The 110033-nt window shown below is 36.4% G+C and overlaps 17 protein-coding genes and 2 non-coding genes across 30 annotated transcripts; 8 read left to right on the forward strand and 11 right to left on the reverse strand.

Moving 5' to 3' along the window:
• Positions 1-1290: 1290 nt before the first annotated feature.
• LOC114720969 (putative glucuronosyltransferase PGSIP8) lies at positions 1291-6151 on the reverse strand. Its single transcript, XM_028906718.1, is given in 6 exon segments — positions 1291-1679; positions 1682-2139; positions 2248-2395; positions 2490-2691; positions 2927-3185; positions 5580-6151. Coding segments are annotated over 6 exon segments (1431 nt in total). The 5' UTR covers positions 5864-6151; the 3' UTR covers positions 1291-1599.
• Positions 6152-11323: 5172 nt separating this feature from the next.
• Positions 11324-15607, reverse strand: LOC114721047 (uncharacterized). Its single transcript, XM_028906838.1, has 10 exons — positions 15436-15607; positions 14529-14672; positions 14297-14420; positions 14156-14246; positions 12869-12971; positions 12719-12760; positions 12502-12589; positions 12253-12349; positions 12038-12138; positions 11324-11944 (listed from the first exon to the last, which is right to left on the reverse strand). Exons 1-10 carry the CDS (start codon positions 15605-15607, stop codon positions 11821-11823), a joined length of 1086 nt encoding a protein of 361 aa, XP_028762671.1. The 3' UTR covers positions 11324-11820.
• Positions 15273-16299, reverse strand: LOC114720971 (uncharacterized). The gene has a single exon (XM_028906720.1). The coding sequence runs from the start codon at positions 16075-16077 to the stop codon at positions 15736-15738; it is 342 nt and encodes a 113-aa protein (XP_028762553.1). The 5' UTR covers positions 16078-16299; the 3' UTR covers positions 15273-15735.
• A 1121-nt stretch (positions 16300-17420) lies between these two features.
• LOC114720968 (protein arginine N-methyltransferase 1.6) lies at positions 17421-22857 on the reverse strand. Its single transcript, XM_028906717.1, has 14 exons — positions 22443-22857; positions 22062-22302; positions 21639-21764; positions 21298-21462; positions 21048-21166; positions 20886-20965; positions 20124-20395; positions 19741-19977; positions 19515-19588; positions 18823-18916; positions 18487-18636; positions 18290-18364; positions 17840-17936; positions 17421-17648 (listed from the first exon to the last, which is right to left on the reverse strand). Exons 1-14 carry the CDS (start codon positions 22775-22777, stop codon positions 17491-17493), a joined length of 2223 nt encoding a protein of 740 aa, XP_028762550.1. The 5' UTR covers positions 22778-22857; the 3' UTR covers positions 17421-17490.
• Positions 22858-24016: 1159 nt separating this feature from the next.
• On the forward strand, positions 24017-26965 carry LOC114720970 (bifunctional adenosine 5'-phosphosulfate phosphorylase/adenylylsulfatase HINT4). Its single transcript, XM_028906719.1, has 6 exons — positions 24017-24182; positions 24353-24399; positions 25302-25378; positions 25474-25540; positions 26199-26276; positions 26403-26965. Exons 1-6 carry the CDS (start codon positions 24018-24020, stop codon positions 26497-26499), a joined length of 531 nt encoding a protein of 176 aa, XP_028762552.1. The 5' UTR covers position 24017; the 3' UTR covers positions 26500-26965.
• A 2914-nt stretch (positions 26966-29879) lies between these two features.
• On the forward strand, positions 29880-32020 carry LOC114721082 (probable aspartyl protease At4g16563). Its single transcript, XM_028906899.1, has one exon. It carries the CDS (start codon positions 30233-30235, stop codon positions 31691-31693), a length of 1461 nt encoding a protein of 486 aa, XP_028762732.1. The 5' UTR covers positions 29880-30232; the 3' UTR covers positions 31694-32020.
• Positions 32021-38432: 6412 nt separating this feature from the next.
• LOC114721073 (phosphatidylinositol/phosphatidylcholine transfer protein SFH11) lies at positions 38433-41478 on the forward strand. 2 transcript variants are annotated; one of them, XM_028906887.1, is made up of 12 exons: positions 38626-38642; positions 38734-39142; positions 39232-39331; positions 39532-39798; positions 39944-40021; positions 40189-40290; positions 40393-40442; positions 40533-40641; positions 40747-40812; positions 40929-41051; positions 41141-41182; positions 41253-41478. In XM_028906887.1, the coding sequence occupies exons 1-12, from the start codon at positions 38627-38629 to the stop codon at positions 41295-41297; spliced, it is 1407 nt and encodes a 468-aa protein (XP_028762720.1). In that variant the 5' UTR covers position 38626; the 3' UTR covers positions 41298-41478. The 2 variants fall into 2 exon arrangements, with proteins under 2 accessions (XP_028762719.1, XP_028762720.1); XM_028906886.1 differs by having other exon boundaries at positions 38433-39142.
• A 1248-nt stretch (positions 41479-42726) lies between these two features.
• LOC114721005 (small heat shock protein, chloroplastic-like) lies at positions 42727-66665 on the reverse strand. Of its 2 annotated transcripts, XM_028906776.1 has the most exons (4): positions 66659-66665; positions 51320-51325; positions 43514-43719; positions 42727-43356 (listed from the first exon to the last, which is right to left on the reverse strand). In XM_028906776.1, coding segments are annotated over exons 1-4 (636 nt in total). In that variant the 5' UTR covers positions 66661-66665; the 3' UTR covers positions 42727-42934. The 2 variants fall into 2 exon arrangements, with proteins under 2 accessions (XP_028762609.1, XP_028762608.1); XM_028906775.1 differs by lacking the exons at positions 51320-51325; positions 66659-66665 and having other exon boundaries at positions 43514-43928.
• On the reverse strand, positions 45414-49043 carry LOC114721003 (vesicle-associated protein 1-2). Of its 2 annotated transcripts, none has more exons than XM_028906774.1 (8): positions 48761-49043; positions 48602-48672; positions 48214-48295; positions 48011-48126; positions 47729-47893; positions 47599-47628; positions 46331-46408; positions 45414-45782 (listed from the first exon to the last, which is right to left on the reverse strand). In XM_028906774.1, the coding sequence occupies exons 1-8, from the start codon at positions 48810-48812 to the stop codon at positions 45672-45674; spliced, it is 705 nt and encodes a 234-aa protein (XP_028762607.1). In that variant the 5' UTR covers positions 48813-49043; the 3' UTR covers positions 45414-45671. The 2 variants fall into 2 exon arrangements, with proteins under 2 accessions (XP_028762607.1, XP_028762606.1); XM_028906773.1 differs by having other exon boundaries at positions 47578-47628; positions 48761-49040.
• On the reverse strand, positions 50352-53254 carry LOC114721006 (autophagy-related protein 8f). 2 transcript variants are annotated; one of them, XM_028906779.1, is made up of 6 exons: positions 53123-53254; positions 52501-52542; positions 52353-52408; positions 51515-51567; positions 50726-50844; positions 50352-50629 (listed from the first exon to the last, which is right to left on the reverse strand). In XM_028906779.1, exons 2-6 carry the CDS (start codon positions 52535-52537, stop codon positions 50529-50531), a joined length of 366 nt encoding a protein of 121 aa, XP_028762612.1. In that variant the 5' UTR covers positions 52538-52542; positions 53123-53254; the 3' UTR covers positions 50352-50528. The 2 variants fall into 2 exon arrangements, with proteins under 2 accessions (XP_028762612.1, XP_028762610.1); XM_028906777.1 differs by having other exon boundaries at positions 53085-53254.
• TRNAC-GCA (transfer RNA cysteine (anticodon GCA)) lies at positions 54413-54484 on the forward strand. The gene has a single exon. It is a non-coding gene; the product is annotated as a tRNA-Cys (tRNA).
• LOC114721002 (serine/threonine-protein kinase BSK7) lies at positions 55832-63637 on the reverse strand. 4 transcript variants are annotated; one of them, XM_028906771.1, is made up of 13 exons: positions 63333-63615; positions 63180-63259; positions 62976-63112; positions 62649-62737; positions 62348-62568; positions 60363-60498; positions 59922-60055; positions 58847-58952; positions 58405-58490; positions 57924-58112; positions 57588-57740; positions 56994-57107; positions 55832-56645 (listed from the first exon to the last, which is right to left on the reverse strand). In XM_028906771.1, the coding sequence occupies exons 4-13, from the start codon at positions 62728-62730 to the stop codon at positions 56403-56405; spliced, it is 1464 nt and encodes a 487-aa protein (XP_028762604.1). In that variant the 5' UTR covers positions 62731-62737; positions 62976-63112; positions 63180-63259; positions 63333-63615; the 3' UTR covers positions 55832-56402. The 4 variants fall into 4 exon arrangements, with proteins under 4 accessions (XP_028762604.1, XP_028762603.1, XP_028762602.1 ...); XM_028906770.1 differs by lacking the exon at positions 62976-63112 and having other exon boundaries at positions 63465-63637; XM_028906769.1 differs by lacking the exon at positions 62976-63112 and having other exon boundaries at positions 63333-63614.
• Positions 66599-77099, reverse strand: LOC114721001 (kinesin-like protein KIN-14J). 5 transcript variants are annotated; one of them, XM_028906765.1, is made up of 22 exons: positions 76768-77099; positions 76045-76187; positions 75791-75966; positions 75508-75606; positions 73604-73808; positions 73060-73175; positions 72847-72930; positions 72631-72714; positions 72447-72539; positions 72271-72300; positions 71449-71802; positions 71292-71373; positions 71107-71202; positions 70783-70962; positions 70558-70664; positions 70289-70466; positions 69545-69707; positions 69201-69454; positions 68902-69065; positions 67590-68140; positions 67064-67170; positions 66599-66963 (listed from the first exon to the last, which is right to left on the reverse strand). In XM_028906765.1, exons 2-22 carry the CDS (start codon positions 76133-76135, stop codon positions 66899-66901), a joined length of 3279 nt encoding a protein of 1092 aa, XP_028762598.1. In that variant the 5' UTR covers positions 76136-76187; positions 76768-77099; the 3' UTR covers positions 66599-66898. The 5 variants fall into 5 exon arrangements, with proteins under 5 accessions (XP_028762598.1, XP_028762600.1, XP_028762599.1 ...); XM_028906767.1 differs by having other exon boundaries at positions 75791-75948; positions 76045-76190; XM_028906766.1 differs by having other exon boundaries at positions 75794-75966; positions 76045-76190.
• A 2257-nt stretch (positions 77100-79356) lies between these two features.
• LOC114721075 (UDP-N-acetylmuramoyl-L-alanyl-D-glutamate--2,6-diaminopimelate ligase MurE homolog, chloroplastic) lies at positions 79357-83315 on the forward strand. The gene is made up of 5 exons (XM_028906890.1): positions 79357-81280; positions 81850-81966; positions 82376-82551; positions 82662-82807; positions 82988-83315. The coding sequence occupies exons 1-5, from the start codon at positions 79411-79413 to the stop codon at positions 83004-83006; spliced, it is 2328 nt and encodes a 775-aa protein (XP_028762723.1). The 5' UTR covers positions 79357-79410; the 3' UTR covers positions 83007-83315.
• Positions 83316-84540: 1225 nt separating this feature from the next.
• On the reverse strand, positions 84541-87359 carry LOC114720996 (uncharacterized). Its single transcript, XM_028906759.1, has one exon. The coding sequence runs from the start codon at positions 87072-87074 to the stop codon at positions 84789-84791; it is 2286 nt and encodes a 761-aa protein (XP_028762592.1). The 5' UTR covers positions 87075-87359; the 3' UTR covers positions 84541-84788.
• A 3514-nt stretch (positions 87360-90873) lies between these two features.
• On the reverse strand, positions 90874-94761 carry LOC114720999 (uncharacterized). Its single transcript, XM_028906761.1, has 5 exons — positions 94391-94761; positions 93401-93478; positions 93222-93306; positions 92362-92450; positions 90874-91494 (listed from the first exon to the last, which is right to left on the reverse strand). The coding sequence occupies exons 1-5, from the start codon at positions 94688-94690 to the stop codon at positions 91351-91353; spliced, it is 696 nt and encodes a 231-aa protein (XP_028762594.1). The 5' UTR covers positions 94691-94761; the 3' UTR covers positions 90874-91350.
• LOC114721000 (NADH dehydrogenase [ubiquinone] 1 beta subcomplex subunit 8, mitochondrial) lies at positions 92155-106439 on the forward strand. Its single transcript, XM_028906762.1, has 5 exons — positions 92155-92159; positions 103757-103914; positions 104027-104113; positions 104260-104355; positions 106083-106439. The coding sequence occupies exons 2-5, from the start codon at positions 103777-103779 to the stop codon at positions 106137-106139; spliced, it is 378 nt and encodes a 125-aa protein (XP_028762595.1). The 5' UTR covers positions 92155-92159; positions 103757-103776; the 3' UTR covers positions 106140-106439.
• On the forward strand, positions 94881-94952 carry TRNAE-UUC (transfer RNA glutamic acid (anticodon UUC)). The gene has a single exon. It is a non-coding gene; the product is annotated as a tRNA-Glu (tRNA).
• Positions 97812-100756, forward strand: LOC114720997 (L-lactate dehydrogenase B-like). Its single transcript, XM_028906760.1, has 2 exons — positions 97812-98587; positions 99925-100756. Exons 1-2 carry the CDS (start codon positions 97979-97981, stop codon positions 100366-100368), a joined length of 1053 nt encoding a protein of 350 aa, XP_028762593.1. The 5' UTR covers positions 97812-97978; the 3' UTR covers positions 100369-100756.
• Positions 106440-110033: the final 3594 nt, after the last annotated feature.

Genomic DNA, 110033 nt, shown 5'->3' on the forward strand with positions numbered 1-110033 from the left:
ATCTACAAAAGATGTGGGTGTGGGTCATATAATCATATTGCTTGTTATGCTCAGTTGGATTTGCATTCTCGAGGTGAGACACACCCACCTGGAACTCAGACGACGTCCCTGAACTTCAAACACCAAGCCCGTGACCATCCCCATGGCGCTTTCCTATCTCTTGTAGGCCTACGTCCACAACGTCACTGTTGCATATTCGTTTTCCCGTACCTGCATTTAATTATGGACACAAAAGGAGAAGTTGACATTTTGGTCTCTACTCAATTGTGTTTTTCTCTTTCAGGGAATCAAAGTCAGATCACCGCCAAAAAGGCCTGCTTAATGACTCGAAAGCTTTGCTTATGAGTTCAATCCTCCTGGAATCTCATGCTGTGGAAATGAGGTTGGTTAAAGATTAAAACATACTGAAGTTGGTATTATCATGCACTGTGTTAAGCAAATCATTCCTCATTGCCTAAAATTCGATGCAAGTGGCTGGCACGAAGAAAGCAGAAAAGTGGGGCCTAGTCTGACTCTTGGGGACCTAATATTGCGCCGAGTTAAATTCATTGAATTACTTGTGGCTGCATTTTGAGGCCGGATGATTTGGTCGCATTATGATTGCATGGCATCTTTGTTTTGGCTCAAACGGTCATATGGTGGAAATGGGGTGCATGACAAATTATGGCCCCAGCATGGGTGAATAGTATTTTGTATTGTGCTTCAATTACCCTTTTTTTATCTTTCTGGTCCCCATATATGTGGGGCCCTTACTGATATATTCATAGAAAGCGCACGCAATTTTTCGAACGTTGGGACCTGAACTCCTTTGTCCTGTGAACTTTGCCCCAGACAAAAAAAGCCAACCTCCCCCAAAAAAACTGATTGGCCGATAATGAAATTTAATAGTACCCATTAACCTGGTTAAAAATAAAAACGACGGAAAATTAATGATTGAGGCAATCATGCATTGGGCTGGAGCAATCCAGTCCCAATGCAATAAAAAGCATCGGTCCATTGCCCTCAGCAACAACACTGTGCAATCACTGGCCCAAGCTCCCCACGGGGGGCCCCTTTAGTTATTAGCCTTAACCTTGTTTTTTTATTCTGGGTTACAAGCCTTAAAGATGAAATATTAGTTACAAGAAAAACTGATATTTAGGAGGGGGAAAAAAAATCTGATGCATAAAGTCCACTTTGAGCTTTCATGTTCCAGTTAGTAGAAAGCCATAAACCCATATATTGGGCTCACATACTATATGATCTTCCGAAACTGATCAGCCCGGATAACATCCAAAGGAGATGAGGCGATTGAGGCGAAGGTTTCTTCCATGACGGGAAGAATTTATATACTAATATAGATACCAATCTAGAGTTTATACAAGGACTCATGAGTAATAATACCCAAATCTGGCCACTGCTCAATAATTTTACAACTACACAAGACTGGAGCCAATCAAGCACACCATGTAGCAAAAAGGTAAAATAGCAATCAGTTCCGAAAGAATGCGAATGATCTCATGCCCCAAAGCCCCCATGTCCCGACGGTGTGTTGTCTGCAGGAAAAAATCATTGATTGTGGCGGTCACTGTATTATGCACAAATGGGTACTGCTCAATTTCAGTAAAGCTTGTTAAACCCAGAAGGAGGAGTGGATTCTCCCAGTCTGGGCAAGAAAGCTTCCCTCTCAAGAGTTAATGAAGAGCTGCATTTATCCTCGATACGGCTACGCTCAGAAATGGTGCAGAGCAGAAGGCATAAGCGAAGACGGCCAGAGCTCTGACTACACCATCTGGATACCATGGAAATGACATAACTAAGAGCACTCCAATAATACCTAACCATGGGACCAAAACTGGTAAAATTGGAAGAAGAAACGCATTCATGGCGATCGAACACAGAGCGAAAGAACCGAGCAAATACAGAGACCATCCCAGAAGAGGGTGAACCGTGTGAGGAATGGTGAAGAATGGAGTTATGTAGGCTGCAAGTATGCACCAAAATGCTACCAACTTGAGGCTGTTCTGCACTAAGTTAATGCTCTTATCGGATCGCCGATAGCACAGCTTTGAGAGACTCGGCCTCGCCAAACGGGTCATTGCTATTATTCCTATGTATATCGCACACTGGATCAGTACCACCGCCATCTCTGCACTATACCTGTACGCATCATAATTACGCACATCTTAATGAACATATTGCTTATTAAATTAAATATTCTGGAATGCCATGTTTTAGAATTGAAATGGAATTCACTGTTGAACTTACCCCAAAGTTTGACGACGTTGTTCATGCCACTGGAGGCCTAATGGCAGAACAGGCCACGACCACCAATACCATGGTTTTAACCAGGGTGCCCCAGGGAATGTGATCACACTATTTGGTCCGCAAGGGATGCTCCATCGTAGCTTCAGATCTGAAAAAAAACACAACATCACTCCATTTAAAATTCTGCAACTCAGTTCAGCTATTTCGTTCTACTTTAACTAATTAGTTTTACATTTACTCACAGTAGTACGAAGCATCCATCTGATATCCTAAAGGAAGCCTATATGTTCCCTCAAGCTTGGTGCCGTTTGGAGGCGGATGAAACAGTGGCCGATCAAGCAATTCCGGGAAGTAACTAGATATAAAACCTTGGTCCGCACCATCCGGATTTTCTCTTCCAATCTCCAATTCATTAACCATATCCTTGAACACCGTCATTGATGGCTGCAAATATTACATCATCAGATCGCATATTACTGTGATCAGTACAATTATTATACTATTATCTGTAGTGGTATGTAAAGTCGATTGCTTCGAACATCCGTCAGCAGATATGGGAACATCGTGTAAAGAAAGGATTTAAGATTATTAAAAGGTTTGGCTGAGACAGATGATGGTGATTAATAAATTTAAATTTAAATGATAATAATAGAGGGAGGAAGATGAATAAAGGAGTGACCTGCAAGACAAAGAGGCCGGTGTGGAAGATGCAGGGGTTGATAAAGACGGCGCAGAATTGTCCACATTGAAACAACTCATCGGTGTTATGAAGGAAGAGGTTGTCAGCATCCAACATGACCACCCTGTCGTAATCAACTAGGCTCCACGCGTACAGTTTATTTAACGTCAACTTGAATCTCTTGTCGAAATTATCTTGGTGCTTGTAGGGGTTATCCATGTTTTCCACTCTCACCACTTTCGCTCCATCTTCTTTTTCCCTGCATAATAATATCCCACAAAAACAAGCCATTATTAATCTCTCTCACTGGATGCCTTGTTCTGTTTTGTGCCCCACACGTAATTAATACATCTCACTTTCTTTTTTTTCCCCACTTTGTCCATCGGTACCATACCCGACTCAGTAGTTTCTCATCCTATCGCAATCATTTCAAATCCAAATACTACTAGTACTTTCGAAATGATTATTTAATATTCCACCATTCGAGTACCCTTAAGCCCAGTCTGACCCATTAAAGTATATCTTTCTTTCGTTTTTCCATTCCCCCCACCCCCACCCAATTTAACAGAGCTTGCTAGTGAAGCCTCTTTTCAAAAGAAAGAGAAAAAGGGAGGCTTTTAAGAAAGTAAAAGCTATAGATGACAGTGTATCTGCTCGTGAAGTCTCGGGATGGGGAGGGATGAGTATTAGTGTATTACTCAATTACTCAATTGGAAGAATACAAAGTCACTTTCAGTGAAAATTTGATAAGTCGACATGTGTAAGGATTTTAGGAAGTTGGGTTTCCACGTGTATGCGGCACGTGACATGAGCTAAAGGTCAAAAATTTATTGGTGAGCCGATAGCCCAACCACATTTTCTAAAAGGTTGGGGAAGTTAACAGAAAAGCTGACCAGTTAGATTTCCTAAAGTTCTCATACTCTTTTTTTTTTGGTTTAACATACTCGTATGCTTCGTTCTTGTTGATTACTCTGATCCAACTGTTTAAACCCCGATGTACTAAACGAAGCTTCAAGTGGGATTTCACTACTCTTGTGTTACGACAAGCAAGCACGTATTGTTCCTTTTTTTTTTTTGACAATATAGAATGTAAAAAACAGAGTACTAAAGGAAATAACTACAAAGCATAGAAACAAAATACAAAGAGAAAAACAGAACAGCCAAGTGACGCCATTCTCGTTCAGCAGTAAGTTGGTAGACTAATAAAATATTGTTTATAACTTACTCCTAATTAACAGAAACAGACTGAGTTGAAGATATCTGTGGGAAGGACTATGTTAAGAATATAACTTTAAGAAAGATCAAATTAAAAAAAAAAACAAAAGGAAGATTATTCTACAAAAAATTAAATTAAATTGAAGAATACTAGGAGATGACTAAAATCAAAATGTACCGTCACGTATTGATATGCCAGCAAGATGCCCCGGTTTAACGTGTTATAGGGAGGAAGATTCCTTGTTTTAGCAATAGTGGTCAGCAAATTCAAACTTAGTTGCGGGAAATATTAAAGAAATGATTATTTAGAAGGAAGTGGGGAAACAGAGGAAATGATGCACGGCCAAGGATAGTTGAAGGGGTCGGTGTGTTTGGATAAATCCAAACCATGGTTTGGAGAATAGCTTTTGAAAAACAGATTCTGGAGAGAATAGATTTTGGAGAGAATAGATTTTATGAAAAAGTGATTCTAAGAAGTAAGAGTGTTTGGATAGTTGTTACCAGAAGCACTTTTTATATGTGCAAAGTACTAAAAAGGGCATAAATTAATATTATACTTATATAAGGGATAGATTTTATAATATATTTTGATTTGAAGAAATAAAATTGTTAATAAAATAATTTTTACTAACATAATTAATAATATATAAGATAATATAACTAATAAATAATTAATATGTGTATATATATTTATAAATTATAAGATTAAATATTGAAGAACCGAGTGTGGAATGAAGAGTGAGGCATCAATTATGGGGCTGCTTTGTCATATGCTGTTAGGCCCACACCAATGTCTGGAAAATTTGAGCCAGAAGCAACTTCAAATCATTTCTGCCGAAACCATGGTTTTGGGGTTCAAAACCATGGTTTGACCCCAAACCATGGTTTCACATTTTCTGTCCCTGTTTGGCTGGTTTCTTTTCCAAACCATGGTTTGGAGGGACATCCAAACAGGGCCTTAAGACTCACTGTAATTCACGCGTAAAGCTAAGTCCTCAAGAGTTAAGTCACAAGTTAATGACAGACCCAGTCAAATTAGCAGCACGATTAGTGGGCTGATTAATGTGTCTGATCACTGTGGCCCCACGATTTTTTTTTTTTTGGCTCCTGAAGGATTTTACTTTACTATCCTAACATGGTGCGCCGTGACTGTGTAAGCAAACAAATTAAGGTCCCTATGATCTTATCTCAATAATCCCCCATCTGATTTTCTCTCCATTAACCAGAACGTTCTCTTCCTTTTGCTTTCTTACCTAAATCAAAAGCTTCCCTTCTAACAAGAACAAGAACCCCGACGAAATCAGCAGGGAACTAGAAAATTACCAGTCGCTTATGAGGTTGAAAGCAACAATCCACCACATCCGTGATAACAAAAACTAGAATATAATTTAAAATTGAAGAACAATACAAAAAGCAGGCAGGGAGGGAGTAAACGTACAGAGCTCGGACCCATCGGAGAGGGACGTCGACGGAGGCAATGACGACGAGATCGGCTTGGACGTTGAGGGCGACGAGTGATTTGAGGAGGACGCGTATGGCGACGTAGAACTCGTAGTCTCTGGGAGTGCCCATATACATCATGGTGGCGTAAGCATTCTTGTGCTGGGGTCTGGCTGAGCAGAGGGGCGTGGAGAAGACGAAGCATAAGGCTAAAGCCATGAGAAAGTATCTCCAAAACGACGCCGCATTGTGATGATGCTGCTTTTGCCTCGCCCGCCCCATTCCTCCGTCTTCGCTGAGTCTCGCAGGAAAGGAAAAACCAGAAGTGCTGGGTTTCTAATTTCTGTCACAGAGGAGGTGGTGGGGACTACTACGGGGTAATATTAATAGTGATTCCTCTTCCTTCCTTCCATGGAACTCTTCACGTTTAGCGCGTTGAAGGAGAGGAGGTTTTCAACAAACAAAGTCTCTTTTGGGGTTAGTGAGAGGAAAAAATCAATGGAAGGAAGCAGGGAAGAAGACAGAGAGAGAAAAAGAAGGAAGGCTTTTTCTTTGTCAAGTAGTGACCAAGCGAGGGCTGAGTAGAGAAGGGGCCGACGCAAAAGCTTTTAAATGGCAGATGGGCCGATTCACGCTTATTACCAAAGAAGGAATCTTCGCATTTTTATCATTAATATGCATAAGCACTATTAGGATTACAAATTAATGGATCAAAATTTTTTTTGAACTAGATGCCTGTTTTAGACTTTTAGTTGTTTAATACTCTTAAGATTTGTTTGGGACAGCAGTAAAAATTCTTTATAAACACGTTTTACGTAAGTCGAGATAAAATTTCTCTCACATTCTTGTTTCATATTCTGTAAACTGTTCCAAATAGTATTCTTAAGTTTTTCATCAATCCAAGCCCAAAGATAATTATTTCTCATTAACTATAAAGAAGTAGGGATTTTTATAAGGTTCTCAGATGTGATCTTCCCTGCCTATTGTGGCTGTCAAATACGACCAGGACAGCTACATACTTGCTGTGTTCTAAGTTTTTGGCCAACCTGCCTGGTCTCGCCCCTGTTTAATATTATTTATTACTATTCTATAGTAATCTGTTTCCATGATAACCAGTTGTTATTGTCTATTAGTATTTCTCTGGAGGCTATTTCCCTTGATTCATATCATATTTTCCCTAATAGTATTCACGGTGTCACGAGCCATAATCTTTGAAGGTCGAATAACCTTTTGTAGCAATATCCGCTCCTCTTCCGAGGAATTGTATCTTCGGTGACAAAGGAAATATTTGTGTTTGATTTTAGTAAGGAGTATTGGTTTTTGAAAAAACAAAAATCATACAGAACTTCCGTTACTAGTTTTTGTTTCTTTTCTTTTTTTTTTAATATTTTAGTATTCAATTAGGTTTGGTTAGTCCACATGAGGCTGACTTGTTGACATGAAAATGTTTGAAACGCGGTGTAAACTTTTTTTCTCTCCCCTTTTTCCTGTGATGATGAACAGGCAGGGGTGCGTTGGTCAATACGGGACTACAGGATTGGTGAGGAGATATTTATGGAGGAAAGAGGAATGGCCATTAATTATAAGCGCTCCAATTGAATTTTGTTAGTTTTTTTTAAAATATTCGGAGTTGGTTTGCAAGGGAGGCAACAACACCCTGACCAATATGACTCAGATTGTGGTTTTTGTCAACCACTCATTGCCTCCCACGCCCCTTCATAGCTCAGACAGGTGGACTCCCCCTTTTATATTTCTTTCAGGTTTTTTTTTTTGGTTTGAAGATGTGTTTGTTTTATTTTTATATACTCTTTTGATCTTTTTTATATAGTAAAGAGAAGATTTTTTTATTTTATTTATAGGACACAGATTTTTTACATGAACATACAATTTTATTCTTTATAAATTATTATGTTAGTTTTGTTTATATAAAGTATAATTTATATTAAACAGAGTTAAAATTGAAATATTATTGAATTTTAAATGAGTTAGTAAAATTTAATATTTTTTTTATGAAACATATTAAAAGTGACTTTCAAATAGGATCGGATTATATTAAAAAAAGATATGTTTGTTTTATGTTGTTGCTGCCTAAAACATTTTGCAGGTAGTTTTATTTTTTAAAAAAGAAGATAATTTAGTATTTGTGTTTTTTTGCCCTCGTGGTTAAATGTTTCAGTTTTCTTCTGTTAGCGCCTGAACTAATGATGCTTACAAAATAAAATGATGGGATTAACAGTGGTAACAAAGAAAAAAAAATTAAAGTATTTAATTAAAAGAACATATATACAGATACTAAATTTAAAATTAAAAGAAAAAAATATATATATACACGTACAGAATTATTTTTCCCTTATCAAGTTCAATCCTACTCCTCTCCATCTTTCCAGTCTTATTTTATAGATGACCTGTAATTAGCTGGCAAAAAAATTATGACATATAATTAGTCCATCCTTATTTAATGCTAACATAAGTATGATCATATCATCATTTTTTTTTATATCGGTTCAAGTATGATTCTAAATAATTAAATTTTGTGTCCAGAATTATTCTCTCATATCAATCCATTAACAGTTTAACAAATATACCAGAGTAGGGGTGAGTATTCGGTTTTTCGGTTCGGTTATCGTAATACCGAACTAACCGAATAACCGAATATAGTAAAATTTAAAAATCGAACCGAAACCGAATAACCGAACTAACCGAAACCGAATTAACCGAAAATTCGGTTCGGTTAACCGATTAACCGAAATATATAAATATGAAAAATGATTTTAAATTAAAATAATAATAAAATACAATTACAACTATTAATTAATAAATATTTCATGATTCATATGATTTATTATAATATATTTATTATAACCATATTTATTGAATATAATATATTTAAAAAGTTCATATATACCCACATATATATTTTTATGATAATATTTATTAAATATAACTATATGGTATATTTATTTCGGTTATTCGGTTATAACCGAAATTTTTTTCTACTAACCGAACCGAACACCGAAACCGAATTGTTTAAAAATAAAAAACCGAATATAAACCGAAACCGAATAACCGAACCGAAAAACCGAAATTGAATTCGGTTCGGTTCGGTGCGGTTTTCGGTTACGGTTCGGTTTTGGCTCACCTCTATATACCAGAGAACAAAGAAGCAGATGAGTCATTGCTGTTATCAATTTCTAGGGAGACTACGTAGGATCTCAATAATCTTGCCTTTGCTTGATTGGCGAATGAGATTAGTACGGCAAAATGATAACGAAAGATGCCTAAACCGCATTATTATATATTATTTTCTATTTTAAAGCATCATTACATCCCGTAAATTAAAAACTTCTTCTGTATCAGGACTTGTTTGTTGCATGGAATCTGGGAAAAAAGCAAAAAAATAGCCATGCTATTGGTGATCTATAACTTAAAAATTGTTTAATTTTCCGAAAATTTTTCTGCTGATATTTGTTATGTTAAAATCGCAGAATTAAATTAAGGCATTTAGGATGGAAGTCAGGAAAACAAAGTCAATATAAGAATATAATTTAAATAGAGAAGTTCATTTGCTTGAGATGACCCCGGGGGGGATCTCACACGGTGCATGGGCATATTCTCAGCATCTCGCAAGTCTCATCATCTTGTGGATTATGATAAACTTTGTTAGATGGAAAAAGAAAACAAAACGTGAATGATGCACCATATTTATGGTTATATATATATATTGTAAAGCAAGCTTCTCATGGAGGTTCACGCTCGAAAAAGGTTAAGGGTGCGTTTATGGTGGGGGGCAGGGGAATTTTAATAAGCTCATTTAAAAAAATTGAAGTAGAAGGGTTAACATTTTTTAATTAATTTTTTTTTCTTATATTTTTCTGCAGTAAAATTTTATAACTCCATTTTTCTAGTTTTTTAAAATAAGTTCATCAAAAAATTTTCTCTTTTTATTTCCTTCGCATTAAACAGACCCTTGAAAAGTGTATACGTATTATTTTATTAAATTAAAGCGAGCATTGTGCATGCACAGAAACGCAACACCCCGAGGAAAAAAATATATTACAAAATAAAATAAAATAAAAAGGAGGAGTTGGAGTGAGTCGAGGAAAGAATAGTGCAACCCCCACTTGCCAAAAAAGAGAAAAGAAAGAAAGAATAATGCAACCCCAAGCGGAAAAGCAAAGAGAAGATATGTTGCTCGTCATACTTCTCTTTGACTTCTTTTATTACGTGCGAGACAAATGAAATTGACGGGGCTGTGCCTTATTTTCGGGGAAAAGTTCCATCATTGTTGCAAAGAATAATCTTATTTAAATGCAAGCCGATTGTTTGTATGGTCAAGCCGGCTTCGGCGTTTGCGCCGCATAAAGCCGAAGGGATGATGCCCGCGCCATACCGCCCCACGTCCCTACCCTAACGCATCCTACCTTCGTATGGTTAGTGCTTAGCACTTTAGCTAATTCCCACGTGTCAAGAATTGATAATTAAATTATTAAGTATGTTTTAAAAATTCTCTCTTTCTTTAGGTACATACATTGGTTTACAAATCATTATCATATTTCACCTTCTTTCTTGAAAAGTAAATAAGAATAAAATTAAAAATAATCATTAATATAACTTTCTAAATAGAATTATATTTATGACCAAAAATTTGTTCTGCCAAAAACTGATAATAAGAATCGGAGCACATATAATTGCCTAAGCAGCGAAAATGTGCAACGCTAACAGTTGGCTATTGTATTCGGTCAAAAAAAAAAAAAAACAGTTAGCTGTTGTATGGCCCTCATCTACCGCTCCCCAAACCACTGTTCCAGCTGCCCCGAGAATTCCCAAAATGCTTTCAACTCAGCACAAGAACTACTATTAAATGCTCCTCCGGTCCTAATACACCAAATCCCATTACAGCAACAAATAATGTCCAGATTCGAATAAAAGAAAAAGAAGAGCTTTCTCTCTCTTAAATCTGAGGCCTTGATTTTATATCAGGGTCAATCAATTAAAGTTTGACTTACATTATTTTTTTCATCACTTATGGCATGCTTGAAGTGATTGGGAAATTTTAATAGCTCCGTCTCAATCGGACACAAACTTTAATCAGCCGTGGAAATAATTGAATCTGATGTGCGGGTGTCAATTAATCTCGCTAAAAGTCAACATTCACATATGCTAATAATATTTCCTCCTGCACTCATTTTGATTCGCTACAATTTTTTGAATCAGTCTCATCATTTTTATAAGCTACAATTTAAAGAGATCTAAACATTTCATGTATTTTCACTTATTCTCTCTCACCCACCCTCTCCATCAATAAAGATGTTTTTTTAAAAAAATAAGTTGTATTTTTTTTTACATATTTATTGTCATTAATCAATTTTAATAAATTTTTATTTGCACAATTCAGTTGTTTCTATCTTATAAAAAGAATTCAAATATATACCAATCAACTAACCACAAGACATTGCTCATTGTAAATGGCAATCCGAAAATTTCTGAAAACGAAACATGAATGAATATAAAGAATACAAAACGTGCATAGCGCAAGAGGAACTAAGCATGGCCCCCAGGAGTTTATTAATGTCCATTTCAGGTGAGACCGTCCATTTCTATTTTATGTATATAATATTCAATAGAAACCCATCCATTCCATTCCATCACTGGGCGGCGTTTTTATATTTATTATAATATAATTATTATCCCTTTACGGAACCATACAAGGTTAATTATTGCACAAATAAGAGCCTACTGGACTAACACACTTAGCAAGGCACAAGTCTTTAATTTAAGGCGTAGGAATTAGGGAACAACGTGAAGCACAAGGATTAGGCAACAGCGAGGTTCCGCGTTAAGGGCCTATCCGAAGACAACGTTAGGGGCTACGACCGAGCGCGGACCCACCAAGACAGATAAATGTGGCCTGCAGGATTGGGCAGGTCCTCATCTTCCTCACTTTACATATTTTACATTCTATTACTCTCATACATAAAAAAATAATGACCACAAAACCCAGTAGGATTGGGACTGATCCCATTATTGAAGCGCAGCGACCTGGATAAGTACGGATCTCTTGTATTCTTTGATTTGGCACCGACTGAAACGGACCACCATCGCCAGTTCACATCATTATATGACTTGCATGTCAGATCGCAGTACATCAGAAAGTATCAACATCCATTAACAGTGAATCATACATTGATATGCGATGGATCGCTGGAAATTGCCAAGTTTCTTTGATTCCACGCAAACGCTTACTTCATGTATTTTTGCAGAAATTTCCTATGGAAGTCATTCCTGATGGTGTCATTGATGAATCGCTTGGGCATCTTGCTTTCACCGCGGGCTTGGTTCTTAAACACCACATCATCATCCCACCTACGCCAACCCAAGTATTAAAAACAGGTCATCACACCAAATACACGCCCGATTTCATTTAACGCACAGCTATTTCAATTTAAAGATTCAAACCTCCTTTTCACATTGAAGGATGTTGGATTATTTAGCAATGGGTTTCCTCGTAGAAGCTCAGCCTCCTTTACTTTAAGCTCTTCCTCCCGCTGTTGCCGATCCTGTATAAGGACAATATATATTTTCCGGTAACAGGAAGCAAACATATCTCCAGAGCTTCACTAGTGAGTTACAACCACCTAGGGAAATGATCAGAAAAAATAAGCTTCACTCACCTTACGGAGCTTCTCCTCTGCTCTTTCCTTCTTTATTTGTTCAAGCTCAGCCAACAAAGCTTCAGTGTCATCCTCGTCATCATCTTCTTCATCATCATTGACACAGTAGAGGCACCTTATTACATACTATTTTAGATGAAAGAAGCAATTGTGACAACCATATATTGATGTGAAACGATTGAATACTACTTTTCTGGCGGACAAGAAGATAAAACAATTATGTTGAAGAGTGCCTGCAACATTATTCACCTCTCGTCATCACTTTTGACTTCAACATCAGAATCATCTGCATCTACACTACGTGGAACAATACGATCTTCTGTTTCCCTCTTTGTCCCTGTGTAAGTATAGATGAATCAAAATTAGAACACCAAAAAAGAAATTAATCATTATGCATTCGTTTTATATTTGGGTTACGGTATCAACAATATTAAATTCAAACATAACAGAAGATCAAATAAAATACCTTCCAACAAAAGATGGCTCCCCTTTCCACGATCCCTGTCATCTGCCAATATATGTTGCAGTTGAAATAGTGAAAGCTTGCCTAACAGAATATGCTCAGATCTTAGAGGAATGATTAAATGTACAAAGCCACTTATGACTGATGTTTTACCATTATACGATTTATTTTTTGAGGAGAAATGCCTTCGTTCACGCTCTTCAAGCTCATCACGTAGGTTCCTTCTCTGCAATTCCTCCTGAGTGTCCTGCCCTTCCTTCCTAGCAAGGTAGATTTACATTCATTAGGAAAGAAATAACTCATTCAAATACGTAAATGTTGGAAAAGGAGCAAATGCAGCATCAATCACACAGGTGATAAACTTCACATGGAAATGCAATCTCTCCTCTGGGGAAAGAAAGAAACCATTTTGGATCCAACACTATCTTTAGGTTTTTTATTATAAAAAACCAAAACAATAACTTCATAGCTAAATTTGAGATGAGTACCCCTTATCACTGTGCATCGCCCATCAATAGAATCAGTTCCGCAGATAACTTCTCTCGTCAGAATAACATCGAGATTTTATCATTGTTAATACTAGTATTTGGAGCGTAAAGACTAACCTAAAGACTAAACGTAAAACTGGGTTTACAGTAACTTAAATCATATACCCATGAATTTAACAAAATCAAGACTGGTCAAGGATCTGAAAGTATCAGCAAAACAGCCGCATAGGTGGAACCTAAACTAGCATGTTCAAGCGATCACTGCCAATGTGTACTGATAAATACAAGTTGACCAATAAGTTTAATCTCTGAAGTTCATATCTTTCTAGATTTTCATGACCAACCATGCCTACAAGTAATTTTCAATGATAAAATTAGATGAAAAGATGTTAAATCAAGAAATTTCAGTTAAAGGCAAAATCCCACTTTAATTATTTCAGAGCTCTCACCACATTTGGTAATATCATGTCTGGAAATGCAAGGAAAGCAACAAGATCAGCAACCACATTATGCAATATCATATCTTGACAAGTTCATTCACAGTGCTTGACGAAAATGAGTACCAAAGCAATAAATTACAAAGAAATGACAAAAATGTCCAAAAACCTTGACATACCAGTATCACATTCAGGCAAGGAAAAAAACTCAGTATAACATATTTGGAACTTCCATATAACTACATCAGTATAAACTCCAATCTGTAATGCCAATATACAACAGACAGAGGTTAAAAAAAAAGAAAGAAAGAAAGAAAGAAAAAAAACTCGCGCAACTAACAAGGAACAACAATTTTACATAAAGAAGCACAATAATAAAGGCACATGTACTGGTGAGGGAGAAAACTGAGAACTTGGTTTTGGAGGGCACTTTGAAGGAAATGCAACCATCATCACCACAATTAAGATAAAAATGATCCAAAACCTTACTGAACAAAACCAACAAAAGCCCCTACCTTGGCTTGAGAGTGGTATGCGCGGCAAGGTCCCTTGATGAGTATTTTTGTTATGGACCAAAAATTCGAGTACCACCTTGTTCGTTGCCACCTTTAGCAGGTGCCCAAGTGGGGCGAGCTGCTGTCGTCATTGCTTCTAACCAGTCCTCCTGGATACGAAGCACAGAAGAAGACAATCGCACAGATAATAATCGACACACGATTAAGTTCTTCCCACATCCATCACGCGAAGCAAAATGAAGATTGAAAACCCCATCCCTATTCCCTATGGAAATCTCCCAAAAAACATTGTGGGAAATTTTTCAAGATAAGAAGAAGAAGAAGAAAACATGCCCCGCACCAATTAGTAGACTCAGGACTCCATGTATCTTACCTTTAGGAATCGAAATGCGTCGGCGGAGTTTAAGGTTCGACCTTCGGGTTTTCTGCCGAGTTTGCTTAATCGAACTCACCCGGTAGACACAATCAGGACAAGGACGGTGTGGAGATGGTAAAGATGAGACGTGGAATGCCAGAACTGCAGCAGAGGAGGGAAAAGCCGAACAGAGTTTTTTTTTTTTTTTCCTTCTTTTTTTTAACTACCCTCGTTTTTCCTTGGCTCAAGAAGCGGAGAGTGAACTTTCTGACGAAGGAACATTGAGTTATGAGCCGCGCCGGGGGATCCAGCTCTTGAAGTTAATGGGCCTTTTGATCCAGTAGTGTCCCTTCGAAACCTGAACACCTTTTTATATATTCTGGCCCAAAAATAAAAACTGAAGGGCCTTGTCCAACTCAAAAGATATTTTGCAGGGAGTCATATTCCCGTCCGGGATTTGGGTTTGGGCTTCCTCTGATGATTACAAATCCATGAGGTAGATATGTAATTTGATGGAGACAAAAACAATTAAACATAGTTGACACATATAGGGGCATCAATAATTTATACAGATGTAGACATTTTTTTGGTAAGAATGTTTTTTCTTTATTTAACTTGATTTTCTTTAGTTGGATTTAAATAAGATTTTGAAATCTGGAATACTTGTTCAGAAAATTGCTAAAATGTGGAATGTGGGGCATTCCTGACAACAACCTTATTGGAAAAGTTTGGCACCCACGTCGTCAGTATCAAACGGACAAATTAAAGTAATAATACCAATCTATTCTTATATGCATATATAGTTTAAAAAGGCCATCAAATATAATTTACATATAAATTACAAATTAGAAGCAACAAGGAGAAATATGAAAAAGGGGGAAAAAATAAGAAAAAAGGAAAATACAGAAGCAGCACTCAAATAGACCTGCCTCGGTTGAAACCTTCGCCAACACGGGGGCCCCAGAGACAGCGACGTAGGTGCCACTTGCCACAGTGACGCAGGATCTCCGCATAACTGAAAGAGCACCGACTCGCATCCGAATTCGTTGACGAAGTTCCTCGTCGGAGAAAAAGAATGATCCACTGTACCCACACATGATATGATCAATCTCTGCCTCCCGAAAATTTGGAAATGTTTTTTAATTTCACAAGATCAAAGACACAAACAGTTACATATAACCAAACCAAACTAAGCAAGACATATAACAGAAGAGAAAGAAGGGGATTAAAGAGAGAGAAGAGAGAGTGTGTGAAGGCTCTCCGGCAAGGGGTCAAGCTCCGAGGTCTGTGCGGGTCTGGAAGCGAAGGCTCTTCCACCAATTAAGCGAAGAGCTCGCCGGAATCTGGTGGCGTAGGGAAGCGATTCACTGTGGAAAGCAATCTGAGCCAACTGAAACAGGGAGAGCCTCAATGAGTAAGCGGTGTCGGAGAAAGCTTCGCGCACGATTCTCAGACTATACAAGAGCTTAAGCGAGAGAGGCCATGCCATCCAAGCCAATGCTGGGCGGAGACCGTGGGAGCTCAGTTTCAGGTGGAGCTTCACTAGAGCCACTACGTGGAACCCCATCAGGTTGATTCGGACGATTTGGTGCCCGGCGAATTGCCTCAACGAAAATACAATTCCTTCGTTCCCCGAAGGCGAGGCCGAAAATGAAAACTAATAAAATATCCAGATATAAGCACAACACGACACGACAGAACTAGTGTAACTCGTGAATAATTATGACTATGAGGCTCTTTTCTTTTTTTTTTTGGCCTGAGTTTCTTCTTTTCTTCGTCTTTTTGCCAACGACGAAAGTTCCTTGGATGCTGCCGAATAGTAACAATCATTTGTCACATGGATATGCCTGGGTTCTTGAAAATTACTCGTTAGGATGGTCAATAATTGGGAAAAAGTCGCCTCCTGTTTGGGGACCCCACGGCTTGCACTAGTGTCATAGTGCTGCATACCTTATTGAAATTGTCCCTTTAATTATTGTATTGAAAGTATTTCTTAATAAAAACTTATTTAATATATGCTAATAATAAGGATAATTTAGAAAAAAATTATGAATTTACGATATAAAATGAATTGAGGAGTTATATTTAAGATTAAAAGATGCATTTGAGATTTGAAGAGACTAATTATTAATATAAATGATTTAGCCCAGCAACCATCCGGTATGGCATGTTTTATTTATCTGTTAAGAATTATTATATCGTCACATTTCCAACATGTAGGTTAGATGAAGCTGGGGCAAGGCTTGTCTCGCGTTCTTATCTGTAATGATAATTTTTTATCCATTAACGGCAACAAATTCCTATTTATAAATAACCATGCACGAAATGCTAATAACAGTAACCTAAGGAAGTACCTAGACAACCTAAACAGTGGAGTTTTCACCTTTTTAACTTGTTTTCATCTCTCAAGTTAGTAACCGAAATTACATTAACAAAAATCACGTCTACTTCATGAGTAATTGACAATATATATATATAATGCACTGAATGTAAGCTTTTTCCCCAATATTTGATTGTCGCCATTCACCCGTCATAAATTACAATTCTATGCTTTCCATGAATTGAGAACTTTTTTTGTATGGCAATCAAAACATTCCAGAGTGCGGACAGATAGTAGTGGTGCTCAGCTTGGATCCTGCATATGAAATTGTGAAAACAGAAAGATTAGGAAAGGGGAAAAATTTAACGGAATAACCTGAATAAATTGAACAAAAAACCCTCAAGGCACCGCAAATTCTCATGCAAAGACAACCGATGGGAGGATGGCATTCGGTTTCGCCTACCTTATCAGTCGTGGTATACTGGTTCAGGATCTGTTGAAGTTACTCCATCAGATCTTTACAGAAGCAGCAGAGGTGAATCAGCTTTAGAAAAGTGACAAGGAAAGCATAAACAGAGAACTTCACAATGTCAGCTGACCATCTTGTCCGCCACTGATTGTCACACTCTTTCCCGCCGTAATATTGTAAAACGGCCATCATCATGAGAAATCAAGCACTAATTTGAGCCCCCCATTTGATGGATCAAAGGATGCTTCAAGAACTGCAGAACAGCATTCCCCCATATTTCTCGAATCTTGGGGTCCTACTGCTCTAGGTGTTGCCAGAAGCTTCACTCCCTGCTTCCAATATCTCTTGTCTGAAATCACACAACATAGTGTGAGCAAAGTGCACACAAGTAAAAGCTCCTTTTAGTTTTATATGCCTTACAAAATATGTTGATGTTGAAGTTAACATGTTTCATCCTTTGATTAGTTTCATATCTGTCATTGTACTTGAAGAGTGCACCATCCGGTCTGCTTTTTTAAGGGGAAGGAAATTGATCCATACCTGGACCAGTAGACACAACAATAGTATTCTGCAAATCCATCACCCAGTCAATCCACAGTACAAATCCATGGCACAACCCTGCCTTAGTAAACTTCACCTGCAGCGTACCAGTTTTTCATGTTAAGAACGTGTTAGATTGACTTCTAGGCAATTGTAGATATATGTTAAACTAGCTCTTCTAAAGCAGGATATGAGAGCAGAACAGATATAAAGAAAGACGCCTAGCTTATGAAATCTTCCCATTCACAAACATTTATTGGCAGAGGAAATTTTAACCCACGTGATGCTGCTCTGTGAGATACAATAAAGCAATTTAACTGTTAGGAGATAAAGGTCACTAAATTCTTTTGCTAAGTAATTATTTGTCTGACAAATTCTCGGATATACCAGCTGATCATGCACCATACAAGTGCATCTGAAACTTGGAAGGCATTATCATATTCATATTACCAGGGATTTTCCTTGACATAGATCTATTTGTTTTGAGCAATCAAACTCCATGACTGCAAACGTCTCACTAAGTTCCTGAAAAATTGTTACAAGGCCGCATTAATACTAGTGACAAGATTGTTATTCCACAGTGGAAACTTCTTTTCTTCTTCATCTTCAACTATCTCATGCGAAAGAGGCTTTTTAGCAAATTTTACCTCATATTCCCCGCATTGCCAGACAAAAAAGGGAAGACAAGGAGTCTCTTCTGATTCAGGTAGATAACCACAAGCCCCTAATGTGGTATTTACTACTGAATGCTCAAAACCTTCTATCTTACTCAAGCAGCAGCGACTTTTCCAAAGATCCTGGAAAAAAAATTCATCTCATTAATCATGCAGCCATGCCACCAATCAACATAGGCCCTGTGACTCCTGTCCCCTTAACAAGTTAACTTCGCAAAAACAGTTGATTTTTAAGCAACAAAAATCACCATGCGTTTATGTGAGTTTTTGTATATCAAAGTTTAAGAGGGTGAAAAAGAGTTAACTCACAGGAAGGGACATGGCACAAGCCTTCAGTATTCCCTTACCAGGAATAATCACAGCATCTTCAGCGAGGATAGAACCAAGAGTAGTCCGGTCTTTCCTTTAACACAATATTATAAAAGAAGTAGCTCAGTTAGTCAAATACAGGCTCCCCAAGATCAGCAATAATATATTTAATGATCGGGCCAACAATTTTTCAAATGCCAAATAAGCAGGCAGAAGTACCAGAATACAGATGTCATATAAGTAGATCACACCTCAAAATTCAAGTAGAGACTTTTTCTCAAAATTTAGTCTTATGACCATGTCACACATGCAATAAACACATCATTTACTAATCTACAGCACTTTCAGCGTCTACAGTACCAATGGTCTCATATAGGTATTTCACTCCACTTGGTATTTGAATTCAAATCCTTTTTAGCCTTGGAGTAGATTCTATTACTATCAAGCCAAGACTGTTTAGTTGGTCTCACCAAATTTTTCATGTTCTTGTGTTAAATCCCCCAGGAGACATCAGAAAAGATTATTCGGTACTCTGAACTTCAGCACAATCTACCCCTCACAGGTACTCATTAATAAACATCAGGTCATGCCACAATGAACACTTACACATGCAGAGATAATTCATAAACCACAACAGAATGAATGCTGCAAAACAAAGTGGTCATCAAAAGAATATTTGTTAAGAAACATACCAAAACCGCAGGTTCTCCCAAGGAAGCATGCCATCATGTCCATAATAAAATGGTTCTGCCATCAACAGGTCGGCCTACAAATGAACAGACACAGATGAATTTTTAAATTAATTAGTTCTCATGTTTAATATATAAGTGGTCTATGGGTTTCTAAACTACCTTGAAGTACACATGCATTCAAATTATCCACACGACAAAGTAAGCAAGTGGAATAAGGAGATCCTACCTTTTTCTGATGTGTATCATGCATGGTCAAGTGTTTCGCCCTTTTTTCAAGAACTTCTATACGATCCCTTGATAAACCATTCGCATCAGAAACAGCTTGCAAATATTGGAGGCCCTTCCTCCCTAGCCCCGGAAATAAAGAAATTACATGTGATGGCTTTGAAAGATGTGCCACAAGAAGAGGTAAAAAAACACTATCATCTGCAACCAAGCATAACGAGCAAACTTTTCCCTGCAACTGTATACATCATACTTCAAATAAACAAACAGCACAAGGTCAATGAAGCAAGTTAGAACAAGGAGTTTATGCAAGTTTATCTGCTCCTTGTATAGTGAAAAGGCATAGGCCATACATAAAAGTAAGAGTAGGGATGAACAACTTACCACACTTTCCACTGTTTTCAACATTGAAAGCCTCCACTCTCTGTCTCCATAAATTGCAATCCTTTCTGGAGACAGTACAATTGGCAAATCTGCATCACTCAATCTGTGCTGTAAAACTTCAGTCCTTGGTGTTTGGTTCTTTAGATTGTACGAGATCCTAGTATCAGTATGCATAGCATGCAAACAAATCCCATCCCCCTTGAATGTGGAAATACCATCACCAGGAACAAACCAAACACATTGTTTCCAATGGTCACACCAATCAGTGGAACCTGGTGTAGCATCATAAACGTTAATGAAGACTCCAGGACATTAATGGCCATAATAGTTCATATAATGTGATAGTTTACTTTCGTACTCCCCAATATAAGACCCTTCCAACTGCTTCACAAGGATTAAGGAAAGTAGTTTGTATCTTCATGTCATTAAAATGGTAAAAAAATTATCACTACTTTCCAAGTTAGCCTCTATTTAAAGTCAATCTATCTTAATTATCTTTAATTTCTTTCTTACATAACCTCTCTCTAAAATGCGATTAATGAGGGCATTTGTAGGAAAGAAGAATTTAATGTTGTTGACTTCTTGCCTGGCCAAAATTATAAAAAAAAAAAAAAAAAAAAAAAAAAGACTTCCTGCAAAATGTCTTATATTTAAGACCACAGAAACCTTCTAGAAAATATCTTATAAGGACCGGAAGGAGTATACACCCTAGCTCTGTAATATAATTTCCAAAGGCAACACATGAATATAAGAAACTCTCACTAGTCATTGCTGGCAAGTCTATCCATCTTGGAGCTGTGGAATAATAGATTGTCCCTTCTTGATCAAGTTGAAGTACCCACCTGATAACAGGAACTGCTATTAACCAACTGTAAATGCTGAAATAGGATTAGCAACACAATATTACATCAGACAGATCAATACCACGAGATCACAGCATGAACTCTACCATCATTAGTTGCCTTTATCCACAATTCAGTTTCTCCGTGACTTTCTGGCCGTTTCCAAAATTCAAATTCAAAAACTTTGAAGGGCTCTGAAAGCTGGATGGATCTTAATTTGAGTAGAAGCAATTTTTTCATGAAGCCAGTCAAAGAATTATAAAAACTGGATGGATCTTTGAGTAGAAGCAATTTTTTTATGAAGCCAGTCAAAAAATTATAAATTAAGTTACCAGTTTTATTTCTTCTCTTATTGGATTGCAATACATGGCATATTGCTGGTGTTTGATGCTCAAAACACCATCTAGTCCAGGAGGGATAAGATGAATGCCATCAGATACACTTGCTTCATTGTTACGCAAATCATGCAGCTGTGACAAGAATCTGCTTTCAACCAGCTGAAAGAGGGATAAGGGGGAAGATGCACAAACCTTGTGAGACTTGGAAACAAAAGAAAGAGAGAGAATTTAACGAAGAACAAATTTATAGGATCATATGAAATATCCTTTAATAATTTACTTGAAACCAAAAGAATTCATGAGAAGGCAGAATATTTGAAGGTTCCCTGAAGCACCTGTCCATAAGTAGTTGCTCGATATGGCACAGTTAAAGGATTTTCCACCAATAACATGTCATATGCATTTTGCAACGTTGGTATAAGCCCCTCACCTAGTAGTTCTGAGTCTAGTATCTCGCTTACCTGCAATAAATATTACCGTGGTTTATTTTTATAAAGAAGAGAACGTGCCAGGCTTTGCTTGATTATGCAACAACTTATGAGAAACCAGCAGTCAGTTCTACTATATATAAATATTCGATAATTAGTTATAACGAAGCAACTAACAGATGGGTTGACACAAGACTCAGTCTTTTGAACCCTAAGCCGTAACGTTCTCAATATCATCTTACGTGCAGAAAGCTAACTGCGATTGTTAAATATGAAGAAAAAGAACATAAAATTCTATCTTGACTTCAATGTATTGCTACTGCAACTTACAAGTACATCTGCACGCGACGGAATATCGACGCCAACTTTGAGTTCATCAGAGCGCTTGTTAATGGTTTTGATATTGCCTTCCATTTTATTCAAGCGGATAACTTTTTTCATCAACTTTAACATTGGAAGGTACGACTCGCATGCAGTTATCATCCCCTTGTTGCTACTAGGCGTGATTGAGTCACGGTCACCCGAGCCCATAGCTCGTGCAGCCATCATCGATAGAAGTCCAGTGCCAGCACTGCACAGATTTTATCATCGCATAATTCTTCTAAATGGCAATTTTCATCAACATTGGTTGAATCATGCCGTATCTAAAGTCCAATAGCGAATGAGATGGAGATAACATTATGCAACATTTTATGTTAACAGTGATAATACCCGATGTCAAGGACGTGGCAAGGTGTGGTGATGGTCTTTTCAATGGCTTCCCGGAAAGCTCTATTCCTCCTAGAATCATTGAGCATGTCTAAATAGGAGGTCATGGCCAGAAGAGGTTGCTGAAACTTCTGTGCAAAGTTTTCTTCCTCGTCTTCTTCAATCACAACCCATTCTGAGTTACCGGTCAGGGGATCTAACTTAAGCTGGAAGACGCGCTGAGTAGACCCGGAACTCATGGTTCGTAAAGCAGATAGTGAATAATGGACTCGAGCTAGTAGGGGCAGGAGCAAAAGGGACCGACTAGCAAGTAGGGTTTTGGGGAACAGAGTAGCCATTGAAGAGGAAGACAAGACATGGTCAGGGTCCGGCTGACGGCGTCCCCTCCTAACACTTCCCCGGTTGCTCAACCTGAATCGTATTCTTTACTTCAAGAAGAAAATTATTGCTTCGGTCGATTTTCTTATGGCTGTATATGATTTTATTCTGTTTTTTTTTAATGCTCTTTTGACCAAAAAAAAAAAAGCGACGGAAGGCTCATAGATGCTTTCAGCACCCAAATCGGCGGAAATTAGCGCCATAAAATGACCAATATTATTTTCCACAATAATTATTTATGGATGGCGGGGAAAAAAACCATATGGTATCAATTACTAAATTCAGTTACGGCCAAAAAGAAAAGAAAAAGGAAACGCTAAACTCAAACCCAGTCAATTACTTCAAGGAACATTTAAATGCATGGCAAGGATGAAATGCAATGACCACAGCATATTAAAACAGTTATTATTATTGGAATTTTTGCAAATTATTTTTCAAAATCCTCAAAAGTAATGGTCAGGTTCTTAATTCTAACGCGTTAAATAAATATTTTAAAAAAATTTTGCTCGCTGTTATCAATTAATTTAATGTTAACTTAGAAAATAAATAAAAATTCGTCATGTATATTAATATCTTAAAAACATTTATTGGCCAACAAAATCTTGAAAACATTTATAAGCCGCCCATCTACATACATACATATGAAGAATTATAGTTTGGTTTTTTTGGCCTTGAATTATAATTTGGTTGAAACATTAATGTTTTCCATTGAGTCAATGCACATTCCAGGGGTAACTGTTTTTTCACCAAAAACAAATGAACAAAAATTCAACTTAAATGAAACATAGTTATTAAATAGATAACAAAAATCTACAAAACAACATACTCCTCCAATCCTTAATATAAGACCCATTTAACTAATTTGATTAGATTAAGGAAGTTAGATAAGTTAGTTAACTATAAGAAATGTGACACGTTTTTTCCTAAAATACCATAATTATCTTTCTTAATATCACATCTTTCTCTCCTACTTAATTATGGTTGAAGGAGTATTTATAAAGATAATTTAGAAAAAATTGATAAATATAAAAAATGGGTCTTAGAATCAAAACTAAATTAATAATTGAATCCTATATTAAAAACCGGATGAGTACTTCAGAGAAGTTACTTTCTGTTATTGAATGAAGTTTTTCTTAAAAGAAAAGTCAACAAGCATCTCAATGAATGAGTTGGGAACAAGAGTATCAAAATTCAGTTTGGATGGTTATAATCACAACTTACAACGCCAGAAGCAGCCCGCCAGCCGTAAAGGAGGGAAAGCGTAATGAAGCAGCATTAGGGCAAATAATGGCGGGAGCAGGAGCAGCATCCTGCATTTTTTGTGACATTGCGCGCAAATCAACATCCACTACTATTCTCCACGCCGTCTGTCTCTCTCTCATCATTTTCGCAATTTTCTCTTATTCTTCTCTGATTGTTTGATGGCGTGAAATGCCCCGCATAAAAACTGACTTTTTTTTCGTCTTCTTGTCCTTTTTATCATCCCAGTTGGGATTCCGACTTTTCCCCCTTCTGATTGAATTTTGTAATTGCAGGATGACAAGGTTGTGGCATTTCAGGACATCAATCCATCAGCTTTCAGGTACTGAGATTTACCTTCTCTTTTGTTTAACTTATTCATAATGACTTCCGTGGCTGTAATTGTTCCGTCTTCATCTATTTTTTATCTTTTCCCCTTTATAAATTCACGAACCAATGTAATCATTTCAAATTGAGCGCTTGTAAAGTATTCTTTTTCATCGGCTGATCAGTTAGCTATAGCAAAGCTAGTTTAACTGAGTAATCAGAGTATCTAATTATTTAAATAATTGAATAAGCTGTACTGAAGATCTCAAATAGGTTTTAAGTAAGGGGATTAGAGTATTAAACGATAGATGAACACTGTCTGTCAAAATGTTTTTTCTTCATATGTGAAACCGGTTAATTGTCCCAGAGAGCCAGAGACCTTGCCACCAATTCTTGTCTGATTACCAGCAGTAAGAGACTAAGGCCGTATGTTGTAGCTATGGTTGTGTGAATTCTGTGTCTCACACAATGCTGGAATAATTAGGAAAAAAAACTCTTTTTCAATTTGTGCTCTGTCTCCACATGTATGAGTTAGTAAGTTGCCGGATCTATTACTAATCTTGATGATGCCATACTATTGCCTGATAATATTTATCCTTAAATGCCTCAACACGCATTCTAATTAACCTTGATTGATAAGAGAATATTTCCTTGATCATCAATTACAAAAGGATGACTTTAACTCAGTATTTAAATATCTATACCAAATAAAGATGTTTATATCCTTAGACAAACTAGTGAAATGGAAAATTTGGGGATGTTCAGCATTTGTGCTTACTATCGTTGTGTGCTGGTTCTATCTTGACAGATTTTATAAATAATTCAATCCTTGTTTGGTTTTTTACTTGTTAATAGTTGTTATGCTTTTGCATAGTTTATCCTTTATTGAGGTGACTAACTTGATGGCCAACCTTTTAGGCATTACTTAGTTATTCCTGTGGAGCACATTCCTACTGTTAAAGATCTCCATAGAAAAGTTGAAGATTATTCTTTAGGTAAAGGAACTGATGGCTGCGGCAACTATTAGTGTTTAAATAGCATATTCATGGACGCTTCCAAGTCTAATGTTAGGATTACTTCCTCCATCCAGTGAGTCATATGTCAGACGTGGGGAAAATGTTATTGCTTAGAGATGCACCTCTGGCCAAGCAGCACAGGTACTGTCTCCTTTTGCACAAAGTATGCTTCTTATTGTTTCTTCTCATGTTTGCACTATCAGGCTGATCGAAGATGTTAGTCTCTACGTTTCCTCCCACCTGTTCATTGGAAATATTGACAATGTATTCCAAAGCAATCTTTTATAATTTTATCCTTTACATTAACTTTGTTTAATGGCATTTGATGGTGTCTAATTTTCTGCCAAATCTACTCAGTAACAGTATAGTGGGTAGTTTGTACTCTCTATTATGTTACAATCGTAGGGTTGCTTGTAGTTGCTTGTGTATAAAACATGGAATAGAAATTTGGCTATATCTTGTCAATAATTAGTTAAAGAAAATACGGCTATTTCACAAAAGTTTTAGGGGTAATCTCTTTTTATTTATTGAATATGCTCTTTATGCGCTATATCTTCTATCAACATTTTGGGTTACCCATGAAAAGTTTACTTGGAGAGAAAGAGAAAGTGGGTTCTAGAGATATTTAGAAGGTTGAAAGGTCATTTGTTCATAATTCGGTTGCCTTTATGAACACACTAAAGGCACTTGGACAAGAATTTGCAGCACATCACAGCATTGGTCTGAACTACTAGGTTGATTGGACCTATATTTGATTGCGGTACTTAGACTAAACATTACAATGATGTTCTTCTGACAGATTTGGCTTTCACCAGCCTCCACTGAATTCTGTTAACCACCTCCACCTCCATTGCTTGGCACTACCCTATACACCCAGGTATACTATCTTTATCCTTCTGGTTTTTTTTTTTTTTTGATAGTAATCTTTATCCTTCTGGTTACTTTATGCTTAAACTTGTCCGATTTGTTGCATGGATACTTACCGCTCCCTTAATGAAAACAGATGGAAATGCATGAAATACTTGTCTTTGGGATCACTTGGTTTTCTTGAAGCAGACAAGCTCCTGGAGAAGATAAAGCCTGTGGCCGCTGTTCCCTGAAATTTACAACCGTCTTGCAATTACTGATTAAATCCTGGCTTTCCATAGTTTTAAGATGCCTGATACTCTTGATCCCTTTTAAACGTAACTCTCTTCAATCAGCTGATGAATAATGTTTGTGGTTGAAGTTACACTGAAAAACCTGTAGATGATGGTACATTGTAATATTCATCCTACATGCAGAGCAGAATCAATTGTAAGATACTTATTGTTTATGTAGCGTACACGGAATACCCTGGCCTACAGAAACAGAGAAGTTACTGGTGTACTAGAGTATTCATTCAGCATGAAATTGGAACTCTAAGGATGCTTTAACGGTGGTAGTTACCTTATAAGCCAGTCTATAATTACCTCTCTCTTGACTCGTCATTTGTATAATTCTATGCAACAAGGTTGCCTGAATTAGAGATATGTAATCATGTCTTGAGTACCATCACCGTGTTATGCTGGCGACCTGCCAGTGGTTATCTTGAAGGAATTGAAAGAATAGGATAAAAGGCCTGCTATTTACTCTAGCCACTCAATATTTTGCCGCTTTTCTTTCCATGTTTCTCCTTGCTTGTTATAATTCAGAGTTACGGAAATGGAGAATCTGGAATTTCCAGTGGTGTCAGAGATATGGCGTGCGTGAATAATATGCAAGTTATTGGGGTCCATTATTATGCAGATTACTCGCACGAAGACAATGATTGAGCTCTAAATTATTCAGCGGCATAGGTGTCGCTGGTTGAAAAACATTAGACATAGACGTGGCAAGAGAAAGTTGATCAAAATGTAGCCGCCGACACGATTGAAAGACGCAAGGAAGAAAAGAAGAGAATGGGTTATATGAAGCAATTGACGTTGACATGGGGCGTCAATATGGCTTCATTACAGCCGTGCGTTGCAGATTACTACGTTATAACACATTCGTGGGCATGATTGTAGTGCCTTCGTCCTCCATCACTCTTTTGCTATTAATGCGAGTTTATTTCGTCAGCCTACAGAATCACTGATTCTTATGATGTTAATATTTATGGATAGTTTACAGCATATGGTCCAGACTCGAGATTGTGAAAGGTAAATTATTCGGTCTTGGCCAAAAGAAAAATAATTGGTCAGAACCAGGAAAGTCCATTATACGGGCAAGTAACAATGTATTTTGCGCCTTCTTCATCTGCCAGCTTCTCAAATATGTTAGTGCTTTTGATTAAAAAAAATAAAGGGGCAGACACTAATGGCTTAAGGTTGCATGATACTAAACCTTGTAACTTCTCATTTACACGCTTTCATATTACTAAGTATGGCTCAAATATGTTGTTGCTTGCGGTTAAATTGTAGTTTCCATTTGAATGTCCTGCCACGCAGATATTTTTACAATAAGCATAAGCATCCATACAAAAAGGTTATAAAAGAGAGAGAGTTCTATTCTATCACTTTCAAATTCACGACAGCGTCAACGTCAATAGCCGTTTGATGACCCGTGTTTCCAACGGGGCATGGATATTTTTACAGAAGGAAGAAGAAAGATATGGTGTTCCTTTCCAATCCGTGGTTGAATTGAGAGCCCGGAACAAAGGGTATTCATCATTTGAGATTACTTAATACTCTACGACATCTTATACTCTGGCCAAAACAGACCCGTACTATTGTTGATAGATTATTTCTCAGCTTCTCTGCAAAGCATAAATTTTTATACCCGGTTTTCTCTTACAATAGAAGAATAAAAAGCGGTAGGATTTGGTCCACAATTTAAATGTGGGTATGAATAAAAGAAGTTGCAATGGGGGAGATGAACTGTATGTTCCAGAAATGGGACAAGTAATAATTGAATGATTGGAGCCTTCTGGACGAATATATCTTTTCATCTTCTTTCTGGGGATGGCCTACAACACATTTGGAAGCATTATACTAATACCAATATTTGTTGCATAAGATCCTCATATCCTTCCTAACTATTCGCATTAATGCTGGCAGACAGAAGCAGGCTCTTCATACTAATTTAATTCGTAGGATTGGTGTACCGTCCATTAGGTAAGGACTCATTAGATGATGCCTTTATCTTTCCTTTGCAAAAGACACCAATCCCCTGCTTTTTAATATATATTTGTTGACCATTTCATTACAATAAATAGGAATTGGAATAATTATGAGCGCTTCTACGCCAGTTTTGTGTACCAAACCCAGCACTAAAGAAGCACAGCAAAGCGTACTATACTAAGCTAAACATTAGTGGAGCCAGCAGGCATATATAAGGATAAGGAATTTCAGAAAGAAAGGGGAAAAAACCCATATTTTTCTTTTGTATGTTAAGAGGCAATAATTGGGGTGACCTTTTTTATGAGCCACTGAATTGGCTATCCCCTACCATTACCAACCAGCCCGGAATCCACGGCTTATTCTAACGTATGGCCCTCTCGTCGATTTATATATATAGTTGTATTCTATTCTCTTACACTTTTTCAAGCATATTTATGTTGCTAGCTTCTTAAACAAAACTAGCAATGAGCAAGCTCGTTCTAAATTATGTTTGATTCTAATTGGTTATAAAATGAAGCAGTTTGATTAGTTTGGCTATTAACCCACCACAGCTGCAACATGAATTTAATTAGTTCAGTGGATTTTGTTCGATTTGGATGCTTAACAATTTATTACAGTCTTTAATATGAAATAATCAAAAAGCTTGGCCTCTTCCCCCTGTAGACTGTTCTACGTACAGATTGCAGTAACAGTTCAGTGTCCTTGCCAGAATGGTACCCATCAAGTCAATTTAACTTAGACTCCACAAAGTAGTCATCTCGGAAAAACAATCCTTTTGACTAGTAAGGGTCCTTTGTTAGTCTGACACGCCAAAATAATTGATCATAATCCGGCTGGCTAAATATACATTGGCTTGACTTGCCCTTTGATGCAGATGGCTTTTCATTTTTCTCCCTGGCCTGAACATTGATGTAGATATATTTTAATATTTAATCCATTGCAACTCGTGTTTAAAATATCTATAGAGATTGATAAGGGGGCCGCCAAACCCAAAACCACTGAACTTACCCACATTTTTACAAGTGGTTTCGCCATACAGAGTATTCAAGAAATGGCTTTAGGTTAAAAAAAAAAATTCACCACTCCTCCAGGGTAATCCTAAAGGCCATTCCTTTACTAGTCAATTCCAACATGAGTGTTTTCTCAATACTCAAGCTAACTCTGTGCCTGACTTCTTTTGTTTTTTGTTGTTTTGTTTCTTTTGGTAGGATATATGCCTGCACTTCTGTTTTCAACAGCTAGCAGCCTTAAATGTTGTTTGGAAGTATATATTAACAGTGCTGGAACTTAATAATAAAAATTAATAAAGATTCCTTACTCAAGCATCAAGCATCAGAAGTTCAAAAGGGAAATTAATGAAGGAGAAAAACGGGCCGAAGATGCAGCGATGAGTCATCAGGGTGTTGTGAATGAAGGTGTTCTTTGCTTAGCAGGCAAATCAAAATTTAGTGCTACCCACCTTCCTTACACTTTCCTCAGACTTCATTCATTAACAGGCCAATTTGAATTAAATTCGTAATGATGATCACCTTTCTTACTTTTACTTTCACGACGAAAACGTTGTCCTCAAATGCGCCCACCATCGCCCCCCTCACTTCTCCTTATAAGCCTCATTTGCTTTCCTCTCATAGCCATCTCTGAAATTTGAAAACTTGTCATCTCTCTCTTTATCCTATTCTCTGATTCCAACCCATTCCTCTGTTTTTTTTTACTTATGGATTCCTCTGCTCTGTTTCTCTTATTCATGTTCTGTATTTCATGCTCATCATTTTATGCATCAGGAATGCTTCTTTTGCCTCTAAGACACTCCATCTCCCCCACTCAATTTAACAGTACTCACCACCTCCTCAAGTCCACCTCCGCTCGCTCCGCCGCTCGCTTTCACCACCAACGCCGTCTCCACCACCGCCATTTCTCTCTTCCGCTATCTCCCGGAAGTGATTATACTCTTTCCTTTAACCTGGGATCTCAGCCTCCCCAACCCATCACTCTCTATATGGACACCGGAAGTGACCTTGTTTGGTTCCCTTGTGCTCCTTTCGAGTGTATACTCTGTGAAGGCAAACCCAACCCTTCGCTCCACACCAGACCACCAAACATCTCCCGAAGCGTCGCCGTTTCATGCAAATCACCTGCATGTTCGGCTGCTCATACCTCTGCCTCCTCCTCTGATCTCTGCGCGATGGCTCGATGCCCATTGGAGAACATCGAGACCTCCGATTGTTCTTCTTATTCATGCCCGCCATTTTACTACGCTTACGCCGATGGAAGCTTAATCGCTCGCCTCTATCGCGATAGCCTCGCAGTCTCACCATCCTCCGGTGCTCTGTTTCTGAAAAACTTTACATTTGGGTGCGCGCACACCACTCTTGGCGAGCCCACAGGGGTTGCTGGTTTCGGCCGTGGCTTGCTTTCGTTGCCTGCACAGCTAGCCAGCTTCTCTCCTCAGCTGGGTAACCAATTTTCTTACTGCTTGGTCTCACATTCGTTTGATCAACAACGCGTTCGCCGTCCGAGCCCACTCATTATCGGCCGTTCCGACGAGAAAGAGAGGATAGATAGTGAGGCCAATGAATTTGTGTACACATCGATGCTTGAAAATCCCAAGCATCCGTATTTTTACTGTGTCGGACTCGTTGGAATCTCCGTGGGGAAGAGAACTATCCCTGCATCAAAAACGCTGAGCAGGGTGGATAATGAGGGAAATGGCGGCATGGTGGTTGATTCAGGCACGACGTTCACAATGTTGCCGGCGAGTTTGTACAACTCAGTGGTGGCTGAGTTCGACCGCCGAGTTGGTCGAGTTCACGAGCGTGCGGGTGAGGTCGAGGACAAAACAGGGCTCGGGCCATGCTATTACTTGGACAAGAAGACAGTGGAAATCCCGACCGTGACATTGCATTTTGTAGGGAATAATTCCAATGTGGTGCTTCCTAGGAAGAACTACTTCCACGACTTCTTGTACGGTGGGGATGGAGCAAGGGAGAAAAGGAGGGTGGGATGTTTGATGTTGATGAACGGTGGAGATGAGGCAGAATCGGGCGGCGGACCAGGGGCCACGCTGGGGAATTACCAACAGCAAGGCTTCGAGGTCGTGTATGATCTAGAAAATCAGCGCGTTGGCTTCGCTAAAAGGCAATGCGCGTCGCTTTGGGACAAACTGAACTCCAACTAGTGTGCGCCGCAGACATGGAATTCCGGTTCCCTCGGGTTTCAAAAGCGGGTCGGGGCACACGCAAATGGGCTGAGCTTAACCAGTAATGCTGCGTCTTGTACTGGGGAAGGGTTCAATTTATACTTTCATCTTTAGCTTCTGGTATTCTTTTTCTGTAAATATGCTCTTTGCTACGGAACTTTGTCTGGAACGATGGATGCGGGAGGCAAAAAGTGAAGTTTGCATGGTTCGAAAGTTGTGTTATTTCATTAACATTATTGTATTGCAAGTGGATGTAAATACTAATGAGGTGAAATAGTGAATAATAAGCTACGTCCGTTTCAAAAACAAGTGGTGTATTTTGATTGGTCATGGGAAGTAGTGTTTGAAATAAATGGAATTAGAAATTGACAAATAAGTTATGGGGGAAAGAGCCACAGTAGATAAAGATAAACACGAGCAAGCAGGGAAAGGTAAGGTTTGAGGATGGCGAGGGCTAAAAGGTAGGGGCCAGCCTGGTACTGCGACGGAGGACATGCTCTTGATGTCATGTTCGTGTCAGTTTATGTAATTTTGAGGATCCGAATGAGACGTGAACTTACCGTGCCCCATCGGTCAAGAAATACAAATAAAGTAAGCGTTGACATGTTGCATTAATAAAACACGATTAATGAGCTGGGGAACCGGACAAATGTGTAAGGATTCTCGCAACAAAAATTCAAAAAAGCTTCAACGAAAAGGGAACAAAGAGGATGTTCACGGGAGGAAGATATGGGTAATACAATGAAGGGAAAGAAAATGAATCATATAATTTTTTTTTTATGTTTATTATCTCAACTTGTTTTTCATTATGCGTGATCATGTGTTATTTTTTTTATATGAGTTTATAATTAAATAATAATATTTTAAAAATAAAATATATATTATGTATGACTAGAGAATTTAATATGATAAATATAAAAAAATTATTTATTTTTGAAAGAAAAATAGTGATGTCAAGGGAGTATGATTTGAGAGGGCAAATTGCACAAGTGGAGTTGTTTGCTTTTGCGGATAGTTTTTGACTTTTGGTCAGATTGTGGGGGGAAAAGGGCACCCAGGAAGGGTGCGGAGAAATTCACGGACAGCATTCCGGCCTTCAATGACCACGCTCCTCCCCCTCCTCCTTTATGAATCACCTGACCTTAACTCCAAAAGATCAAAAAATTAAAAAGATCAAAGAGTTGGACACTTTTTGAGTCAGTGTTGTATCCAGCTGTACTTGAGCATTAATCAATTTTTAATTATATTTCTATTTAATATATACTCATTTAAAAAAAATACTATCTACACTTTGATAAATAAAGGGCAAGATAGTATATTCATACTAAAAATTTAATGAAGTAATTTATAAATAAGATAAAAAATTATTCTCTCTATTTTATAAATAGTAGCGGAAAATTACATTGCCCTTATCCTTATTTAATGCCGGCTTATGTACTTGCCCTCCCTATTGAAATTATAAACTTTGATGGAGGGCTTTTTCTAGCCTTTTTGAATACAAAGCAATGAATAGAGCTGTGTAAAAATCATCAAAACTAAATTAAATAACCATTCAAAAAACTCCGACACTTCAACACCTCATGATCAACATATGAGCTTCATTTAAATTCACGAGAATTATTTTCTTTTTACAAATTTTGTAATCACATCTGCATCATTTTAAATTAAATTCTTTAAAATTTGTCCCTCTTTCATTTTTCTCTCAAAACAAATAATTTTTTAGTCTCATGACATAAAAAGCCTCTTTAGAGACAAAATACCACTTCTCTTGTCTTTATATAAAACCAATTTAATTAATTGGATTAAATTAAAAAAACTAGGTAAATTAGTTAATTAGAAAAAATATAATTCTTTTTAAAAATCTCGTAATCATCTTTCTCAATATTTTTCTTTCTTTTCCTACTTGATTATGATTGAGAAAGTATCAAAATTAATAATTATAAAAAAATTTCTATTTAAAATTAAAATTAATTTAATAATTAGGTATTATATTAATAACCAGGATAATTTCATAAATTTGAATCCACCTATAATTTTGCACTATTAATATGTCTTTTAACTTGAAAAAAAGAAAAAGATATTTCCGACATCGCAGAGGCTCAAAATTTGAATGAAACTGGACTCAACTTTTTGAGTGCACAAATGAACGTACACGAGAATCTGGAATCATGGCCTGCGGGGCAGCTTTATGGTGAAATGGTGCTGACGTGGACGGAGGACGGAGCGGGTGGGGGGCAGGCGCCGGGTGAGTTAGAGGAGGAGGGAGAAGATGACGTCATGTTGGGGAATTGAAGAAGGAACAAGTGGAGGCAGGGCGCCGTACTTCATGGTCTGGATACAGCTATCTCGCTTGTTCCCATGCGTGTGATTCTCATTCTAGACGCTTCTTCACTCTCCCTCCACTCCCTCTCCCCTTCACTTCGCCGCACGCCCGCACGTATGTCGTATCCAATCTTGTCCACATTTTACACTCACTCGGTCACTTCTCCCACCTCACTATACTCCCGGCCTTTGGAAAATATTTATACAATTTTATTTTAAAAAACAATTAGTGTAGCAAATTTTTTGTCACCGTTAATAAAATGGAGATAAAAAAAATAACTGTAATCATAAATAAGTAAACAGAAAAATAGTATCCTTACAGTGCATTTAGCATTATAATATTATTTTGTTGATGCATGTAATATCCTGATATTATTTTTTCAGTATATTAAGTATTATAATCTTATCTACAGTATTAAATGCATTGTAAATGAAATTAAAAATGCCGGATGCACATGAAAAATATATTTAAATGTTGAATTGTGAGTACATTATAAATAAATAATCGTATTGTCGAACACTACTTTTTTTTATAAACACTGTTTCTGATCTTATTTATAAGATCTTGTTTATAGTTTAAAAAAAAATTTATAAATAGGACCAAGGTAGTGTATAATAAAAACTGATTAATATAATTTTTGATTCTCTAAATTTTGACCCATTTTAATATTAGTCCTTGAAATTTTAGAATTGTCGTTTTGGTTCTTAAAATTTAATTGTAACAAACGCAGTCCTTGGTAAAAAAAAGACTGTTGAGTCTTGCTGACACGGCATAAACGGTACGAGCTTGAATTACATTGCTTGTGACTTGTTAACATGACCTAATTATGTGACATAATGAGCTGGCCTGGATATATAGTTAAACGAACCAAAAAAAAAAAAAGAGCTTCTTCACGTTACGCCCATCGTGATCATCGGCATGGGCTTCTTCCCGAATGAGTAGTTCTCATGGATGGAGCCGTTCCTATAGCGCTGGCATTCTATTTGTGAATGATGAAGATGCTGGAAACAGGTCATTAACCTGCTCACATAAAGAGAAACGCAAGGCGCTGCAGATATGGCCAGAGTTTTGGACATTGAAATCCAAGCCGAGCAAGAAAGGCTGAGTTAGAAGAAATACGCTAGTGTATTTTTCAGATTTGCATCAAGTAGAATTATCTAGTTTATTGAAGAGATGAGATTTTCTCTGACAACAAAGTGACTTTTTGATTCGAGTCCGCAAATTTTGTGGGTCAAGTTATTGATGATTTCTTCATTGAAGATTTTTTGCAGTGACAACAAAACACAGACATCAAAGCTATTCACTGATAGTCATATTAAGACAGACTTGTCATCGGTGGTCGCTGGAAATTCATGGACAAAAATAATTGAGTTAATAAAGTTGTGAGATTATTAAAAGGAAGTTAATTTTAGAAAAATCATTTCATACAATTTGCAGCTAACATATTTAACCTATACACATGGTGGAGAAATCATAAAGCCTGGTATTAGATTCTTAACCTATATGTTGCTTTCTAGTTTCCTCAATAAAACCAAGGTGTTTACCTCTGTTTTTTGTTAAAAGAACAAAGGTAAACAGAGTATTCTTGGACATCAGTTAAAATTAATATGCCTTAACACTCTATGTTTCCCTCTTGTTTTTGAATGTGATCCTGCATGCTCTATTATCTTGCATTTCTTTCATGAGTAGGAAACGTGTTCTTTCCATCCAGCCTATTCTCTGTAAACACTAATGACTTGTATAGATTTCTAGGTATAAGTTCTTCACTCGACGGCCCCCAAGCCCGTTGCTCTAGTGACGGCCACATCAATCTTTTCCGGTGATGTCGGTCCTCTTCCTCTAACCTAGCCCCTTCCCCTTTTCTTGTCCTTCTTCAGCATCATTTTTGTCGTCTTTTTTTCAAACCTGTCATGTGCGTGCTTTGTGAAAAGGATTTTCTTCTTCTTCTTCTTTGGCCTTCAACTATATGTCCGGTCAGCTCATCATGCCACGTAATAAGATTACGTTGCTAAATTAAAACCCACGTCATCTAAACTAACACTGTTTGTACCATCTCAGCAAAACTTAACAGTCAGGGACTGATGTTTGCTAACAGACTAAATTCTAAGAACCAAAATTATAAATTTAAAATGTCAAAAACCAATACCAAAATGAGTTTAAATTTGAAGTATTGAAAATTATATTAACCCTGATAAGAAATACACCAACAAAAGTTTTCTTACAAAAGGACTCGTATCCCGAAACAGGGGGAGTATTTTTTAATGGAATCCTCCCTCTAATCAGAAACACGAGTCATTTAATTGGAAGTAACATGCTTTTAATTTCTGTATGGCATTTCATTGCGGACATTAATTTCAGTGCAGGATAAAATTAAAAAATTATATGTTTTCCGTAAGTCCGAGAATTTACTTGTTATTCCTTAAGAACCGTCAAATACTGCCTTCAATTTTTAATATAAGAGTTAAGTAGTTAATTTGAATAAATTAATTAAAAAAATTAGTTAAATTATCACTTGTAATACATATATACTCCTCAGGTCTTTAATATAAGATTTAATTATTGAGTTATTTTTTATCCTAAATATAAGATCCATTTCTCATATTTATCAATTTTCTCTAAATTATCTCTATAGGTACTCTCTTAACCATAATCAAGTAGAAGAGGGAGAGGGGATATTAAGAAATATAATTATGGTGTTTTAGGAAAAATGTGTCATATTTCTTATACTTAACTAACTTACTTAACTTTCTTAATCTAATCAAATTAGTTAAATAGATTTTATATTAAGGACTGGAGGAGTATTTTATTTTTTAAAATACCATTATTAATCATGTGTATTAGCTAGAAATATCATTTGATAAAATATTTAATATGTGCAACTATTAGAAGGTAACTGAATTTTATATATTAAGACCAAATTGAATATGAAGTTAATTTTTATATTAAGAATAAGAGGCAGTGGTTAATTTTCATTTTGTGCCTATAATTAAGGTATTGTTTGATATGAGGGAAATGAAGGAAAGGAGAGAAAAGGAAAAATTTTGATAAGCTCCATTTAAAAAATTAAAAAAAAATGCGGTTTTAAAATTTTAATAAAGAGAAGAAATAATATAAAAGAGTAATAAAAATTCATTAAAAGATTTTAATTCTACTTCTTCATTTTTTTAAAATTGAATTCATTAAAATTTTTCCTCTCCTCTCTATTTTTCTCATTACAAACGGATCCCAAAGGGAGTATTAATATTTTGACCTCTATACATAAAAACAGGCAAGTTAACACGAGAGTATGTAATAGTTATCCATTTTAAGTTGGCAAAAAAACAAAAAAGGTTATCCATTTTAAAAAGGATCTTTGTCTCTTTTTGTTGACCTGAAAAGGATCTTTATCTCAGAGCATTAATGTATCAATAAATTTTTGTTATAAGGACCTGAAATGTCATCCCCCGTGATTCTTGTAAGCATCGCTTTAACTAGTTTAAAATAATTGTAGTTTTAAAATTTTAATAAGCACTTATAGAGTATGTTAAAAAATGTTAGCTAAAGACATTTTAGTCAACGTGAGTGTTTGAATGGAAACCAAACTATAATTTTAAAAGTAATTTTACAGTATACAAAATAAATACTTAAAAAAATTTATCTCGATTTGTAAAAAAAATGCTAGGAATCCAAACACCCCACAACCCAGAATGTTTAATGATTTCCCTAATCCACGTAAGAAAACAATCCTAAAGTCAAAGGGACATTTCTCAGACTTGGGCTTTTTGGTTTGTTCCGTTGTGGGAAAACAATTCTTTGACATGGGCTAGCTTTTTGTCCGCCGGTATCCTGAAATGGGCTGTGAGTTAACACTGGAGCCCAATTAAGTTGGGCCCATAGATTGTGAGAGGCCCAAACAGAACCATCCCCACGGCCATGCAGGGCTAGGAAATCTGTATCATTCAAAAGAATAAGGTACTTAAATATTCTAAAAGTATACTTGTATGTTCTATTTGGCTTTTATATGCCCTATAACTTTCATTTCATAACATTTCTGCCATAAACCGTTAAAAGTAAAAATTAATTGTATAATTTAACTATCAAACTTCATGACGGATGATCGTCAGGATATTTTTGTGATGAAAATAAATTTTTCAGGAAATGTAAGAACTTGAAAAAACTTTCAAACACTGGTTACACGGAGGAGGTAGTTAATCACCATATCCCTTGTTCAAATACAACAAAACTTCCTTTCTTGTTTTGGCGGTTTCTTTTGAATAAGAAAACACGCGTTGGAGAAATACAAGCAAAGCATGGTATAGGATCCCCCCCAACCAGCGAGCACTTCATGCATCTCTCCTTTTCTCTTTCACAAAAAGCCTACCTCTTCCTTTGTACGTGATTCAGTAATTGCCCTCTTTCGTTTCTCCTCCTATATTTTCTTCAGTACTCTCTGCTCTGCTTGTACGTTCAATCTATAACTGTCAATTTCTCGTTGTTTTGCCTTGGAATTTTCATCAAGCGCATTCGTCTGAACTTGGAAAGGCCTTATCTTTCTTAGGAATTGGGTGTCAACACATTAATCTTGAATTTGAATTCTTTAGTTGCAAATAATGTTGCCTAGTAGTAGTGAGATAAATTTTGTTCCCTTGCATCCTCAATCTGATTTCTGCTACTGATTTCCATATTAGATAACTGTGCATGAAATGTATATTTTCAGTATTCTCGCGGTTAAAGAACGCAATCTGGTCACTGATGAAAGCGAAAGACAAGGATATAGTCATAGCAAGAGGTGCCGGAGAAGAATCTCCGGGTGTACGGAAATATGGGCTTGGCGGTTTTAGCGATGGCAGGACTAAAATTCTTCATCCACCCATTGAAACATCTTGGGAGCTACCCACTGTGAAAGAGAAGAAAGCTTCCTCTTCCTCATCATTCAAGTCAGTGCTGACCTACCCGTTGAAGTTTCGGGAGTCCATAAAGAAACTGAGGAGGAGTAAAAGCATGCAAATGATTTTAGAAGGACCTCGTGATTTCAAAGACGAGCAAATTGTTGACTCTTTCCGTGAAATGCTTTTCGTCGAGGGTCTCTTACCTCCAAAGCACAATGATTATCATACACTTTTACGGTATGTCATCTAACTAATCATGCATTTGGTAAGGCAGAGTCGTTTTACTAACTCGTTGGCGCATGTGTTTAATATTAATCACTTTTAAGGTTTTTGCGCATGAGGGATTACGATATCTTGAAAGCCAAAGAAATGTTTCTGAGTTTTCTGCAGTGGCGGACAGAATTTCGAGTAGATATGCTTCATAAGGTGAATATATGAATCTATATGAGATGATTTATTCTTCTTCGTAGAATTGCTTTCAATTCCCAGACTACCAGGAAAACCATCCTGATTGAGAACGAGAAACCCCATTTTGCTTATGAGTGATTTTTAGTTTCACATGACGTCGTTTAAATTACTAATTCTGGTAAGGCTCTGCATTCTGATTCTCGCCCGGATATAATCAGGAATTCAATTTCACGGAGTACACAGAAGTAAAGAAATCTTATCCTCATGGATACCACGGAGTTGACAGGCATGGAAGACCACTATATATCGAAAGAATTGGGATGATAGACCTTAAGAGACTGCTGGAAGTGACCACAATTGAAAGATATATCAAATATCACGTGGCAGAGCAAGAGAAAACGCTAGATGTAAGATATCCTGCATGTTCACTAGCAGCTAAAAGACATATAGCATCCACCACAACCATCTTAGATGTAAACGGAGTGGTAAGCAAATTAATCACAATTGACTAATTATGCGTTTATGAGCTCAGTATTTTCACTATTTTGTCTGTCAATTGTCATGGTTCTTTTCTGACCGATTTTGAATTGTAATGGTCCATATCCAGTTGATTCTTTCTGTTGTTGTCAGGGAATGTCTAATTTCTCCAAGCCTGCTAGATATCTCTTTACAGAAATTCAGAAGATTGATAGCAATTACTATCCCGAGGTATCTATATCAGACTTCAGTTCATTGTACGAAGATCGATTAAATGCTTGAAGCGGAGTTGAACCGATGTTCACTAGAGCTGTTTAAAACTTTAAAATGTTGCTTTCCGAACATTTTTATCGTGAGTTTTGAGTTAATTAACGTATGTTGATGAGGTTCTGTTGCAGACAATGAATCGGCTGTATATTATCAATGCCGGATCTGGATTTAGGATGCTGTGGAAAGCAGTGGCAGCCTTTCTAGATGTACGCACCCTCGCAAAAATTCAAGTATGTGTCATTATTCGCCTTCAAACTTCATACTCAATTCTTCATTCATCTTTTTGTGTCGCTTCGTAGCCCGTATATCAGCATTCGATGTTATTGTTTCAGGTATTGGGTGCTAACTATCTGCATGTTCTGCTTGAGGCTGTCGATCCAAGGTAACAAGAAATTTCCTTAGGTTTTTTCTATACGGTTCTGCACACCGATAAGGCTATTGACTGTGAACATTTGGTCGTCTGATTTTTCAGTAATTTGCCAGATTTTCTGGGTGGGCACTGCTCGTGTTCTGACTCTGGAGGTTGCCTGATGAGTGATAAAGGGCCGTGGAATGATACAGAAATACTAGAAATGATTCAGGTCATATTTTCCCTCCGAGGATCCCTGTTGCGCAATTAGTTTCCTTATGTTTACTATTTGTCATGAAGATTTAATTGAGAGGGGAATCTTCATTTAACTTTGCAGGCCGTTTCCCTGAGAGGAGAGATCAGCAACGGTATTGCTTTAGAAGAATCGTTGGTGCCCAACAAGGCATGAAGTGATTCATCTTCGAATGTCATAAATTCTGTGTTTTTGTTTTCTTGGACCTGAATGTCATACGATCACTGTTACTTACTACTAAATGGGCTGAATTTGATGAAATACAGGTTGACAATGACTACGGAAATGAAGATGACCTTGCTGGGCAGACCATAGGACAAGAGATTGTTTATGAAGAGGCATTACGGAAAATTAATGGGCTGGAAGCTGCCCTGGGAGATGTCACTTCTGTAAGTCGTGCTTAAGACGATGCCTCTTTTCGAAAACAAGGCATCCCAAAAGAGTAACATATTTTTATTTTTGGCATTCTCCATGGCAGAAAATGAAGACACTTGAAGCAGCAATTGAAGACGCCAGGATGGTGAGCTTACAGATTTTATCAGTGTGAAATGACCTTTGTTTTGTTTTGTTTATGTGTTTTTCCTTTGCAGGCCTTGAGAGATCTTGAACAGCACATAGAGAAGCCGACAAGGTGAGAGGGCGGGTATGTGAACCTCTCAAAATGAGTGAAGAGGAAAAAGATTAAAAAAAAAGAAAAAAAGAGAAGAAGAAGATCAATTTACTCTTTTCCACCACAGCGGAATACTCTGTACACGACTAAACCCTCCTTATACCGAATAATTGTTACTTCCCGGAAAGGAAATTTATTCGTGATGCCGTCGAAAAGAGTCATCTTGAGGCTTTTGATAAGCCATATTATGTTATTGAACGGACTCATCTGTTCAAACACGGTTCCCAAATGATGCACTAAGACTAAAATGGCATGTATTCTTCCCATTCGGGAAATCATTAAAAACACAATGTAGAACTTGATTTCTCTTCTCTGCTATTCTCTCGTAAAAGGTGATCTGATTGATGTTCCGAACCGTTTCACCAGAAAAGAATCAGGATGAAACAATTTCATGAGTTTTGAGCACTCCGCACAACACCATAAGTCAACCTCAAGTCCAAAACGAAAGCTAAAAAATTATCAACAAAACGCGGCGCCACTTGACCATGCAGACTAAAAGACATGTACACGACAGCATACTCACACCACTATTTGCAGCCGAAAGAGTAAAGAAAATGAGGGGAGATAAACACCCCCCCCCCCCCAAAAAATGCTTGTAGAGCAGGCAGTTGGCCACTTCGATCCAAATACAGCCAACCGGCGATTATCATGGCTACGCTTAAAAGGTTCTAACCTTCATAAGCGCGAAGGGGCGAAAAGAAAATGGTGCAATGCGAGGTTTTATGGCACCAGTGTAGAGTGGGATTGACATTCCAGTGTTATACACCATGCACCTTTGGGTTCTTCGGCCAGAGATTGTGCATCTTCCATCAATATTCCGCAGTTGGAGATCAATTCTATCAGTCGTCCATTCTAAACGTTAATAAATGCCATACTTAATCAAAAATATGAGGAAAAGTAGCAGGAATCAGTAGCACCAAATCTGGATGATCTATATTTAAGCTAGATCTTTTTTTTTTTTATTTACTCAAAATAATTATTTTAATATATATAGAATTTAAGATAAAGATAATATCTTAACTATATTTTTTAAAAAAAAATAAATTTTTTTAATTAAAAATAATTAATTAAAAATTTTAAATTTGATGAATTTAAAAACCTCATCATCTAAGAACTAAAACCGCGTGTACCGTAAGGTCAATCACATGATAAGAACGAGAACAGCTACCAAGCAGCCCCGCCGCAGACAATGTATTAGCGAAATTGGATAGCCGTGGAGCCACAAATACACCCAGAAGGCTCACCGGAGGAAGCAGAACTCATAACAGAGGCTGCCCAGCACGCTTGTTACTGTAAAGTTTTCACCAGGATATTATAATCATTTATTATTATTTTTCCTCCGTTTCTGCATTTGTTTCACGTTCATCCTCTTACCAGGCGAGAGTACGAAAAGATAACATCAACAACACCACACAACATCTTCTATTTTTGACCAGTGGAGTTACTACAAACTAGTTCATTCAAAAGTCCTGCCATCGACGGATATAGCATGCAGCCGACGATACAGACACAACACAAAAAAACTTGATACACATCGATACCTAACAGAAAAGACAGCAGAAGTTTGATTCAGGATTTGGTGAATCATGCGATGCGAAGGTGTCACTCTATCTTAACTTGAAAAACGTCTTCTCGTTCTTCCTCCCTAACTCTCGGAATCTTGATCTTGAGCACTCCATTCTTCATTTCAGCTTTAATCGAATCGATCTTGTATAACTTGGGCGGAATATCCAGTCGACTGGAGTACCTCCTAACGCCGTCCTCCTCATCTTCTGATTCTTTGGTTCCCTCACCTTTCACTACCAGCGTGTTCTGCTCTACCGAAATCTTGACGTCCTCTTTGCCAAGCCCAGGCATATCCATCCGCAAAAACAGAGCGTTCTCATCCTCCTTCACATCCCATCCTCTCCTTGAACCTGCGCCAACGCCACGAGAAGCCGCCAGAAATGGATTGTCCACGAATTGATCCATAAGGTTCAGCATCTGCGACAAGCTCCTCGGCGGAGCAAACGGATCAAAGGCATCTGCTCGTTGAAATTGTAAATTAAAAAAGTTCGTCAGACTTTCTACGAACTAAACGAAACTTCGGCTCATGTATAAAATTCTTGGATGAAAGGAAGTTTAACAAAAACAGAATCAGTGTCCAACTAATAGGAGCATGGAGGACAGTGATAACAGTACCTGAGAAAAAGCTGGGAACAGAATCACGACGACGAGCGGCAGGGGAATCAGAGCGGCGGTCAATATCAACGCTTCGATCGTCGTCATCATAGTTGGAAAGCTGTGCGTTAGTATTGAACGAGCGAGAAACAGAGGGAGTGCAGCGGACAACAGAGAAATGGCTGTTGAGAAGCCTCGAGAAAAGAGTAGGAGCTGTGCCGGTGACCCTTCGCAGAGCCATTGATGCTTGGGGGTGAAATATCAGAGCAACGTGATGATGTCCGAAAACAAGACTACACGCTCAGAGCGGTAACACACCGAAGGAGGGCCTGGGCCTTTTATACAAGGGAGGATTTGCGAGAAAAACACACCGAAAAGCATTTCTTGGGAGAGGGGAAAGGGGCACCGTGGAGGTGGGGACATGGGAGGGATAGGTCTCGAGAAAGTTCGAGAACAGAGAGCCAAGACGGGAGATGCTGACTCTAGAACTCTGTAGAGTGTGGACGAAGCGCGATTTCGAATCATTGTTAGGAATCTTAAGCCACACATCTGTGGGATTTTCGCGGGCAAAAAAAATAAAAAACAAAATTCGTGGGATTTTGAAAACTAGTCCTCGTCCTAAAACTATGCGTTGGCATAAATGAGTTGCGTAATGACAATATCAAGGGAGAGAGAATGTAACTCTAATTAATTTTGGTATCTTAATCTTAATTTTATCTCAAATTTGTCACCCGCACATATGGATCCACTTTTGGGCTTGGGCTCTTCTTGTGACCCAAAAATTGTTTACATTAGATTATGCACCCCCTATTTTTTCCTGTTTTTTTCATTGCTATTTTTTATAAAAAAAAAACACTCTTTTTCAAAATTCAAATGGAGGTTATTATTTTTCTCTTTTAGAGAAATTATGATCATCTTTCGAGAAACTAATAATTTTCTTAGAGTGTTGAGATAAAATAGTAAACCATTTTTTTATATTTATATTTACTTTATATTCAAAAGCAGAGAATCAGTTTTGCTCTTTTTGTTTCAGGATAACAGCCCACAAAGGAGTTGGTAAAAAGAAACTCTTACTTTCCATCAACTTTAAGTCACAATGTGTTATTTCATTTACTGATGGTTTTTTCCCAAACACTATTATACCAAATTTTCCTTTGTAATTGCCGCAATGGTCCCCACGTAGTACGTAGCTCTTTCAGGGAGAAGCCTCCTGGACGGGAGCGGAGAACTCTGGATCCTTCTACAATAATTTCCAAGCTTAATTCTTAATATGTTTGCATTTTAAATGAAAAATTTAAATACTAGCTTTAGATACTAGAAATAAAAAAAATAAAAAAAAAAAATTATTCCCTCTTTATAGCTTTGATAATCTTAGTGATTAAAGAATATTAAATAGGAGACAATAAATCCTAACTAGAAAACGTCGTTTGTAATTTATAAATAAAATCTTATAATTAGAATCGGAGTAAATTAGCAACATTTTAACAGCATCTTTTTTCAAACAAGGAGGTACTAGGGAATGTTACTTGAAACATCTGACGTTGACTCCAAAAATTGGTTGGTTATGCGAAGTTGCAAATGAGAGCAACAACAGTATGACATGAAAATGTTATTCCAGAAAGATCAAACAAAACAAGAGAAGACACTAAAAAAACAGTGAGTTGGCTAATTAATCATTGGACAAGTATTCCGTTACTCTAACGGATAACTGAGTTCTATTCACAGTACTGATTGTGGCTTGAGTTCAAAGACAAATGACACAAATAAAAGAAAAAGGTTAAATTAATCCAGCATCTGATTGCCATTGTCAACATTTTAGTCCGAAAGGTAATTCCACTCCGAAGATGCATGCTATAAGTGGTCCTTGCCGTCAGATAATCAACGGAAAAACCATACACGAAAGACGAGAATTGAACTTCCCTTAACTCACAAAAAGAATGCATGTTATGTAAAGCATGAGTCGGTTCACATTAAATCCTTGCGCAACTACAGATTCATAACTTTACCTCAGGTTTTCTATTCCAAAATGTTATCCATCGGGCACCAAAAAAAAAAAAAAGGGTAAAAACACCAATTGCTGAATTAATCTATTTCCCTTTTGTCATCATTTCTTGACTAGCCAGGAGCAATACCGAATCGAGATGAAAATGTATGATGAAAGATTGAACACCAGGAACGCTTAGGTCTTCTTCATAAGATAACCCAAAATTATGCCGAGCAAACCAATTAAGATGACAAACATTATAGGAACTCCACCGCCACTTTTGTTGGCTTCACGCTTCAGCAGCTCCTACAAACAGGCAAATCATTGAAGTAAGCATCCCAGTTTCAAAGTAACACAGGAATCAGGGTGATGTATGCACCCACTTACCTTGTAAAAATTTATGACCAAACTTTCAAATCCAAGTCCCACCACCAAAGTTCCTATAAGATCTAAAAATCAGTTGCATTCTTCTACTCTACCTCTAACAGAGAACATCAGATTATTTACTTCATCCTGGATTCCCAGAATAATATTTATGGCTGACAGCACAGACTGCCTTTCCCGAACCAATGTGAGATGCAAAGTAAACTAGATTTAAACACGACTTGCTCAGGCCAAATCAAACACCCGTCAGGTTCAGCCATGGACCCACAAGCAACCATTTGGAGTAAGGTTCCTCATCCTACCTTAGGCACCCATCACAATGTCAGGAGGGTATTACTCTTAAAGATTTCCGCTCATAAGTTAGATTGACTGTTGTCTCCTCATTCATCAATAAGAACAGAAATATAGACAAACAGATAGGCAGTAAAGATTATTAGTTTAAAACCTTGTATACTTCGTTAATCACTTACCAGTTCCTGGGCAAGCTTGTTATTTACTTGAACTGCATTATTCTTCTCCTCTGTCAGCCTTGAGATTAGAGCTTTTGCCTGCAATGATAGCAATTCAAAATAAAGTTGTCATATGGCACAAAATCCAAAAATTATATGCCCGACATAAAATCATAGCCTGTGATCAAACAAAAGAAGTAACTAATTAATCTTCTCTTCTTTTAATCTCCTAACCCACTATTAAATGGTTACAGTACAACTTGTTCGCAGTTGAAAATTTGAACTAATCCTGCAGCTTTGGTCATACAGGGGAACACATTGTCCCTTGGGAATTACTGTCAAAATCATTATCCGGATAAAGGACAGCAGTCTCCACTCTCCAAAGCAGAAAAATGCTGAGTCATGTAATGTAAACCTAGCATAACCCCGATCAAAAGTAGAATTCGTAATCAAGCCTAAATTTGTAAACTTGAAACAGGATTCTTATGTGTGAATTAATGTACAAAATTAGCCAAACAAGATGCATTTCTTTATCCACAATGGACATGACATAATGTCAGAGTTTTGCGCTAGCAAGGCATTTGGCAATCACTGGCAAACACTCCCGTGACGTATATCTGAAAGATATATGAAACCACTTAGTAAAAGCCAAAATTTAAAAAGGAAAAATCAACGTCCAACCAAGTTTTATTTTCTAAGGGCTTTTTTTGTGTTCTACATGCATATAAGTTCATTCATATTGAATGATATGAAAGAAAGAGCTCAACAAAATTCAGAAATATGCACAGAGCAGAAGCGACTCAATACTGATTAAAATGAGCGAGCAAGGAAGCTTGGAGCCTCTAACTTCCCAATTGAAAAAATCTGGTGTAAAAACACTTCAAAGTTGAGATGCAAAATTCATTCAGGAAATTGCCATTCGATACTTGAAAAAAGAGCATATGAATGCTTCTTAATAGCATATTGTGTGTGTGTTTGTGCGCGCGTGTTATCATCACTTGACCAAGGATGCATGGAATAGCCCATAGATGCCACTTTACTTTTACTAAAGAGTATTTCCTAACCTTTGGGGCAAATGTAAACAAATAAACAAGAAAAAAAAGAAGGGATTGGGATTACGGAAACAAAGCATCTTCATCCAGGGCTAGAATAAAAAATTAAACAATAAAGGGTTTGCATATGTCACTGCCAGTCAAGTGACAAAAGATACCCACAAAACAAACTACCTATTGACAAACAAGGAATTCATTTAAAGATTTTATTTTCACCTCTCCAGATTTTTCTTGTACCTCTGGTCGGTCAGTAAATGCTTTTGTTACCTGCAGTACCCCAACCACAAAGGTTTATTAAGTTGAAGTCGTTGAATTCTTATAGGGTAGAAGGGGACTCATGAAAACCATGAACAAGTTAAGAACCTACTGTGGGAAAGTCAGCACTATTGACATTTCCATTTTCTGAAACAGAAGCCCTGGGTGATGATCCTTCCTCAGAACCTTCGGGAACTGGAGATGGTGGCTGAGGTGGAGAAACATACACCACTCTTAATTTGCACTCCTCGACCACATGCCCAGCCTCCTTATTGAACTAGACAAGCCCAATGACATAAATATTGTGATTTCACGCAGAGATTATTCAATAAAAAAAGGAAAAACACTCCCAGTCTAAGTAAGTTGTCTTGATAACTGGCATGTTGTATAATACCATTTCTGCATTGATATCCTTTGGATTGGTACCATCATTTGTTTTCACACTTTGAAGAAGAAATTTATCCTTGCATTGCATATCAGGTGGAGCTTCTTTTTGCGCTTGCATGGTAACTTAAGAAAAGCCAAACGTCAACAGTCATGGATTGACCATAAACGGGCAAAAGAATGTAGAGTATATTTAAACATTCACACTGGTACCTATAACGTCACACGTAGATCGCGGCAAGACGATCCCAGTGTTTGGACGAACGCAATATTTCTTTGGGTTGGTTGTTTTGACCTGGACATGAACAACACAAGCTCAAACATGCAAATCTTGACAAGTGTCAATCATAAATACACCTTATGAAATAAAACTACAACTATGACCAAGATGGTTTGTTCTTCGGACGTGCAACATTAACTATAAGAGGAAGTCACATTAATAACGCCAATATTTAATATCAAGGTCAATTCAAGAGATCTTGTGCTGCTAGCAGCTTTATCCGAGAAGCAAGGCCAAAATTCACAATCGAGTCATCCTCCACGAACAAAGAACTCCTAGATAATCATTGAAACGGACGAGAAGAAGAACTAATTGCGCTACCTTGAAGGCCACATGGTCGTCGGTCTTATTTGACAATTGAATGGAGCATGAGATCTGCTTCTTCAGTTCAACTAAGAAAAAATGAAGGAAAATTCATAATTAAAACAAGCGCATGAGAAAACCCTAGAAAACGACAAATAGATCCAGGAGAAAACTTACAGGGGAACTTGAGTTCTAGAGGTTCGATGCCAAGGAGCTCGCCGGTGCTCATCTTGGGACAATGGCTATATAGGAAGAGTGATCCGCAAAAGCTGTTCGGAGACGACAAAGGCAGCGAGATCGAGATGCGCAGAATCTACTTCATGTATGTTGGGCCACCACAAGAAGGGCGGATAGATCGAGAAGACGGAGGAGGAGGGAGGGAATGGAAGAATTGGGGAACTGCAATGCAATGCTGTGATTACAAGATTTGATTTCCTTTCCTTTTCTATTTTCTCTGTGGTAGAGAGAGAATATGAGCGTCTGAACGGGCGTTGATACTCGAAATAATGGAAAACGAAAATTTTACCCATAATAATTTCTTCACAAAAATATATATTAAAAAAAACTTTAAGACACTGCTTAAAAACACATTAAAACTTCTAAACTTTTTTGGCCAGCTTTAGAACTTCTAAATTTAAACACACTATAATATGATTTCATTATAAGAATATTCTAATATGGTAAAATAAAGTTATTATCATGATTATTATAATATAATTAATCCTGCCACCTTTTTTTTGGGGCCTACCTTTTTTCAAATTGGTTTCATGTTTGAGAGAGACAAATTCTGCTTCACGGACACAAAGCTAAGCTACGGCACTAACGGTTTATTGCTGGTCGGAGCACGCCTAAATGCAATTACAAATCCGCCAACCACCAACTAGAAGAACAATTATTGGATCCTCTTAGCTCTTAGGTGTACTGAAAAGTAAAAACCATGGAATCATCTTCTCCCAGTTGGAAGATAACTGCTTCATACATCATTTCGCGCCTAACTTTTCCTCTTCTTATAGATAACCCTTTATTGCCATTACCTTTTTGCCAGAAACTCAAAGCACCTACTTCTGCACAAGTCATTATCAATTTTTCTTCCCTTGTGGGATCATTACAAGGGAAGGCAAGTTTTGGCAGTTGTCACTTATTTAACTACGTATTGTTTGCTTTGGACCGTTGAGAGTGTCCATGATGGCTTACTTTACGCATCATTATGCCCTACAAATATGACCCCTGAAACTTTCTACAAACAAAATGACAAATAAGGTGTTGATTGTAATAATGATTAATATGGTTAGTAATATTCTTTTGTTAATTGTATTTTTTTTTTTGCTATGCATATATATCCTCCTATAATTCTATTGAAAACAATTCTATTCGAAATATTGTAAAGTATTAAATGTGAAAACATCTTTCAACAGAACTTGAATTTTAATGTCACATTGTGAGAAACTAACTCTTTCTCCTAAATTATTAGTAATAAATTACTGTTAAAGATATTTCCCTTTTTCCCCTTGGTTTCGCATCCTCGTAGATAACACACCTAAGTCAGATAAAAACCCGACACCGGACTCATTGAATAGTAATACCAAAGGCTAGAGGTTAAAACTATTCAAAATCTTCAAGACATGACCCCTCTCCCTCATCCCTTGATTTAAACACCGGAACTACAGGGCTCAAGTTCAGAGTATGTGAATTAGAACATACGAGGACCCCTCAAAAGTACACACTGGTTGCACAACCGAATGACCTAGGAAATAGTTAGAAGGCTGAGTGCAAAGGAAGAAACTCGAGCGTTGAACAGGTTCTTGGAATTTATATACAACTGTACATAATTTTGAAAGCAAGGTTCCTTGATACAATGAGCAATAACATAATGGAATCATCAGACAAGCCAATGACAACCGTGAGATGATATTATATTGTAAACTAATAAAAGCTAATACTGCAACTAAAAAGTCAGATTCCCGAAGGTGTTTTCGCCACTGTATGTAACATAAAGGAACCCGTCTTCATCCTTCTTCTCATCATATATAGCAGACATAATTGCACCTGAAAGATTGATGTTATAGAATGCCATTAAAGATCAGATGACTAGCATTTGCGTTGCAGCGAGTGAAGAATCATGTAATTTTCCAAAAAGATTACCCGTTGGGGGGAGGACATTGTCCACAAATATAAAAATGGCCTTTTCTGCACTTAACTTGATCCTTTTGCGGATGACATAAACAAACTGTCCAACTGTCAGGTCAGCAGGGACAAGGTACCTGCAATTTTATTCCATCAATTTGAAATGCTACTTGGAAAAGGCTTACATTGGACAAAAACAGCATCCTTCTACCTTAAAATCTAGAATTTGCTAAGCAATAGAAGCAAAAATTATCCGGCCATCATAACAAGCCACACGAGAACCAAACGCAAATAAATTGTCAACATTCTTTTAGTACAAGAGAAACAGTAGTTTAATTGCGCTTTACCAGAGACTGAATTCATGTCCTTATATGAAATGGAGCATACACACAATAGGAACAGCAATTTCAGCTTCAATTTCTCATGACATCATGAATTAGGATTTGTGCGTTACTGATATCAGATAATCTTTTTATGGCGCAAAAAAAAAAAAAAAAAAAGATATCAGATAAGATAATCTTTTAATTATTTTGAATAGTCTTGGAGGACTAAAGTCAGAACAGCTCTTTATATTCCTGTCCTTATTTGCTACAAACTTATGATGTTAAATACCGAAGCCTTTAGTAGACGAACAAGAGCTTCACAGACAAGATCTTTCTCAATCCATTTTCCTCAGCCAACAACCTCCCTCTAATACACTCAAGTTTAGAAACAAATAATGTCAAATCACTATAAACATTTACTTTACTTTTAAAAACAGAGGGCAGAGGGCAGGAAACAAAACAAATGAACAAAGTGCAATCTTACTTCTTCTTGTCGATGCTTGGGATATCACTCCTCTCTGCCTTCTCCACAATCACCTTCAGGTATATCCAAAGAGCAGTAAGCACAAAGGTAGAAATGTTTGAAGTAAAATGGCAATGACATTTCAATTGAAGCAGGAGCAGCAAGCAATAAGTCAAACCATAAGTTTACTCACAATGTCCTTGACAAATGTATGTTTCTGCCAGGAGCCTCAAATTAAACTTTAAACTATCTCTAAAAACAGATTATCATTTCATAAAATTGAAAACTGAAAGCTATGAACATTTTATGAATACGAGAGCAAAATATTCAGAATACTAAAACAGTGTATTTATCAACATTAACCAGGTTTCTGCTCATCAAAAGGTTGTTATTTCGTCAACAAGGGCTGGCTTAGCAGTAGGATTGAGCTTCCTTGACCATAGGGTGTTTAGTTCGAATCCTTATGGTGATTTGTGTTGGTGCTCCATCAATTGTGGTATGCCATAACAACATATCTATCCTAATTTGTTTCTAACAAGAAAAGTTAATTTATTTTTCCAATTAAGAATCCAGGATTGAATATTCTATATACTTCTGATCCAAACTTCAAGTGCTGGTCAGCAGTGTGTACTGCCAAATCATGACGTGGAAGAGAAAATAGACAAACAGACGAATAAATTTGAAGATACCAAACAAAATTCAGACAGGACAGCCATAATTATGAAAAAGCATTGGCTCCTACATCTGGCAAAACAGATAAAAGAACAATAATGCTTAAACTACAGTTGTATTTCATATCATATATGGAGGTATCACCAGCAAGAGATTAAAAAAATTATTATAAGTTCTCAGTTCTTACCGGGATTCTGTCTGGGTATTTATCCCTGATCCTAGCAGCCTCAGCTCTTCTCTTTTCTGACAAAAATAATCATTCATTGTTTGTTTCTCAGCTTTCCAAATACGTAAAAGTAATAACAGGAGGATTTCAAATAAAAACCAGTGTATACCAAGATCATGCTCCTGTTTGAAGTAACTCTTAGCCATTCCTCCTGAAATCGGTAATAAGAATTCAAGTTATTTGATAAAGGTGTAACTAACCTGTAACGTAAAAACAAGACTCACGATTTCTCAAAATAAATAAATCCTGATAGTCCCGCAGACATGTGTAGTTGAAAGTCAACATACAAAGAATTGCTTAACCCAAACCCAGAACATAGATAAATACATAAACAACGAGGAGCGCATGTAACTCGAAATAAATCAAAGCTTATAAGTAGACTAATACTCGATACAACATAAAAATAAAAAAGCCCTGAGTTTGACAGAATCATCCAAGTTGCAAAAACAGAATAATCTTTCATGAAATTTCCAGCATGCTTCACAGACAACAAAATTTTGGAATGGAGGAAAAGCTCCAAGTTGACTTTAAGGACTTTGCCGATAATCCTCCGTCAAACAACAGAGAAAGAGAGGGGGGCCTCGTCAATTAAATCGGACCTAACAATCTCCTTTGCCTGCACAAACAATTCTACGCAAGGAATTAAAAGCTTGAATTTTAGAGAAATTAAGAAGTTAATCCGCTGAACTAAACCTCGTGAAGATCACAGAGATAGAGAATCGGTGCCGCGCCTTTTTTATCACAAGTCAGAACTCTTAACAAGCCCGATGTTTGCTTGAAGATAACAAGTATGACAGACAGCTTTGCTTGGTTTTCCAACTACTTATATTTTTCAGAGCCCCCCGCAAAACTTAGAAGGAAAATAATGATTATTCGGCTACTCAAAATTATTTTTGCCTTTCATTAAAGTATATAAAATTACACTAGTATTAAATTAAATAAAGCAATTATCACCATAGCTGCCTCAATTATAGACGCGCGCGCGCGCACTCTAGATGTCAATGCACGATTTTCTTGCAATAATTTGTTTTTTTGGACTGAAGATTTGCTTGCAATAATTTGATACAAAGGCAACTGATTGAAGACAGTATAATAAGTAAGGAATTGACATTTTGTGATAATAAAAATAATTTCAAATATATGGATAATATGAGAAGATAGCAATCTTGGGATAATAGACGGAAAGAGACGTCGTCATGTTTGGAGGCCCTCATTTACGGTGCATCAAAATGCTGACGAGTGGCAGGGGATGCATCCACTAAAGTCAAGACCAATTGGACTTTCTGAGAGAGAAATAAAAAATCACCTGCACTAGAGCCAATTTGAAATCACTGTTTATAAATATATTAAGACAAAACTTTTTTTCACATGTTTATTTTATACTTTGTAAATTATAATTGAAAAGATAATTATAAACTATTCTAAACAAGTCTTATTGACTTAAAGTTTTCTTAGTTACAGATTGAAGAAGATTTTTTTTTGTTTGAAAAAAAAAATTCACTTAGTCTTCCCTTTTTATTTTTCTTCAAGAGAACACCGCCCCACCGCATATCATTAATAAAGCTAAAGGACAGTGGCACATGGCGGGGGGGGGGGGGATACGCCTTTGGGTCCTTTAAAATTGTAGATGATGAAGTATTAGAGTAGGCCAAAAGCAGCCAATTAGACAACATAAACTTGCCATGCTGTAGGCCCGCCTATAGGCAAATTCATAAATCAATTTTAAACAATGAAGACGGTATAATCACACCAACAAGAGAAGTTTGGTAACTCTTATAACCATTTGAAAAAAAACAGAGTGACAGAAGTTGAGATTAAATTTTTCTTATATACTTATTTTTTATATTATAAAATTATTTTTAAAAGCTAATTCAAATACTCTGTTAGTCATAATTAACTCAATCTCTAACCACTTCAATTAGCCCTCAAACTTAGATGGGAATCGATAACTTCATAGCGCATTAGGAGTTGGAGCCACGTTAAAGTGTGAATTAAGATAAATGCAAGACCAAGCAGCACTCGGGTCCATAGCTCAGTGGTAGGGCATTTGACTGCAGATCAAGAGGTCACCGGTTCGAACCCGGTTGGGCCCTTTTCTGTTTTTTGGCCCTAGGAGGACTGGAGAGCATTGACGGTCTGTCATCTGCAAATATATTGACCATGAACACAGTTTGGGCTCATTGGACGAAAGCGGTGTTTGGCATGCAAAAAAGTGCTTAATATCGGGATGGCAGATGGAGCGTTAACGTTACATGAATAATATTTCTGGCGTTGACCAATGGCATGCTGTGACAATGAAGCACTAATTCATGTGATGAGAGGTTGATGCATCACAACGTTTTACCTGTATCACTAATGAGACAAGCACACTTGTTATTGTTAATGAGTAATGTAATATGAGTTGAATGCAGACTGCTTCTAACTCATAATACTTGAGGATGAGCTATGCAAATGAATATTTTTCTGATATTATTTATAAGTTATTTTTAACATATTTTATACAGATTAAGAAAAACAATAAATTTCATTAATTTTACATTAAAGTTTAATAATTTTTTAATTTTATTCCTATTTAATATATATTATACCATATGAAAATAAAGTTAACACGGTTAAAAATGAAGAGTAAAAGTATACATTCATGTGAAACTTTTTTCTCTGCCTTATAAATAGGGTAATTTTTTTTTATTTTTGTGCTCTATAAATAGGACCAGAGAAATAAATTGTAAGAAAAACAATAAGCGGGATAGGTTATTACTAGACTTTGCGGATGACAAGGATTACGAAGCTTCTCTTTTTGGTTTGTGTAATTTTCTAACTCGTCCAAATTTTTTGAGGGATAAAAGTACAAAAACACACATAAACTTTTATCTACACTACATTCACCATCATAAGTTTTTTTAAGGTGTAAAAATACTCATAAACTTGCAAAACTAAAACAAAAATAACCTAGTTGTTAATTTTGCCCAACAACCGTTACTTTTTACAATGGAGACATTTTAGTATTTTCACAGCGTGAGTTCACTTTTAGTATTTTCACAGCGTGAGTTCACTACCAAAAATAACAACCGTTAAGCAAATTTAACAGGTCATTTTTGTTCTAGTTTTACAAACTTATGGGTATTTTTACATCTCGAAAAAACTTATAATGACAGGTGCACTTTAAGTAAAAATTTATGGGTATTTTTACACATTTACCCTATATTTTACCCATTAATATTTCCCCACACATTTCTATAGTATCCTTCTTCTTTTTTTAGCATGCAACGGGATTTAGAAATTTAAAAATATATTACAATTAACAATTTTTTAAATTATCTCCCACGCATTGTCTGTATATTGCATGGGAAAAATTAGTAATTATTTAGATATTACAGATTATGCTTTACCTGCCAAACCCAACAATTATTTTATGATCAGATGAAAACATGAGCGAAATCTGAGAATATAACTGAAATTTTTTTTATTAGATGCAGAATCAATACCATACAAAACAGCCTATTGCAGATCAACATACCAGCCATAACGATTGCTCTGTACATAAATACAAGCACAACGACAACAACAGCATGCTTAAATTAGTAGACGAATCCTTTACAAACAAACTCTTCCAGAAGTTCTCAAAATAGTCTCTAAATCTATGTACCAGAATAGGAAATTAAGCAGCAACAAAAGAAACAATTTTTCCCTTTTTGAGCATGCAACAGAAAGCCTTGTGCAAAGTAATTTGTATACTTTCTGAAGAAACTCGGTCCGTGCCAAAGAATTCTTCTAGCCAACCAACGAACCACTTGTGCACAAGGAAGTATGCACCACTCCATCCACGCAACAAGTTGTCCAATACGGAACTGGGAATTTGCCCAGACGTTGCTGACAACATCCTGTGCTCTATGTAAATTATCTTTGGGAAAGGAAAATAAGATCTTGATTTTTTTCGTTTTTATGGGATGAAAATCTGGCCCTTCTCTAATTTTTTTGGCCGAGCGAATCAGATCCAGCTAATAACCTCGATTAATTTGTGTTCTTTTTACTTTCAAGTGAAGAAGCCTCTTTAAGTGCCGCCTGGGCCTCATTTTCCCTGCCCAATGCAAGAAGTGCCACAGCTTGTAAGTAGGAAGCTATATACCAAACAGGAGAAACTATTTGTGCCTGCATCGCATCCTTCAGCGCTTCTTCGGGCATGTTGTTCATGAGATAAGACAGACTACGGCGTGCATAAACAGTCGGCGAAACCATAGTTCCAACGTCAATGAACTGCATGCATTGCAACAAAGGCATCAACTGCATGTTATAGTTGATTCAGACCTATGAAGTATCTTCAGATTATAGCCCATTAGATTAGACTGTTCGCTATCTCTTTACATGCTTCACTTTGCCTGTCAAACTTAAGCCGCCAAGTCATGTGTATATATATTGAGTGTACGGCAGGGGATAAAATTTTGTCATAATCAACTTCTGTGGCAAGTGGAGCAGAATAAATACTCAACCAGAATAGAACTATATACATCTTCATCATTTCTGTTCCATTTTCTACTCAAGAAGACAGAAACTTCATACATATTCTAGGACATGAGCAACTTAAGAGCTATAAAATGTACAAACCTGAGTATAGCTATCAATCGCAGCTTTGAAGTCCTTATGACGAAAGGCAGAATCACCCTTCTTCTTTGAGTTCAACGTTTCTTGCATCTGGTTGGTCCACATTTGGAATGAAAGCTGCAGGAAGTTCAGAGCAAAAATAGAATAAGTAGATCACCCAATTTACGTGGAAAATCAGGTCAATTAACGCATGTGAAGTTCATAAAAATTCAAGTTATGTTGCATTTAACTTCATACCCATACTTCATACCCATATTCAATCTTTGAAAGGTATGTACTGCTATTTTTTTTCATTTATTTCGATTAACACATTAACAGAATACATGGCAATCATTAAAATATTGAATAAACCAAGAGTTATTCTCTACCTTTTAACACCATACCCAAATATGCGTACACCACTATGCTGAACCCAACACAAAACATATTATGAATAAGGCTCCATATAAAATAACAAAAGCAACTTGTATTGACATCAAAATCCAGAGATACATTTCTCGAAAAGGAAGAGTGAAGATGATCACAAAGTGCTAGAAGATTTAAATGATTATCATGAGCATAGAATCACACTTGACAATTTACTCCTAAGAAACAAACCTCAGTAGCAGCACCCTCATCATCTCTATACCCAAGTTTTTCAAGGACCTCATGGATGGCAGTCAAATCCATTCTTAGACATGCCTCACCAAATGGTGAAAGGCGTAAAGCATTTGTGCCATGTGGTATACCCATCAAAACATGAGAAGGAACCTGGAAAATGTTACACAGGAGTTCATTCCAACTTACTAGAGTAGGCTTTTAATTCTCAGCAAAGACCAAAACCAATGGATTGCCAAAATAAACTGTCAATGATTGGAAATTGGAAACTGAATAAAGGTGAGTAATTTTTTTTCCCCTGTCAAATGTAATACAGCGAACCACTTATAAGACAACCTCAGAATCCTTCTGTAGAGGCATTAAAGCAGAAACCAATGACTTCGGATAAGGACGCTCCCGGGGTTCTGATTGTAAACATCGTGAGGCTAAGCGCACTAACTCAGTCCCCTCATCATTTGAAAATTGTCCTTCTAAACAAGAATCTGTCAGCATCTGAAGGTTTCTGTCTCGAATCAGGTCAAGTGCCTAAGAAAAATATGAAATTAATTGTTAGATGTGCAACTTAATTAAAATCAGAGCACATTGCTTTCACTTTGAGCTAAAAATCATTATATTCAATCATTGTAGTACGATGTTCACAAACAAATGAGGTTGATGTTCCCAACAGAATAGTTTTAGCCACATAAAGAGGAATAACATCAACGATTTTTTTCTGTTTAAAAAACTGGGCTTATTACAGTCAGAAAATAGGTACATATTTATGAGAGGGTGCAATATACTTGGCATGCAGAATCTTCAATCAAGGAAAGAAGCTTACATGACTTGGAGGAATATGTTTTCCACTGAGAAGGTCAAGCAAAAGGGTTCCAAAACTATATGTTACACTTTCGGGAGTAACTCTACCTGCATGACCAGGAGACAAAAGACATTTACCATCACATAATATGTAGTTATGAAATACAAATATACAAAATAATGATAATAAATTATCATAGCTCTCAGCACTCAAATACACATCATTTTCTTTTTTTTTAGACATAGGCTGAATATCCCTAGAAATAGCATACGACAGGAAGCTTAGAGAACAAAACATGAAAGCATCAAATAGGCCTACGAACAAAGTTTAGTGACCTAGCCTTAGAATAAACTAGGAATCTTAGCAAGAGAAGTCCAAGTAACATGGTCCTGAATTTCAACCACCACACAAACATAGAGCATCGAATAATAAAAACCTGTGATGCTACGGTTTAAGGAAGAACCTGTCCTTAAATACTCAGGCGGAGTAAAAGCCAAGTTTGTACTATAACTTTTACCATCCCGACTGTTTTTCATCAAACCAAAGCATGAGAGTCTAGGATTTCCTTCCTGAAAAACAATGAGAGCATGAGGATAGTCAGTACTAACTGTTAGAAGTTTGAAAAACAAAAGTCTAGGCATTTTCACTTTCACCCACAATAGCATACTCTTTCCTTGCTTCATAGTCTGGTTTATTGGCACTTAGTTTCTTTCCTGATCTTTTATGCTTACCCACTCTTTTAAGGGCCATGAAATTAGGAAAGAAGAGTTGGTCCGATATAGTATGAGTTACCAATGCAATCTTTTTATAATTTATAATGGTGATTCCTATGTATAACATATTATCAGTGTAATATAAATGTTGACTTTCAGTTCCTTTATTTGCAATGTTTAAATAATTTAAGTAGTCCCTACCTGGAAAAGTCATCTGGGACAGGGTCTTATCACACTCTGTTTATTTCTTTCAATGTGGTGCTTTCTGCTTTCATCTTACTTAGAGGCTATAGAGTACAAAGCCTAGACTAATGCCTCTTCTATGTCCGATCATTTTCATGAATTCACTTTACTACGGACTTATTTCTTCACTAGACACGTTTATAAACTCTCTCACTTAAAACCCTAGTTAACTTTTTTGTTGATTCTACCCTAAACCCTTTCAAGCACTCCAGACCCAACTTTAAGTGATACATTTGAAAAGCAAAACATATCTTTCCTCCAAAATGGTCTTTTTTGATTGACGCCCTAACAAGTCAAATCACCCCTATCCCAACAAATCTTTGATAAGAACCCAGTCTGCTCCTTATTGGTTTAACGTTGGTCATTTTCACCAACTTTTTGAGAAACCACTAAATGAAATTTATTTATAACATCCTTTTAACCACTGTAACACAGCTTTCATAATTGCATCAATGTGGTCGCATCCTGAATATGATTTTTTGAAGATTGTTTATATATTAAAAGGCAATTGCGCTTTGTCATGAAAACAAAGCACACTCCAACTATAACAGGATTTTGTGATATTGGAGGCAATGAACTTACATCATCAAAAAGTACTCTGTAAGCATTTAGATCATGATATAGCGCACGTCCTTTGCTAGTACAATATTCTAGAGCTTGGGCAAGGTATAAAGCAACTCTTAGCCGCATTGCCCATCTCATGGGCTGAGTTTCCCCTGGATAATCATGTAAATAGCCATCCAGTAAGGTCAGTGAACCGCATTTAACTAGATAGTACCATTCAAAAGAATCATAGTTACAAGTTGTACATATGATAGGCAAAATTCCAAAGATTGATAGAAATATAAGATTGACGAAATCAAAGTGTAGATACGTTTTTACCCTGGCAATGAATGTTCCATAAATTATGGCTTGGTGAAACCAGGTTTTTACGGGTCATTGGATAGATAACCATTTAAAATGAAATTAATAATGCAAAGTCTAATGCAAAGAAGAAGAATTTGTTGCTAGTTCTGCACTTACAGTGGAACAAGTGCTTTGCCAAAGTATCATTAGGCATATATTCTGCAACAAGTAACCTCTCATCACCATCACTGCAACATCCAAGTAGATTTGCCAATCTTTCGTTCCTTAAATGTCCAACAGCCCTGGCTTCTTCCTGAAGGGGTATCAATTTTTTTTTTTTCAAAAAAAAGTTGCTAAAAGAACAAATAATGAAAACCATGCTCCAGCCCAATTGCCTATGGAAAAGAAAGGGCCAAAATGGTGAAAAAAAATTCAAGAGGTCCTATGAGTAAAACGTAAATCCTCAGAGCCATAAATCAAGCCAAGTACTTTGAACATTACTTTTTTTCTTATTAAATCACATATGCTTCCTAGATTAAGGACCATTAATCATCCCTACGCCCGTATTTTAAATGGAAAAGGAAAAATAATTTCCAAAAGTTCATAACATAAAAAACTAGAAAAGGTGACGTTAAGCACTGCATATGATATAGATGAATGGCCCAAAAAAAGGTAACTCTGAAGATGTTCCGGGAAGCTCAAAGAGAAGCCTACATACTGATTATCAGGTTTACCCTTTTTCATCTATTGACAGGTGGTAAATTTAAATAAATTCATACATCCAGGTACATGCATTATAGGAATAATCATGTCATGGCCTTGAAAAACTATATTGGGATACCAGAGTTGTTTCTTCCAGACGATGCCCGCTTATATATATATATATATATATATATATATGTTCATATATATATATATATATATATCTATCTTATGCAATTTGCTCCGATAGCTGTACTCCATAAGTTCCCTGGCATGTAGAATCTAGTTCAAAGATAACCACTGGAATCCTTCTGGTTCCCAATCTGTTTCAAATGCACAATTGTTTGCGTTCTTCTGATCAATAGTTTTATTATGATCTTCCAGACACGCTTCATATGAAAGCCTATTGGACTTTAAGTGCGGACAAGGCACAGGTTCACCGTACCTTGCGTGGAAATAATTGAGAGAGGTGCGGCAATAATTGAATTCTAGACCATTTGATCTCAGAAGCTCTACAAATATATCAAGGATTCCATTCACCTTCATGACGTAAGCTATTTTGTGAAGTCCCTCTATCATAATCTTCAACTCTTTTCAGCATTTTCTTGATAAAGGTTTTGGCAGTCAAGAGGTTAAATAAGGTAATTTCCGTAGCTATGCAATCCTAGGCCTTTGGATAGGAAATTAGTTCTGACTACAACTACTTAATCAGGAAATGGAGTGTAATTGACATAAAGCAGAAGTTAATTTCATTTTTTGCTCGTTAGATTCTTACACCAAAAAAGGCTTACTATCATATGAAAAGGTCTATTCGTCACAATTATTGGCCGTTATACAGCATGAGGTGGAGATCGTTGTTTCTGATCGAGGAGAAGTTGCTGCTCATGAACTTAAGTTATCCGATAATTTTGTGAGGACATATGAAGAGAACAGCCTAAGGCTGATTTATCTAGGAAGAAGCTGTGGATTCCAACTTTGACTTGCCACCTTGAAGGTGAGTTGAAACTTCAAGGGCCAGAAAATTGTTCACTCTGTAAATATGAGCAGGGCTGATAACTAACCCATGGGTTATTCGGAAGAGACTCTCAAAGTGCCAGATTTTTTGCTAGTTTTTTTTCCATTTTCAATTTCAGACTTGTAGAATTCTGCTTAGACTCTATACTCTGGCAGAATTATAACATTTCAATAGCATTTTCAGTTTGGTTTCCATCAAATAATGGTACACTCACCAGGTGCAGATAAAGAGACACAAATGTGTAAAAGGCAACAAGAGTACATACAAAATGAATAATATTCAATTTTGACATTCCCCACCACACAAAAGGCTTCAATGTGTCCTTAGAAGGACACAAAAAAGATTAATCATTATACTGGGAAATGCGGAAGAGTAAAAGAAAGCTTAACCAAAACAACTTTATCAAATATATAAAAATTTGGCACATAAAGCCACTTATTCTTACTGAAAATTGTCGGGCATCAGGCCAGGCTGATCTATTGAACCGTTTGACGGCAATTCGTGTTTGATTTTCTAGTTTCCCTTTATAAACCACATTTGGAGCCTTTTCTCCATGCTCAGAAACTATATTCTCCGCGGCAAATCCAGAGGTAGCCTTCCTAAGCTGATCGATTGTATATTCTTGAAATGGTGGCACATCAGTGGACTCACAATTCTCTTCATTTTCTGAAAAGGACATCAGAACTCCGTGACTGCAGCACTCTCATGGTAGTAAGAACAAAAGATGCACACATACCAAAACTTACCACCAATGTTTGCTTCAGGAACTGGACCACTCTGCTCTATACCCGAGCAGCATGCTGATAACTTGGAAAAATCACACCCCATCTTAAACCTAGAATATATTGGAGATTACTAGTTAGCGTAGATGCTTCAAATTTACCAAACTCCCCATTAGTCACAACATAAGTGGAGTTAATCACAACTTTCTACTGAAAAGGCCCATTACCGATTAAACTACAGTAGGATTTGTTATTAAGGTTTCAGTTGACGGTGTTACATATTTTGATTTCCCAGTTGCCTCAAATAAAAATATCACGAAATAGAAAAACAATTCCCGAGCAGGCCGGTACTCGGAAACGATGGTAGAATCACGCGTCAAGATTTCATAATTGAATGTCACTTTGAAGCTTTTTTAAGCTCCCAGTCGATGTTGGGGGTGGCGGACTCCTCGCACTTGGCTGTGACGATAGCTACCCAAAGCATATACCTGTAACTAGCATCGAATAAGTAGAACGAGATTGAATATTCAGCATTAGAGCAACTTAAGAGCCAACCTTGGGAAGCGAATCAATACTCGGTCAATTCAGCTCACCGTTGCTTCCACAATTGTCAATACCCAATAATAAAACCAGCCCTGTGAAGCTCAAAACATCAATTCAAGTAAAATGCGTCAGTCCAGCATTGAAATGACAAAAAATCAACCATACCTCTGTGAAAGCAGCCAATGAACTAGTTTTGCAGAATCGAAGATCTCAAGTAACAAGCAAGGAGCATACATATGCATCAAAGCAAGATGAATTTAAAGAGGAATTGGAGGAAACCCGATAAGCATCGAGTACCTCAACAAACCGAGCGTTTCCTCGACCTCGATTCAGTCAAAAGTCAGGAAAAAGTGAATGATCTTTCGTTTCTTGTTGTGATTTTGGCGTCTGTCATATAAATTTAACTATAGTTATCATTAAAAATGCTTTCAAGAAAGTAAGCTGAGTCCTGAATTCCTGGTCTTCGCCTTCTAGTGTTTCTTGGGCGAATATTAGAATTTTCAATTTCAATTTTTTTGCTAATTGAAATTCAAAATTGTATTACATAGTAAATAAAAATTCTTATTACCCTCACTTTGCTTTGCCGCGTGCATGATGATTTGTCAGGCCTTTCTGTATTTTCCGCCGACATCCATTTTTTCTTTAGGCTTTTCACACGTAAGGCCCTATTCCAAATTCTCCAATCATCTGATCTCCTCAAAAACGCAGTTTTTTTTTTTTTTACTTTAGTAATATTAATGCATTTTTCTTTATCAAAAAATGGTAACTCGTGACAAAATTAAGATTGAAAGCGAAAATGAAAGTGCGCATAAACTCTACAATTAAAATTTTAATCTGGCCTCTTTAAATTTAGAAAATGAAATTTATAATACTGCTTTGCTGTTATTTTTTGATATATGAATAAATGAATACAAAATGTTTAATTTGAAAATTTAAATAAATCCAGGCTCGTACAAAGGAAAATACTTATTGCAAGTCAAAACTCAAAATTAATATCATAAATTAAATTTTATTTCTCATTTATTGCTCTGAATAGGTATGCAATGAATGATATGGATGACATGTCTATATTTCATGGAAATAACACATTTTTTTAGGCAAAAAATGTACACCCATTTCTCTTGACAGGCTGTTTACATGCATAATTTGATCACTGTTTTTGACTCTGACATAATTTAATAAATTGAATCTCCCTTAATGCCAAAAAAAAAAAATCTGCCAAATATGTTTTTTTCCCTTTAGGGTGCAGAATTTATAATTTGCTCATCGAAATTTAGTTAAGTTCAATAAAGCTTAGTTATTATTCTTATGCAACGTTTTGTTTTGAAGGCAAACCCATCCATGAAAAAAAAAAAATTTATTCCGTTGAACGTTAGTGTTGAATCCATTAATTAACCTATTTATTTTTATTAATAGTATTATATCTAACTTTTGTTTTTTGGGAAAATCAAATTGTGAAACGCTGGTGGCTTGATACTCACGTTTTGCAGGCTCCCTGTTTCAAGTACCCGCTGGCTGCCGTGGCAGGCTTTTCCTAATTTTTAAGCAACTGAAAAGTAAAAATATAACCCACGATTTTAGGTGGGAAAAAAAAAAAAGCCTACGATTTGTGAAACTAAATAAAACTTAACGGCTGAATAATTAATCAATGTTAATGTGTATAATGAAATTCAATGATGAACATGATATTGTTTATCAACCATACTTCTAATAGCAAATTTTCACTTTCATCCTTTTTTGTCGGTCTCATTTTTTGATGTGATATGTTCATTTTTTAAAGAATTTTTCGATACAAGCATTAAAATTATTTTAATATCCCGAGGTTCAAATTTTATAATTTTTCGATATAAATTTTATGCATAAAAAACTTATGTTTGTGAGAATTACTATGTTTTATCTGACAAATTATTACCAGTTGAACCTACCAACTTTTTAAAATTATATTTTATTCTAATCAGAGAATCTAACCCTAAAAGGAGGAAGTGGCGAGGTCCTCTTTCAAAGATTTTGTAATCTCGAAAAAAAAAAGAAGCCCAGATGTAGGTTATATTACTTAGCAATCCATTAAAATTAAACCAATTTATTTGACCATTGAATTTTTGTCAGCTTAAAAGAAAATGCCAAGTCCGATGTAGGAAACAGCAACGTGAACAAAAGAAGAGTTCAAGTCCTCTAAGGATTAAATATTACAATGCTTTTAATATTGTCTCTGAGCTGTGTCTGTCTCTCTCTCTCATTTTCTATTATCTGTCAGGTCATATAAAATAACAAAAAGGATCGGTGAAGAGAAAATGAGACACCTGTTTGTGTCAGGATATTTTGCGAAAGACAGGAAATAAACTGATAATGAATTTTCTTGAAGTGTGTATGTGTCTGTAGAGTATTGGATTCAGATTCAGATTAAAATAAACATATTTTAAAAAACCAGCATAAATCAAATCATGTATTTGCTGGTAAAAAAAAAAAAAATCAAATCATGTATGTGTTTAAACTCGAATGAACTCAAATGAAGACAAAACTAATGGAACACGGCAGAAAGTTCCCCTTGAGGGTGGTTGGTACGTGAGTATGAGTTGGGGTAAGAAATACAGGATTAGTATAAAGGGACTCGTTTCAAAAGATAAATTGGGTCAAAAACCAAGACGGTTGATCTGACTCAGTCATCATCCTGTAGCCGAACAGATCACGACCGGACCAAGGCGCGTTTCTGATGGAGTTGGGTTGTCTAGTTAATCTATATGTAACATCTGTTAATGTTAGAACAAAACTGTGGCCCTGATTCGCCTGTTTTCTTTTTCCCCTAAAATTTTGGTCCATAGGATGGGTGGATGAAATTCTAGTCTCATAAAATTGGCTTTATGTACCAACAAAAATTAGATCTAATAAAAAGTATTAGTCCCTCATAACATAGTAAACTAATTCGAATCCCTATTCAAAGAAGCGTCTACATTTAGTACCTAATAATAGCTGAATATGATTACCTCTTATTGAAATTGAAAGATACACATGCCTATGAAAAAAATGGCTTTATGTACTGTATTTGAAAAGAAATGGAAAGAGGAAAACAGGATACAAGAATGTAATTATAATACTTGGATTTGAAATTAAAATATATCTAATTTCAGCTTCATTTAAAGGATACCATACTAATAGTCAGCGGATCAAATTATCGTCTTATACTTAAGTTTAGATTTAAAATTAAATCAAAAATCACTCTCTTTCTCATTTATGCAGAGTCCGCATACATAAATCTGCAGAAGATCTGTGCCATAGGAGAAGTCAACTTCATATTAAAGTTCGCAAATATCTTTACAAAGCTTAAGGCCTGGGGTCCAATATTAGAAGCAAGCATTTTCTGCTAAAAAATGTTGGGTGTATTCATCTTTGCTTCTAATTTAAATAGTAACCGAGCGACCTTCAAGTTACTTCGATTTTAACTTGTAATGCTGAGATTGCACATCAATCATCAATGGCCCCGGAAAAAAAAGTACATCAATGGCGCTGAGTGGGAAAGCTGCCACAGTTGGATGGAGCTTTCAAACTAAAACATTGACTATGATAACATACAAACTACTTGCAGGCTAGAGTTTGCAAACGCCTCATCCAATACAAGGTTCTAGCCAACGTGAGCCATTGCTCCGATTATATTATAGATGACAATAATAAGCACCTAGTACTAGTAATAATTCCCATCGGTAAAAATACTCTAGAGAATCCAAGTGGCATCCTGATCATTGCCATCGTTTAGGAGGGGCCTTCACTGAAGTTGAGCTACCGGTAGCCGTCTTCTTGATGCCTACGTATGTTAGATTAGGAAGTTCGTGAGAGCAAACCAAAGGTAATTTATTGGGGAGAATATCAGTAAAAACCAAGAATACGTAGTTAGGCGTACTCACTTGAGGAAACCTTTGAGGAACTTCTATTCATCGATAACCTGGAAGATCTTGTTGGTACCTTTTGTAGAACTTCTGCGGCTTTGGGAATTTTGGACGCCACAGTGGATCTGAATTCAACCAGAACAAATCTACCAGGTTAGCTTTAAATAAAGATGGCAAGAAAGCAAGTCAAAGCAACTACAGGACCCGGAATGAAAACAAAGGTAATTATGCTTCGTCCATAAGATAAACTTGAGAAATATTACTTTAAGTTTTTAATATAAGAGCTAAATAATTAATTTGCGGACATCGAAAAAAATAGTCAAGTTAGTTAGCCTTTTCTGAAATACCCCTACCAATCATGCATTTGGAAATTATCCTTTCATGAAAACTTTTTAACATACGCAATCATTATAAGGATTACTTGGGGGCAAAATGGATAAATACTGTAGACAAAGTAGATTGAGATCTTATATTTATAACTAAATTAAATTTCTAACTAACTCTTATATTAAGTACCGGAGCTAGTAGTAATAATAATACTCACTTCTCTTTGTTTGCAGCTGACAGGTTGTCTGTTGTTGTGCTCTTACTTGGGGTAGTTTCAGCTGGCTTCTCCGCTTCCGGGAAGAGAGTGTACTCCACAATGCTGCAGATTGAACCATCAGTTTCTGTTCCCATTGAAAGACCACCGTCAGATATATCACTTAATCTCTCTTCAGAATCTGCCTCTCCAAATCCCAAGAGATCAATGTCGTCATTGACATTCTGACTTGTATCTTCTTTGGATGATTTGAACAGGGGGGAACTGGGCTTGTTCCTGAGATCGTCCATTGACTGATGAGAACCAGTTTCCGAATGCTTATCACTATACTCTGAGCAGTTGTCCATGTCAGAAGTTGCTTTTTCACCAACTCGCAAGGCCCCAGCTCCAGAAAGTCTTGTGCTATGCCTCGAAGTTCCAGTGGAATGTCTCCGTGGAGATGATGACGCATACCTCATCATCCCACGTTTAGCAACACTGAGATTTGTCCTGAGCTGCTGCAACCGCTCAATCTCTTCATCCTTCCTAGCAAGTGCATCTTTGAGGGATGTTACCTGCAAGAAAAATCATCAAGTCAAAGGTCACTTACAAACAATAGTGAAGTATCAGTTCAAGCCAAATTGTTTCACTTCAAAAATAAAAAATGGTTTCACTTCACAATTACAGGCATCAATGAACCATGAATAGTTCCCGGCCTCCAAAAGAAATCCTAAGGAAGAATAGAATGTTTTTCTTCATTCTTCTACCCAACAACATTCTCACGCCGGGGATAAGAAAGACAAGCCTACCTTCCTGATGCATGCAATTTCTGCATCCTAGGCAGCAAACAGTAACAAAACGAGCGCACATAGTAATATTGACAAAGAGACGTGTTACTACGCAAACCAACACTTCCATATAATGACCTAAAAATATCTGCTTTTCCAAATGTGCACTTCAGGTTGCACCCTTTTTTGTGGGGAGCCTCGCAGGAGTGAGAATGACCAACGAAATTCAACTTTTTCTCTTCTGGTTCTAAGGGAAAATAAAGGTGGGCCAACACGCAATTTTCTTTTATGTTTGAATTTTTGTGCTCTTCCTCCGTAATTCAAACAGCGGAAAAATAATTTCTTTTTCTTTCCCCTTTCATTATCTTCCAAACCAAACAAATTTAATTTCAGAGCTTAGTCCGCCGTACATATACCTATGCAGGCACGGCACTTACAGCAAGAGTGACTAGCATCCTAAAACTTAATGGTTTACTGATAACAGGACATTGACAGTATTCGCATAAACTAGAATATACATGCAACATGCAATCAAAATTTAAAGTAACCTGTTCTAAGAGTTCTTTGACATCCCTTCCCTCTCTATTACTACGAGCAGCACCCAGCTCAACACCTGAAACCCTCACGGCAAACTTCAAGGTGCTTATCGTTTCAGAATACGAAGCAGTGTCAGGGTTAAGCTGTACAAACATGAGGGTTTTTGCTTGACCACCTAAAAGAAAAGAGGAAAGAAAAAAGATACAGTTAGTATGACTTGTAGACATGCTATGTTTTAAACAAGTTACAAAACATAACAAATTGCATGCTGATACAATAACGATCAAATAAAGATCTAGAGTGACATTACCTAACGAACTTTGAAGAAGTTGAGTCAATTTACTATTTCTATAAGGAACATGTGGACTCTTTTGTGCTAGAGCAGAAATCACATCTCCAAGTGCTGATAGTGATTTATTTATATGTTGTGCCTCCTTAAGCCTATCTCCTGTGGCTTCAGAGCGCTCTACTCTCTCACTCCCTGCAAGATCTACAAGATGTAGACATCCACGCAATAAAGTGTTGGTCTCCAAATCCGTGCCACGAACATGAACAGTAAGAACACTATCACATGATTATACAAATGTTATGAATTTCAAGCGTTAACTATTGTGAAACTAGGACATTAGAAAATCTCAGAACTGTGAATACAACCTATGTGATCTGCTACTTCTTTCATTTAAGGCTGTGGAACCAGTTACCCGATTCATTAGTCCAATGTTCATCAACTCCAGCACATCCGTCATTGAATTCACAGTATGCAAGCTTGCATCAGGAACAACCAACCCATTTGGTTGGGCAGAATTCCAAATCCCAAGTGTGTGCAAGTCAAGGAATAATATTTACGTTGACTTTCCTTGAAATCCAAGGAGAAAGTAAACAATAAAAAAGTTATGCGTGCATATACTCAGATGCCCACATATGTGATTCTGTGCAAACACGAGGAAGGACTTGCGTGATCTTAAAAAAATTTGGAAAATTAATCATTTGGTCCCTGTAGTTAGGCACCATTAAAATTCAGTCCATGAACTTTGATTAAGTGCAGCTAAGTCCTTTTAGCTTTTACTCATTTAAAACTCGATTTCTGAACTTTGACTGGACACAACTCATTCTCTATGGTTTTAATTTTTAAAACATTGGTCCCTAACATTTAAGAAATAATTTTGGTCTTTATAATTTATTTTTGAAATAGAGGGACTAACATCTTAAATAGTCACAAATATAGGGATTGAATTGTATTGATTCAAAATCCAAGGAATAAGTCTTAAACAATTCAAAACTACAAAAATTGAGTTGCATCGAGTTGAACTTTGACTTAGTCAAAACTCTAAAGACTCAATGATTAATTTTCCCAAAAACTCAGTATGAAAAGATAAAACACAAAAATGGTAAGGATATCTTTTTGAGGACCATTTGTAGATAGTAAATCACGAACTTGTTCATTATAAATCTCAACCATTTGAACACCAACTTCATAAACTATAGAGCCTTTTCTACTTTGGGAAATATGGAAAAGATCATGTAGCGCTCGATAATTGACTCCCCAGTCTGATTTTGACGATAGGCTAGGTCCACTCTGGTGGAAGAAAATATCGTGCAAGTTATATCTTGTGAAATTTGAAACCATGCATGCGGTCAAAATATGAACAAATAAACAAATCGCGTACCATTGTATATGTCTTTCCTGAGCCAGTTTGACCATAAGCAAATATGCAGACATTGTACCCGTCAAGTACAGAACGAATTAGTGGTTGGGTGTCCATGAAAACTTCTTCTGCGAGCATAAAAGGTTGATGCATTAGATGAATACTATCAACTCCATCAGTCCAACAACAACAACTAAATAATAGCATTACTATGAAGTATGAACTAGACAAAAAACAATGGGTTACCTTGACTTGCTGTTGGACCAAAAACCTTGTTGAATTTAAAAAGCTTACGACTCTCTTTTCCTTGTTTGAGAGGATTGCTGACAACTAATTCTCCATTATCACCAATCAATTCAATGGTTGTCTGGTTTTGACTTTGCCCCGGAAGAAAGGGTCTTATTCGACAATATACCCGGATATTTCCTACTCAGAAATGAAGCTTGTTAAAAAGAGACATGGAGGGGAAAACAGAGATAGCAGATCAGCAATATAGCAAAGTAACACGAGCAGGCCAACTCAGGGATAGGCCTCAATGCAAAACACTGATAGGCAAACAAAGCTATTTACCTTTCAAGTCTTGAACTTCGTTATATAATTTCCGATTTTCTGTTAGAACTACATGATAATTTTCAGCAGCTTCAGCTAGACTCTTGAGCTTCATCCCTAAAAATATTAACACATCTTGTAAATGCAAATTCAATAAAAAATAAATAAATGATAAACGTTTCTCGATTTTAAACAATCTTTCCTACCCAAATACTTGAATTCTTCTGAGTAGCTTCTTTTTGTTTTCAGCACATCATCTTTTACAGATTCCATCGCAGCTCTCAAGTCCTGTACAACAGGAAAGATTAAGGGTGCAAGTTTTGAAAAAATAAAACCATAAGGGTGGTGAACATAATAACAAACCTTGAATGCTCCGAATTGGTGGTTAATGAAACTTTGATAGGTATTCTCTTTGTTCTTCCATCTAAGAGATTTAGATTCCATAAGTGCCTCCAATTTGTTGGCTTGATTCCCTGCATCAGCAAGACCACGTTCTAGTTCCCATATCCTCTTCTCGTATTCAGATTTGCATTCTTCAGCACATAATTCTGATTGCATACGGAGCTCTTCATGTGCTTTTTTGACCATTTCCAATTCTTGCTTTAACGCAGAAATCTCAATTTCAGCATGAACTTTTTCTTGTTTTAAACGAGCAACATCCTGCTCATCAAGTTTGTTTTTCTCCTCCATTTTAGTTTTCTCAACTTGAAGAGCAAACTGAAATACAGATAATTGCATCAAGTTAGTAGTTAATACAAATTATGTTAAGATTACCTGTATCACAAATTTTCAGAAGCTTCAACTAACGTTAGAACTATGAATTAAATAATTTAAATAATTAACGCAGTGACAAACAGCCAAGCCTCTTCAGTGCATTAGTATTTAATGGTATGCCAAGTTGATAGTCACTCATAATTGGTTTTTCTTCAATATGCAAATAATGATGAGTAAATCCCCAGGTGTGGTCTATTGGTAGGGGCTACAAATAGCAAAAGGTCGAATATTCAAACATCTTCTCCGTCAAGTGCCCTAAAAAAGTAAGGAATAGTGATAGATAAGCTTGTATTAAAGCTATAACGACACTGAAAATAACAAGAATTAAGTTCAACAAAGAAATGAGGATCTATATTGATAGCTTATTCCGCCATGTTCAAATTAAAGATAGGGCAGGGGATTGGTTTGAACCTTCAACTGCTGTAACCAACTTTTGACAACCTGCAGAGAGTAGAAACAACTTTAATATTAATTATGCAGACAATAAATTTAACAACAGCAAAAGATACGGCAACGTAACAAAAGAAAACTAGAAGTTTTGATAAGACACACATACAACCCTATTGATAAAGAAAAAAAGAAAATACCTCACTCTCTTCAGTTGTTCCTGTTGCCAGAGTTTCAAGTGCATTTATTTTCAGTTGGTACTTCCCTTCACGAACCTTGAAAAGACTGTTTTGCTGCAGATACAAAACAACATAAATATCATCCATTAAAAACAATCAAGAAAAAGATCAAGAAAAAAAAATGCATAAAGAACGTATATATTACATTTTTCAGGCTTTCCGCTTGATTAGAAAAACGCCACTCTATCACTTGAAGAATTTTTCTCAACAGGAATGCTGCATGCTGAGACTACAAACACAAATTGAAAAGGAAAATACAAATACTGCTCAGTAATGAAGAAAGTGAAAGCATGCAAGAATAACAAAACTGATTTGTGTCACATATTTATTGCAGAGATTGGACAGTGCTCTGGGCTCTTACTTGAGGCACATCTCCATTCTTTCTTCCAAAGATATCATCCATAATCCTATTTCCTATGTTAAAAAGCGTCTGAGTCGAAGCATTCTGCAGGGGTGAAAAACTAATGCCTGAGGATCATGTATTTGTTTACAACAGAACATGTAACAACACAATTTAATGATAAACATGGTAATAGAGGGGACATAGACATGGACAAGTGGCTCTTTGGCTTACATCTAAACTGTTTGATTTGAGTAATTCCATAATTTTTTCATCAGAAAGATCCACATGCCATCCTCGTTTCAACTGTAAGAGTTCTTTAGACTTAGATCCAACATAATGTGCTTCATCTGCAGGGAGAACATAAGTATAGTAAACCAAATTGCACCAGAAGGTTTGAATTCAAATTGCATTGGCATAGTTAAACAAAGGAATTATATTAGGAATAGATCCAGTTTTCTCCCACTACCTTCAATGGCCTGTGGTTTTTATCCTTTTTTTTTTCCCTAGGCCAATACTATAGGCCGTGCTGTTCAAAGTTCTCAAGTTGTATCACGTGTGAAGGTGACCAAGTTATGGCACAAATTTGAATGCGTGATCTTCATAGTCTACTTGAGACATTTAACACATAAACACAAAAATATATGTGAAACCGAAAAATTGAAAAGTTCACAGACAAAAATCAGCATATGATGCTTTAGTTTATCACAGCTACTCTACCCACTAAGTGAAACTCACACTATCCTTTTGTTCCAGTTCCATAAGAAAAGGATCATACCTGATAGGACAGAACCCTCAACTTCATGTTCGAAATTTGAATCACCAGAAAATTTTAGCCTCTCTTCACTCCCATGGGCCAAGTATGCTAGATCTGATTGATCCCACCTCTTTCTGGAAAGCTTTTGGATATGTTCTCTCTTAACATTTGAAGCAAAATGAGTTTTCAAACCCTCAAGGTACTGCAATACAGGCCCTACCGATCCCTGCATATAATCTCATACCAGAAATAACATTGGAAAAAACTTGGAAAGGAAGACAGATAACAAGGGACTATTGAATTTCAGTTTCATGTTTTTGGTCAGTGCAACTCAATTTTGAAGTGTGAAAGTGCGTAGGAGAGAAGAGAATTCTTTGACTCACTAAGCTATTTAATGAGATTTTGAGGTCCAAGAAAATGTTAGGGCAGCGGAGGAGAAGCACTTTAATGCCTATATACAAGAATAAAAAAGGAAATCCAGAATGTGTCAACTACTAAGGGATAAAACTTATGAGCCATGCTATGAAATTATGGGAAAGATTGATTGGACACAAATTAACAAAATGAGACTTGGATTTTAGTGAACCAATTTGGACTTTTGTCAAGACAATCTACAATACAGGCTATCTATTTCCTAAGGGGTTGATAGATCATTATTGGAATTAAAAAAAAAAAAAAAGGAAAGAAAGAAAGAAAGAAACTTATATATAATTTCTAACAGCCTAGAAAAAGCTTATAATCATGCACCTAAGAGAAATGCTATGGAAAGCCCTGGGAAAGAAAGGCATCCAAGTTACTTATATTAAAGCTTTAAATGATATGGATGAAGGGGCAACAATTAGTGTAAAATACTTGAAGGCAAGACAAAGGACTTCCTAATGAGAATGGGTTCACATTAAGTATCATCCTTGAGTCCTTAGTTGTTTGACCAAGTTTTGGATGTAATGCCAAAGCATGTTCGCAAGAATATCCCCAAATGCATATTCTTTGCACATGATAAAGTTCTAGTTAAGGAGTCAAGACTCAGGAGAAAAAGGTTAACTCTAAGCATGAGCTATGGGGATGGACATTGGAATTGAAAGATTTCGCGTAAGTAGGAATGAGACAAAACATAAACAATGCAAATTTAACAAAAGGAAAATCAGAAATGATTTGGAGGTAAAAATTAGAGATCAACCAATAGCACAAGATTTAGGCATCTGGAATTAATATAACAAAATAATAGTAAAATTGCTGGAGATGTTACGTAAGTGATACAAGCTAGGTACTTGGAATCAAGAAAAGCATCATAAGTTCTTTGTGATCACAAAGTACCTACTAAGCTAAAAGAGAAGTTATAGTACTGCTATAAGACCAACAATATTATAAGAGCAAAAGGTTGAGTAGCAGAAATGAGCATGTTGAGATGAATGTGTGGTTGTCAACAAAAGTGAAAATTTTGCAATGATTCTATATGATAAAAAAAGTTTGGACATGTACATATCTATTAAGGGAAAAATGGTAAAGAAATCATTTAAGGTGGTTCAAATATGTGCATAGAAGGCTAATGAAAGTGCTAGTGAGGAGGGTTGAGAAAATGGTCTCTATCCCTATGAAGAGTTGGTTAAGCACAATAATATTGTACGATCCATGTAACCTGTCTCACTTAGTTCAAAGCCTAAACAAATCTAGAGGACAAACTGAGAGTACTTGTTTCCTCATCCAGGAGAGAAATGTAAAGGAATTAATGTCATGCTCCCAAGTTCCAGCGGTCAATGTGACAAGACTACCTACAGCCAGGTATTCTTTAGCCAACCCTCCAATCAAGCGTGAACAAAGAGTCCCAGTGTCCCATACCTAGTTAATATTGCAATCTTCCTTCTTCAACAAAACCCAACTTTTCAATTATTTCTTCAGATTATATTTCACAAAGAAACTTCTTATACCTGCTCTAGCCTTGACAAATCAAATCCAGGCAATCCCAGCTCATCCATGGCCTGTAGAAACTTTCTAATGTTTACTTGCTCATCCAAGGAATAACCTCCCTGAAGTTAAAAGGCAGTTTCTTAGAAGAAATATAATATGAAAAATATACCCTAACATAAATGACAGTGCAACTGAAAAGAAAAACCAAACCAAGAAGTTATATAGAATAATCAAACAATTTGAAATGATGATGATGATGATTAAAAATATATAAGCTTAAAGCAAACTGAAGGAAAGTCCTACTACTTCCACTGAACCAGGAATCAGCTTGTCCAAAATGCTGCATAATACAGATCCATCCCTCAGCAATGCCCTTAGTTCCTCCTCTGAAGTTTCTATAGGCAGATTTAAGTGAGGAAGCACACTATTTATCCACTCCACCAGAGATTCCTGCCGGCTGCCTGAAAGCAAATTGTAATCTAGAGTTGTGCTAAGGGGGATGGGATACGCATAATCAAGACATCAGAGACTAAGAGCTTGGTCATCTTTAAGCGTACCTCTGAAAGCTTCTATTGGGTTAACATCACCAGGATAACCATTTAAGCTGTCAACTCCCCTGTTTCCCAGTTCTTTTTGTTCCAACTGCATGTCTATCTTAAACACACGGACTCCAGTCCTTCTGATTGGCTATGCCTGCACACTACTACAAGAAGACATCTAGTAAGCACATCTAAATCCAAATAATTTAGTATCCTAGGTAGATGGGTGAGAAATTTATCCAAAGATACTTGACAAAAATTTGTCCAAAATCGGGACCAAGGATATCTAAGAAACCAAAGTTTAAAATGCTGTAATGAAATTTTTTAAGCCTCTAAGATGTTTCTCGTTTTTCTGGAGGCTACTCACCAGCATATAAAGATTAAAAACTAATATGGAAAGATAGCATGACAAGATTATTAACGCTACATCTTATCATGGTGTACAGTGTCAGTCCAGCTGAATCATGTTGTCTTAAAGAAAAAGAGAAATGAAAACTTGTCATGGTATGAATGATGTTTTGAGCTCATTAATTCCAGCTGCCTCAGCTGTCCGAAACCGTGATAAAATTACGGCCCGGAAGTGGATATACCCACACCGGAAAAAACAAAAATTAAGAATTTGACAATTGACAAGACATATTATATTTCAAATCACAGCCACATTGTTAACCAAAAGAAAATAAAAGAAAGATAGAAGCAGATCAGCGGGAACCTATTTTAGGGAAGAATTGAGGGACAAACCTGAGGAACAGAGAGCTATAGTGCCACGCTTTGGATATATGAAAGGAGAGCTCAAACGAAACAGAGAATCGACGAGACAACAGATTCATCTATCCAATGTAGATATTAACCTACAATGCAGATGGAACAGCGCGGTTTTAGATCGATCCAATCCCATATATCTTTACGAAGTCGGAAAAAACTTTTGATTGGAAGAATCACAATTTGGGTCCGAAAATTTAGAGAGTGGAGCGGATATGACGTTCAGGGGCAAGTCTCATTTGTTTGTTTGCTGATCTTTTTTCAAATGAGGATCTTGGAGACGCATTTGGAACCTGGAAAATGCAAGCCAAACTAAATCGTTTGAGTTTCGATGTTTTAACTGCCTTCGGTGAAATGACAGGATGGATTCTAATTTTGTTCAAGTTTTTCTGCATTCCCAATTTCCCACCCTTTTTGATAAACCAATTTCCCACCTAACTCGATTTGGACAAAAAGGAAAAAACGCATACGCTGTATTGTAGAGTTATTATTTGCACTTTGCATTGATTGAAGCGGGAAATGAAAAAATATATAATTAAATGCAAGAAAATTAATGAGGATGCTAATTAACATATCAAATCACATTAAGTTATTTTCTTTTTATCTATTAACGATACAAAGTAACAGCTAAGGTGCCATGCACATGATATGAAATAAAAACTACATCATTATTTACTTTTTAGATATAAATGACACAAGTAATATTCACTTGAATTTCAAAATGACGAATTTTAGCTATGTTTAAAAATTCAGCTGCCAAATGTATAAAGATAGTTACTACCTCCGGTCCTTAATATAACGTCTTGTTTGACTTTTATTTTGATTTTAAATATAAGACTTTAATCCACTTTGCTTATCATATTTATGTATTTTTTCTAATGTAGCTCTTTTAACAATTATAGTTATAGCCAATACATTTGATTAATAAATATATTTTAGAAAAGACAACACATATTTATTACAAATAACTAATTTATTTTTTTCTTAATCTTTTCAAATTAGTCAGCTAATTTTTATAATTAGAATCGGTAATAAATACAGAGATTATATCATGCATACAACTTATATATGTGCATGCTTTTTTATGGATTATACAGAGTCATAAAATACAAAACACCAAAATACTTATAAACAATAAATATACTTTATTATAAATTCACTTATTGATAAAAAAAAGATATTGATTTCATCACTAGTCTCTAGTCACTGTGTCATTTGTTTTTAATTGACGCCAATAAATCGCATATGCTCGGACTACTGTTACATTGTTTAACATGGAACAATAAATAAGTTTAATGGTTATATTTAAAGTTCAAAAAACAGGTTGATATAATTGTAGAGCTTGTTTGCATTTACCCATATCAAATATTTAACGAGTCTGAGATAAAATTTTTATTACATACCTATATACTTAGTCTAATCATTCAAGCTTTCTATCCTTTGTTTTTTTTCCTTACTAAATACTCTCTCCGTCTCTAATTATAAAATCTCTTTTTTTGAATGGATTTGTCTTTTTTTATAAAGTTCTTTTTGAGTTTGTTTGAACATTTAATATATTGTTACCTATTTTAACCATAGTAAATTTCATATATTGTATTGAAGACAAAATTCTCTCTATTTGTCTCACTATTACTTTCTTACATTTATTAGGGGTATATTTGGAAAAAAATTACATTTATTACATATTAATTGCTTTTAACTAATTTTAACTGTTTTATTAAAAAGCACAATATAACCAAAAAGTTCTTATAATTAGGGACGGAGTAGTATGTAGTTAGGTTGTCACATAATATGTAGACTAAAGGTCTATTTGGCAAATGGCCAAAACCATGGTTTTGGGTCAAAAATTTGCCAAACAAGAAGGAAATCAACAAATCATAATTTTGGGCTTAAAACCATGATTTCAAAAAAAATAAATTCATTATGCTTCTAATTCAAATTGGAGAGCATAATTGTACTTGTTAGAATAGATCCCAACAGTAATATGACTTTAACACTCCTCAATTATTTTTTTATAAACATATTTAATCTTATAATTTATAAATATATATACACATATTAATTATTTATTAATTACGTTATCTTATATACTATTAATTATGTTAGTAAAAAAATATATTATTAATAATTTTATTCTTTCAAATTAAAATATATTATAAAATTTATTTTTTATGTAATTATCATATTAATTTATGTCATTTTTAGTAATTTACACATATAAAAAATATTTCTGATAACAAATATCCAAATATTCTCCCTTTATTAGAATTATTTTTTCACAAAATCTATTATCCCAGAAATCTATTTTCTAAAAATTATTCTTCAAATTATAATTTAGTTTCATCCAAACGTCTCATAACTCTTCTAATTAACTGTCACCTTTTGGTTTGGAGGTGGGGTTCGTAAAAAGAACTAGACATGGTATGTTATTAGTATCCTTGTGATGCGATGGTATTCAGCGTTCGGGGGTTTAAAAAAAAAAGAGGTATTCAGCATTTTTTTTTGAAAAAAAAAACTAATCACTTTAACTGCAAGTGCAAACCCCTATCCGTCTTCCGTGCGCTCGGCTAAAACCCCGCCCAAGACTTTCCCGGTCACTTCATCGCTGAGCTGCAACTCAGTATGGCTGTGACATTCCTTTCTCTTCCACACTTCCTTTCTCCTAAATTCAACTTCGTCGTTGTAAATTCTCGACATGCTCCTTTCAGACCCTTGCTTCATTCTCTGTCTCCTCCATTTCCAACTCTGCGAACTCCTTCGGCTATAGGCCCAGACGGTAAGTACTATCCCAACCCCGCCGATGATGACCCACCAGAAGCCCTGGAGGATTCTAGTCATGGGGTTTCCAAATTCCAGCAAATTGAGCGCCAAGCCGCCCGTGCTCGCGAGCTTCAGGAGGAAGATTTCAAGAAGAACCAGTCCACATTTCTCGCTGCCATTGCCGATGTCGAAGATGCTCCGGACAATACTGCTCTGGATTCTGAAGGTTACGGGGATGATTTGTTCAGTGAAATTGATAAAGCTATCGCGATGAAGCGTAAAGAGTTTGTGGAGCAGGGGCTGCTCGAGCCGAATCCCAGGAAGAAGACGATGGTTTCTGATGAGGTTGTTGAGGAAGTTAATGAGCTGCAACCCGAGGAGGTCGTTGATTTGGAGGAGATTGACGAACTCCAGGGTCTCAGAATGACTTCCGGTGAGTCGGATGCAGAGGGCTCGGATAAATTCCGTGGCGAGGTGAGTGAATTCGTCCAAAAAAGTCAGAGTTCATCCTTAAATTCTTCATTTGATTTAGATTTTGACAGCTATGGAAAAAGTAAGGCTAGAATTGTGGAACCCAAATTTAAAATTACTTTGGCTGAGCTTTTGGATGAGAGTAAGGTCGTACCTATATCGGTATCCGGTAATTTGGAAATTGAGATTACAGGAATTCAGCATGATTCAAGGCTAGTCACTCCAGGTAATTTGTTTGTATGCTGTGTTGGGCAAAAAACTGATGGATACATGTACTTAACTGAGGCAGACAAGAGAGGAGCAGTTGCTGTGGTGGCGAGTGAAGAGATAGACATAGAAGAGACCTTAGGTTGTAAGGCCCTGGTGATTGTGGAAGATACTAATGCGATTCTCCCTGCATTGGCTGCATCCTTTTACAAGTATCCATCAAGAAACATGGCAGCAATCGGCATAACCGGGACATATGGCAAAACAACCACTGCATATTTGATAAAAAGCATGTATGAAGCAATGGGACTGCGAACAGGAATGTTGAGCTCAGTTGCTCATTTTGTGCATGGGGATAATAAATTGGAGTCGGTGAACACCATGCCAGATGCTGTTTTAGTTCAAAACTTGATGGCAAAGATGCTTCACAATGGAACTGAAGCACTAGTCATGGAGACTTCTTCTCAAGGACTAGCTTTAGGAAAGTTCAATGAGGTTGATTTTGATATTGCAGTTTTTACAAATTTGGAAGGAGACAATGCGGGTCTCCATGGGTCTGAGGAGGCATATAGAGATGCAACAGCTAAACTATTTTCAAAAATGGTGGACCCTGAACGTAACAGAAAAGTTGTCAACATTGATGATCCAAATGCAACTTTCTTTGTTTCGCAAGGGAATCCAGAAGTTCCGGTTGTGACATTTGCACTGGAGAATAAGAATGCAGATGTTCATCCCTTAAAGTTTGAGCTCTCTCTGTTTGAGACACAGGTCTTGGTTAATACCCCCAGTGGCATACTAGAAATTTCATCAGGTTTACTTGGAAGACATAATATTTACAACATTCTTGCTGCGGTGGCAGTTGGCATTGCTGTTGGGGCACCTTTAGAGGACATTGTCAGGGGAATTGAAGAAGTTGATGCAGTTCCTGGCAGATGTGAGTTAATTGACGAGGAACAAGCATTTGGAGTAATAGTGGACTGTGCTCAAACTCCTGATGCCTTGTCTAGATTGCTTGATTTTGTAAGAGAGCTTGGACCTCGGAGGATTATAACTGGTACGTTTGTGTTTCCCTTTTAATTAATTGCCGTAGAAAAATTCCTCTTCAATTTTGTTTAAATAAGAACGAATCAAAATGAAACATCGTTTTTGAAATTGCAGCATGGTTATTTTTCTCTACACGGTAGTCGAATTCTTCTCCACCCTTGAGGCTTAGAAAACCTTAAGTGGAGATTGACTACTGTTATCTGAAAATTCCTTCTTATCCATGGTACGCAATAAGTGCTCATGTTGCGCATATTATTAAAGCGCATGCCGAAATTTATAATGGTGTATAATCTGACTGAAATTATCTTGTACCGATCATGATTTTTGTCCCTAATTTAAACAAGAGATATTAAAACGAAAAATCATTTGATGAAACCCTCGCATGGTTATTTTCTCTGCGTATGATATTCCAGATTCATCTCACAGGTTGACTTATCTTGAAATTCAGTCTAGGATACCTACTCAATGCTCATGCTGCACGTTTTATTAATGCATATGCCCAAGGTCTACAAGAATACATTATTGGATTAAAATTATCTTTTCTTGTTTTACCTATCTCTTTTTGTTTTCTCTTTGTAGTGTTTGGTTGCTGTGGCAAGAGCGAGAGAGGGAAAAGACCCATGATGACCAAGATAGCAACGGATAAAAGTGATGTGACCATCTTGACGTCTGACAATCCGAAGGATGAAGATCCATGTATGTATTTGGACCATCGTTTGTATCACCATATGCAATGAATGATATCGCTAGCATCAGAGGCTGAGGTTAACTTTTCATTTCTTGTGAATTATTGGTACCGGTGTACTCTGAAATACGTGCCAGGGTCTTTACCAAGGAGAGGGGAAAAAAAAACAAAGAAAACGTGCTAGGGTCTAAATACAAATGGGTTGAATGCATTCTCTTAATACATCAGCCACATTATACGCCAGATATAGAGAAGATGTTCAATAATCATTCCTCCGAATAGTTGACATCTTTATTCTGTCTTTGTTTATCTTTTTGACAATCATTGTGCATGTTCATACCACAATTAGAAACGATGATAATTAGTATCAGGAATTGACTGAGAAGCCTAACTCACACATGTTATCCACTTAATGTGCAGTGGACATTTTAGATGATATGTTGGCTGGGGTAGGATGGACAATGCAGGAGTACCTGAAATACGGGGAAAATGACTACTACCCACCTCTTCCAAATGGTCATAGGCTTTTTCTGCATGACATTAGACGGGTGGCTGTACGGGCTGCAGTTGCAATGGGAGAGGAGGGTGATGTGGTTGTAAGTTCTTCAATCCCTTTATGGAAATATGAGTTCACTCATTTCATTCTTTAGCAAACTAATGCGCCAAATAAATATGGATTCTGACTCGAGATATATTCATGATGCAGGTTGTTGCTGGAAAGGGCCAAGAAACGTACCAAATAGAAGGTGACAAGACAGAATTCTTTGATGATCGAGAAGAGTGCCGGGAGGCATTGCAGTATGTTGACGAGCTTCATCAAGCAGGAATTGATACAAGTGAATTCCCTTGGAGGTACTGTCAAATTTTTTTATCTAAAAATTTTTTTTAACCTTGAAAGATTAGTTCCATCCTAACAACTCAAAAAAGGTAGGAAACGAGAACGAATCATAATTCTCATATGTAGCATAATGCTTTTTTAAATGTCAGGTTCAGTGTCTAAGCTTACTCTGTTTTGCTTGCCTTTGATTTTAGGCTACCGGAGAGCCACTGATACTGCAGTGATAGTCATGATATGACCATCGCATTCTCTTCATCTCAGATTGGAAACTGAGAAATTTGAGGGAAAGGGCTTGGGCCATCGAGGACCTACAGGCGGGTAAAAGAGACCGAAATTTAGGAGTTGGGCGGATTGTTGCTCAATCTGACCTTTCTTCTTCATGTGCTTTGTCGATAGCTGCGGCTCTGTATTTTCTTTAAGAAACAGTTGATACGCAAAATAGAATTAAAATGGAAATAACTTTGTAGATGAAAAATATCATTCATATTTATGAGAAAAAAAAATCAAATTATTTTGAAATAACGATGATAAGAATATAATGGGTGCTCTCGCCCACCACTAAAAAGACATTTGGGAGAAGACTAAATTATAGTTTTAAAAGTAATTTTATATTGTACAAAGTAAATATTTAAAGTAATTTGCTTTGATTTATAAAAAAAGTGTTTTTTAAAAGTATTTTTAAGGTATTTCAAAAAAAAAAGACAAATGGGATTATTTTGGGAACTTTTTAATGAAACGCCCCTCGTCTATTTTTGGAAGAGGGACCTTCTGGCTAGCTGCAATATGTAAAAGAGGCTAGTTGAAGTCAATAGAACGCAAGAAGTGAAATAGATTATGAATTTATGATGTGCAAAAAACGTCTTCGTTCACGAGGTTTATGTTAACAAAAAATAAGAGAAAAAATTAAACTTGAATGTGATAGAGGGGGTATTTAACTTGGGTATTCGCAATTTTTCCCAAGATTGATGAGCAATCAACTGGTCCCCTCGGATAAATTTTCTGACTCGTTGCTACTTGCAATTCTTTCGACAGTTCCATGGCATGTTCTACTTTCCTTTAATATTCTGTAAATCTGTAATCAACACAACAACCCTGCCGAAGAAAATGGAAGGACAACTTGGGGAACTCAAGAAACAAAACGCCCAGAAATACATTCATAAACTAGAGTTGTCAGAATAGAGAGCTCTTCAAGATTTTCGTAATCTCGGATTCTCTGGACCACATATCATACAAGAAAGAATCTGAAAACGGCGGGATTGCCTCTTATGGATGAAGTAATCACCCAAATTCATGGCTACAGTTTTGTAATCTGTATCAAACATTAAGAATTAGAGGTAAGGATTGCGACTGATATTGAGAAAACCCATTCAAAAAACTGTTTAGTATGATGAATTGCTTGTTATTTGGGATTGGGTAAATCCATGTATGTGGGAACATGGGTTTGGGATATGGTATTTCTAATCCCACCCACAGGTTTGTCCAATTCCAAATAACAAGCGCTCTCTCGTATTGAACATTCTTTTAATGGGTTTTTTTAATCTTAATCTCAATTTTTACCTCTTATTTTTAATATTTCGTAAGACTTGAGCTAATATTAACATGACGGCATTATAAACTGTTGCGTGTGGTTCCTGCACTTGTATTTCGAGAAACTCAAACTTGCTGGTACGTTTTAAGCTACACTCTCGTGTGAGAGGACGAAAGGTTTACTTATCTGAACTCTCTCTGCATCTCTTCATCACACACAAACACGCAAATATTCTACCTATGGCATTTATATAACATACTTTTGCAATTGATGTGTGTATTCACTGTGTATCAAACAGTAGCGTCTGCCATTAAGGTAAGCTGAAAGCACCACAGTAATGGTATGTTCCTATTACAGACAATTAACATTCAAATAGGAATTATGTTACTGCCCCCGTCTCCTTTTTCCACGTGCCTTCCATTTTCTTTCGCTCCCTGATCATGCCATTACCAGCTCGTCCTTGGTAACTAGCTCGGGCCCACGATGATCTGGCACAGAGACAGGTCACTTGATTCGGAAGAAGTTGTCTCAGTGTTATTCTCCGGTGAAGATGGAGTGAAGGGGAAGAACCTGCTGTTCTGCTCATGGATTAAGCGCCATTCATCAATCTTGATCGCACCTCTCCGATACAGATTAGGAAATGCTCTCCGTTCTAGCATTTCCATAATCTTCTTGGTCTTTCCAAAAATGTAACCGGCGTGTCGCACATTGTCCTCCCTCTCTTCAATGGCACCCTTCACACACTTGACCGATAGAACATGTGGTAAGTTAACGAGACATGAACCCAATATATCAGCAATCACCAAAGTCAGTTCCTCAAATAGTGTCTCGCTTCCAAATTCATTCTTGCTTTTACAATTAAATAGAACAGTGTTGCTTATTCTGTACATGGAGTTCGCTGCCATTACTTCGAGGGGCCATGCTGATGGGCTTGCCCTTAAGCATACATTTATGTTTTTCATCTTGAATTCCTCGTACTTGGCTTTAGCAGTATCAGCTAATCTTTGGAGCGTCTCTTCTGGGCTTTTCTCCGACAGCTTATTCAGATCCAAACCAAACCACTTACGGTAGAGATCAATTCTAATCCACACTTTTTGTGCTGCTTTTCTTACTCTAATCAAATCTCCTTCTTTGTCCAGAGTATTCTCCACGAGATCTACAAAGTGAAGTCCTTCATGAACAGTATCAAGCAATTGTTTGACTGAATCCCTAGTGATGTTTGGAAGTGCGACTGCAATAGCAGTAAGTGTCACCAAAGGCAGAGACCAACTGTTTGGAGGCTCTTCAGGATGTAAAGATGGGACTTTATCACTGTCAAAAGCTCCCACTCCCTTAAAGCCCTGTGAAACAGATGATTTCTCTAATAGTTGCATGAGATGCCTAGGTTTTCTCTTTTCTCCTACCCTAATCCAGTGATTGGTAGCATCATGATTCTCTTTCAGCATCACCTCCACTAGTGCTTCCTCCCCTTCAAGATGCAGAACAAAACGTCTGAGATCTGGCTTTGGCTCAGGTTGCGACACAGTTCCCGAGCTAATACTTGACACAGTCTTATCAAACCTGGGTTTCAGTATCTTGCAGTGATGGCAACACGCCAAGATGGAGCTCACAAGGAAAATTGAAATGATTCGGGTCGCTTTGCTGATCAGCACGATTCCCTTCTGCACACGGATGCAAAAGTCTAGAAACAAAACTTTTGCATCATGGGCTAACTTCCTGCGATGCCGATCAGGGATTCGTAGTTTCAAAGGGCGATCTTTCATTTCATGTAAGCTCTCTATCCAGTAAGTTTCCACTCTGAATTCCTTCTTCTCGTGGCTGCTCCTTTTTATTACCTCTGGGCAGCGGAATTTTATAGCAATGAACCATCTCAGTGCTGGAGCAATAGTACCCACTCCTACAGCAGCGTTCTGAGTCACCAGAATCAAGATGGTTGACCATTTATAATCGGACTCACCTCTACAAAATCTAAAACTCCAAGGCATAAGGTAGGATCGAAGCATAGCCACGGCTAGTATTATAGCACTGAGAAGACAGAAAGCACCAGAAGCGGTACATGTTGGTGACCTCCCCATCACAAACTGGGGACTACTCGTATGAGCCATCATCCAGAATTTCATTAGTTTATCTTTAAATATCTGGGTGATTGGCCCTTCTGTCTGGGCCAAGTTTTCTTTCACTGCCATTTCATGCTTCTTGCTGTATTTGTATTCCAGATATTGTTTGGTGGTTGGAACAGTCAAAGCAGAGGAGACCATGAGCAGGAGTAATATGAGCATGAGGAACATTAACAGGATGTGTTCTCTCCAGAAAACATAGATAACACCAGTGCCTAATTGCATGCAGATATTGACAATTACTGTGATAACAAGTATAGCCAAAGCCATAAGGTTCATGAACATATCTTTGGTCTCCATAGCTCCAAGAGAAGGCATAGAATTAGCCATAATTGTGCAGATCAAGGCACTGCTGCTGAGTTTGGCAAGCTGCTCAGAGGGGCGCGGCATGGAGGTGTCTAAATCCACTGATAATTTGACAGCTACACCGATCAAGGTTAGGGAAGTTGCATTAAGAGAGAAATATTTGCAAGGGAACCAGAACTTGCGATTACAAATACCAAGTATAGTATCTGTGGCCATTCCGATCAGGCAGGCTAGCGATGCTGCAACTATATATACGCCTACCCATGGAATTGGTTGGCTGAACTTTGTATCATCAAGAATTCCATCGACGTTGCACCCGATTCTCCCCATTTCTTGTTGTTGATCCTTCTCACCCAGTATGATTCTTTCACAACAGTGTTGATATTCTCTACCCAAATGCTAAGCGCCAAATTCTGGACTCATCTAGAATTACTTGCATATTTTTTCCTTCCTTTTCGGGGCCAGCATATAGTTAAGGTAGTTTACTTTTCTCATCCTCATAATTGGGACCCGCAAAAGATTAATTTCAAATGAAGTGGCCATGCGGTAGAAATGACAGCAGGCTCGTTTGACCCCAAGGAATGGACGAGGAGGTGATACCGGCTTACGCACGTACTGACACGGTCAAAGAACCAATTTTGTTGTTTGTAATATTCTTTCCCAACCATTAACCAGACTATACTATTTGTTTGGTGCTTAATATAAAATCTATTTAATTAGTTTAATTAAATTAAAAAATTTATGTAAGTTAGTTAATTATAAAAAATATGATATGTTTTTTCTAAAACACTATAATTGAGATCATCTCTTCTCTTCTATTTGATTATAGTTAAGGGAGTATCAATAAGGATAATTTAGAAAAAATAATAACTATGAGGAATACATCTTATATATAGGACCAAAATCAACTCAACAATTAAGTTATATATTAAGGACCGAAATTATGTTCCAAAAGATGAAACTTTGAAGTAGAAGTTATAATTTGACTAATTCCTTCCTTGCTTATGCATCCAATGAAATTTGACTCATACCTTTTGATCCAATAAATAAATAAATACAACCTCCGATCCTAATTACAAAATCTCATTTTAGACTATAAATGAGGTCTTATAATTAGAACCGGAGATAGTATATACATATTGTTTTCAAAGGGAAGCATCATGATTGGAAGGAGGTCGTATTCTTGCTTTTCCTTGGGGGCTAAACACACAGGAGTAGGTAATGAAAGATTGATCACAAAAAAAAAAAAAAAAAAACAAAGGACCTTTTGGTCTTTGTGAGGAAGATTGCAAGTGACGGTTTAGCCACGCTCCTTTGTCCTTGAGCCCTCTTCCCCACCTCCCCCTCCTCTGTCGGTCCCATATCCGTATGTTCCCTTCGTCATTTTGCCAATTGTCAGGTATTCTCACAATTCTACAGTAAAATGTTTCTATACAGACCTAGCAATTCTAGTTCATGATTGAACTTGTAATTAATTGAACAAGAGAAATCAGTTTTTCCTGCTGTTTTTAACCTGTTTCACCTTAGGCTCCAAGACACGTCACCTCGTTATCCCGTTGGACCTGTCATATGGGTGTCTCTGCGACTTGAAGAAGAGTTCATAGTCTTCCTGCACGAACTAAAGAAACTATACATACTGTGATCTCGTCATGTTTCATCTGAAGCAGAATGGATGGGCCAGTGCCAGCACTTAAATCAACATCTCCAACAAAGAAAAAACATTATAATTGTAAATATACCACAAGAACAAGCATGTTGGGTTCTCCTATTCGCCATCCCATCTCGTGAAAAAGCCTTGTCTATCAAATTTAAGCCATTAAAACGTCAAGTAAATGCAGATATATTCTTACAGCAATTTTGGGGATTAATTTACTGTAGTAATGTCTCTTTGTGGCTGAACTGCTTAAAATTTTTGGGTTCAGGAGCTACTAGTTCTATGATAGAACGTTTCTTGGGGATGGGAGGGTCCCAAGTGATTAAAACAAGGGACAAGGCCGACAAGGATGGGCCCTCCGTATTCCCATTTTCATTTTCAAGGTTCATCGTCCAAACACCTGCATGTTCTCTTAAAGAACGCCCCTCTTCCCACACAAAACGCATTTAATACGTTCCCTGTTCTCTCATTACATATACGAGAGCTCCTAGGCCCTGTCCCTATACTCTATCGAATGCAAACCTCACCACTATTCATATATCCATCTGATTATGTCTTCTGTTCCTCTTCTGCTACTCCTCCTCTGTCTGTCTTTGCATGCATGCACCCCCCGTCCTCTCATTCTTTCTCATAAATACGCTGCAAAATCCCTTTCTTATAAGGTTGGTTTTGAATACCGATTCATCAAACAGAAAGAAGCAATGAACTGGAGAAGTTTGTAGTGTGTGCGTGTGTCTATATATATATATGTGAGACATTTGGAGTTGATAGAGTGGCTAAAATTAAGGATTATCTGCAGGATCTGGGCAAGGTTTTAGTGCTAGAGAAATTTATAGCTGCATCACAGCCAAGGCCGTGCACCTTGGAGGAGAACGAAGAGCAGCAAGGGAAAGTGTCACATGATGAAACTATCGTTTGTGAGATTGGTGAGATCAATGCCCTCGAACCTTCATGCCTCTTGTCTCTTGTTTTGTGTCCGCCTATAATATATGCCTTCGCAATTTTAAGGATCGTACTGATGTTATGATGCATCACACCTCTATGAGGCCACTTGTCAGACGCTACTGAAAATATTCATCATGGCTTTATTCATAAATTTCAGGACATTGTTCCAACCGGCATTCAGGAGCTACCACATCTTTTCAGACAGATTCACCATGCTCGATTCTAGTATGTAATCCTGTTCATGCCGCAATATTTAAGGTCATCAGAAAAAATATCCTTCTTTAGATTTTTATTTATCTGTTTTCTTCTACATTACCATCTAGTATGTGGAACTAGCCGTTTTATGTGATCATTTTTTTCTCATAATCTATTCCCTTTGTGTACAAGATTTGTTTTGTGCAAACCGAAGCCCTTAAAGGACGTGCATAGCTAGCCGTCTGTAATTAATATAAGGAAAGCAGATGAAACTACTATGACATGGACGAGTATTGTGGTTTGTGAAATGTGGTTGGTTGAAGAAATTGGATGACAATGATATAACGTGAAGCATATGGTTTTGTAGGGGCAGAGGAGGCACACCAGATCAATGCTGGGACCTGCACAGCAGCATGTAGAAGAAACGGTGAATCCGAGCTCAGGTGACACAATGGAGGACATGGTAGAGATGGATTATGCTCAACCACACCGGAAACCACCCATTCATAATGAAAAGTCCTAGCTGCTTAATTGCTTATAATAAATAAATTGCATTCTTTAAGTCAAAGAGTGAAATCACTACTTTCTACTTTGTCAAATCTGTAAGCTGGGCTGTGAGATTCCAGCAGCATTGTTTCCTGGGAAAGTGTCAGCCTGGGGATCGTGCTTCCTTATCTCCTAAAATAGTTGGATTGAGTGAAAAGAATCACATAAATTTGATGAATAAATTTGATTTTTATGTTTGGGTGATAATAAATGGATGAACGGCTGAGAGTAAATAGATCTCATGTATGATATACCCACTTTCCTTGCTATGCTGGTGGAGTGGCAAATCTTCTCTTTAAATGAAGATAGCATTTATTTATGACATTGTTTATTAGTACTCCATTAGTTACTTATTATAACAAACAACTAGAAAAAGAGTACATGAAAAATAATAAGTAAATATTTATTATAAAAAGATAACAAGTGACATATCTTTAATGAGATAAAAATGAAAAAGATTAGTTTAAAATTTTATACAAAGAGAATTTATTTTTTATATTTAAGAACGCCACTATATAAAAGTGATTGTTTCTTATTAAAAATAAGGCGGAAGGATTAGTAAGTATCTTAGGTAAAAAGTTGGACAATTGGGTCCCTCAAACACGTCGAAGTTGAATTAATGCAGAAATAGGGAGGAACAGTTACTTCTGGTCCCACGTGCCATTATAGTGTCCTGCTATCATGAATAATGTCAAATTTTAGTTCTATAGAAACCGGGTAACTAAAAACAAGGAGGATAATTATACCCGACCTTTCAAATTCAAGCTGAATAAAGGCATCACGCAGAACTGCGGAAATTTTCAAATATTAGAGCTGTATGAAAACTAAGTAGCATCACTTTTACAATTATAATGTTGCCTTACCCACAAGTCCAACATATTAAAACACTAACTAACACCAAAAGAGAAAAAATCTATTGTATTGCTACTTTTGAACAATTCGTCCCCAGAATTCGGTGAAACCTAACAATCATAATTAAAATTCCAACATGACGTTAAATTTGTTAATTTTCCAGTGATGTAACCTCAGCGAATACAAATTATGAAGTGCGAAACAGTGATGCCACTAGCATGTTGATCTCTAGAAAAATGTGAGAACGAGATGATTATAAATCCTGTTCTGGAAAGCGTATCACATTTCTATTGCAGAGATTATGATCCAGATCTCATAGTATCGCCAATGGAGAGCTGCCAACGGCACTTCACCTTTGGAACCATCTAATTGAAGCATGCATCTTTCTGTTGCACTACATCCTGCTGAACCAGATCAATTATTGCTACAACTGACAATGAATGGATTGATAAATCTGATTAACTGAGACGTCCTTATCCCCAGCTTCAGATCAACCTCGCCACCACCCAACCAGAAAAAGTCCGGAGTTAGTTTTACAATGGCTTCATCCAAGATCACCTGAAACAACCCATTTATCCGGTCAATAAAGAAGTGGATGCGTTCCCATTTATAAATAAGAAGAAAAGATCAAGAATAATATTATGTTTACATTTAAAAGCAAGATAAAAGAAATTTTTCATCTGTTTTTTGGTCCTTTAACCCACCTCCCTTGTTCAACTCATAAGTAAGATGAGTTGAGCCCCTTTTCTTCTGTTGGATACAATCCGAGCTCAGACGTTAATGTTCAAAAAAACCAAAAACGAATAAAGGATTTCAACTTTGCACTTTCACACAAAATTAAAACCCCAGTTTATTTTTGTCCAAGAAAGAAACAGAAATAACATTCAAATCGACAATTAATACAGCAAGACACCATTTTCGCTTCCAAATATTACATAAATGACACTCTTGTCACTTTAAGACTGGGACTGGATTTTAGTCAGACAAGATAATTTAGAAATGTGGACCAGCCAAACAGCTGGAAGAAAGGCTAGAAGGATTCAAATCATACATGGATGTTGTGATCATATATCCCACACAGGAGACACTACAAAAAATTAATGGATCCTCTGTCATACATCTCAGCAACATTGGCCGTAAGCAAGTGTAGGGCAATGAAACATACATCATCAAACAGGAAAGACCATCTTGAAGAAATGTTTGGAAAATTGTCAAAGGCACACGTGAAGAAGGATTAGATCACCAAAGAGTGAAAAGGGAGAAATTCAAGAATTGTCGTCCCAGTTTTTTTCTTTTAAAATTAGTAACCCTTCAAAATTTGCATCGGTTATCAATAAATTCGCACAGCGAAATTATAGATTGAGTAAGATAAAAATTTGAGTACAAAAAAGAAAGATTTAATTGAATGGATGAAGACTCACTTACCGGAATATCTGTCTTCATGCCAATACAAGTGACTGCATTGCGCCCATAACCAGTTAACTCAGTTGATGTCTCTTCCGGCGCAAGCCTCACTGTGTCATTAATAATAACCATAGGAATACGTTACAAATAAAAACTATTTGACATTATATGAGGGTGAAGAAAAAAAATCAGAGACTCGTCCATAAATTATACATTTAAATGAATATAGGACAGGTGGATTAACAAGGAAAGAGATGTGCCTATAACTAGATATGCAGATTAAATGAATACTTGGAAACTATTTCACAGAACAGAAGCAGTGTGCCAAGGATTAAGGATATGAATATCAGCTAGGCCAGACCTCAAAGTTAATGTTATAAATTTCCATCTTACATAAGCTAATTTGATTGTGGTGTAAATTTTTCATTTCATGGTCAAGAGATTACCTATCTCCACTTCATGTTAATAGAATAGATCTTATCATAAAGTATTAGAGAAATCTTTAAAATAAAATTTTAAAAAAAAAACATAGAAGGAGAGAAATAAAAGAAAAGAATAGAGAAGATCCATGTTAGACATGGAAACTTTTCTTGATTGACTTTACAATCACCCTCCTCTACTGAAAATGTCATATGATAACAACTGATGCGCACAATTCAGGGGCCATAATCTCAATGTAGATACTGAATTACAATTTTTTTTTTCTCTTTGAAAGTTGAACATATGTTTTGGATAGTGAACAATAGTGTTGTACAATCCATGTAGTAAGATTCCATTTAATGGGATGAAGCTGATTGTTGTTGTTCGCAGACCAGTATGCTCATGTGAATTATATGTATCTACCATGTGTGCCGAGAGGGTTGTTACAGTTAAGGACTCACAGTTGAATTTCTTTTTGGCTATTTTTCCACTGTTGAGTGAGTACAGAAAATTTTTAACAGCTTCGGCATTAAACCTAGCAGTGTACTGCATCAATGAAAGTTGTAAACCATGAGATTCATACGATAACAGGTCAAAGAGTAAGCAATCAGAGACTGAGAGGAATGAAAAAGCATTGTACCTGAACAATAACAACATAGTACTTGGAATTGTTGCGATCTCTACAGTCTATTACATTGGACTGGGCTTGAGTATTGACCTGATAAGAATGACAAAGCTTCAGTCACAACATAAAACTAGCAATTCATAATTAAAGGGTGTCTCGCAAATATCAAGCTGCAATTATTAATGATATCGTCAATCCTTTTCATATATAACAGCCTATATACCTTTTAGTCCTTTGCCTCAAGATCAAAACACACAAGACAAACGAGACTGCCACTTTTCAGAACTTATCGAATTTTAAACCAGCTTTTTATAGTTAGAGCAAAATAAATCGCTGTTATTTGCCTTGAACTTCATTTTCTCCTGTCTTCTAAGCTAAAATCCTATTTGTAGATTTTTCTCCCGTTCGTGCGTAGATAGTCCTCTTGCTACCCACTTCTCATCAAGTTCCCACACCAAGGCCACGACTATCAAAAGGCGACCTCATCAATTTACTTATAATGGGCGCTTCATCGGCTCAGCATCCAAATACATAGAGCTGGTAAGCCTCACATGACATACAATGTTAATTGTGTTGGTTACTTTAGATTAAGATGCTTTCGGCAAAGGCAGCCGCAGCCCACCGGTATTCATTTTATTTACAAAAAACACTCTCTCTGTCTAGAACAATTGGAAACAACCCCAAACTTGTGGACAGTCCTGATTCAATTTCCTTTCTGCCGCTAGTTATTATTTCTTCCACTTGGCATACTAAGTTCTACTTTGCCCGAACATTAGTTGAGTTGGGTCAGTAAGAATTAGACATAGCTCAATGCTCTTACGTATTTACAGATATCCACCAAAGTACTCCTCAATATTTTGAAAGTGCTTTATGCCATTCACTCAACCTACTTTACCACTTAAATCCTCCTCAAAAAGATAAAAGATTGTGAGAATTCAACCAAAAAAAAGTACTAAAAAACACTCGAAATTGAAGAAAGGTAAATGGAATATTAATTTAATCTACCAAAACTATGCTTTTGCAAAGATGATCGATAGAAGCGGCGCCAAGGGCATCGCGTCTGGCTTCAAGAGGCCAATCGTAGTAATCGAAAGGGACCCTCTTGAAGGAGAAGTCGTCAACACCGTTGGAGAGCAAAATAGCGGATAGGCGAGCTTCAGTGTCAGCCTCGGTGTCGTCAACAGGACGTGCGGTTGGTTTGGAGGATGAAATGGAGTGGTGCTGGGGCAGATAGGAGAGCTCTAGTTTAGCTATACGGTGTAAGAGTTGAATTTGACGTCTCTCAAGCTCAGCCAAGGCTTCCATTTTGGACAACGCGCCAATCCAAATGTTGGTGATTGGCGGCGAGTTCCGTCAGAAACAGAATAACTGATTCATCCCCGCTGAAGGTCAAGGTCCTTCAAAGAACCGCACTCTCGTTGGAGAACGGATGGGATATATGTTGTACTGTCTTTAGAAAATTTTATAATTATTTATCACAGACCCCACCAAACGGTCCGTTGTCGTCCAGCGGTTAGGATGTCTGGCTTTCACCCAGGAGACCCGGGTTCGATTCCCGGCAACGGAAATACTTTTGGCCAGAAAGAAAGTAAAACGTCCGAAAAATAAAGGTAAAAACTTTAAGTATCTTGGCATTTTTAATGGTCAATTATTTTGTTTTTAACGTAAGGTTTGATTTCATTTTATCTTTCACGTTAAATATTTTTCCTCATAATACCCTTCATTTTGATTTGAATTCTTGTTCTGTCTCTAAATATGGATCATATTAAGAACAATTTAAAATAATATGTTAAATGAACGAAGAAAACTAAAATAGATAAACTAATTCTTACTTAGTGTATAGATTTTGTTTTTTCCCCCTAATAATTGTAGGCATTTCTAGCATGATCATACCAATACCTAGTTGAGTCCATTTTGGCTATTGCTCTAGACTATTCATAGGGCATAAGACGGGATAGGAAATCTATCCCGTGTCATGTCCTGTCTTAGTTCTAGTAAGGATGGGACGGAACCGAAACGGAACTGAGACATCCCATTTATTTTTTTTTATAAAAAAAAATTGTTTTGTGATTAGACCTATTACAATAGATTTTGGTTGTTTTTCTTCTTCTATTTTTAGTTCTTTGGACTTAACCCTTTTGAAAGTATTTTTTTTATTTTTTATTTTTTGGGGCTTAGCTCTTTTAAAGAAAAATCCAACTAAATAATAATTAGTAACATAATAACTAAAAAATTCATTTTTACCATTCCAAAAATCATAAACAACTATAAAAACTTTAAATAAATAATAACCATTCAACTACATATATTTTGAAAGCTGCAAATATAAACATTTTGTATTACATATGCCTTAAATATGTTGTATTTTTAACATTTAATAATTATAATACAATAAAAAATATTTTTTTGGGACGGGTTCGTCCGGTCCCATTTTTTATCCCATCATAATTTGTCCTGTTCTGAAAAAATTTCGGGATAACTCCGTCCCATCCCAATATAACAAAGACCGAGACAAGTTTATTTGAACACCTTTACTTCTTCCTAAACTAAAACTCATTAGAAAATTAGCATATCGATATAGTAAATAACTAAATATCTTCGGGACTATCAAGTTTGAATAATTAATATAATTTTATTGAAATTTGTTATAAAAAAAAAAAGATCTTATTCTATGTTTTTTTTTTTTAACCGAAAGATCTTATTCTCTGTTGAAATCTGCGTCGCTCACTCAAGCACATGATATTTTCATTGGAACTAGTTGTTAAAAAAAGAATGTCATGCTTTTCTCTCTTTTCTTTCTTGTCCCTTTTTCTGCCATACTTTTTTTATTCCGTTTTGGACTAAGCGAGGATGTTATTCGCGTTCGCATTCCGTGCTCGGAATGCGGTCCCATGTTATTCCATATTCGTCAATATGTATATTTAAATCAAATGCAAGTATTGATGAATTCAATACGGTAGCGCTGAACACCGACCCAGCACACAAGACTATGTAAACCAGTGATGTTATTTCTGGTCAATCTACAATTCCGTCTTAATCCGTGGGTTCTGCAAGAAGTCTGACCAAGCAATAAGTGCGTACACTTTATATTTGTTATCTTACCTGTAAAATAATCATCCCACCCCATGCATTGATTGGTTGAGCATCCACAACAATGCTTCTTTCTTTTTTATTATTTTTTATTTTTTAACAGAGCAATAAGCTGCTGAGTATTGGAAACAAACTATAGCTCTTACATCTGGTAATTATATTGAAGCGCAAAATTGGTTGAAGATCACAGGGCGTTTATTCTCTTATCTGTGCATCATTATTTATTTGGATTACAACATTTCTTTTTTATTATTATTATTATAACTCATTATACAACAAGTAAAGAGGGGTCTTTTTTTTTTTTTTAAAACCAAAGTAAAGGGGTGTGATTAAACTATAAGATTCTGACATTCAAGAGAGAGAGAGAGAATTTGCATGGAATCATATAAAATAAATTTAATTAAAAAAATCTAATAACAAGTGAGCAACACAAACATGATATTGTTTTTTACATTAGAATTTGCTGTTATATGCTTATCAATTATTACCGGACTCTCGGGTTTAAATCTGTTTCTTGACGAGAACTCTATATAGGGTTAATTAATCCGCAAGTCCTTATAGTTTTAACGAATTTTGAATTAGGTCCTATAGTTTTTTTTCTTTTTATCAGGTCCTTATACTTTTATCTTTTTTTAATTAGGTTCTTGTATTTATTTTTCTTTTAATTAAGTCCTTATAAATTTCACTAAATTTTTAATCAGGTCCATGTAGTTTTAATTTTTATTTATTAATTAAATATAAGCTTAATTAAATAGATTAATACTGAAATATAACATATTAATAATTAAATTAAATTAATAATTATGTAATAAAAAAGTAATAGAATTAATTAATTCAGGAAATTTTTTTAGAACAATTAATTTTTTTGCTGAAAAAATTAAAATCATTATAATAATTCAATATCTTTAGAATATTATTGTTTATAAACTAATATTAAATAATATATACTTTTTTATGTTTATATAATAGTACTATTAGAATTTATAAAATAAAGAATAAAAAATTCAGGGACTTAATTAAAAATAAGGTGAACTTATAAGGATTTGATAAAAAGAAAAATAAATACAAAGACCTAATTAAAAACAGGTGAAAGTATAAGAATCTGATAAAAAAAAACTATAAGGACCTGATTCAAAATTAGTTGAAACTATAAGGAGCTGTGGATTAATTATCCCTATATCTTTATAATTATATATGTTTCCAATCAGAACAATTCGAATGATTTATAAACTAATCGGTTTCCTTTTACAAGCCGTACAACTTTAGTTCAAACAATTTATTTATTCCTTCCGTACTGCAAGAGGTGACCGTTGAAGCTTGGAAAGCCATCAAGTCTTGATATATTTTTTTGGGGTACAAGTCTTGATATTACGCATATATAGGAATTAATCTCTCCATATAAAAGCCTAAGTTGAGTGCTCCCAAGTGGCACATATAAAACCCTGCAACTTTTGCAGTCCGCCTTGTCTGCGAGAAAGAAAAAACCTCCCAGAGGACAGAAAAATGCACAAGAGTGAGTCAGGATCATCGTTGGGTCCGGGAGGCCTGGACCTAACCCAATCCTTCTTCAAGCCCGTTTTCAACGCAGAAACTCCGTCTCCCACGAAGCGCCACAACAAGGTCTCCGTCATCGGCACCGGCAACGTCGGCATGGCCATCGCCCAAACCATCCTCACCCAAGACCTTACAGACGAGCTCGTCCTCGTCGACGCCAAACCCGATAAACTTCGCGGCGAGATGCTCGACCTCCAGCACGCCGCCGCTTTTCTCCCCCGTACCAAGATTCACGCCTCCACTGATTACTCGGTGACCGTTGGATCTGATCTCTGCATCGTCACGGCCGGGGCGAGACAGATCGTCGGAGAGTCAAGGCTGAACTTGCTACAGAGGAATGTCAGTCTGTTTCAGACTATCATTCCCCCGCTTGTTCGTTATTCGCCGGACTGTGTTCTCCTTATAGTTTCGAATCCGGTGGACGTCTTGACTTACGTGGCCTGGAAACTCTCCGGCTTCCCCTCCAATCGCGTCATCGGATCGGGTACCAACTTGGACTCTTCCAGGTTTCGTTTCCTCATCGCCGATCATCTGGACGTCAACGCTCAGGATGTTCAGGCAATTTCCTTTTCTTTCCTTTTTTTTTTTGGGCCAACATTCCCTTTCCACTTTATACGCGATATTATTTATTATTTGATTTTTTTAAAAAAATTTCAAGTACTTTTCTTTCATTGAAGCGGGAGGCATTTTTTTCCACCCACGGCATTGACGTGAGAGTTTTTTTTTTTTTTTTCACCAGCAATATTGACTTGAGAGTTGGGACTTCGGATCCTTTCTCTCCCTAATAGCCACAGTTTCATAAGCCACATTCTAGTTTTCATTTCATTCCACATTAAACCACATCAAAATTAAATAGAAAAAAAATGTAGTTTTTCTCAGTAAATGGATCAGGTGAGGTGCGAAATCGACACATGAGCGATACGTTGCGTGGGGTTTAGTTTTTATTACCCTTGCACAAAAAAGGGTCACTTTAAGCACTCTATCGTGACATGTAATTTTATCATTTTATGTCCTCCCAAATAGAATAAGATTATTTTTATATTTATTTTTGAGAAAACTGGAAAAGGGACTCAGCGGTTTTTATGCCGTTAGGGGGCGGGCCATTTCAATTTAAATTACCTACATTCAATGGCCTGCGTTTTCGGACCTGACCGTCCTTTTGCTTCCAAAAAAACACCACCATGCATACTTCTCCTGTCTTAATTATAGTTGACTAACTTTTTTTAGGAGTGACGTTTTAATCTTGTTTTTGATTAAAATTAATTATCAAGTGGGGTCTAGGAATAAAAAGCATACTAGCAATTTGTTGTAATTAAGAAGGGACAATGTTGGGGGGGGGGGGGGACTACCACGCAGTTGTCTTGTAGCAGTATACTCTGTGTGTGTGCGTGTATTTTGGATTAAACAGGGCTTTAAAACTCTGTGCTAGTTAGGATTGGAGGGATTATTATAGATAGAGGTCAGAGAGTGTGTGCGGTTGAGTGGTTCATTGACTTTTGTCATCGGGTTCCTCTGGATGACGAAATGAAGGGAATAAATAGGAAATTGAGAGGGAAATGCAATTTTTTTTGGGGATGTGGCTATAAAGACCTTGTTCAGAAAATCTGCATAGTATAAGGAAATACGACAGCTTATAGGTGAAGTCGAGAGAGATAAGTATTACTGCTATTGGGGAGCACCGCTGGAAATCAGGAAAAGAATTTAAGTTGACATCACCTTTTAATATAAAATTTTAAAGTTGAGTTGACAATCTTTATACATGTCTTGTATGTTGGACTTTTTGCATCTACTGATACTGGACATCCTGAAAAATTTTTTCGAGCATCAATTGAAATTATATCCCATTGTTGATTGCTGATAAAATGACAAGGGGTTCATGTTGGTGCTTATTATAGGCGTACATAGTGGGAGAACACGGTGACAGCTCGGTGGCACTGTGGTCCAGCATCAGCGTTGGGGGCGTACCGGTGCTAAGCTTTCTGCAGAATCAACAGATAACATACGAGAAAGAAACACTGGAGAACATACACAAAGAAGTTATAGAGAGTGCTTATGAAGTTATACGTTTGAAAGGCTATACATCTTGGGCTATAGGATACTCCGTGGCTAGCTTGGTCCGTTCTATTCTGAGAGACCAAAGAAAGATCCACCCTGTCTCTGTTCTTGCCAAGGGCTTTTATGGCATTGATGGTGGTGAAGTTTTCTTGAGCTTGCCCGCACAGCTGGGTCGAGGTGGCGTGCTTGGTGTCACTAATGTTCACTTAACCGACGAGGAAGCACAAAGGCTGAGGGACTCCGCTAAAACCATCCTCGAAGTGCAGACTCAACTGGGGATCTGAGTTCACAAGACACTGGCTAGTTTTGTTCTGTTTTCTCTCTGTTTTCTTTCATTATAAATGTCCGTCGTTCCGTATTTACTGTTTCACGATTAAAGAGGTACGACTATATGGGTGCTTCTCCCACCCCCAAGCCTCAAGCTTTCGGTGATTGAACGCATTTCTTCTTAGCAAAATGGAAGGTTGTTTTAAATTATGGGAAAGTTTTTTCTCCCGCACCCGATATTGTTTCTCTCCCCCTATAATGTCGTTTGCGTTGTGTCTCGTCTCATATGGTCTCGTGACGACTTTTTTCCGTTACCTTGTGATGTAATGAAGTTGTTTTTAGAGGCCTTGGAACATATTGTGTTTCACTCATCTTATAATTCTCTTTATATATTTCTTCTATTCATAGTTGGGCATTTATTATTAGGGAAAATTACGTACAAGTTCCACAGAAGGCAGTTTATTACTCTAAGGTCCCACGAAATGTCAAAATCACTGACAGGTCCCAAGGGACTTCAGAGTAATATTTTCAATTTGTAAAATGACATTACTGCCCCTCATATTCCAGATTCACATTTGCTCTGTCATTGCGATTTACAACTTCAATAGTGACTATTAACAACCCAATGAGAGGGCATTAACAACCTAAGCAGTATCCGTTAACAACTTACTTTATAGAATCATATAACCTCCATATAAGTGTAAATTATAACCAAATAGTATAATATAACAACTTTAACACTAAAATGGGAAGCTTTTTGATATCATTAAGAATTTTAACTACACCCAATAGGATTATAGCAACATTTTAATGCGAAGATCCATTTACAACCTCAGCAGCGACTATTAACAACCCAATGAGAGGGCGTTAACAACCCTAGGAGTATCCTTTAACAACTTACTTTATAGAATCATATAACCTCCACATAATAGTAAATTATAACCAATAGTATAATACAACAACTTTAACATTAAAATGGGAAGCTTTTTGATATCATTAAGAATTTTAACTAGATCCAATAGGATTATAGTAATATTTTAATGCAAAGATCTATTTACAACCTCAACAGCGACTATTAACAACCCAATGAGAGGGCATTAACAACCTAAGCAGTATCTGTTAACAACTTACTTTATAGAATTATATAACCTCTGTATAAGAGTAAATTATAACCAAATAGTATAATACAACAACTTTAACACTAAAATGGGAAGCTTTTTGATATCATTAAGAATTTTAACTAAATCCAATAGGATTATAGTAATATTTTAATGCGAAGATCCATTTATAACCTCAACAGCGACTATTAACAACCAAATGAGAGGGCATTAATAACCTAAGCAGTATCCATTAACAACTTAATTTATAGAATTATATAACCTCCGCATAAGAGTAAATTATAACCAAATAGTATAATACAACAACTTTAACACTAAAATGGGAAGCTTTTTGATATCATTAAGAATTTTAACTAAACCCAATAGGATTATAGCAACATTTTAATGCGAAAATCCATTTACAATCTCAACAGTAAGTATTAATAACCTAAGGAGAACTGTTAACAACCTTAGCAGTGTCTGTTAACAACTAACTTTATCGGATAATATAACTTCTAACTATAACTAACTAAATTATAACTAAATAGTCTTAAAGTTAATCTTATATAGTTGTTAGAGGTTATATTATCCTATAAAGTCAGTTGTTAACAGATACTGCCTAGATTGTCAACAGTTCTCTTTGGGTTATTAATACTCACCATTGAGGTTGTAAATGGATCTTCGCATTAAAATTTTGCTATAATCCTATTGGGTGTAGTTAAAATTCTTAATGATATCAAAAAGCTTCCCATTTTAGTGTTAAAGTTGTTGTATTATACTATTTGGTTATAATTTACACTTATATGGAGGTTATATGATTCTATAAAGTAAGTTGTTAACGGATACTGCTTAGGTTGTTAATGCCCTCTCATTGGGTTGTTAATAGTCGTTGCTGAGGTTGTAAATCGCAATGACAGAGCAAATGTGAATCTGGAATATGAGAGGCAGTAATGTCATTTTACAAATCGAAAATATTACTCTGAGGTCCCTTGGGACCTGTCAATGATTTTGACATTTCGTGAGACCTCAGAGTAATAAATTACCTTCTGTGGGACCTGTACGTAATTTTCCCTTATTATTATCACTGAAATGCTTTTCAAAACAATATCGTAGTAGACTTTTTTTCCCCCCTTCCCCAAAGTTCTTTCGGCTTGGACTATTTGTGTGTATTTAATTTTTTTGGTGATTAATAAAATGGACCTGTGTTTTTGCCAAAAGAAAACAACATAGTAATATTTCTTTATGGACGTAATTAAATGAATTATATGTACTGTTAGACTAAATGAATAATTAAATAAATAAAAGATATTGCACGTTTCCTATGGAGATTATTTCAATCCTTCCTGCACTCTTATTTTAACAGATGTAGAATTCTAAATAAACAATTTTGACCTGGGAATCTAAAATAAATTTTATTTTTTTGTCAAAATACTCCCTCCGTTTCTTATTATAAGAGACATTTGATGTTTATGGCATGTTCCTATATATAAATATAAGAGACACTTAAAAGTTATCTCTACTTTTTTGTGTTGATTTCCTATTTTACCCATATTTATTGTCTCCAACTCACACTCTCTCTTCCTCCCACTTCTCTCTCTTTTAATAATTTAATTTTTCTCTCTCATACTCTCTCTTCTTATTAATAAGGGCATTTTTGGAAAAAAAATTATACTTTTCACACCTTGATTGTTCTTAACTAATTTTAACTGTTTTTTTATCAACGTAATTCGGTTATTCATCTCTTATAATAAGGAACGGAGGGAGTAATTTTTTTATTTAAGAAATTATAGATCGAACATTTTAAATTAAAAAACTTTTAAATTTGCATGGGCATATATCCTCTAATGTGGCCTCCAGCTTCATAACCCATTCGAAGGTTAATTTTTTGGGAGAATGATAGTTGAGTCTTAAAAGAGTGAATTAATAACAAAATTTTCAAAACAAAAAAAGAGTTATTAATGTTAATGTAAAATTTAAGAATTCTAATAAAATATTGAAATTTAAAATGTAACTTTTAGCTTGAATTGATGCTTATAACTTAAATTCGTTTAAAAAACAATTACCATTAATTCGATATGTTGTGAGTTGAAGGTCATTTTCCCGAACTTCTTGGACGATAAGTAGTCCGAACATAGAATAATAGAAGGGGCTGGGAAAAGGGCCAACCCGAATTGGAGAAAGAGCCCAAATTAAAAAATCGAAAAGCACAGAGGGTGGTATTGTGAAACGACGTCGTACGTGTGCCATCGCGGCGAGTGGGCGTTGATTTTCACTTTTCAGTGCCTTTGTGTTCCTTGGCACTTCGCAGCGAGGTTCTGGGGAGAAATCATGGCAGGAAGATTAACAAGCGCAGCGTCGAGGATCTTGGGCGGAAATGGGGTCGTAGGCCGATCTGCAATTTCTTCTCTCCGCCTTCGTTCCGGGATGGGCCTCCCGGTCGGCAAGCATATTGTGCCCGACAAACCTGTTCGTATAATTCCCTTAACCTAAACTCCATGTTCATAGCTGATTCTGGAATATCTGAAACAATGTCATGTGGATTTCCTGAAATTTGCTACTTTTTTATTTGGCTTTTCAGGTTCCTGTAAACGACGAGTTGGTGTGGGACAACGGGACTCCTTTTCCCGAACCATGTATTGATCGCATTGCAGATACCGTCGGAAAGGTAAGACAGTGTAGCAGTAGAAGTGCTTTCCTTCCTTATTCTTATTTTTTTAAGTTATTTAGAGCTAAATAATCTCTACTTTCATCTTTTTCAATTTTGAAATCAGTACGAATCATTTCTTTATTCTGTCTAAATTTTGAAATCAGTATGAAGCGTTGGCCTGGCTATGTGGGGGTTTGGGATTTTTCGCCTCTCTGGGACTATTGGCCGTGTTGAATGACAAGGCCTCCAAGATACCTTTTGTAAGTCCTAATGCTTATATTTTAATTTATTCCAACTGCATGTCTTACATTTCTGCTTGATGGTAGATTTGGAATTTATTTTTATGGTTGGTTGTGCTGTCATAAATTCTTGTAATGAAATTGATGTACTGGAATTTTTGGGCTCTCAGCTTTTCCTATAGTGTATGTCTGCATAGTATATCATTGGCAATGGCCGGTAATCATTCACTGGAGAGAGAAGAGAAGTGCACAAAACAATTTCAATTTCTTTCTAATTTTTATTGTTTGAGCCTTCTTATATCTTGATCCCACATAGTAGATCATTGTTGTTAACTTTCTTATGTCTATGTGATATAGGTTGTGTGCTAAGCTCAAGTCTATGATAATTTATTGTTATTGGTATTTGCTAGACATGTTTTTCCATATGTTTTGCACAAAATCTAAAGAATTAGTCATTGTTCATGGCTTGCAAATAGTGTAAGTTGCTATGAATTTGAGTCTATATTAACAGAGGGATGTGTATCATGATGAAACAAATAGTTTTAAGTTGAATAGGATGTTAATTTGCCACCATGCGGCGTGCTTTGGTAATGTACCTTGAGCTGTTATGCAGTCCGATGCTTCAGGAATACTGCTTTCCTTATATCTCTCCTTGAACTTAAAGCAATAGAGTCTAACCTGAAACTCTACTTGATTTATGTGTTTGTTAGATATCTAGCTTCATGTATATTTGCAATCGCAAATAACTCAAGCATTTTATTACATCAAGGCCTGAAATGTTTATAACAGTAAATCATCCTGGTGATCAAATACTTCTTAAGGTTGTGAAAGTTTTTTTTTTTTTTTTTTGGTGGGTCCGTGTCACCACATCGTTCTTAGGCCTAACGGTGAAAATTTTCTTTACTTCCTTAATAATGTAAATGGGTCGGAAATGAAATTAAATGCTGGGGTCGTGTAAGGTTTTCTTTAGGTTGATCTTGCTGAGTTGTACAAGGTTTCTTTTCGGTTATGGAAGTGCCTTACCGGAATAACAGGGTGGCTGATTTGAACGTGTGATCCCTTTAATAAAACCAGCCTAAGTTTAAAAAATTACACGCCCATTAAATTATTCTGCTATGACAAAATACACAACGCAATGCAGGTCAAATATCTCAAATCATAATATTATTTATGAGCCAAATTAGTCAAATTGGCTTCTTACAAAAAGTTATCTTATAGTAGATAGTAGATTGGAGCCATTGTCCTTTATCTTCAAAGGTGTGATGACATAGGGCACTTGCAGCTGTAGAAAGAATATGGGCATTGTAATATGATAATTTCAACTCAAAAGTGTCACGATGCATATGATATCAGTGTTCAAAATGGTAAGATAGGTAATAAGTCTAAAACAAATAGGGGCTTTGTGATATGATAAAAGGGCAACTCACAAGCATCATACATGGCACTGCTCCTTTTTAAATTTTGTGAAGCTATGCGTAGTATCATGTCTTGTTCATTGATTGAGTCATCATCAAGCTCTGTGTAGTATCAAGCCTTGCTCATTGATTGAATCATCAATTCATCATCATCATTTTTCTTACATGATCTTATGACAAAGCCTGGTCTATATGATCTCCATGTTCCCCACTCGAGTCATTATATTTTGATATTTTCTTTGGTTTTGAAGTTTCCGCTTTGTTATTTTTTCTTTGGCATATACTTGATGTATTATATACTGATAGATTTATCTGTTATTTTCTTTTGACTAGACACCTAAAGTGTATCCATACGACAATCTGCGAGTGGAGCTCGGTGATGAACCATAGGATTCAAATGAAATAATGGAATGAGCAATGGCTGTCCGATATATAAGTTCTTGTGTTTATTTGTGTTCCTATCTTGTTAAAAATAATGAATGGTGAAGACTGGCCGTGATCAACTGTTGGAATGGAAGAGTCGCATCTGTTTTATTTCTTTTTAAATCAGTCTCATGCTTATCTTCATTCTCGAACTTCACTTCTGGTGGTATATTGTGAGGAATGAACTTTATCACATGGGTCAATTTCTGTGCACTCTGGATTTCGGTAATCTAAATGCAAAAAGGGAAAGGAAAATTAATTTCAAAAGCTTTTGCTTTTGGGCTCGTGCATGTCCCGACGTTAAAGCAGGATTATGCTTAATTAAGATTGCCCCTTGTTAAACATATATATGTATATATGTGTGTGTCCTGGGGTTAAGCATATGTTAATATATATTGATGTTTATTTAATAAATACAATCCAAATTTCGTGAGCTCTCCTTAATAAAATTCACCGTGAAAATGTTGCAAAGCTGGAATTTGATCTCATCGAATATAGAGAAAATAGCGGTTTCTTTATATGGGAGTCGTCACCAGCTATACGTGTCGTCCCGCAAGGCTGCAACTACAATGCCCATTTTCTACTATTGCACACATCAAGGTGGTTAGAAAAACGAGAAATATAAATCGTTCAAATTAATAGCTGAGAATTACGAATGGCAATGTGGAGCGCTTTGTTTGACATTAAATTAAACAGGATCTTCTTGCCCGTGCTTAGTTATTAATATCACTAAAGTATTCAATTTAATTTGCACAATCAAAGAAGAGAATGACGAATACAACCCCTCGAATCTGCTTAATTATATGTTACATACCTTTTTTTGACCAGAAATATGTTACATACCTGACGACAATCAAAACTACTCATTTAGTTCTATTTATAAAGTATTTTCAGCATATTTCACACAGAGCAAGAAAAACATTAAAATGCATTAAATCTTTATTAAAATATAACAATTTTTTAACTTTAATCGTATTTAATGTATACATCTTTTAAAAAAGATAACTATCTATACTATAATAAATGAAGGATAAAATAGTATATTTACACTAAAAATTTGATGAAGTGACTTATAAATAAGACTTAAAAAAATCGTTTCTCTCTGCTTTATAAATGGGACTAGAGGAGTATAAAATAACTGGAGTGGCTTGTGTATTTGCACAATAACATGGGTTCTTATATTTTTTATGTCTTGGAAATGCAGAAATAAGGAGGGTAATTAATTTTAATGGGAGGCAAATGAGTAGGCAATGGACCGCGGAAAGTGGAGTCGAATGCCGTGTGCAATATTACAGGGAAAACTATTAAGGGCGATGCAACGAGGGTGATGACTGATGAGGCTGCCACCTGTGCTTGCCATCATCAAAATGCTCGTCTTTCATTAATCCATCATTTTGGTCTGTGTTTCTATCAAATTAAGCTACTATTACTGTAATGGTATTATGTGTTTTAGGACTATGCTTGAACTTGTGTATATCATATATGATGCATCTAGAATATGTAATTTATGCTTGACATATTAAGCATGGTTCGTGTTCCTGGAGTTTAAGGGGCATAAGAGATTACTATTAATAAGTGGAGATTGGAGTTGAAAAACGCGGAGCTGCCAAATGGTTATAATGTGTGTTCTTATTATCTACCTCTTTTGGTTGGAGGATAACGAGTTATTCTCCGCAAGCATACCATTTTCCTATTTTCAACAATGACTTCTTATTTAAGCTCTTCAGACTGTAATGTTCCTGCATGCCAAACAGAAATGAATGGCAGATGCACAATGACTGGCTTCAGAAATCTTAAAATTTAATTAAAACTCATTCACGGATTGTAGTTGTACTGAGCCAGTCACGGTTTGCTCTTCAAGTTACAAAACCATCCCCACAAAACTCCAAACCCTTCTCTCTCTCTCTCTCTCTCGGATGCAAGCTCTTAAAACTGCCTTCAAAATTAAATCACCTATATTTATTCTTCAATTCATGTGGATGATTCTGCAGTTAAGCGTACCGATTGATCCATAACAAATGTGCTTCATGGTGTGGTCCTGCTTAATTTACTGAACCCCTTCCACCTTACCACACGGTCCTGGTGGCCCCACAACTTTACTGCGAGTGTCATTGAATAATAATCCAGTGATTGTCGAATTCCATTATACCTTTCTTATTTACTGCTTTTATCCTTAATACAAGAACTAGTTGACTAATTTAAATAGATTAATGAAGTTTGTTAAGCTAGTTATTTATAATAAATAGATGTTATCTTCCCCAGGATACCCTTGCTAATCATGTATATTAGCTAGAACTACCATTTGATCGAATATTTAATATGTACAACTACTATAAGGACTACTTTAAATAAAATGGATAAATATAAAAGACAAAGTGGATTGGAGTTTTATATTTAGGACCAAGAAAAAAGCAGATTAGGGTCTTATATTTAATATTAAATTAAAAGTCAAACTAACTCTTATATTAAGAATTGGAGATAGTACTTCAAAAAATAAGATAGATACCATGTCTTAACATTGCAGATAGAAATAAAGGGTTGTCAATATAATGGACTTACAATCTAGTGGTACAAAGACTCCTTGTAAGTGGAAAATTACAGGTCCAATTTTATTCGTAATTTCAAACTATTAATGCATGTCCCTCTAATTAAAGAGAAAAAGAAATATAAAGGTTGCTATTCTCTCAACTCCCCAGTCAAATAAAAGCAAGGATCCTTATTTGTTGTCTCCAAGTCAAACATAAATTTATAACATATGCTTGCTTTTGTTGTCGGATACGACCAAACAAGATTCACGGGTCGTGATGGGAACCATTTAATAAAATGCCATATAAATTACTTTTCAGAATCATTCTATTATATATGCAGAACCGTGTTTTTTACGATATGCTCAACTTCAATTCTCATTATCCCTCCCGCAACATGAATCTTCTATATCTATAAATATATATATTTCCACTTCTGTAGCTCTTTTTCCTTTTCCCCCGTTAATTGTATGAAGATTCCGATTACAAGCAAGATCAAAATGTATATTCAGAACTTATTTACTTGCCCGCTATGCTCATCAGCAGCCATTAAATAAAATGATACTGGAACAATATGATTGTGCTTTTGATCATTTTCTTAATATATCCCTAACTCATGCGTAGATTTAGGGATTTGAGTTTCCACATTCAGCACGCTCTCAATATTTTATTAATATATTTAAAATAGATACAAGGATTTTCAAGATCTTGCATATTGCATTTATTCATTTCAAAGCTTTTTCTGCACCAAAGTGGTCAGAACTTAAAATTCATTTCCTCGAGCTACACACACAGAGAGACAGTAGCCTAGTTTATAATGAACCTACCATAACTAAACTCGTGATTTCGACAACCAACAAAAGATTTCAAACTTCACATGATCCCACTGTGAATTCTTTGCACAATTAAGTTCGAATACAGTGAAATAGATCTCCAAAGGTATGGAATCTTCACTTTTTGCTTAAGTCTTTCAAATGAGCATCCTTTTTCTTGAATGAGGAATATGTTTGACCACCTTCCCTGTCACGGGTTAAATAGTGCTTTTTCTGGTGGCGAAGGGGTCATTTTCACCATTGTAAATTGTCAGTATTGCTTGCTATGAAATTAAATGAAGCCAATAGTCCATTCAACAGAGAAAGGGAAAAAGTTGTTTGGCTTCTAATTCCTTGAGTAACTCCAACAAGAAAACGACATTCTAGATCACCAAACGGCAGGTTTCAATCATTCTCTTGAATTCACCCCACCAAATATCAATCCATCCTATTGATCAGATGGTTAGCCCTGGCTTCCATTATTGTCTTGGTTGTTATTAATTTTTTTTTAACCAGAAAAAAGT

This window comes from Neltuma alba, unplaced genomic scaffold (genome assembly GCF_004799145.2).
Source record: "Neltuma alba isolate B1F8T4 unplaced genomic scaffold, ASM479914v2 tig00012009_pilon, whole genome shotgun sequence".
NCBI lineage: Eukaryota > Viridiplantae > Streptophyta > Magnoliopsida > Fabales > Fabaceae > Neltuma > Neltuma alba.

Bases quoted from the DNA above. Each gene is read 5' to 3' on its own strand.
- LOC114721002 (XM_028906770.1), bottom strand. From the start codon at position 62,730: ATGGGGTGTGATTTTTCCAAGTTATCAGCATGCTGCTCGGGTATAGAG. The intron at 58,953-59,921 runs GTAAGTTCATTG...ATTGTTTTTCAG, and splicing joins ACAGAGTACTTTTTGATGAT to GAAGGAAATCCTAGACTCTC. The intron at 57,741-57,923 runs GTTGTCTTATAA...AACATTTTCCAG, and splicing joins CTCTACAGAAGGATTCTGAG to GTTCCTTCTCATGTTTTGAT.
- LOC114721005 (XM_028906775.1), bottom strand. From the start codon at position 43,733: ATGGCTCTGCGAAGGGTCACCGGCACAGCTCCTACTCTTTTCTCGAGG. The intron at 43,357-43,513 runs GTACTGTTATCA...TTCAACGAGCAG, and splicing joins TGTTCCCAGCTTTTTCTCAG to ATGCCTTTGATCCGTTTGCT.
- LOC114721001 (XM_028906765.1), bottom strand. From the start codon at position 76,135: ATGCAGTTGGAACAAAAAGAACTGGGAAACAGGGGAGTTGACAGCTTA. The intron at 72,715-72,846 runs GTAAGAGCCCAG...TTGTGTTTGTAG, and splicing joins AGAATGGAGATGTGCCTCAA to TCTCAGCATGCAGCATTCCT. The intron at 69,708-70,288 runs ATATCCTTACCA...ACTTGCACACAC, and splicing joins TACAAATGGTCCTCAAAAAG to TTGGGATTTGGAATTCTGCC.
- LOC114720970 (XM_028906719.1), top strand. From the start codon at position 24,018: ATGGTTATAATCACAACTTACAACGCCAGAAGCAGCCCGCCAGCCGTA. The intron at 25,379-25,473 runs GTAAAGGAACTG...TCCTCCATCCAG, and splicing joins AGTTGAAGATTATTCTTTAG to TGAGTCATATGTCAGACGTG. The intron at 25,541-26,198 runs GTACTGTCTCCT...TTCTTCTGACAG, and splicing joins CCTCTGGCCAAGCAGCACAG to ATTTGGCTTTCACCAGCCTC.
- LOC114721075 (XM_028906890.1), top strand. From the start codon at position 79,411: ATGGCTGTGACATTCCTTTCTCTTCCACACTTCCTTTCTCCTAAATTC. The intron at 81,967-82,375 runs GTATGTATTTGG...CTTAATGTGCAG, and splicing joins TCCGAAGGATGAAGATCCAT to TGGACATTTTAGATGATATG. The intron at 82,552-82,661 runs GTAAGTTCTTCA...TTCATGATGCAG, and splicing joins GAGAGGAGGGTGATGTGGTT to GTTGTTGCTGGAAAGGGCCA.
- LOC114720999 (XM_028906761.1), bottom strand. From the start codon at position 94,690: ATGGAAGCCTTGGCTGAGCTTGAGAGACGTCAAATTCAACTCTTACAC. The intron at 93,479-94,390 runs GTAGATTAAATT...CATTCTTATCAG, and splicing joins TTTGCAAAAGCATAGTTTTG to GTCAATACTCAAGCCCAGTC. The intron at 91,495-92,361 runs GTAAGTGAGTCT...GGGTTGTTTCAG, and splicing joins GCATGAAGACAGATATTCCG to GTGATCTTGGATGAAGCCAT.
- LOC114720968 (XM_028906717.1), bottom strand. From the start codon at position 22,777: ATGGCTACTCTGTTCCCCAAAACCCTACTTGCTAGTCGGTCCCTTTTG. The intron at 18,917-19,514 runs GTATGTTTCTTA...ATTGTGTTAAAG, and splicing joins TGGGAGAACCTGCGGTTTTG to GAAAGACCGGACTACTCTTG. The intron at 18,637-18,822 runs GTGAGTTAACTC...TTTTTTTTCCAG, and splicing joins CTTGTGCCATGTCCCTTCCT to GATCTTTGGAAAAGTCGCTG.
- LOC114720971 (XM_028906720.1), bottom strand. From the start codon at position 16,077: ATGGGGTTCCACGTAGTGGCTCTAGTGAAGCTCCACCTGAAACTGAGC.
- LOC114721082 (XM_028906899.1), top strand. From the start codon at position 30,233: ATGGATTCCTCTGCTCTGTTTCTCTTATTCATGTTCTGTATTTCATGC.
- LOC114721047 (XM_028906838.1), bottom strand. From the start codon at position 15,607: ATGTGTGGGTACAGTGGATCATTCTTTTTCTCCGACGAGGAACTTCGT. The intron at 12,972-14,155 runs GTAGGGGCTTTT...CTTGCTAGGAAG, and splicing joins CATACCACTCTCAAGCCAAG to GAAGGGCAGGACACTCAGGA. The intron at 11,945-12,037 runs GTTTGAATCTTT...GGGTTGGCGTAG, and splicing joins TCCTTCAATGTGAAAAGGAG to GTGGGATGATGATGTGGTGT.
- LOC114720996 (XM_028906759.1), bottom strand. From the start codon at position 87,074: ATGGGGAGAATCGGGTGCAACGTCGATGGAATTCTTGATGATACAAAG.
- LOC114721000 (XM_028906762.1), top strand. From the start codon at position 103,777: ATGGCAGGAAGATTAACAAGCGCAGCGTCGAGGATCTTGGGCGGAAAT. The intron at 104,114-104,259 runs GTAAGACAGTGT...TTTTGAAATCAG, and splicing joins TTGCAGATACCGTCGGAAAG to TATGAAGCGTTGGCCTGGCT. The intron at 104,356-106,082 runs GTAAGTCCTAAT...TCTTTTGACTAG, and splicing joins AGGCCTCCAAGATACCTTTT to ACACCTAAAGTGTATCCATA.
- LOC114721006 (XM_028906779.1), bottom strand. From the start codon at position 52,537: ATGGCTAAGAGTTACTTCAAACAGGAGCATGATCTTG. The intron at 51,568-52,352 runs GTAAGAACTGAG...ATATACCTGAAG, and splicing joins AATACCCAGACAGAATCCCG to GTGATTGTGGAGAAGGCAGA. The intron at 50,630-50,725 runs GTAATCTTTTTG...TCAATCTTTCAG, and splicing joins CAATGTCCTCCCCCCAACGG to GTGCAATTATGTCTGCTATA.
- LOC114721003 (XM_028906773.1), bottom strand. From the start codon at position 48,812: ATGAGCACCGGCGAGCTCCTTGGCATCGAACCTCTAGAACTCAAGTTC. The intron at 48,673-48,760 runs GTAAGTTTTCTC...ATTTTTTCTTAG, and splicing joins TCTAGAACTCAAGTTCCCCT to TTGAACTGAAGAAGCAGATC. The intron at 47,894-48,010 runs GTATTATACAAC...GGGCTTGTCTAG, and splicing joins AGGATATCAATGCAGAAATG to TTCAATAAGGAGGCTGGGCA.
- LOC114720997 (XM_028906760.1), top strand. From the start codon at position 97,979: ATGCACAAGAGTGAGTCAGGATCATCGTTGGGTCCGGGAGGCCTGGAC. The intron at 98,588-99,924 runs GCAATTTCCTTT...TGCTTATTATAG, and splicing joins TCAACGCTCAGGATGTTCAG to GCGTACATAGTGGGAGAACA.
- LOC114721073 (XM_028906886.1), top strand. From the start codon at position 38,715: ATGAAATGTATATTTTCAGTATTCTCGCGGTTAAAGAACGCAATCTGG. The intron at 40,443-40,532 runs GTAACAAGAAAT...CTGATTTTTCAG, and splicing joins CTTGAGGCTGTCGATCCAAG to TAATTTGCCAGATTTTCTGG. The intron at 41,183-41,252 runs GTGAGCTTACAG...TTTCCTTTGCAG, and splicing joins CAATTGAAGACGCCAGGATG to GCCTTGAGAGATCTTGAACA.